We start from the raw sequence: 124416 nt of genomic DNA on the forward strand, positions 1-124416 counted from the left end.
GACCATTTATCGAGGAAGGCTTTAGGCTATTTATTATCACGCTGCAACTATTAAGAGCGAAGAAATAATGAGAAATGTGAAAAAAACGGGGAAAATTATTCCTCCTTGAGGGCTTCAATGATGCACAAAATAACTATTCCACGCGGACGAAGTCGCGGGCACAGCTAGTTATTTAATAAAAGCTAATTCCAACTTTCCTTTTACATTACCTAATACAAACCTCAAACTACACAACAGACATCATCAGGCTTTCTCCCAAAATCATATATCAATCACATCCACATTACATCTCAACTTGTCAATCAAAGAAAACACTGAATGAAGCAATTATTTCCGCCATCGAGAACCTTTCGAGTTCTTCCCATGGTACATGCGCACGCGCAAGTGGGAGAAAGAGACGACGAACCACAAGCATTCACTATTGCAAACTCTCCAATGAGAGTCGCGTTATCACGTACACATACGAACAATAATTCCACTTTACGACATTTCGTACTTAAGTTGACTTCAAGTGTATATGTGGCCATGACATTGTAAACTCTAATTTTTAACGATAAGTATTTGATGTGTTATTATATGTTCTCAAGTGTATTGAACGTTTACCTATGTGAAAAGTGAACAAGTATGTTGTATGCTTGAAACTGGATTTGCGAATTTCTCTTTTGATCCATTTGGATGTTTCGTTGAGAGTCATGGAGTTCGATGCACTAATTATGTAAGTATGCTTTTAATTTATAGATTCGATGACTGATTTTTATACAATTTCTCTAAATTATATAGTATTTATATTCATACATTTCTCTCACTCTGTGGCGCAGCGGTAGTACGCTTGTTTGTGACACAGGTCCTGGGTTCGAATCCCGGCCAGGGCATGATGAGAAGAGGACTTTTTCTGATTGGCCTGGGTCTTGGATGTTTATCTATAATAAGTATTTACGAGTATTATAAAGTATAGTATCGTTGAGTTAGTATCTCGTAACTCAAGTCTCGAACTTACTTCGAGGCTAACTCAATCTGTGTAATTTGTCCGATGTATATTTATTTTATTCTACATGAAATGATACGATCCTTAACATTTTTACTGGGACACATGCCAATAATATTGCTGACAAAACTTAGTTAAAACTACCGCAGTTGCTCTAAAAAGGGTTATATTAAGAGCACCCGTGTATTCGCCGTATAGGTACTCTATATGAAGCCAGATAGATTTTTAATGATCCAAAGGAAAAGATCAATTCTTCTTTGACTAGTGCCGTATGGTTCCCGGCACTTATACAAAAAAGAAAAGGACCACTCCATCTGTTTCCCATGGATGTCGTAAAAGGCGACTAAGGGTTAAGCTTATAAACTTAAGATTCTTTTTTTTAGGCGATGGGTTAGTAACCTGTCACTATTTGAATCTCAACTCTATCATAAAGCCTATGAGGTGAACGTGGCCTATCAGTCTTTTCAAGACTGTTGGCTCTGTCTACCCCGCAAGGGATAATAAATGTGACTATATGAATGAATAAATTCTGTCATTGCCACATAGGTACAGTGGACTTGCCTTGTGTACTTGCTGGGAAGATTTTACAGAGTCCAAATCCTTTATCTTTGCATATTATTTATTCTCTCAGGTTACCTAAAGTCTTAATCCATTCTCTTCAATGTCAAACATTTCTAAATCACAAACAATACACACAATAATAAGTACATACAACTTTTTATTAACAACATCAACAATGAACCAGCAGTTTTCATATGATCCGGTTCACATCGCTACGTTAACTGGAACTTACGTTAAATCCGCGGTTTAAACCATGTTATATTTGACCTTGATAAATTTCACATGGGGCTTTAACATTTAAATATCTCGTAGCAATTTCTATCGGGGAAGACAGAGCCAATTGTCGCGCAAAAACCTAAAGGAGACGTTTAGCAGCATGACTTAATTATGGAATTGAGATTCAAATAGAGACAGGTTGCTAGACCATCGCTTAAAAGATGAGTCCCAAGTTCACTAGCCTATCCTTTTGTCGCTTTTTATGAATTGCTGGTCGAATCGGTAAAGTACCTAGTTAAGACACGGTTGCGCATAAAATATTCGTTAATGGCTAGGTTCGAATTCCACCGTGCTATGTACCAATAACCATTTTCGAAGCTGTACATTAGTTTCTTAACTAACCGATGTTCTTTCGGTGAGGGAAAACATCGTGAGGAAACCTTCAGGCAACTGGATATGTAATCGTGTGATCCAATACGGGTTCCTCTGTAAAGGTTACGGAGATCAGACGGGAGTCGCTTCGTTTAAAACCTGACTCACCAAATCCAGGATCCATGGTCAAGAGCTTACTCCGGACTCCTCTCCAGAGTGGTGAGGATGCAACCGGGACTACAGTCAGGAAGAAGTTGTAGTATAGTAGAGTATTAAATTCATCATTTAACACTAGTCTTTTCGAGACTGTCGGCTCTGTTTACCCTGTTCGCATAAAAAGATGTGTATTGTATAATGTGTATTATGGATGAGAGTTGTGCTTTTCTATACGACCAAAACACGTATAAATAAATAAATATAGGTATACAGGACAAATTAAACAGATTGAGTTAGCCTCGTAAGTTTGAAGCTTGTGTTACGAGATACTAACTCAACGTTACTATATCTATACTAATATTATATTATATTTGACGGCCTCTGTGGCTCAGCGGTAGTACGCTTGTCTGTGACACCGGAGGTCCCGGGTTCGAATCCCGGTCAAGGCATGATGAGAAAAGAACTTTTTCTGATTGTCCTGGGTCTTGGATGTTTATCTATATAAGTATTTATTATAAAATATAGTATCGTTGAGTTAGTATCTCGTAACACAAGTTTCGAACTTACTTCGAGGCTAACTCAATCAGTGTAATTTGTCCCGTATATATTTATTTATTTATTATTATAAAGCTGAAGAGTTTTTCTATTTGTTTGAACGCGCTTATCTCAAAAACTACTGGTTCGAATTGAAAAATTCTTTTTGCGTGGAATAAACCATTTATCGAGGAAGGCTTTAGGCTATAAAACATCACGCTACAACTATGAGGAGCAAAGTAATATAATAGAATATGTGTAAAAAAACCGAGGAAAATTATTTATCCTTGAGGGCTTCAACTACTATTCCATGCGGACGAAGTCGCGGGCACTGCTAGTAAATATATACAGGATAAATAACACAGATTGAGTTAGCCTCGAAGTATGTTCGAAACTTGTGTAACGAGATACTAACTCAACGATAAAAATAAGACCCACGCCAATGCGAAAAAGTTCATTTCTCATCTTGCATTGGCTGCTTTCTATGCATAAGTATAAAAAACTGGTATTGGAGTATTGACTTGGTATTGACCAAAGAATCGGGTTAGACGAAAGATAAATTTGCAGTTTATGTATTGAAATTAGGCATGACCCAGTTGATGGCAAGCGGTGACCGTAGCATGAAGACACCTGCAAAACAGGTTATACATGCTTCTATTACACCCTTAGAACACCATTGCATACATATCACCACGTTTTTATCCCTTACGGGGTAGACAGAGACAATAGTCTCGAAAAGACTGAAAGGCCACTACTGGCGGTAGGAATGGCGTAATGATGGAATTGAGATTCAAATGGGAATATTTAAGGTACCTTTCTAATTTCTAGATCTAAAATACCAAATAAAAAGCCCTAGGTAGGATTTCCAGCTGTTCGAGCTGTGCGTTGATGTGTCAGTCAATCAATTAGTTAATGTCATCTTTTATAGGTTAATATAATATTTAAAAAAAAATCAAGTTGTTGAATGTCTTATTTTTACGATTTTTTATTTTATTTTTATGCTATGTGGTTCCCAGCACTTTAGAATAGGACTACTTTATCTCTTTCCCATGGATGACGTAAAACCCGACCGAGGGATAGGCTAATAAACTAGGATAATTCTATTAAGCGATAGGCTAGTGATCTGTCACTATTTAAATGTCAATCTCTGTACGTGACCTTTCTGTCCTTGCGAGACTGTTGACTCTGTCTATCCTGTAAGAGATAAAGACGTGATAATAAGGATTTTTTTATTTATTTTCCCTTCCCAATTCAATTCAGAAATATATTTTTGTTTATATATTCATTTTGTGTAGATGATATTTTTCGTTTGAAGTAGTGACGTTTATATACAAGTACTGAAGAGTTTACGGAGAAATGGTACAAAAGCAGAATATTTACATCTGAAAGGCCTTGTTAAACATTGAATACGTTTACATAGAAAGTTTAACAAGTAATATTTTGAACACAATATATTTAAATAAATTTTATGTTAAAACAACAGATTAATTTTAATATGAGGGTTTTTACCGACATGAAAAGAGGTTATAGTTTATTCACGCCGGCTGCTTCGTCCGCGTCAAATTAAATACATCGTTAATTTCTGTTCCCGTGGAAATTTTGAGAGAACCTATCTACGAGTAAGTTTTCAATGTAATGTTTTTAAATCTGTGCTCTAAAAGCATCTATCTAGACCGCAAAAGGAACCTACTTTTCAAATTTCAAATCTGTATACCCTGCGGTTTGTGCGTTGATATGTCAGGCAATCACTCATCATCTTTCATTTAATTTTACATACATACTATATGTATGTATGTATGTAAAATTAAATGTCACGTCTATTTCCCTTGTGGAGTAGACAGAGCTAATAGTATTAAAAGAGTGATAGGCCACGTTCAGCTGTTTGGCTTAATGATAGAATTGAGATTCAAATAGTGACAGGTCGCTAGCCTAAAAGAAGAATCCCAAGTTTACAAGCCCATCCTTTATAGCCTGTCGCCTAAAAGAAGAATCTCAAGTTAATAAGCCTATCTCTTATTCGCCTTTTACGACATCCATTTGAAAGAGATGGAGTGGTCCTGTTCTTTTTTTCTATTGTTACCGGTAACCACACGGCACATCATGATATCAAAAACAATGAAAAAAGTATATAATTTATTACACATCGTAGCTTTCTACGGCGGCAGTTGGTAACATTTATCTTCATGCAACCGTAGCCGCACTGACCGGGGGGCCGCATATATTATTGAGTGACACACATAGCTGTTAACTGGCTACTTTTACCGATAACTACCTGCGATTTTTACCGGTTTTTTCGGTAACAGCCGGTTTTTTTTTTTTTTTTTTAATTCTTTTGATAGTTTCCAATTTATCTCTTAGTGCTACGTCATATTCGATTTCGATAATCGATTGAGTTTAAAAAATCTTATTCAGTGTTTCTATTGCAAAATGTTCAGAAAACCCTTTGACTACTTAAATTCTGGTTATATCCCAAAGGTGAATATAAATTTATACAATCATACATATAATCACGTCTATATCGTTCCCATCTCGTTCCCATGGATGTAGTAAAAGGCGACTAAGGGATAGGCTTATAAACTTGGTATTCTTCTTTTAGTCGATGGGCTAGCAACCTGTCACTATTTGAATCTCAATTCTATCATCGAGCCAAAAAGCTGAACGTGGCCTGTCAGTCTTTTCAAGACTGTTGGCTCTGTCTAGCCCGTAAGGGATATAGACGTGACTATATGTATGTATGTATGTACGATAGGCTGCAAAATAAATGTATCCCGTCTGCCAACATTTGGCGTCACCGCGACTAAATCATAAATCGTTGTTTACAAAAATGTAAATATTTGGCCTAAATACCATCCAATTTGGCGAGAGTTTGAAGTTGAAAAAACAAGTGGCTATCACAGTAGTCATATCTATACTAATATTATAAAGCTGAAGAGTTTGTTTGTTTGAACGCGCTAATCTCAAGAACTACTGGCTCGAATTGAAAAAATATTTTTGCGTTGAATAAACCATTTATCGACGAAGGCTTTAGGCTATATAACATCACGCTGCAACTATAAGGAGTAAAGAAAAAATGGAAAATGTAAAAAAAAGAGGGAAAATCATTCATCCTTGAGGGCTTCAATGATGCTCAAAATAACTATTCCACGCGGACGAAGTTGCGGGCACAGCTAGTATAACATAGGCCTACGAAGTAGCCAATTGCACTAAATAATGTTGGGTCTTTCGGACTAACGCCGTAAGAGACGTACCGTATTATATTTGAAACTAGCGACCCGCCCCGGCTTTGCACGGGTAGCGTTTATACAATATGAGTAAATCGAAACTAAAGACACGCAACTAGCGATAGATCTTCATAAGTGAATGATAATGAAATATTGACAAAATAATCATAATTAGACAGAGACTTTATATGCTGCTTATTTAAAATATAATCCTACTACTATTATAAAGGCGAAAGTTTGTATGGATGTATGGATGTTTGTTACTCTTTCACGCAAAAACTACTGAACCGATTACCATGAAATTTGGTATGTAGGTAGCTGAAGACCCAGAATAACACATAGGCTACTTTTTATCCCAGAGTTCCCGCGGGATTGATAGGGTTTCCATGCGGACGAAGTCGCGGGCGGCCTCTAGATGTATATAATTCCGACGCCTTAAGAGGTAGAATATGAGGTCACGGAAACTGTACCTAAATATTTAAGACCTACATTGTAACCATATTTAAGGAATAAATGATTATGATTATGATGCTGAAGGAATACCATCGTACATACATATAATCACGTCTTTATCCTTTACGGGGAAGACAGCGCCAACAGTCTCGCAAAGACTGCAAGGCCACTTTTACTAGTAGGTATGGCTTAATGATGGAATATGAGATTCAAAAAGTGACAGGTTGCTAGCCCACCGCAAAAAATACCCAAAGTTTATTAGCTTATCCCTTTATCGTCTTTTACGACATTCAGTAGAAAGAGATGAATTATATTTGCAGCGTGATGACCGATAGACGGCCTCTGTGGCACAGCGCTTGTGATACCGGAGGTCCCGGGTTCGAATCCCGGCCAGGGCATGATGAGAAAAGAACTTTCTCTGATTGGCCTGGGTCTTAGATGTTTATCTGTATAAGTATTTATTATAAAATATAGACATAGACTGTTGGCTCTGTCTACCCCGCAAGGGATATAGACGTGATCATGTGTATGTATGTGTGTATAAAATATAGTATCGTTGAGTTAGTATCTCGTAACACAAGTCTCGAACTTACTTCGAGGCTAACTCAATCGGTGTAATTTGTCCCGTATATACATATTTATATAATTCATACTATTTTACTACTTACTAAGTGCCGAGAACCACACGGCGCAAAAAGGATGATTACATGCTTTCCATGGAACAAAAAATAAGGGACATCACGGATGGCCCAAAATTTCACGGTAATAGAAAGCTCTGGGCAACATTATACGGCCGGTCCTAAATTAACATACATACATACATAACATAATCTCACGGCTTTTTCCGTAATGGTAAAGATCCCTCCTGTGATTAACAAATCGCAGAAGTACATTTAGGTTTTAGGACATTTTCCTGTTTGTTAAACGTGTAAACGTATTTGATGTGTGCTTCTAAAATTTTGACATCTTCATATGTATATGTACTAATATTATAAAACTGAAGAGTTTGTTTGTTTGAACGCGCTTATCTCAGGAACTACTGGCTCTAATTGAAAAAATATTGAATAGACCATTTATCGAGGAAGGCTTTAGGCTATATAACATCACGCTGCAATTATAAGGAGCAAAGAAATAATGGAAAATGTGAAAAGAACCTGGAAAATTATTCATCCTTGATGGCTTCAATAATGCCCGAAATAACTATTCCACGCGGACGAAGTCGCGGGCACAGCTAGTGTTTGATAAAATCTAAAGATATTTTAATAAGTTTCTAGTTTATGTTACGGACGTCCTGGCAAAAGGTCAGGTCAAGATTGTGCCCAGAAGGCTGGCAACAACGGAAGGGTGACTCATCAGTGTCCATAAAGTTCCAATCTGTGTTATTTGTCTCATATATATTTATAACTTTATCTCATATAAGTCCTCTAAGGAAGAATTATCCTAAATTCTAATGGGAGCATTAGTAAGAGAATAAGACTATAAGATTCTTCCTATTCGTGCCGTGTGGTTTCCGGCACTAATAGAAAAAAGAATAAGACTACTCCATTTCCTTTTCCCACGGATGTCGTACAGGCGACTAAGGGATTGGCTTATAAACTTGGGTTTCTTCTTTGCATGATGGCTAGCAACCTGTCACTATTTGAATCTCAACTCTATCATTAAGCCTTTAACTGTAAGAGCACACACAGACAAACACTATATAAGATTATTTATCAATGTCTTTAAGTTTTAATTACATGTTTACAAAATAAAAAAATCCGTGTTCATATTACCTGTTTTTCTTTTTTTGTAAAATTTTTTGAACACACATACAAAAATACATACTTTGGTTTCATTCATAATGTACATTTATAAAAACATTTTGACGAAATAAATATGTTGCATGAACTTTTTTGTAATTTGGTATTTCCTTATATAAACGCACTTCCGCTGTAGTAAAGAAATTGTAATTCAACAAAATACGGGTAATTTCATAAATACGAAGCTGACCTTTTCCCAAACCGGTTTTTATTTAGCTCGAGCGGAAGTGCAATGGTCCGGAAAAAGCCTCCTTGTAGGTCAGCAAGTAGACCTTATAACTTGTACATACACTAAAAACAATTTTTTTACCCCATTGATAATAATATAACTTACTAGAGGCCGCCCGCGACTTCGTCCGCATGGAAACCCTATCAATCCCGCGGGATATCCGGGATAAAAAGTAGCCTATATGTTATTTTGTGTCTTCAGCTACCTACATACCAAGTTTCATCGTAATCAGTTCAGTAGTTTTTGCGTAAAAGAGTAACAAACATCCATAATGACATACTCACAAACTTTCGCTTTTATAATATTAGTAGGATATATGAAATACTCGTGTCACAATGTTCGTTTCCCGTAGGTACTCTTTCGAAACGGCTTGACCGATTCTCATGAAATTTTGTGAGCATATTGAGTAGGTCTGAGAATCAGCCAACATCTATTTTTCATACCCACCAAATGCAAAACAACGTTTGCCGGGACAGCTCGTATAATTAAAATAATTGTGATATGTTAGATCAGGGTCAGGTCAAGAGTGCCCGAAACCGCCGAGCTTGCATAAAAGAGAGTTATGAATGTGGGTGAGGCGAAGGAAGTATGCAGAGATCGTGGCAAGTGGAAAGAGGTAGTCCCTCCTGGAAAGGGGCGTGATTTTATGTTTGTATGTGATATGTCAGATATTGTCAATTTTTCTAACTCACTTGCCAAGACTTAAAAAACAATGTCTTTATACATTAATAAATAAAGATATGAACCTCAAACGTGCAACAGGCGGCCTTATCGCAATCCTACTAATATTATAAATGCGAAAGTTATATGTCAGGACAGGATGTCAGTATATGTAGATGTTTGTTACTCTTTCACGCAAAAACTACTAAACCGATTACGATTTGGTATGTAGGTAGCTGAAGACCCAGAATAAGATATAGGCTACTTTTTATCCCGGAGTTCCCGCGGGAATGATTCCACGCGGACGAAGTCGAGGGCGGCATCTAGTAAACATTATTTTCCAGCCCCGCAAGACATCAAGAAAACGATAAATCTAAAACTATCAAGTGGTATACAGATGATGATAAAACTGAGGACAAAATACGATTATGATGATTTAAGACAATTCCCTTAGATGCAAAATCCTGAGCAAAAGTTCCCCTTATAAATAAATAATCTTTATATTGTTAGCGAATTCGTATCAAACTTAATCCCTTTGATACAATTCCCATAATTATTAATGTTAATGGGTTTTCGGAACTCATTTGGTCGTTGTTAATTAGTCAACATTTTGGACAAAAGCTCATCTAAATTTAATGGACATCACGAAATCAATTTAATGCTATTCGATATAGACGTGACGGAAATAAAATATTTATACGAATGCGAATGGGATAATTGCCATTTAGAGATAAATTTTTGATGCGAGCTAAAAAAAATCTGTCTGAGTGAAAGTTGTGAACGAATTTTGTTCCTGTTTGAAATGTTGGCAAGAGGGTTTTCTGAGGGAGATTTTATGTATAAAGGCTACATTCAGTGGAGCTTTCCTCACGATGTTTTCCCTCGCCGTAAGAGTATTGGTTAGTATTCAACCCAATGTCATTGGTACATGGTCAAGGTGGGATTTGAACCTGTACCTTTACGCCCATCACGCATTTTAACCAGGAACTTTATAATCGATTCGACTAACGACGCTGGCTTACTATCTCAACTAATAATATTATAAAAGCGAAAGTAATTTTATTCGATTGTAACCTCTTCTCACATTATCTACTGCGCCAATTTTCACTTATTTTTTCATGTTATTAAGATTCTGGAAAAGTACTAGTAGACAATGTGCATTCGTCCATGATTTAGATTTAAGAGATCTATATTTGTATATTGACGTCCGATGAAAAAGCTGCAGTGTAGTTTGTTCCGCCGCTTCTTCTACACATGCCCTTTCAAGCGGTAGTATTTATAATTAGATTTAAGTGATGTGACGTCAATAAGTGATACCCTGTATCCAATTTTGAAATTAAATCTATTCTATTCTACTCACAGGACCTTTTATACTGCCAAAAACTGTTGTTCCCATAGGATTTGCGAAAACCCTGTTCTCTTTTGTAGATGGCGCTGAATTCGCGCCTAGTGGTAAACCCTTCCACAGAGGGCGATGGGGTCATCACGTCCCTACGCCTTTATTATTATTAAGAAGTAATTAGATGACCTCTTTGTCTTGAAACTTACGTTGAACCGCCACAAGAGGATTGGATCCAATGTAAAAAATTTATGCCTGGTGGCATGATGAGTGCACAGACTATGTCGGCTTTGGATCCTTCACGTGTGATAACTGCTAGAGCTGATGATCTCATTTTGCTTTCATGCGTACTCTTAACTTCTATGAAAGGTACTCAGCGCGTACTCTTTGCAAAGCACTACTTTAGGAGTACGCATTGATACGCATCTAGAAATAAAAGTTTAAAAAGTGCGTACTCTTTGGTGGCTCTACCCTAATTTAAATGCAGCTTGACCGGCCCAAACAGCAGTGTAACAATGCCCTATACTTCGGCTACACTTTCATTCTCGTGCCGTCATTCCGGTGTTCACTTTCACAATTTAAAATCACGCCAGGCGGACGGAAGTGAGTGCTTCAATTAACTAATTATAATTACAAATCGAAAGAAATCATTTGTTGAGACATGATCGACTGTTGTTTATAAGTTAAGAAGCATAGTTGTGAGAAACAACTGTAATACAACAATGCTTTTTTTTTAAATAAAAGTATTATCACTTCTGTAAGTACACCAATGTAAGTACCTGCGCAGGAGTCTAATGTTTGTATGGCGCTGTAATGTTCGAGCTTATCAAAAAATTAGACCCGTCTTAGAGCCCGTCTGCTGTTATGAACGAGATAGCTAGAGGTTTGTCTATATATTTATATGCTTATAAACTTGGAATTCCTCTTGTAGGTGATGGGCTAGCAACCTGTCACTATTTGAATCTCAATTCCATCATTTAGCCAAACAGCTGAACGTGGCCATTCAGTCTTTTCAAGACTGTTGGCTACAAAGGATAAATTTCAATTTCATAATTTCAATTAATTTATTGCAAATAATATGAACATTTTAGTCCTCATTACTACAATAGTCACTCAATGTCATTAATTTGTATTTAATGTCAATTCCAATGTTTTCGAACGTGACCATATAAATAAATAAAAAATATAGCAGGAGACATTTTGTTGGTGGATCTTAAATGAGTTTTATTTTTGAGTTTTAGCTAAAATAAATAAAAATTTAAGCAAGTTATTAAAAATTAAATTAATGCAATATGAAAGTTGTATAATCCATGTATAAAGCTAATGATATTTACATCACAGAAATCGTTATAAATTAAATTATTCCAATTTATATCATTTGCATCTTTTCATTTAAGAAAGTTACTTAGCAACTTGCATAATATATTTTATTACAACGATAACAGTATAATCTGTTCATTTAGACTTAATAAATATCAATAAAAACGAGAAAATATTATAAATACGCCATATTAGTCTGGCATTTCATGGCACTGTGCCAACATCCATATCGCGCGCGGGAACTAGATAAAACCAGTTCAATCCAGTTTAATTCAGAATTAACGGTAAAACGGGAAACCGGCTTTTATCGGTTTTTCTTGATCGACGTAAGTGTTAATTTTCCTATGTGTTCATGGGAATTTGTACAACATACATGTAATCACGTTTATATTCTATGCGAGGTAGACAGAGCCAGCAGTCATGAATAGCCTGAAAGGCCACATTCAACTGTATGGCCTAATAATGGTCGAATTTGAAAAAGGCATAATGACAGGTTGCTAGACCGCCTAAAAAGCAGAATCCCAAGTTTATTAACCTTTCCCTTATTCACATTTTACGACATCCATCGGAAAGATCTGAAGTGTTCTCAAGTGCCGGAAACCATTTAGCACGATGTTTTTATCGCGCGGAAAAACTAACGCTGTCCCTTTTCATGTCATCATAAAACAACGAAAAATCCATTGGTAATCGCGCGATAAAAACGGCATCGCGCGTGGCATGCTGCGGGAGCTGGCCGGGATCCAAACCCGGGACCCCCAGTGTCACAGACAAACGCACTACCGCTGCACCACAGAGATCGTCAAAAAGTAAACATACATTATATACATACATATGGTCACGTCTATATCCCTTGCGGGGTAGACAGAGCCAACAGTCTTGACAAGACTGAATGGCCACGTTCAGCTATTTGGGTTAATGATAGAATTGAGATTCAAATACTAACAGTTTGCTAGCCCATCGCCTAAAAAATAATACCAAGTTTGTAAGCCTATCCTTTAGTCGCCTTTTACGACATCCATGGGAAAGGGAAGGAGTGGTCCTATTCTTTTGTGTATTGGTGCCAGGAACCACACGGCATAAAGTAAACATACATACATACATACATATGATCACGTCTATATCCCTTGCGGGGTAGACAGAGCCAACAGTCTTGAAAAGACTGAATGGCCACGTTCAGCTATTTGGCTTAATGATAGAACCGAGATTCAAATAGTGACAGGTTGCTAGCCCATCGCCTAAAAGAGGAATCCTAAGTTTATAAGCCTATCCCTTAGTCGCCTTTTACGACATCCATGGGAAAGAGATGGAGTGGTCCTATTCTTTTTTGTATTGGTGCCAGGAACCACACGGCATAAAGTAAACATCCTACAAAAAATTGTTATTTCTTATTCAGTCCTCAAGTTATATTGTATATGCTTTAGACGTGCCAAGCAAACCTTGGCGGTATCCAAATTGGGTTAACGCGTTTTTTATACTAATAGCTTGATATTTGGTAGATTACTATCAAAAATGGCGCATTATATTGGCGGAACAATATAATCATTTTCAAATTCAGATCACACATTAATCACATCTTTATCCCTTGCGCGGTAGATAGAGTCAACAACCTTTAAAAGATCTGAAAGGCCGCGTTCAGTTGTGTGGCTTTATGATTAACTAGCTGTGTCCGCGACTTCGACCGCGTGAAATAGTTACTTTGAACATCATTAAATCTCATCATAAAAAACGGGGAAAATAATCAAGAATGAATAATTTTCCCCGTTTTGTTTTACATTTTCCATTATTTCTTCGCTCCTTATAGTGATATTATATAGCCTAAAGCCTTCCTCGATAAATGGTCTATTCAACACAAAAACAATTTATCAATTCGAACCAGTAGTTCCTGAGATTAGCGCCTTCATACAAACAAACAAACAAACTCTTCAGCTTTATAAAATATAAGTATAGATTTGCGATTCAAATAGTGACAGGTTGCTAGCCTATCGCATAAAAGAAGAATCCCAATTTTATAAGCCTTTACGAACTGCACAAGAAAATAATTTTCTTTGCTGCCAAACTAGCACGGAAGCTTGGACTAGATGAACGTGAGACTCAAGACTCTTAGCTCTTAGCTCTGTCTACTACGCAAGGGATAAAGACGTAATCATATGTATGTATTTAATTAAAATAAATGAATTATTCTATCTTTAAATTGCAACACCACATGTACCTAATTTTATTCAAATCTTATTTTCCCACGTTAAACATAACAGGAAGTATATGATCGCATCTCAGTTCCTATTTGGAGTCATTCCAAAACCATTACCTGACTTTATTGCTATAGTCAACTTAGTTGGTTCTTTGCAAATGTGACGAACATTTTGGAAAGTAGATACTATATTTGGACATAATAATCATACACTACTACAACTAATCCATTTATACTTACACTTTTACCAATGGATGTCGTAAAAGGCGACTAAGGGATAGGCTTACAAACTTGGGATTCTTTTCTAGGCGATGGGCTAGCAGCCTGTAACTATTTGAATCTCAATTTTATCATTAAGTGAAATAGCTGAACGTGGCCGCAAGGGATATAGTCGTGACCATATGATGTATGATTGTCAATTAATCACCTCTCAAAAAGACTGAAAGGCTACGTTCATCTTTAATGGCTTAGTGATGTAATTGAGATAAAAATAACTGGGCGAATGTGTCTATTCTCTTAATCGCCCTTTAGGACGTCCACGGGAAGGAGATGGACACAAAATTTATATATTTGACGCAATATATATAAGTTAGAAGGATTTGACCAAAGTATTCAGCCAATTCCTTGATGAGGAACAAATATATTAAAATTAATTAAGAAATTCCTTTACCAATTTACTAACACAAAGCAGTAAAATTTCAATAAATGTGTACAAACCATTGATTTATTATATACAAGAGAAGGCATCTACCTTCAATTTTAACAGAAAAGATATCGTAGCAATAAACTACATTGACTTTACAAATGCTATATACGCTTGACTGACTGCAATTCGTATTACAAAATAATTTGTGAAAATGAGTTCTATGTTTTTGAAGTTTAAGATGAAAACTTGTTTCAAATTTTTTATACCTTTTTCCTACTGGCTTTAGTCCCGGTTTCTCTACTCTGGGAGCAGCTCGGGTTATGCCATGGATCCTGGATTGGGCAAGTCAGATTTTTACACGAAGCAATTCTCGTGTGACCTTTGAAACCTTTTCAAGTAAACCTAACCCGTATCGGATCATATAGTAGACCAAAAAAAAAAGTAAAGACCAGTATAGTGATGCACGTATCACGCTGAAACACAAACACAAGCACTTAAGAACAATATAATCACTACGTCCTGCGTCGACTTACGAATTTTCGAGACATGTGACCTGACACGAGTTTAACATATTATACAACGCCGCTAAAGAAGTTTCAACTTCAAAATGATTTGTCGCAAAGATTGTTCGGCGTGTCAGTTCTATACGTTTGTAATAAGACTTCATTGGTATAAACTTTGCTTTCAACTCGTTGAAGTCCAAGTTCTAGGGACCTACTCCCATTGTTCACTTAGCTTTCAAACAACTCTTGTAAAGATCATAAAACAACGACTAACTACATATTTCTTTAATTAAATTATTTTAGAAACACAAATTGATTTTAAGTTATAATCAAACGTAACTTAATCGACTCGAGGACGTCCTGGTGAAAGGGCCGACCATGAGTACCTACGTACCTACTCCAAACAGACGAACTTGCTTAAATAGTGATGAATATGGATATAGCGTAAGAAGTATGCAGGAATCGTGGCAAGTGGAAAGTCCTAGTCTATCTCTCCGGGTAAAGTATTTTTCCCTGTATTAATAACCTGCTACTGTCTCTATATTTCAGTTCAAAAATAAATCCAGCTGACCCTGGTATTCGTTATTGTGATTGGCTCTGTCGACCCAGCATGAGATAAAACGTGTTTCTTCTTCTTCCTCCTGATTTTTGGTCCTGGTTGTGGGCATGCGTTTGACCACGGATCCTGGATTGAGTTAGTCAGGTTTTTACACGAAGCGACTCCCATCTGAACTCCGTAACCTTTGCAGGTAAACCTAACTCATATTGTATCAATCATGGTAACACATCCAGTTGCCCGAATGTGCAGGTTTCCTCACGATGTTTTGTCACACGTAAGAGCATCGGTTAGTATTCAAACTAATTTAGATAACTTTGAAAATTTTCCTAAAACGTCAAGTTTGCTTAAATAAAGTTATTAAAAATTTATGTAGCGAAAGAAGTATGTATAATGTCTGTTGCAAATGAAAGTAGCCTCTGACTACCCCTTCCAGAAAGAGGTGCAATTTTATATATGTACTAGCTTTTGCCCGCGGCTTCGCCTGCGTTAATTTCGCTTCCATAAAAAGATTGCTTAGATTAAGAGCCTTGCATTGACATAAACTAATATTATGCAAAAAAATGCACAATGTAATGCAATGTAGGCACATCTATTTTTTTTGGATGCTATTCAATCATGCAAATTCAACTGGATAGATTTTGATGAAACTTACGTACACGGGAAGAATAATGCCTGGAATAGAACATAGTTTATTTTTCCTACAAAAGCAAAGTCCCGGGGGCGCAGCTGTTAAAAAACGAATAAATTCTAAAGACAAAAAAAGGTAAGTATAATAATGGAAAGTTAAAGTATATCTTTGTATACAACATTTGCTGTCTTGCCCATTGGAGACATCACAAATAAACTGTCACAGCTGGTGACCCGCGAGCAAGCGACGTAGAGCTGTCCGTGTGAGAAGCAATTCGTCCTGAGGTCGACTCCGGCTGCTCCAAGACCTTGCGATTTGTTAATTGTCATCGCGAAACATATAGGCACTGGAAACTATACACGCTTAAATTGAAATGGAAAGTTGTTGGGAATGAGGGGAATGCGCGGTATAAAAACAATTTCACCAGCTGCACAACCAGTAAGAATTTTAGCTTCTATAATATTGTTATGAAGCGACACCACTTTAAGGCGAGTCCCATTACAACGTTTCGGCGGCGTTAAGTTGCGTAGCAACATAATTGGAATGCCTACTTTTAGTGCAATTGTATGCGCGGGCAGTCCAGATGCCGAAAGGGAATTAAGGAACTCTACCGGATAAGTTGTAGCATCGGTACTATCTAAAACTGTATTTTTGGATTGGTATATAATTTTTTTTCCAAAATACTTAAATTATTAGCAGCTGGTTGCTCATTTTTGGGTGTTAGGATTGCTCGCTCGCATATCCAAGATTCCTCGTGATGAATTATTTGAGATAATATCTCCATAAACGAAATGGATAAGATCCTCCACCGAAGTGACTACTTGACAGAGGTTCTCTGGCAGAGTCACCAATCCGTTCGATTCAGGCAACGTACCATTACCGATTTATAATAACACATTTGAGAATTCTTGCGCTCGAGGGTTACCACCTAACGTATTACGTGTTAGACTTAATTTCCTAACCTGAGGCCAGAGTATGGATCGTTTGAGACATGCGCTTACTTCATCAGCTCTAGTACCTCGGCTTATTACGGGTAGAGTCTGGCGGAAATCACTACAAAATAATACAGTGGTACCACCCATAATGCGATTCCCTGTTATTTTCTCCAAATAAGTAAATGTCTTAACCATGGAAACTAAATCAATGAAAAACGAATTTTTAATTAATTAAAAAATTTGCTAGCGGCTACAATCGCGTTATTTCTTAAATTCTCATGTGGCGCCATCTCGTATCGGGTGGTCAAAAAATAAATATCTAAACCACAGGAACTAAATCAATGGTGAAACGGTAAGTACTGACGTTGCTATATGTGTGTTATTCCTGCTAATCTTGAGGAACATGGCAACCGTCGCCGATGCAGGGTGCGTCAAACTACCTACATATAAAAAAATCTTCTCATACATAAAAAAAAATCTTCTTAAAGATGTGGTGAAACAGTAAGTACTGGCGATACTAAAATTACTTAATTAAAACTTAATTAATTAAAAATTTTGCCGGCGGCTACAATCGTGTTATTTCTTAAATTCTCATGAGGCGCCATCTCGTATCGGGTGGTCAAAAAATAAATACCTAAACCACGGGAACTAAATCAATAAACAAAGCATAATGAATTAAATCAATAAAATGCTATTTTTTTAATCATCATAATAAATATAAGAATTAATTATTTATAGTGCCGTGTGGTTCCGGCACCAACACAAAAAAGAATAGGACCACTCCAGGTCTTTTCCATGGATGTCGTAAAAGGCGACTAAGGGATAGGCTTACAAACTTGGGATTCTTTTTTAGGCGTTGGGTTAGCAACCTGTCACTATTTGAATCTCAATTCTATCATTAAGCCAAATAGCTGAACGTGGCCATTCAGCCTTTTTAAGACTGTTGGCTCTGTCTACCCCGCAAGGGATATAGACGTGACCATATGTATGTATGTATGTATAATTATTTATAGCTTTTTATATCGATTCAAATCAAAAATGACGAAGTTCCATACAAACTTGCACCCCCTATTTCATCCCCTTGGGATAGAATTTCAGGATAAAAAGTAGCCTATATTCTAATCCAGGTTAATAGCTATATCTGTGCCGAATTTCGTTCAAATCCGTTCGGTAGATTTTGCGTGATGCGCGTACAAACATACAGACAGACAGACGGACAGACAGACAGACAGACAAAAATTCTAAAAAAAATTGTTTTGGCTTCTATTGACCCTAAAAAGACCCCTTATAAATTTTTTTCTTAAATATCTTCAATGTACAGACAAAGTTCAGTTACAGTTTTATTATATGTATGGATGGATTATATGTATGTATGTGAAAGTCTACGAAGAAGTTATAAAGCAATAACAATATCACTTATTTGAAAAGCAATTATTTTCTTTCCATCATTTTTTTAAAACACGCCATGCGACATTAAAATCGCATTATGCGCCGTAAAATGTTTAGTCGCAACACAATAAATCACGATGAAATTGTCATTTCTAGATGTTTTCATTTGAATTGTTGCATTGTCTCATCTCGATGAGTGTAATAATTATAACAGACATAATATAAACAATCCTTTGCAGAGTAGACAGTCTTGAAAAAGACATATAGCCCACGTTAAGCTATTTTGCTTAATGATAGAATTGAGATTCAAATAGGGACAGATTGCTAGCCCATCGCCTAAAAAAACAATCCTTAGTCAATAAGGAGGTCCCTTAGTCGCCTTTTACGACATTCATGGGAAAGATATGGGGTGGTCCTATTCTTTTTCTGTTAGTGTCATTCTTTGAATCTCAATTCTATCATTTGGCCCTTCTTCTGAACGTGACCTTTCAATCTTCGCGAGACTGTTGACTCTGTCTACCCCGTAAGGGAAAGAGATTATATGTCTATACTTTTTTCCACTTGCTACGACTTTTGCATACTTTATAAAGCAAAAAAATAAAATATGCATATGATGGTTCATGAATCGCACATCTGAGGTTTTTCTTAATAATAAATCTTTATTGCATCAATGTCACTAACATATAATATGACTAACATATTATATGAGACACCAAAATAAACTGTTATGTAAGTACTTACATTAACAAATGACTGTCAACGGTATCATTACACTCTTAATGGAGGCATTATTTCCTTATTATCCCATAAAATTTATTCCACATCGTAAACTCTAATAGCATTGGCCAAAAATAACATTTGTTTCATTTTGTTTTAGTCTAAGTAGTTTACTTTAAATCACAAGTTGACATTTGATAGATACACGTGCTGTTAAATTATCATACTAATAGTATAAAGCTGAAGAGTTTGTTTGTTTGTTTGAACGCGCTAATCTCAGTAACTACTGGTTCGAATAGAAAAAATATTTTTGTGTTGAATAGACCATGTATATCGAGGAAGACTTAAGGCTATATAATATCACGCTGCAACTATTAGGAGCGAAGAAATATTGGAGAATGTGAAAAAATTATTCATCCTTGAGGGCTATTTTGGGTATCATTGAGTTGCCCAAAATAACTATTCCACGCGGACGAAGTCGCGGGCACAGCTACTAATTAATAAGTAGTAATTGATACATAAGCATTGTAAATTAATACAAAATCAATAGCGTGACTTAGTCAGTCGCAAACCTCTCTTAAAATCGGTCCCTTCAAGGTGTGGTTACTGCCTATCCCTCCAAAAGAAATAGGCGTGATTTATGTATGTATGTAAATGTCTACAATAAAAAAAATCAGACCATAACCCGGGCGTTCACCACAATATCCTGTGCATCATTTGAGCGAACCAAAATTGAATGAGCACCCCTTGGAACGAGGCGAAATGATCGTTGAAATGTTTCAGCGTGAGTTATCAGCATAGAATATTGAGAGAACAGAGATACATATGTCTATTATCTAATGTTATTTAATTTTTTTTAAGCTTTATAACACCTAAATTCTTTTTCTATTGGCGCCGTGTGGTTGCCGGCACCTATAAAAAATGAATAGGACCACTCCATCTCTTTCCCATGGATGTCGTAAAAGGCGACTAATGGATAGGCTTATAAACTTGGGATTCTTCATTTAGGCGACGGGCTAGCAACCTGTCACTTTAGATAAATCACAATTCTATCAGTAAGCCAAACAGCTGAACGGTATCAGTATTTTTAAGGCTGTTGGCTATGTCTTCACCGCAAGGGATATAGACGTGAATATATGTATATATCTATGTAACACCTAAAATGTGCAAAAGATGAACTTGATGTAATAAGTAATTCCCTGCCAGTTAGATTTTAAAATGAAACTAATGTGAAAGTCAGCCTGGCGTGATATAACTCTTGACTAATATTATCAAAGCGAAAGTAACCTACATATATGCACGTCTACATTCCTTGCAAGGACAAGACTAGACAGAGTCAACAGTCTCAGGCTAGTCATTATAAATTTTCAAGCTCATCGCTTTATTTCTATACTACAATTGTGTTTTGACATCGAGAAGGTTGTCCTGATAATAACGTTGTTCCATTTAAAATTATTTGTGCTCGTTGTAACTGTTTCAAAACGAAAACAGGTGAATTAGGGTCAAATGATGAATCGTGCTATCTGTCAGTATATATCAGTAATTTTAGACCAAAAACTCTTAGGTGTTCAATATTTTAAATCTAAAAGTTTTTGAATTTATATAGTAGGTATTATAAGTATTGATAATACTTACTATACGTATGTATGTATGTAATAAATATATCATATTAAAATATTCAAATTATTACATACCAATTTAATCTCTTGGCCCTATCACTCCTTACTGTGAAATTCGAAGCAGATTTTAAAAGAAAACTTATTACTTAAGCTTAAGCTTTGGCTCGCGGCTTCGCTCGCGCATATTATTACTGTAAATGAACATCAAATCTTTGTCTCACCTGTTCAGATATGTATTATACTAGCTACCCGCACTGGTCTCGCAAAGTAGCATTTATGATAAATATTCATACAAACTTTCAATCGCCATTTTAGTATTGAATTTACGAATGTGTTTAAAAAAGTATTCTATGTGAGAACGCTGATTTTTAACTATGGTAAAATGTAATGATGGTTACTTCCAAATTAAAAAGATTCGATTCGACGGACTTTACTTTTTATCCACAATTCTCCTTCAAATTGATATTGATTTATTTTCTTATAATGAATAGATATAAGTAGTCTTCGCCTACCCCTAAGAAAAAGAGGAATAATGGAAAAATCACGTTATCTCCTGTACGCGCTGGAATTTCCGAAAATCCTTTCTAAGCGGATGTTAACACATTACTTTTTGAGATTTCGTGATCAGTGTGAGTGAATAAGTAAGTGTTTTTCGCTTTTATGTACCTACATAAGAAGAAGATAGATAGATGTAATTTGATTATGGCATAAAAATGTTAACCACTCATCACTCCGGTAATGACAGGACATCATAACAAAGAGGTATGATAATAAAGTCTTAAACTTGTTATGTAGTTATATTATATTAGTTACTATATTACTCATACAAAATAACTACTGAACAAGTTTTACATTTTTCAAACAACTAAAAAATTACAATTTAGTCAAAACAGAAACACCGAATAACTCTCACGATACTTGCATATAGTATGCTACTTGCATACAAAATGGCTGTTACATATAAGTATTAAATTATAAATGCTACACCTATCTCGGCATTGTAATTTCGTTGTACAATCATGACTTTCTTTTACGTGTCCAATATATGAAAGTACTATATTTTACCCGCAGCTTCGCCTTATCCAAAAACGGCCAAGTGCGAGTCGGATTCGCGCACGTAGGGTTCCGTAACATTATCACGCTTATTATTAAATACCTGTTTTTTGAAATCGACCAAAAAATTACTAAAAACTATGAAGAAATGCAACGCAATCACTTGGTTTTTATAACAACGCCACCTAGCGCAAATCTTTATTTTGAAAGGTACTAAAAAAATTCTGTAAAAATTTTAAGCGTCTTCATGTTACCGTTATTAATATTGAACAAGAAAATTACGAAAACAACACGATTATTGTACGTATGAACTTATTTTTTTGTATATTAGTATTTTTTGTTAGCGGCAACGGAAATATCTTCACCAGACTCGTTAATTTTATATACGTGCATTCAAAAAGATTTATTCAGTAGATAGCCCGTGATGACGTAACAAATAAACAAATAAACTTACATTCGCATTTATAATATGAGTTACGACTAGCCGTTGCCCCCGATTCCGTTCTGAACCATTTTTAATAAAGTGTAATTTCTATATTTTATATAGTATAACTGGACCATCATGGTTCTGTTCTTGTATTGGCAAATAGAAAAATCTAGTCTCGTCTGAAAGCGAATGCAAATCAGTTTGTAACATCGCCATTTTTTAATTTATTTATTTATGTACGTCAAGAAAGTACAACTACTTAAGAGCTTAGACGAAGGAGAAACTTTACACAAAAAAAACTGCATATTTTAAAGGAATTTCTTTCAGTATGTAACCCACTTAATTTTTAGAATTCATGATTTTTCACGACATGTTTTTATTTTCTTTTCAGGTAAGTGACAATAATCAAATCTACACGCGATGTCTACGACATTACGTGAGTAAAATACTTATAATGGGAATCATACTTAGCCCTTACGCGTACGTTTAAAACATTTATCGATACTTGCCACAGTAGACGTAGCAGTACGTAGTAGTACGCGCGACGCCGAAAAACTATCTTGTCATCTATACTAATATTACAAAGCTGAAGAGTTTGTTTGTTTGAACGCGCTAATATTTTTTTATTAGTATGGTGGTTAGAAGAGATATTTTAATAGGATTAGTGCGCCATTGTGTTTACATATATATATTTTTTATTTACTGTATTATGAGTTCATTCTTGCAAGAATATGATACAAAAAACAAGCAAATATTTATTAGGCAGTCGGATAAAAGGAATTCGTGTGTACAAAACTCCCTCCGCATCATAATGCATACATATAATAAAATTGTGACCGACAAATGTCTGTACTTGAAAGATATTGCTAAAAAATTTCTTTATCAGACAACCAGAAGACAAAAATTGGTTTAAAAAATTACTTCCCGTCTGTATATTGTACTGGCATCACGCAAAAACTAAAACGGCTCTCTCAGATGTGTTTGGCTTGGTCCAGCTTAAAAACTACTTTACAAAAAAACAAAATGGTCTGTACGCTCGACCAGGTTATCGCCCATGCGTACGGGTAAGAGATCTGCATTACAGACTATGTAAGTATATTTATTGTTACAACTCTATTTTTGAGTTTAGTGACTGATTTCTAATATTGGCCTTATTGGGAGCCGTGTTCCTTGCAGCGCCATTTGGAAGAGCTTCATTAAACTTAAGTTTGTTAAAAAGTGATTAAAATTAGGCAAAAAAAGAATGATTTAAATGGTGCACAATAAAACAAAGCATTACTTAATAATTTGTTTCCTTTAATTTACCAATAAACAAACGAATAAAAAGTATTTCTCAGTTAGAGTGGCCTTCCATGGTCCACCCACATTAGGTACTCCGTCTTCGCCACATTCAGCTTCAGACCGCCGTGTTCAAGTGATTACTTCCACGCATTTGCCCCTTCCATTCTTACCCTAAGGACAAAAAACAGTGGATCAGCTTTTATGTATAAAAATTATCAGTGAACGGCGGACCAAGTCTCGGGCTACAACTAGTACAGAATACTCGTAATCATACAAAGATAAGGAAAATGATTGCGTTACAATAAAAAGCTTCAAAGGAAATGTTGGGAATTTGTTTTATTACGTTTCCGTTTCAATGTCTTTATTTAGTTTTATGTTACTAGCTTTTGCGAGTGGTTTCGCTCCCGTGGGAATTTTGAAACCGGCCAAGTGGAAATCGGACTTGCACACGAAGGATTCCGTGCCATCATCACATTTTTTTAATTAAATATTTATTTACCTTTTAGGTATGAAACCCTAAAAGTAAAGTGTGTAGCTTTGATAGTTTGTTTGTTAGGACTTGTCTTTGAAAATACTGAACCGATTATGGGAAATTCTTTCAGCGTTTAAAAGGTACATTATCTACGAGTGTTAGGCTATGTACATATGTACGACATGTACTTATATGACGTGACGGGCCGCTAGTAATAAATAAAGGGCACCAGAAACATAACCCTTATAATTTTGGATGTCAACGATTTCCTAATAAGTAACATGAAAAGAAATTTCTCGTTAATTTTCTCTTGACGTATTGTTTGCAAAATAAAAGTATGACAAAGGAAAAATCTGTGCTAGATACATTTTTTGATAATCTGTACTTCTTGCATGTTTATGTATAAGTTTTGAGAGATAGTTTTTAGGAGAAAGGTCTAGGTTAGAATGCAATTCAGCACATATCATAAAGTTAACATACATACATACATAGATATAGATACGTCTATATCCCTTGCGTGGTAGACAGAGCCCACAGTCTTGTAAAGAATGAAAGACCGCGTTCATCTGTATGGCTTATGATGGAATTGAGATTCAAATAAAGACAAGTTGCTAGCACATTACCCACATGAGGAATCCCAAGCCTATTCCTTAGTCGCCTTTATAAGCCTATTCCTTAGTCGCCTTTTACGACATCCATGGAATACTTCTGGCGTGGTCCTATTGTTAAGTGCGAGGAACCACACGGCACTACATAGGTCAATAAAATAAATATTTAACTATATTTTTTTCTTATTTTTTAACCTTCAATAGGTATTAGAATGGATAATAAACAAAAAGAGAGTTATAAACTTTTCTTTAGAGAAACGCGAACAAAGGGGGTAATTGGACATCGTCTTTAATTAAATAAATAAATAAACTCCGCGTTACCCAGTTCGCGAAACCGCTAACTACTTACGAACTACTTTGGAAATTGGATTTAGTCTGGTGTTAAGAAATTTCCACTTAAGTGCTTATCCGAGTAAAAATTAGTACTTAATTGTATGAAGTTAGACATCTGAAAACTTTGAATGCCCTCATTCGTGCCTCTTTTTAGATCTAAGGCAGAAGGGCCTTTTTCTAAGACTCCTGGTAAGATTATTATCGAACATACAAACATACATACATGCACATATATATAATCACGTTTTTTTTTGAAGCGCCAGGGACTACCCACTGCAATTCACGGCATACGAAACTGTTAGTACATCCTTTAGGTACTATAATAATTTTTGTAAAAGAGAAATCTTCCAATCAATATCCTTCTTTTATTGAATCGGTTAAATTTGTAAAACCTTCTCCTGAGTGTTACAAATACATCAAAATCGGTTCAGCGAAACGCGAGATAACTGCCGCGAGTCAAACTAATTACCACCTTTTTTTTGAAGGCGATTAAAGAGGAGATGTTATCGTCCAATTTCTATACATACATATACCTATTAAAAGAGGTAAATTTAATTCTGTATCTTCCGGACCGATCATAAAAATTATTTCAATTCACCGCAGACCTGGAATATTATTTGATGGCCTCTGTGGCGCAGTAGTAGAACGCTTGTCTGTGACACCAGAGGTCCCGGGTTCGAATCCCGGCCAGGGATGATGAGAAAAGAACTTTTTCTGATTGGCCTGGGTCTTGGATATTTATTATAAAATATAGTATCGTTGAGTTAGTATCTCGTAACACAAGTCGCGAACTTACTTCGAGGCTAACTCAATCTGTGTAATTTGTCCCGTATATATTTATTTATTATAGGTCATTTATGCACTACAGGCAAAATCGTGGTGGACTGCTAGTTTTAATTACTTGAAGAGGCACAAACATCAGTCATAAAGTTCCATACATACAAAACATACATACGCCAGTGAAAGTGCATATTGACACATCAGCCGAGCGTGACGACTACCAAGGTCTACCGTCAGGCCAGACTGCGTGCCTTGATTGTATGACTTCTCAAAAGCAATAAAACATATTGGAGCATGGTATTACAGGAATTATATCTGCTTAGCTTGAGCTAGTTTTTTTTTTTTCGAATTACATATAGTTTATGTGCTAGTGTGTCTTCACACTAACACATAAAGTTTGTCTTATGCAGGTCTTGAACTATCTTTAGTTCAAGAGCTGCATAAGACAAACCTCACATTTGAAATATTTATTCTTGAAGATTTACAAAATAACTTGCTTGTATAGTTGTTTTATGAAAACTTAATATTTTATTAATGTTGTGTCGCTGGCGCTTTAGAATATAACCACTCTGTATATTATATACTAGCTGTGCCCGCGACTTTGTCCGCGTGGAATAGTTATTTCGGTCATCATTGAAACCCTCAAGGATGAATAATTTTCCCCGTTGTCCTAAAAGTTGCAGCGTGATGTTATAAAGCCTAAAGCCTTCCTCGATAAATGGTCAATTCAACACTAAAAGAATTTGTCAATTCGAGTATTAGTATAGATTTTGTAGGTGATATGCTAGCAACCTGTCGCTATTTGAATCTCAATTCCATCATAAAGCCATGCACTGAACGTGGCCTTTCAATCTTTTCAATACTGTTGGCTCTGTCTATCCCTTAAAAGGATAAAGGCGAGATTAAATATAGGTACACAAATGAAGTTTAATGCAGAACACACATTGTATCAAACATCACGTCACAAATCCTTGGTAATAAATTGCTGGAATAATTCACAACATGCAATTCTGTGCGGTAAACGATGTTGTTTTGTCATTGTATGTTTGTTGGAACGTGGAAATAACATTTTGGAATAATTAATTTTGGCAATGCTATACGATGCGCTGGTACAATCTGCGACTAAATTAGTATACCTACATTGTTTACATTAATACATTATTCAGCACAGTGGTGAATATATTGTGAATCAATAAAATTGTGAATTTTACATACATACATACATATAGTCACGTGTTTATCCTTATTCCTAGAAGGAAAAGATACATAGTGAGATAACCTGAACATTCAACCAACTGTAAGTATGAGCAAACTGGCGGAATAACAGACAATCAGTAAAATTTAGTTTTCCATCGTGACCTGGCACGTTCCCGTCAGATCCAGGATAATTCGATCCAAATTGAAGGCGCACATAAAAGGGCCCGTAAAATTTTACCTTTCACAACAAATTTCGTCCAAACATCGTATTTTCGGTGGGCAGTTGTCCCGAAAATCGTCCTTTCCTGCCTCCGGGGCGAGGATTTGTTATGGAAAGTTAAATTTGGATATTGTGTCTCCTTCGTTAAATATAAAATTGATGATGAAAAGCATAGACGTAGAGAAAAAGGCGGACGGAGTGGGACTTGAAAATGAAGCATCGTAATGGCGGCTTCGTACGCATATGTTTGACAAAAAACTTGACATTTTGTGAGATAATCTATAACGTATCTATTACGTAATGGGTGTACGTGAGGCGTGTATATATACAGTGAGCATAATATTGATGCTTCATTATCACCAGCAGCTGAGTGGAACTCAAGCTACCTACCCGTAGTTAGGTCTGCAAAAAAAGAAACCTTTTGTCGATGCGAGCCGTGTCCAAAAGCGCTGCCTTCTGCATCTGACCCTTGATTCAGCCATAAACTGAAAGCCTCTTTAGAAGTTGGTCAAGACTCTTCGCTATTAGACCATTCGCAGACACGACTTTCGGGACAATGATCGTGGAATCCACATCCCACATGGCGGTAACCTGAAAAGCGTGTTCCAAGTCAAGGTGCTTTGTCAATTCGTCCTTCTTAGCTTTCACAAGGCTCTCGTCATGTGGTATGGTTATTATTTTTATCATTAGCTTCCATTCCTAGTCATAAATTTCAAACCTTATTTAATATAAAGTAAATCGGTTCAGTACTTTCGGAGATAATCGTGATCATACATAGATCATACAGACAGACAGACAAGAAATTAAAAAAAAAATTTTTGCTTTCTATTATTCATTCTAAGTATCCCTCTATCCATTTCAGTCAAAAATACTAAATGTACAGACAAAATTATTTTTACTGTTTTATTATATGTACAGATGAAAGCTGCAAAGGAATCATAGGAAACGAGTTTCACATACTAAAGGCGAATTTATTGTCTATTACTAAAACAGTAATGTTAGAGATAGTATTGTTTGCTACGTCTAAACCTAATCCATTATTGCCTCAGCCATTTTGTAATAAAACTTTGCACCCAAAGGAATCACACCATTTATAGCAGCAATAAACGTTTCTAGTCGCGGACGAATGACATGGTATTTTCTACTGAAACGTACATATTTATTTATTTATTTATTTAAAACTATATTGCACAAAAAAAAGTACAAAAGGCGGACTTAATGCTGTTTGGCATTCTCTACCAGTCTATCAGCTGACCAAACAGAAAAACGTTAAGTTGGTGGTGCGATACTTAAAGTACAAATACAATAGTCAGTAAGTTTGCCGTGTGGTTTCCAGCAATTTAGAATAGAATCACTACATATCTTTCCTTTGAATCTCGTTAAAGACGACTAAGGGACAGACTTATAAGCCGAATACAAAGGGTTCTATTTTTATATGTGTATGTATTTGTAAAGCAGAGCTGACTTTGAATAAAGGGGAGAGGTCCGGCCACGTCCATTTTCTAAAGACCAATATTCCAATGTCTTAAAAAAAGGGGAATGTTAAGAGTACCAGTAATCTTCGAATATGCATGAAAAGAGTAAAGAGTGTGGAGGAAGCGAGAGAGATGGGTAAGGATCCATAAAATTAATATATATATATATAATTATCCAAAAAATTATTATAAATATATATATATAATAATAATAAATATCTATATATATATTTTCAATATTAAAATCTCATAAGTATATAAATCTGAACAATGTATTCTCTCGTCCACATTCTATTCTAAGTTTAATTAATAATGTGAAGTTGACGTTGTTGAAGAATATGCTGCAGTGCAGTTTGTTACCGCTTCTTCTGCACTGACGCCTTGGAAGCGGCAGTAAACTTAGTTTTAAGTAATTTATTTGACGTCAACCAATGTTGTTAAACCATACGTTTTGACAATTATTAAGCGATATATAGTATCCTATGGTAATGAATGTAGTATGTGTATTCAAAATGCATTATTTGCAAGAATGATGAACTTTTTCGAGCGGGAACTGTGAGAAGAAATGGCAACCTTTACGTTATGACGTCAAACCGGTCGCGGTTTGTATGTCAGTGACACCACACGACCACAACACCGGACTTACTTTTCAAGGCAACTAACTAGCTTCTCTTCGTAAATATTGTCAAGTCAATAACTGTGTTTAGAAACATCTCGGTTTCTATTGTGCCTACAAATTAACACAAAAGCTGACAAGCGTCATTCGCTTGTTTTGGAGGTTTGAGAAATTTCAAAACAATATGTATGTGACGCGGATTTAAATCCATTGTGAAAATTGTTTTCAGTGTGGTTAGAATACAATTCATTCATTAATATTATCACGTCTATAACTCTTGCGGGGAAGACAGAGTCAGCAGTCTTGGAAAGACTGAAAGACCACGTATGGCTTTATGATGAAATTGAGATTCAAATAGTGACAGGTTGCAAGACCATCGCCTACAAGAGGAATCCCAAGTTAATAAGCCTATAGGTACTTATACTTTCTCGTACATAATGCGTGTTTCGTAAAAATAGGTTATTCATTATAAGATAAGATTACTACAAAGCCTTTTATGATGTAATCTTTAGATGATAAACTTTGTTAGTAAGTAGGTCATATTATGAGTAATTTAATGAAAGCTCACGTGAATCACCAAAACTCCTTTTAAGTACGTCCGATTTCTAAAAGGATAAGTATATAGATAAACACACAGATTTCATTCTTCTACTTAAAGTCACGTCTATATCGCTTGCAGGGAAGACAGAGTCAACAGTCTTGAAAAGACTAAAAGGCTACGTTCAGCTGTTTAGTTTTATGCTGGAATTGAGATTTAAATAGTGACAGGTTACAAGAGGAATCTCAAGTTATATCGCCTATCGCTTAGTCGCCTTTTACAACATCCATGGGAAAGACAATAAGTGCTGGAAACCACACGGCACATATACATTAAAATATTGTTCTGCCCTCAATGTTCACCCTCTCTACACTATAAGAAAGATTATCAATCAAAAGAAAAAAAAATACATAATCTTTCTCCTCGCCAGTCATTATAAAACTTTTATTATTCTATAGAAAAACTACATACATATCGTCACGTCGATCATAAAAATCTTCTCTCAAGGTGAATGCTCCTAAGGCCGAGTTCACACCAGCTAAAAATAAAAACTGTAGAAAGCCCGCGTGGTGATGATTTGCATTCGTTAAAGTAAACCTGCACGCCATTTCTCTAAATAGTGGATATGTTATAGGCTGAAGCGGATTCATGTAAATCAGAACATTCGTCATTAGTTATCTCATTTTGATCCAAAGTTTAGACTGACAAATAATGCCTTGTTTAAGACCAATCGTTTTTACGTGCATAAAGTAGAAATAAATAAATAAACGTTCATTTGGCGGTTTCATGGCAATGAGCGCTGGTGGTCGAATCGATAAGGTTTTATTACGCATTTTATGCAGACACCTTATCGATTAAGGCAGAGATTCAAATCCCACCTCGACCATGAACCAATGACTATTTTTGAACGCTATATATATGGAAAACACCGTGAGAAAACCTGCACATTCAGGAACCTGGATATGTAACCATAGATCTAATACGGGTTAGGTTTACCTGCAAAGGTTGCGGGGGCCAGATGGTATTCGCGTCGTGTAAAAACCTGACTCACCTAATCCAGGATCAATGGTCAAACGCTTACCTCACCAGAATGGTGAAGATGCAACCGGGACTAAAAGCCAGGAGGAAGAAGAACATTTGTTTGGGGCTATAAATACGCAGGCTTTCAATACTTTGGGATTCTTTTTAAGGCGATAGGATAGTTTTCACCATTCAAATCTCAATTCCAACAGAATGTGGTCTTACAGTCTTTTCCAGATTGTTTGCTCAGTCTTCCCCGTAAGGAATATACACGTGATTATATAAATGAATAAGAAAATATTGTTTAAAATCTAATAGCGATTTACATCAAAAGGATTGCAGAATAGTCTCCAAAGTTTATTAATTAGCAATACCGCAATTGTTTGGAACAAATAACTAGATAAGTACTTTTGAGAATTAATTTCTCGAACGTTTATCTCCGGCGCACCCTCTACTTGAATCTGTTGATTTTATTTCATGTTTATTTTTAGATTTACTTGTAAATTTTGAAAGGTCGAACGGATGTTTTGTTAAAAATAATTCGCATTGACTTTTGAGTTTGACAAACAAGGAAGTGAATGACTTTGAAAGTTGGAGTTTAGAATAAATTCGTCCCACTCCGTCTATAAATATTTAAGAAATAAAAGAAATGGAAAATTTTCAAAATCGTACCCTTCTTTCCTTGATGGCTCATGAGCAATAATAAGTTCAAGATTTTTATGTGAAAGCTATGTTGATTGGTTGACATTTGCCGCAGCGTCTAGCGGCAGCCAATCATAAGAAAATCGAACTTGTAAGACACTTTGTAACATATTTATTAAACACAATTTATATTATAATTTTTTTAACGTAAATACGAACATTTAGTATATACTCTACATAGTTGATGAATGAAATCACGTTAAGACTGAGAGACGAATTCACGGAATAAGAACCGACTCACTCGAAGACAAGACTCTAAAAATAATTAAGAAATCATCTTAAATCACTTGAAATATTGTTGCACAGAAAAACTACTAAAAACAAAATTAGAGGACTTAACAAAAATTAAAAAAACAAAGAATACAAAACATAAGTGCAGTTATATCGGCAGCATCATAAGCCAATGAGCTTCTGACTTCTTAAATATATTTATCAAAAATACTAACACAATTCTGTGCCCAAAATTAACATTAAAAAAAAATCGCTGTCGCTTCTATTTCGCGCCAAAACACAAACGTCATTGAGCGAAAGTACCGGTAGTGGACAGTGGGTCGCATGCACATCGTCATGTCATTCACTTTGATATTAACATTCTAATACTTGTTAAGTAATTATGGGATAGTAATTAGGGACTCAGTTATAATGGATGAATGTGGTATTAACATTAATATGATTGGAAATTCAAATTGGAAATACATTGAAATTATTGATATTAATAAAAATAATTCTGAAGCAAAGAAATCATTATTTTGGTTTTTCAAGAAAAAAACAAAAGAAATGAAACCTTACTAATTTTATAATGCAGAAAAAATAATAGTTTTAAATACTGGGTTTAGTTTATGTTCATCTCCTTATTTCACTACCCAAAGGCAGGTTCGAAGAGATTGCTTAGCGATAAGTCCGCTTCTGCTAAACAACGTATTTTTAATGTAAGTTTTCTAACTACATATATATATTTTTTATGAGCAATAAAGATAATTTATATTGTATTGTCAAATATCTCGTATCTCGAATCTAATTTGGCAAAATTCCATCATTTGCAAATAAAATGTTGTATTAAAATAGTATTTCATAACGCTTGCTTCTTCTACGAGTAATTTATGATTCCTTTGCCAAAAAACTGTAGAAGCAAAACAGGCTACGGAAATAAAATTACTTAGATATAATATGAGGAAAAACAGTATCTTTGCATAAAACATGCTAAATTACAAAATAGCGTTGCAAAGAAAAACGGAACCATTTACCCAATTGTCGAGGACGAAGTATAAAATTGCATGAGTGTTTTTTGTCATCCTTATTTGTGCCGTGTGGTTCCCGGCACCAATAGACCTGTCACTATTTGCATCTTAACTCTATAATTGAGCCAAACAGCTGAACGCGGCCTATCAGTCTTGTCAAGACTGTTGGCTCTGTCTACCCCGCAAGGTATACATACATGATTATATATATATATATATATATATATATGTATTCATGTTATTTTTGACATGATTGACCTAGATTGGGTAAGTCTGGTTTTTACACGAAGCGACTCCCGCGCATTTGACTGAATTGTAGGGTTTCTCACGATTAAAACGTCTATCAGCAATTAATCAATTGTAAATATTAATTATAAAATATATTATCTTTGAGTAAGTACGTCATAACTCGAACTAACTTTGGTGCTATATATTATCCGTGTGATTTGTCCATATATTTGTATTCATCTATTTAACCATACACCTAAGAAATTTTTTATTTCATACAACTCATACTTTTTTTCACAAAAATATAATTTTTCATTAGCGAATTGATTTCATGGTAACTTAAACCTTATATTGCAGATGTTTCGTATTAAACACGAAATTTGAATTGCTAATACAATCGGTTCCATGCCATTGATTATATACACGTGCCGTTATCTCTAAATGGAAGGAAAACTTAGCAGGTAAATAAAAATGAGATCGTGATCAATTGATTTAATGTCGTACGGTTTCCGGCATTCTAGAATAGGATCTCTTCATATCTTTCCCATGGATGTCATTAAAGGCGTAGGCTTATAAACTAGGGATTCCTCTTGCGATAGGTTAGCAACCCTGTCACTATTTGAATCTCAATTCCATCATGAAGCCAGGCAGCTGAACGTATCATGTCAGTCTTACAAATAGGTAGAATGATATCAATTATCATAGCGCAGTGAAAACAAATATCTCGCGTTGTTGACTTTCCTTGATCTCACACTTTCTTAAACATCGATCGTGTGATCGTACGGAACTAATTTATACTAAGATTCAATGAGAATTCTTCTATTTTCTTTGTTAAAGATTTGAGGACTAGTGGTTAAAATATAGGACTAGTAAGCGGGACGTACTAAACTCATTTCTAATTGTAATATATATAAAATATATACATATACCTAGCCATACGTGTATAATATTTTATATCCTTAAATTTTTTCCATATTTAATACTATTCAAATGAAGGTGGGCGGGAGGTGTAACCAGACTGAACAAAATTCAGAATGAATACATTCAAGGTAGTCTCACATTACGTGACCAGGGACGGAAGAAGAAGAAAATATAATACTATTCACAAGAGTTTAAAATATATTCTCCATCTCAACCATGGCCGATCGTTGAATTTCGTCGAACCTCGGGCGCTCTCGGTAATGTTCGGTTCGGACGGCGCGCAAAAATCCTGTGATTGTTCGAACATTTTCTATGAACTATGTTAAGAATGTATATAACTTTTACCTCAGCGAAACCGCCTACATAAAGTATACAAAGAACGGAAAGTATATAAATTAATCTTGCGTTTTGTTTTCACTTTTGACCCAACGATTGTTTCTAAAAATACTCGACATTGTTCCCTAGTGAAATATTGTAAATGAAATGAAAATTCTGAATAAATTATTCAAATATTCACTTTTACAGTTAGTTAAGTTTAAAATACTTCTACTGTAAAACATTATGTTTGAGTGTTTGTCCGTGTGGAAATTTTATACTTCGAACGAAGCATTCTTATGAGTAAATTGTTTATTGGCGAAGCGACTCCTGTCTGAACTCCGCAACATTGACAAATAAACTAAACTATATTGGATCACGTTACTCATCCAGTTGCCGGAATGTGCAGGTTTCTTCACGAGGTTTTCTTTCAGCAAAAGGGATTTTGCATTACACATACACATATATTATCTCCATGTCTTTCCAGGTAGAGTAAATAAAAGTCAAAGTCATACAGAGGCCGTGTGGTTCCCGGCACCATTAGAAAAGAATAGGACCACTCCATCTCTTTCCCACGGATGTCGTAAGAGCCGACTAAGGGATAGACTTGGGATTCCTCTTTAATGTAAATCCCTGCCAATCTAAGGTCTGCCGCGCCGATGGATGCATGGCTAGGGGCGAGCCTAGTCTCGAGCGTGCCACTTCCGCCATGGGGTTGGGCGACCCCCAGGTAATGGCTAGCCTTACCCTGGCATGCGGGGCTCTGCTGGGGCGGACAAAATTTTTCCCTAGCGTCTCGTGGGAATCGCATGGATGCAAATTTTTTGAAAGAGCACCTAGATGGCGGCGATGGTGTCCGCACCCCATCACGTCTCGTTCCCGGCGGGAGCGGTATGCGGTCTGCTGAAAGCCGCTTTGCGACGATGAATGTAAGAGGAGGAATGAAGGATAAGATTGAGGAAGTATGCCAGATGATGGATGAAAGACGTTTGGATGTGTTGTGCGTGAATGAAACGAAGCGGAAAGGATGCGACGCGACGCAGCACGGCCCTTACACGGCGTATTGGTCTGGAATTTCCAGTACCAGCCGAGGCTGTCAAGGGGTCGGTCTAATTCTTTCTGCACGAATGGCTGAGTGCGTGAATGAGTATGAGTGTGTCAGCCCTCGTCTTCTATGGATTAGGCTGAAAGTTGGAATCACTCGGATCTTCGTTCTAGGTGTTTATGCACCTTGGGATGTGGGTTCGAGGGGTACAACATCAGCAAAAAGCGAAAACGAGGAGTTCTGGAATAGTGTAAGAGAAGTATTGAAAGTTACCAAGCCAAATGAGAAGATTATTATGTTAGGTGATTTTAATGGATGGGTGGGTGTAAAGCGTGATGGATATGAAAAGGTGCTTGGTGCGTTTGGTGACGAAAAGGTGAATGATAATGGAAGAAGTGTATTAGAAATTTGTCTAGAGTGGGATCTTTTTGTGTCGAACTCAATGTTTCAACATAAAGAGATCCACACCTACACAAGAGTGGAAGGTATTTTAAAAAGTATGATAGACTTTGTGATTGTAGATGAAAGATTGAAGAACAAAGTGCTGGATACCCGTGCATATCGCGGTGCTGGCATTGACTCGGACCATTTACTGGTGATATCCCGGATAAGGGGTATCTTCAATCGCTGGCGGCACAGGGTAAGGGAGCAAACCAGCGCTTTGGAAAGAGTAAAAGTAGAAAATTTGCAAGATATGGATGTAGGTAAGAAGTATATTAATAGACTGAAGGATGAATTTGAAGATTTAGAGGAAATGAGCGATATTGAAGATAGAAAGAATTGTGAAAGTAGCTGTTGAAGTGTGTGGTGTAAGTAGAAGAAGGAAAGGAAAAAATCACAAAAATGCGTGGATGAGTAAAGATGTGCAAGAACTTGTGCGATTAAAGAAGAAAGCATGGCTGGATTTGTTAGCAGCAAAAGCTAACTTAAGAATGCAAGAGGTTATAGATGAAGATGTGAATGAAGCACGTAAGGAATATAAGAAAATGAAAGATTTGGTTAAGAAAGCTGTGATTAGAAAGAAAGAAGAGTATAAAGAGGATTTTGATAAAAGGCTATCAGAAGACTTTCAGTCAAATCTGAAAGTATTCTGGAAATCCGTAAGGTCAGCCCGAGGAAATACTATAACCAGAGAGCTGACTAGGATCAGATGCCAGGATGGTAGCGTTGTGAAAGGAGAAGAATGTGTACTAAAGATATGGAAGGACTATTTTGAAAGTTTATTTGAAAAAAGGAAGGAAATAAGAAAGATTTCTGCTATAGCGAAGAAAAAGAGAATGAGATGGAAGGCGAAATTGAAATGTTCGAAATTGTGGAAGCACTTAAGAGTATGAAAGCGGGAAAGGCTGCTGGGTGTGATAGAGTGTCGGTCGAGATGCTTAAAGCAGGAAAAGGCGTAGTAGCTAGTCAGTTGTACTGCCTTTTCAATTTGTGTTGGAGAAGCGGCCGAGTACCAAAAGATTGGTGTAAGGCTGTTATCGTGCCACTTTACAAAGGAAAAGGGTCACAGCTGGACTGCAAAAATTATCGTGGTATAAGCCTGCTTAGCGTCGTCGGCAAATTGTATGCTAAGGTATTGATTAATAGAGTCAGGAATGAAACTGATGACAAAATATGGGATGCTCAAGCGGGATTTCGAAAGGGAATGGGATGTACTGATCAGGTCTTTTCCTTGCGGTGCATAGCCGAAAAGTTTTTGGCCAAGAGTCAAAAAGTCTATTGCACATTCGTAGATCTGGAAAAGGCCTATGACAGAGTTGAGAGGAATGAATTGTGGTCAGCACTTTCTATGCATGGGGTGAGCAGTCTCTTAATACGAGCACTGAAATCCTTATATGAGGATTCGAGTGCTTGTGTCAGGATAAACGGAGCGCACACTGAGTGGTTTAAGATTGAGAAAGGCGTTAGGCAAGGATGTGTTGCGTCACCGTGGCTGTTCAACCTATTTATGGATAGCTGTTTGACAGATTTGAAAGAGTCTAAAAGTGGATTAAGGATGAATGAGTTACTCGTCAAATGTCTGCTCTATGCCGACGATCAGGTTATACTGGCGTCATCAGCGGAGGAGTTACAGGAGATGGTAAACTGTATGCATGAAGCTTTAAAAGAGAAAGGAATGAAAGTGAACGTAAGTAAAACTAAAACACTGGTTTTTGAAATGGAGAAAGAAATGACAGCATGTAATATTTTGATTGGAGGAGAAAAAGTGGAGCAAGTGAAAGAGTTTGTATATCTAGGATCAAAGTTTACATCAGATGGCAAGTATGATAGTGATATTGAAAGGAGAGTGAACGCGGGGAACATGGTGAATGGAGCTTTGCATGCCTTTATGAGCAGTCAGAAACTATCCAAAAAGGCTCGACTGGCTGTGCACAGGGGCGTGTTGGTCCCGACATTAATGTATGGGAGTGAAAGTTGGGTATGGCAAAAGAAGCATGAAAGCAGAATAAATGCAGTGGAAATGAGAGCGTTAAGGAGTATGATGGGTGTGAAATTGAGTGACAGGATAAGGAACAGCGTGATAAGGGAATGTTGTGATGTGAAAGAAGATGTAGTTACAGGAATAGAAAAGGGTATGTTAAGATGGTTCGGTCATGTGGAGAGGATGAATGAAAGCAGGTTGACTAAGCAGATATACAAGGAGAGTGTGGAGGGAAAGGTCGGAGTGGGAAGACCTAGACGAACGTATCTTGATCAAATTAAGGACGTCCTGGTAAAGGGTCAGGTCAAAAGTACCCGAAACCGCCGAGCTTGTATGAAGAGAGTTATGAATGTGGACGAAGCGAAAGAAGTATGCAGAGATCGTGGCAAGTGGAAAGAGGTAGTCTCTGCCTACCCCTCCGGGAAAGAGGCGTGATTTTATGTATGTATGTATGTATGTCATACAATGATAAATACGAGACCAATTACAGAGATCAAGTTAGCCTCAAAGTAAGTTCGAAACTTACGAGATACAAACTCAGATACCTACTAGATTTTATAATAAATACCTATATCTATGCTTAATGATGAAATTCCTATTCAGCGAGTGTCAGGTTAGCCTATCGCCTAAAAGAAAGATTCCAACTGATCAGTAACAACAAAATTAATTCTAAAACTTTGTATCTCAAAGGTAACAATGTACAAGCATTTAATCAAATAGCCGTAGGAACATCTATTAGCACTCAAAATAATGCACATATCTCAGAATAAAGCTTCGAATGGTAAACCATGGGAACTATGGTAGGATTTGTACCTATACCTCCCTGTGCATAACATTTTTGTTTTCTAGAACCTAATTGGTTTGACCGCGGACGCTCCTATTTTTACGTAAAATATAAGTAGGTACGCTTAAAAATTGCAATAATTTATTATTCTATAGTAAACAATAACTTCACAGTGATATTTCAAAATAAGTGTCTTCCATTTTCTTTTAAATTGTGAACAAAAGCTTTTGTTAGTGCTCTCGCTCCTGTAAAGTCATACAGGAAGCTTTATCGGGTGTCAATAAACCAATGACCTCTAATAATATAAATGTGCTAGGTAAAATTGTAGATACATACAAACATTAAATATAGATACATGAAAACCAAACGCCTCTTTCCCGGAGGGGTAGGCAGAGACTACACCTTTCCACTTGCCACGATCTCTGCATATTTCCATTTTCATACATAGACTGCATACTTTAAATTGTAGATGTCAGATGTAAGTCTACTTATCCAGTCCAGAATCATGGTCAAAGGCCAACCTCGAACTCCTCTCTGGAGAGGTGAGGATGTTAGTGGGACCGCGGCACCTTTTATGACCCTCTTAAAATGGGACCCTCTCTTTGTTCAAAAAATTGATGCAAGCGTTTTTCCCGTTAGTCTCTCTAAACATTAAAGGGAATAAGATGGAAAAAGTCCTATTCTAAAATACCGAGACAAATCACGCGCGTCGACTTTTCCAGCGTATTTTTATTTCATATCAGCGAACTAAAGGTATGAAAATAACGAAATAAACATTATCGTAAAATTGAAATACACAACGTAAAGGGAAAAGGACTTAGTAAACGTAAGGGGAATTGTAAATGGCATATTGTAAACATACAAAGTACTTGGAACTTTGACACGTATGTAACTTGCAAATCTCGTTACTAAAAGACTTTATTTAACAAATAGGCATCCAAATTTTATTTGCTTGTCGGCCTCTGTGGCGCAGCGGTAGTGCGCTTGTCTGCGACACCCGAGGTCCCGGGTTCGAATCCCGGTCAGGGCATGATGAGGAACGCACTTTCTCTGATTGGTCTGGGTCTTGGATGTTTATCTATATAAGTATTTCTTAAAAAATATAGTATCGTTGGGTTAGTATCTCGTAACACAAGTCTCGAACTTACTTCTAGGCTAACTCAATCTATGTAATTTGTCCCATATATATATTTATATATTACTTATACTAGGGTACGCCCATGACTCCTCCCGCGTTAATCTCAAAACCCCATTTCATACCGGGAAAATTTTAGGAAATTCTCTGTCTATCGACACGCCATCTAATTAAATTCTCAGAACTTATTAGGATTGGACACGCAACAATATGTATTGACCGCGTCGTAGTTCCACCGATTTTCACTAGATGGCATTGTTTTAGAATTTACCGATAAGCACTGTTTTTATACTCTATGAAATTCCGATCCGATGTTCCACGCTCCTTTTATTTTCTATCTTCTTAAACGTATAAATCTAAGAAATTTGCTTCTTTTTATTGGCTTCTTCATCCTCTGTTAGTGCACACCTACACTTGGTGTCTTTGGCACGTCATCGTCACGACGTAGACGAGGCGTGGACTTAGAGGAAATGTGCACAATACAGTTAGTTGCAGGCCGCGTAGGCGCTAGCAATACCCCGACGCTCTTAAAAGACGCCAAGCGTAGGAGGGATTTTAGTGCATACCTTCACTTTCCAAAGAAACTTTATTCTTAGTAACTTTTATTGGAGGTGGAGGGTTGATAACCTGAGACACAGTTTCCTTTTACTGTGTCTCAATACCTAAATATAATTTTGTCCTAGTTTTTAAATCAAAAACCTGCATTATGTTACATATAGGTTTTCGGCTTCCCAGTAGTTTCGGCTGTACGTTGTCTGTGAATCAGTCACTCTGTAACACAAGAACTTTAATGATTGATGAAGTTCTGTTAAGCAGGGATTCTGAATACTATTTAGATATTGTCGATTTATTTAAATTGTTAAATTGTGCCGTTTGGTTTCCGGTATTTTAGAATAGAACCACACCATACCTTGGATGTCGTAAATGGTAACTAAAGGATAACTTAGGATTATGTTTATAGGCGATGGACTAGCGACCTGCCACTATTAGAATCTGAATTTCATCAGACAGCCAAACGTTGCCTTTCAGTCTTTTCAAGATGTTGGCTCTGTCTACGTGATATAAACGTGACTATATATGTATATGTATATTATAAGTATTCTTGTCACCTCAATATCTTGTCTGTTCTGATTAACTACTTGTTTTTAATAAATGTGCCATTAACCCATTAACAGACCAGCCGTTTAGTGCCATTCATAGCAGTTAACATGTCATGTTCATAAAAATATTTTATTACTTCATTCGCTATTGGCATAATGGAGCAAAGGGCGAGTTGAGCGGTTCATACAGTGCAAGTGGCGTGATGCGATTTCCACAACAAACTTTAGTCGCCTTTTACGACATCCATGGGAAAGATTGGTCTTATTCTTAAGTGCCGAACCACACGGCATTTGCGAACGGGATTTATCACGGCATTTGCGAATGGGATTAATAAATCCCATTCGCAAATGCCGTGTGGTTCGGTTCGTTCAAAAAATACAATCAAAAGTACCCGAAACCGCCGAGCTTGCATGAAGAGAGTTATGAATGTGGATGAAGCGAAGGAAGTATGCAGAGATCGTGGCAAGTGGAAAAAGGTAGTCTCTGCATACCCCTCCGGGAAAGCGGCGTGATTTTATGTATGTATGTATTTATTAATCCAAGTATTTTTCATTTGGCTCCCTTAAATATCCCATTTAGTTACAATTTGGGTATTTTCAAGGCAAAAGAGTATTATTTAAGCTTCCGTGCACCATCTTAGGCCTCATCTTTCTTACCACCAGACAGAGATTGAGATCAAACGCACTCAAATTAATATACTCGTACCTAATAAAAAACCTTTTGGCGTCATAAAGTTTTTGTTCAGTGTAGATGGTTAGAGCCGTGTGATTCCCGGCACCAATATATATACACCAATATACCTATGTATATAATAAAAAATAGGACTATTTCATTTCATTTCATTTATTTCTTAACAATGTACATTGTATTGAAATGTTACATTAATTACACTAATATTTTCTTAAATTCTAAACATGTTCTAAATATAAAATAAACATGTTCTAAATATAAAAAATAAAGGAACATATTTTATTTACCACTTCATCTCTTTCCCGTGGATGTCGTAAATGGCGACTAAGGAATAGGCTTACAAACTTGATATTATTTTTTAGACGATGGGTTAGCAACCTGTCACTTTTTGAATCTCAATTCTATCATTAAACCAAATAGCTGAACGTGGCCATTCAGTCTTTTCAAGACTGTTGGCTCTGTCTACCCCGCAAGGGATATAGACGTGACCATAAGTATGTATGTATGTAGATAGTTACTTAGATAGATTACTCATAAAATTAGGAATTACCTCAGGAGACTGCTCGCACTGTGTAATAAGCTATAAGCACATTAAAGCACCCATAAAATGCATATGGAAATGCATCTGTGATGGCATTTTGATTAAATTAAGTACCGTAGTTATAAAGTGATATAATGGGTTAACTGAAGTAGTTTGTGAGATACGGCTAGCGTAAAGTCCCGATAACTTATAAAGAGACGTGCAAATATAATAAGTACGGTAAGTTTGCCGTGTGGTTCCAGATCTTAATAATAAGATCGCTCTTTCCCAAGGACGATGTTAAAGGCGACTAAGTAAAAAACATACATACATACGTCACGTCTATATACCTTGCGGGGTAGACAGGGCTGTTTGGCTTAATGACAGAATTGAGAATCAAATATTGACAAGTTGCTAGCCCATCGTCTAAAAGAAGAATCCAAAGTTTATAAGCCTCCGTTGGTCGCATTTTACGACATCAATGGGAACGAGATGGAGTGGTCCTAATATTTTTTTATTGGTGCCGGAAACCACACGGCAACAATACGTTAAAAAATATAGTGTGTTCCAGCTGCTTCTCTTCCCGTTCTGATTGTAAAAGTCTGTCAAGAGAAATGCTAACAGAATTGGGATTCTTCTTTTAGGGATTGACCTGTCACTATTTGAATTGCATATTACATACATACATATATACATATGGTCACGTCTATATCCCTTGCGGGGTAGACAGAGCCAACAGTCTTGAAAAGACTGAATGACCACGTTCACGACTAATGATAAAGGCACTGATTCGAACCGGTGGTGGTGCCTTTATGCGCAACACGTGTTTTAACCGGGCACCTTACCAATTCGACCACCGCCGCTCTTGTACAAAATAAATACAATAACTGTTTTTATTCTGTTCCAATATTTCGTCCAAAATAAACCGCGTGAAGACCATAAATAAGAGTTAAATGCATATTTTCTTCTCGATAAAAAGAAAGGAATCGCTATTGAATAAGGAAAAAGGCTCAGTATTGTACCTACCTAATGAATGGCACATGTTGTACTCACAGACCTATATCATTAGATTACTGGACTAATTTACCAATTTATGTACACATAAAACATATAGGAACAATAAACACAAGAAACTGGTAGTACATATGTAATCTATCTTATTTGTAATATTAATTTCATTGTACGAGAAAGTAACGTGTGGTTCTCGGCACCAATATAAAAAAGAATAGGACCACTTCATATGATTTCCCGTGGATGTCTTAAGAGGCGACTAAAAGATAGCCTATAAACTTGGGATTCTTATTTTAGGCGATGGGCTAGCAACCTATCTATCTATCTATCATAAAGCCAAACAGCTAAATGTGGCCTGACAGTCACTTTAGGACTGTTGGCTCTCTACCCCGCAAGGGATATAAACGTGACTATATTTTTGTATGCACGTAAGAGAAAGATTTCGTACCATGAAAGTATGATTTAGCAGCGTCATTAACTTTAATAATAAGTCTGTAACTTTGAAAACGTCACAAAGTGATATCTTATTTTAAAAATAAATGAACCTAACATAACTGAACAAAGTGCGTTAGTGAAACACCTAAAGACTAGTTACAAATTTAACCACAAATGAATAATTAATCTACACTGGATTGAAATTTCTGATTTGGTTTCGGGCGGCCATTAGGCTGCGGTGACCACTGTCATGATTTTCATTGATTCTAGTTATTTGGTTGAATCACTAATAATATGTGATGAGATATTTCCGAAATTAAATTCTATTTTTGACACAACAAATAGTAGAAAAATGTATTTAGGTTAACATAATATACGAAAGGGACTTGTATCGCACAACAATTTCATTGTGTTACAAAAAATAACTAAAGTAAAAGTTGATGACCACGAGCACTCTGTCAAGAGTAAAACGAGTGTAAAAGAAAAAAAAATAGTAATAAAGATAAATAATTTCGTGCCGTGTGGGAACCACACCGGCATAAAATTATTTATCTATATATCTAGACCTATGTACAAAAATTTATATAGGTCCATCTCTTTCCCATAGATGTCGTAAAAGGCGACTAAGCGATAGGCCTATAAACTTGGGATCATTTTTAGGCGATGGGCTAGCAACCGGTCAATATTGGAATCTCAAGTCTATTATTATGCCAAACAGCTAAATGCGGCCTATCAGTCTTTTCAAGACTGCTAGCTATATCTACCCCGAAAAGGATATAGACGAGACTATATGTACATATGTATGTATGTAAATAACTACGTGGAATGGAGGCGTGATTACGTATTCATTTATGTCTCCAGTCTAGGTCTCCTATACTAATTATGTCAGTGGTATAACTAAGACTGAGGTAAATTAAAGGCTGACCCATCCATTTCGTTGATATACAAGCCGCAGTACATTAAGGGATGACTGACGAAATTGGAAACGACTTAGCGTTACAACGTTAATGTGTGCTCCGTAAATCACGTCTACTTCTCCAGGAGGGTGAAGTCTGTAAAATTTAACGTACATGCATATAGCCTGCTTGATTCCTTACTAAATAAAGTCAACAGTCTGTCTCGCAAAGACAGAAAAGCCACTTCGGCTGTAAGGCACAATGATCTAATTAAGACTCAAATAGTCACAGCTCTACACTTATCTGATAGAATTCTACCGTATTTCAAACTTAATCTGGATAATATTTTTTTCAATATTGAATGATAACCAATGAAAATCATTGTACCAAATAATAAAGCACTGTTCCACAATTGATTTGCATCACTTATTATAAACAAAATAATCTTAGAACATTTTCTGTCGAAACGACCGTGAACTTCAACAACAGTTTGCATAACATCATAATTATCTAATTTGTTTGTGACAATATTAACATGACAAACAAATGTAAGAGTATTTTGAACTTTTGTTTTTCAAGGTTAAAACTAAAGATGCCTTAAAAATTTTTGTATATTCATTTTCAGCAGACTCTAAAGGAACCTCCTACACTTGGTTTTCGACTGTCTTTATATTTATTGCACAATAACTTTGCCAAGTGTGAACCGATTTGATAATCCTTTTATATTTGGAAGGATTTTATCCCTAGGTGTTCCCACATTTATTACCTGGAGAAATCATTTTTGCTAATCATGATTGATATTATTTTTTTTTGAAATTACTAAAACTATTGCATCATTTTAAATGGAATACGTAGAAAAATCTTTTGTAACAGTTACATATTTTATATTTCACATCTCCCTCCGACATTATCACGTCTTTTAACAAAAACCTCTTTCACTTCAGTTCTCCTTAATATTCGGACATTAATTTTCACCTCGGATTGTTGAATATCTACATAATTTATAACGTTGTGACCGCCATAATGTATTTTGGTCTTGGGTTTAGCAGGGGTACATTTTCAATGCTCTAATTTAGGACGCTACACAGTTATTCTATTGTATCATCTCGGCAGGAGTCCAGACCATTGTCAATTTAATTCTAAAGATAGAAATGTCAGACTGTTTAACCTAATTTAACCTGATATTTTTAAATAAATTGTTCAGAATTGCTATAAATATTACAGAAGGAAAGTTGTTGTAATTAAGGAAGAAGTATACTTTATTCTCAAGTTCATGATGCGTTATTCTATTTTATAATGACGCGGGTAAAAGCTGGTTTATGATAAAATATGGTATATAGGATGTTAGAATCTCGGAAGTCTCGAACTTACTTTAAGCTAATACTTAATCTCTGTTATTTGGCACGTATATATTTATTTGTCTACTAATAGTTCTGATTTCTATAATCTACTACATAGCCCATCTTTTACAATGTAGTATAGTTGTTCAACTTCATGCAAAAAGAAATCACAAAGGTTAAACAGTTGGTACCAATATGTAACTTTTAAAGCATTACAAATAATATAATTTTATGTTTTTGTTTCAGACATCCCAATCAGTGACTACTTCATACCCTAATTCAACAAAATACAGACGAGGTGATGTTTGAAACAAATCCATATAAAGATGGATTTAAGTGGAAACATTCTGACGACACCCGGCAGAAGATTGGAGTGGAGGTTTGGCCAGAAAAGCCTCCTAGTCATAATATATCTAACTCTGTTCTTACTACAATGTAATTGTCAAGATACACATACAAATGATGATATAAAAACCAAATCAGATAAATTAGATCTTAAAGTAGAAACTAATCACTGCCATAGTTGTCAAACTAGTAATAAATTCAATGATAAAAATAATATAGATGGTAGTGAAAGTTCCAATAGCACTGAATCTGTAAATTATGTAGAAGATTTGATTATTACATTAGGTACTTTAACGAAAAGGTATCTACTTGTAAATACAACTGAAAGTCAATTGGAAGATAAAGTAGAAAATGTTTTAGATGATGTTTTAAGCAAAGATCAATACGAAATAATCGAAGGTATAGAAATTAAACCTCTTGATGATGTAAAAAAAGATAAATTGAAATCGAAAAGTGAAGCGGACTCTGAGGCAAGAGCTCTTTTTAGTACATATACGTATGAGTACAGAATGTTTCAGAAAATTAAAAATTTCGTTGAAACTCACGTACTTTCCATCAACCTACCGAAAGCAGCGAAGTTCATGGGATTTAGATGTAAGTAAATGATCTTAATTAAAAACAACACTTACTTGAACGAAATTTATAGGCAATGAGAAGGAGAGAAAGTGAATATGTTCAGAAATTAAAATTAGACATAGCAACATAATAATATAGCAAATAGTTACCAGCCTACAAGTCCTTATATGTAAAATCGTACTTATTAACTGAGAAGCCATCTGACAGTTTCATTGGACTAACTAAATAAGGTTGCTAAGTGTCCCACGAATTTCCAACTTTTCTTGTAATTGTTAATTCTTCTCGCACAAGTCTTAATTTGATCTTTGAACAATTAAGTAAGAATTTCCGATTTTAATTTCAGCATTTGGACTTTCAAAATTCTTCGTACCTTTACTAATTGGAGGTCAAGTGCTGTTCAAGTCCATTCTCCTGGCGATGTTCCTGCCAAGCATCCTGGGAAGTTTCGGCAAGATGCTCGGAAAAGGTAATGAATGGTGTCTTGAAGTTTTAATTCGAATTTATAAAGACTGGAAATTTCCATTTAGTTTTTAACTTGGTAAATTTTTGTCAAAAATGTTTTTAAACTTTACGAAGGTTCCGTTCTTAATTTCAAAACGTTATATTTATTAACAAAATTTTTTTAATGTTTGTATCCGTGTGGTTTCCGGCACTGATAAAAAAATTATAGCACGACTCCATCTCCTTCCCATGGATGTCGTAAAAGGCGACTAAGGGATAGGCTTATAAATTTGGGATGCCTAAAAGTATTAGGGAATGGACTAGCAACCTGGCACTATTTGAATCTCAATTCTATCATTAAGCCAAACAGCTGAACGTGGTCTGTCTGTCTATTCAAGACTGTGGGCTCTGTCTATCCCGCATGGGATATAGACGTGACTATATGTATGTATCTAATATTTCTGAACAACAATTTCATAAAAGAAGTTACAAATAATTAAGGCCTCGGAGTAAAACTATATTTAGTTTCGAAATCTTAATTATCATTGTTTTCGAACTTAAACATAAGACTTTCATTATTATACTTTCATTCTTTATTTAAATATTTTTATAGGACCATGGATGTCGTAAAAGGCGACTTAGAGGAAGGATAATTATTAAGCTTGGGATTATTCTTGTGGGCGATAGACTAGCAACCTGTCACTATTTGAATCTCAATTCAATTATTACATTAAAAAATTATATTCCAATTAATTGATAACGTCTTAAACCATTTTCTCCTTAAAATTCCAGGAATTTCCCAGCTCTCAGCGACATCCAGCCAAGCCAGCTACCCTCCGGTCCAGGGAGACGACCAAACTGGTTATAACTCGGACAATAAGGACTTCATGGGTTACGAAACGAACCCAGCCGGGAATTACGCGTATCCTCAAGATGATTTGTACGGGAACATGGGAGACGGGAACGATGGCAATGACCTGCAAGTTGATATGTCAAGGTACATTTTATATTATTAGTGCCGTGTGGTTCCCGGCACCAATATAAAATAGAATAGGACCAATCCCGGCACCATTTCTGTCGAACAGGCGACTTAGGCTTGCTAAACTTGGGATTCTTCTTTTTGGCGATGGGCTAGCAACTTGTCACTATTGGAATCTATTTTGTTACCGCTTTTTCTGCACTGACGCCTTGGAAGCGGCAGTAAACTTAGTTTTAAGTAATTTATTTGACGTCAACCAATGTTGTGAAACCAAAAGATTTGACAATTATTAAGCGATATGATCCTATAATAATGAATAAAAATTTTGAATTTGAATTTCAATTTTGAATCTCAATTCTATTATTAAGACTAACAGCTGAACGTGGCCTATTAGTCTTTCAAGACTACTGTCCGCAAGGGATATAGGAGTGATCATATGAATGAATGAATGAACGAAATTTTAAGTTTCAACGTACATAGATCAAATTGGGGACATACTGGCCAAATGTCAGGTCAATAGTAACTAATTTGAATGATGTATGTGGCAGGGATCGTGGCAACTGGAAATAATGTAGTCTGTAATGATAGGCATTCGAAAAAAGGGGTAATTTTATGAATACATGTAATATTGTTGTAAACAAGTGTGATTAGTGGTCAAATATAAAAGTCCTTAATGCTAAGTTTTGACGTAAGGAATAATTCAAATAAAACTTCAATATTTTTTATGTGTTATCAATCAATTTTATCAAGAAATAAATATAACGCTCTCGCCTTGCTGACAGACTGAGAGAGCGTAGTGTAATAAAAGAAGAATTACTGTAATTCCAAAAATAATAATGGTTCGTTGTTTTTGTGATAATTCATCACGAACAAAAATACAAATCGTTATAGATTGGTCAAGTTTTAGTTTAACATATCACATAATAACTTTAACCAGAAACTCCGAAACTCCACTAAGTAGTTATTGTAATATTCTCTTACATTTGGTGATCACCCATGCAGTGTTTCCGGCCTGAACAAGATTCAACCCTAATTATAATGTAACATCTGTTCTACGCGATATTAGTCTGAAGTCAAAATTAATATCTCCGAAGCAAAACATGAGTATAATAAGAAAACCACCATGTTTTTTTGTTGGCCAACTTTGCTTTCCGCAGTTTGGTATTCCACGAAAAATTGTGAGTGACACATTAAAAAGTATTAAAAAAGTTACACGATCCGCTGCCTGTCTGACATACGTCTTAGAAACTTAATGTGACTTATTTATTTATTTACTAGAGGCCGCCCGCGACTTCGTCCGCATGGAAACCCTATCAATCCCGCGGGAACTCTGGGATAAAAAGTAGCCTATGTGTTATTCTGGGTCTTCAGCTACCTACATACCAAATTTCATGGTAATCGGTTCAGTAGTTTTTGCGTGAAAGAGTAACAAACATCCATACATCCATACAAACTTTCGCCTTTATAATAGTAGTAGGATGTACACAAAATTATATACAGCATTTAATACAGTAATTTTAGTGTTCTAGTATTCTATTGTTCACAAAGGCGCTACTTATACTTACATACATAAAATCACGCCTCTTTCCCGGAGGGGTAGGCAGAGACTACATCATTCGACTTGCCACGATCTCTGCAATCTGCAGGAAGTATTTCCTAGGCGCTACTTATTTCAATAGAAATCTCTTCCAGTAGACCCACAACAGGAAAATATAAAGAAAAGCATTGGCTTGTGTACATAATTAATAATATATAAACTTACTGATATTAATAAACCTGATATTAATATTCCCGCAAGGGATGTTGACGTGATTATGTGTGTTATTTCTACCTATTAATAAACCTAAAATCTATAATCTTTTATTAACAATATATAAATTCTTTGCACAATATCACTAGAATTAGTCAAACAAAGCACTGAACTGAAAAGGTCAGAAGTACCCGAAACCGCCGAGCTTGCATGAAGAGAGTTATGAATGTGGATGAAGCGAAGGAAGTATGCAGAGATCGTGGCAAGTGGAGAGGTAGTCTCTGCCTACCCCTCCGGGAAAGAGGCGTGATTTTATGTATGTATGTATGTAAGCACTGAACCCACTCAGCTCGTCGTTCACTATTCTGTGATCCTTCCATCAAATGAAACTAAATAAAAGAAAAGTTTTTCTTTGTATTGAACAAGAAAAGGATAGTTATTTTTTTGTTAAAGACAAACGAATCCTTTCTGCTCTTAACTTCCTGCTTCTAAAACTTGTACGTACGATCTATTCTCTGTTTCCATTCAACGCAGACAAAGTTTCGGACACAAGTTTATACCAATAGTTCTTTTACTTACGTTAGGTGCTAATAATATAAGGAATACCAAAGTTCTTATACTTACGTTAGTTACTAAACTTAAATATTTTTGTTTGATGTTTTTTTTTATGAAATTTTAAATCATTCAAAAACAAAGAGTCTTATTCTCTACCAAAAATATATGCATAGATATAATCACGTATTCATGACTTATGGGGTAGATAAAGACAAAAATCTTAAAAAGTCTGAAAGGCCACGTATGTATGTATGTACATATGTCATGTATGTCAGCTGTATGGCTTGATTATGGAATTTCAATTCAAATAATGACAGGTTGATCTATGTATGTATACATACATACATATAATCACATCTATATCCCTTGCGGGGTAGACAGAGCCATCAGTCTTGAGTAGGTATGTATGTATATGAAATACGTGAACAACACAAATCTAGCTTTTGTTTGCAACACCAGTTACCAACTTTAGAAACTTAAAGTAAGCTTGGTGTAAAGCAAGTGAAAGTTAAGCTTTCAAAGTTCATATAAGTATTTTATCAGGCAAATGTACTTTTAACAAAAGTTTTCATCTTTAGCCAAGTCGTTTAAAAAAATATAATTTGTTTTTTTTTAATATACATACATAAATATTTAAAGGTAAAGATTCAATAAATAAAAAACTGTATGCCAATATCAAAAAACTCAAGTCGAATTCTATTTGAACCTGCACATTTCAGAATAGGTGCACTTTATGCCTTTTAACCCCAAACCACCGATAGAAATTTTTGAATAATATTTTTTTTTCACAGATACGGCGATCAGAAAGTAGCTTATTTGCCGACGAAAAATGGATACTACCAAAATCAAATGGCAGCCAGTAATAATTATAAGGTAAATCATTCTCTTTCTAGCCTTGTATGAGAATCTCAACAGGTAAATATAATATAAATATATACGGGACAAATTACACAGATTGAGTTAACCTCGATGTAAGTTCGAGACTTGTGTTACGAGATACTAACTCAACGATACTTTATTCTATAATAAATACTTATAATATATAGATAAACATCCAAGACCTAGGCCAATCAGAGAAAGTTCCTTTCTCATCATGCCCGCCCGGCCGGGATTCGAACCCGGGACCATCGGTGTCACAGACAAACTAACTAAATTTAACTATATATTTTATTATTCAGTTATTGTTTAAGATATAGGTAAGTTCTATCCAGAAAATTACTATTGCTACTTTTAACCGTCCTTTTCTCCGCCCTTGTTTTCGGTTAAAAAAAAACCGTTTAATAACATTTGAGGTCGATTCAACTGACATTTGATTTATGTGAAATCGACCTTAATTCCTTATACATAACGCTTACATTTCACTAAGCTTAGAAGTGCACCACTTTTACGCAATGATTGTCAATACATACTCTGAAGAGTATTTGAAAGGCTTTCAATTTTATTTTATCCACTTTCAGGTGTTCCATAAAATACCGGCTTCGTCCATGATACTAAGCAACTACGATCCATTCTACTCGCCACTGCTGTCGCGCCTCGATGGAATATTTGCCAGACTTGGTAAGGAAAAATGAAAAATTAGAATTTATTCAGTAATTACCAGAGATCGGAATAGGTAGATTGATTTTATGTACTTGCATCATGAATTAAGAAGTGCCGTGTGGTTCCCGGCACTATTACAAAAAAGAATAGGACCACTCCATCTCTTTCCCATGGATGTCGTTAAAGGCGACTAAGGGATAGGCTTATAAACTTAGGATTCCTCTTTTAGGCGATGGGCTAGCAACCTGTCACTATTTGAATCTCGGTTCTATCATTGAGCCAAATAGCTGAACGTGGCCATTCAGTCTTTTCAAGACTGTTGGCTCTGTCTACCCCGCAAGGGATATAGACGTGATCATATGTATGTATGTATGCATCATGAATTACCATAGAAAGCATAACATGGATAAGCGTCTTTTCGCGATAAGGGATTCCATTTCAGTTCTTACACTTACAGTAAACTACATTGTCCGCGGGTAACAAAGGACTACAATTTACGTGAACGAAGTCGGGGGAAAACAGCTACCACTAATATATTCTTTATCCCACTTGTAAAAATTCCGGAAAAAATCTTAATAATTTACAAATCCCGAAATCCCGGACGGAGGCATGTCCATATTAATATATACGTTTCAGTTCATTGACCCCAATTCAATCTACCTATTCCGATCTTTAGTTATTACAGATCTTTACATAGGTTTGTTGTTAGAGCCTACTTTTAAGCATATGAATGCCTGTGCCAGCAGACTCCGCTCTTTTATAGTGCTAGGTCATGAATGCACTGAAATTTTTTGCGATTAGTATGTTAAATTTCTAAAGTTTTGTGTGTACTTAATATTCTTTAATTGTATTAACGGAATCACATAACATAACATATAATCACGTCTATATCCCTTGCGGGGAAGACAGAGCCAACGGTCTTTAAAAGACTGAAAGGCCACGTTCAGCCGTTTGGCTTAATAAAAGAATTGAGATTCTAATAGTGACAGGTAGCCCGTCGCCTATAAGAAGAATCCCAAGTATATAAACCATGGTCGTCTTTTACGACATCCATGGGAAAGAGGTAGGTAGAGTGGTCCTATTCTTTTTTATATTGGTGCCGGGAACCACACTTGGTAAGGAATTGTGATATTATTTAAATGTTCCTAACAAGGTACTTTTATTTGCCTGCAATCTCATGATGGCAAAAAGGGGTACATTAGTTGCCAGGAGTCCCACACTCTCCTGGGTAAAGATCCCATCCGTAAACAGGAGATTTCCCTTTTGATAACACAAAAAGGTATCTTTGTTTAACGTCGTCCCAACCCACGTCTAAAAACGCATGCATTGAAAGTACGAGTACTTTGATATCATTATTTCACAGTGAAATTAATTTAATACTAGCGACCCACAACAGTTTCGCCCACGTAAATTAAGCGCCATTAACAACAGGCAACGAATTTACATTGACCGCCATCTAACATAAAAGCGACAAAATTAGCACCACCGATAAAAATTATCAAATTAAACGCCACCTACAAAAACAATACAGGGTTTTCGGAATCCCCAGGGAACTTTAGTTTATACCGGGTTGAAATGTATCTGTCTTCAGACTCTAGAATAGAATAGAATAGATTTATTTTCAAAATTGGATACAAGCTAGTATATTATTAAAACATTTATATGCTGAGCCTCAATTTTGTGTTATTTGCTAATTGATTAACGTTTTTCAAACACCATTCATCTTTCGCAGAATTAAAATTTATTACTCATTACTTACTCTGAGACTGCAACGAATTTCGTACGTAGACGCGTGTGGGCTGTGCGTAAGAACATAAATACATACAATCACGTCTTTATTCCTTGTGGGGTAGACAGAGCGAACAGTCTTGAAAAGACTGATAGGCTTATTTGAACTTTTTTGTACAAAATACAAATGTATAGCACAATTGGCGGGCTAGAAGCATTATCTGCCAGTCAACCATTGAGTCTGACAGAGAACTTTTTACTCTTTCTTTAATTATGTATGTAAGTTCAAATAAATAAATAAGAGTTACATCTTTCCATTTGCCTCTACACATTCCTTTCTTTCATCTATATTCATCAATCTTCTCATCAGAAAAACTTATATATATATTAATTCGTAGCTTTAACGATTTAAAATCAGTCTTATTCCTCCTGCCGTTAGATCTCACCTCTCCGAAGAGACACCCAATGTGCATCTTTGACCATGATCCTGGGTAAGTCAGGGTTTTATATGAAGCGACCTCCTTTTGAACGTAACTGCGTACGAACGACGATAAAAGTTCATAGTAAGGGCACGGACTGACATTGATAAATAGATTTCGTCCAAATGTGTCGATGGGCTCAAAATTGATGTTAGACACTCAGGTAATTCACTAAAAATATCGAGCCATATTGAAGTGGACCATTAGATGACTAAGTTCATATTTTTATACACTGGATTTTCAGTTAGGTACTTTTTAAAAAATGAGGCAATGGTATTATCGCGAAATATAATTATTAAAATCGTAATTAATTTTAAAATGGGTTGTTTTTAGGACTGTACGCAAGACAAATTACACAGATTTATTCTAAATGCTGTAAAAAATTCTAAGTGCCGTGTGGTTCCCGGCACCAATAAAAATAAAAAAAAACGAATAAGACCACTCCATCTCGTTCCCATGGATGTCGTAAAAGGTGACTAAGGGATAGGCTTATAAACTTGGGATTCTTCTTTTAGGTGATGAGCTAGCACCCTGTCACTATTTGAATCTCAATTCTTACGCCCGAATACTGAAACGTTACTCAAATATTTAACGGCTACTTAAATGTTTGAGTAGCTCTCAAACACAAAATTCGTATTCTCAAACGTAAATTATAAGCATGTGTTTAATTTAAATGACCCCATAATTAAGTTGCGATCAAACGCCACTCAGTGTAAAATTGGTATACTGAAACGCTACTCAAGGGTAGTTAACTGTCAAACGAATTGTCAAATTGATTTGAGCGTCTCTTAGATCTGAGAGTGGTCGAAAGGTCTCCTAAATCTGTGCTTTTATTTGTAAATTGAAACTTAAACATTTAAAAATGTTTTTATCATCGCTATCGTCTCTTTCTGATCATGAAAGACCTACAGTGAGTCGCCGAAATGTAGAAAAGCTAAATGCATTTGAAAAATACGATGATGTGGAGTTTCGTGCCCGGTTCCGTGTTTCCAAAGAGACAGAAGAACCTATATTACCAAATATTGAAGATGAGCTTTTAGCGCAACCTATAGGGCCAAGTGGCAATCAAAATTTTCTTGTAAGGACAACATTAATCAATACATATTTTTCTAATTAAACATGGTGTTTTTTTTATAAAACCTTTATTAAATAGTATAATTTTCTACCTCTTACATCACATTACATTCACTTATTATTCATTATTGGAGACATTACATTCACTTTGGCAATATTCTTTTTAAACCTCTGTTTGAGGTTCTCATAACGAGAGGAGTTGTTGCCAACTTCTGAAGCCGCTTGCAGCAACAGCATTGTACTGCTGGCAAACAGAATCCCAAGCTTCACGCTTCTTTAAAATCATGCTGGCATTCGTTTCCTTATTTTCAATGATATTCTGGTATCTAAAAGCATACAATAAAGTTAAACATCCAATGATCTTATTTGTAATTGAACGAAACGGCAGTTTGTTTACAGTTAATATTTTATTGTTTATACTCACTTTTTTACCAGTTTCCTTTTGTCTTCCATAATATAAGTAAAGAGTAAATAATAAAAACTTTTCGAAAATAATACCGCGCTCACTCAAGTGTCAGGTATCATGTCATTAGGCTAGAACGTTTCATTCTACGACAATTTGGTCGTAATTATTTACGTTTACTTTCGTGATAATATTTATAATAATACCAGAACATTTAGTAATAATGATTTTAAATCGAACCGAAATTTTATTTTATTTGTGTACCGAATAAAACTTTAATTGTTTTAACTCATTTAAGTAGCATTGTAAATATTCTTCATTCAAAAATGTTGCTTAGAACGAGACATCGTGAATGTTACCATGATGTAAATTATTTGATGGCTGCTTAGCTGAGTATGCCTTGAAATCATTTGAGTAGCCTTTGAGTATACTACTTTAATCTGAGATATGCTTAAATTTAAGAGCCCTTCAACTGAGTATAAGATTTGAGTAACGTTTCAGTATTCGGCCGTTAGTCAGTCAGTCATTCTTAATCATTTTTTTCATGACTGTTGGCTCTGCCTACCCCGCAAGGGATAAAGACATGACTATATGTGTGTAAGTATGTATGTATTTATTCTAAATCAATGATAATAAACATTAATATTGTTAAAAATACTGAAATCATACATCAATATAAATAACATCATTTTCGTTCTTGACTGGCCAGAGATCGAACCGACACCTTAGAATCAAAGGCAAGCACTTTCTCCCACTACGCCACAGGGGTTTTGGTATTAGTATGCAGCTCAATGCAATGTAGTTAATTTATACCTACCTGACAATTATCATTGCGTGCATTGACATCAGATTTTCCGAGAAAACATACAAATAAGCAAACAATCGCCTCTAACAAAGGCACTTCATAGACTAAATTTAGCCTTCATCAATCCTGTGCTATGAATAAATGTGTTCATAGAATAGAAATTTGATTGACAAAATTCTGTACTTTAAATTTTATTAGTTCTAAAAACTCTTTTTAAAGGTCAGAGACATTATTGTTATTGTAATAGTTAGCAAAATGTTGACATTAGTAAAAGAAAATATAAAAAGCGAGTGTATATTGAAATGTTTGAAGGGGTAGTTAGACAAAAATATAATATCTTGATCAAATCAGGGACGTTATCATTTAAGGTTAGGTCAAGAATACCCTGTAATTCCAGGTGGATAATGATGTAATAGTTCTTAGCAGTCGTACATACATAAATCACGCCTCTTCCCCGTAGGGGTAGGCAGGCTACATCTTTCCACTTGCCACGTTCCTTAAATATTTCTAAGCAACCGTATAAATTTTAAACTATAACTTATCCAAAGCATATTGGCCATGTCAAGAGAATGGATGAAAACAGATTGTCGAAAGGAATTTATAAAAATTGATAGTAAGTCGAGTGAGCTTAACGTAAAGTCACTACATAGTATAAAACAAAGTCGCTATTTTAGTCTGTTTGTCTGTATGCTTAAATCTTTAAAATTACGCAACGGATTTTGATGCGGTTTTTTGTTACAGGTAGAGTGATTAAAGAGGAAGGTTTTTATGTATAATAACATTTATAATTTTGCACCCGTGCGAAGCCGGGGCGGGTCGCTAGTAATGAATAAATCATTGTTTCCAGGTCTGGCTCCATCGGAGAACTCGATAGATGGCACCATGATCGGCGGGCAGAGCGTGAGCGACGTGAAGTTGGAGTCGTGTCGGGAACAGCTGATCTGCCTCATGTACGCCAGTCCGGCTAAATACGCTCCTTATAGCAACCTCGTGTCTGCGCAGTTAAGCAGGTATTTGCTTTAAATCCTACTAATATTATAAATGCGAAAGTTTGTGAGTATGTCAGGATGTCAGTATGGATGTTTGTTACTCTTTCACGCAAAAACTTCTGAACCGATTACGATGAAATTTGGTATGTAGGTAGCTGAAGACCCAGAATAACATATAGGCTTATACTTTTTAACCCGGAGTTCTCGCGGGATTGATTCCACGCGGACGAAGTCGCGGACGGCCTCTTGTTTGTAATAAATAAGCCGTGTTCCACCAGAGAACTCGATAGAGAGTGCTATGATCGACGAGTAGTGACAGCAAAGTGAAGTTAGCGTCATGTCGAGAACATCGCCTTGTAGCAACCTCGTTTTTGCGCAACTATCATTATGTAGGTTATGTTATTTTTGCATTTGCAACAAAAAGGTGTGGTGCCATCGGAAAATTGCAATTACATTACAAGTTAAAAACTTTAACATACCTACATATACATATCATCATATAGTCTATATTCCTTACGGACGGTAGACAAATCCAACAGTCTTGAAAAGACTGAAAGGCCACGTTCAGCTGTTTGGCTTTTTGATAGAATTGAGATTTAAATAATGACAGGTTGCTAGCCCATCGCCTAAACGAAGAATCCCAAGTTTATAAACCAATCCCTTAGTCGCCTTTTACAACATCCGTGGGGAAGATATGGAGTAGTCCTATTCTTTTTTCTATTGGTGCCGGGAACCACACGGCACGGCAAAAGCTCTAAGTATATGTCTTATCGTTTTTTAACAAAACTTTGATGATTTATCTTTATAATTTCCAGAGAACTGAACGAGCTACGTCGGCCAGTTTCGGACAATCCAGAAATCCTGCGTTTCTTCCGCTACATGCGCGCTGCGAGGCGCGGTCAGGAGGGGGTCGATTGTATGCGCGCTCACCCTGGCTGTTCAACCAGTACCACTCCCGAGCATACCATGATAGCTGCTTATCATGATATTAACAAACTTGTCAGCGCCAGGAAGCTTAAGAACTGTAAGGAAGTTTTATTTTTTTTATTTTCGTATGTCATTTAATTAATTTTTTTAATCGATTAGTGATTCTCGAAGCATAGCAGGCAGTGCTATGGATTAAAAAAACATGCATTTTAAAGAGTTTACTTATAATAACAATGGATGTTTATTTTTATTATTTTTTTAACATTCTGATGTATATACTTACTGAAGTTTTAAAACAAACCTTTATCTTGTGGTAGATTAAAATATTACTTTATTTAGAAACTTCAATAAAAGCGTGAAATCACATAATAAATTTACTCTATTAAACTGGATTCTAGAAAAAGAAAGTTTTTACAGTAAGGAATATGTATAAACGTAAGTTGATATCATTTTAAACTTACAAAGGATTCTTAGAAAAACTCATTTATAAAGGATGCCATCTTACTTAAAACAATTTTTTTACGGAAATTTTGCGCAAGAAAAAGCATCAAATACTTGAGTAGATTATTTGAAAATATCGATTAAATTAAAGATAATTCTTCTCATAAATTCTCTCGCTTAGAACATATACGTATAGAGACAGTAGTATAGAGACCACTCCATCTCTTTCCCATGGATTTCGTAAAAGGCGGCTAAGGGATAAGGCTTATAAACTTGGGATTCTTCTTTTAGGCGATGGGCTAGCAACCTGTCACTATTTGAATCAATTCTATAATTAAGCCTAACAGCTGAACGTGGCCTGTCAGTCTTTCAAGACTGCTGACTCTGTCTACCCCGCATGAGATATAGACGTGATAACATGAATGAATATATCCATGTATGTATAAAAACACATATTAACATTTTAATTTTGTTCACAGGATTGGGAGTCACTTCAAGGCAATGTAATGCAAAAAATTGAACTGTTTCGGACAGTGACAGTGGTGAATTGTGTTTTGACATTTCATGACATTCAGTGCTATAAAATGTGCTATCAAAAGACTTTTTATTATTGTAATAGAAAGTTCAGACACGAATACTGATTATATATTGTAGGAAGTATAGTTGCAAAGTTTGTTATTCCTACAAAAGATAGAAGGAGAAAAGAGGAGAGAAATAATCAGTTTAAAATTACTATATTAAAATATAAATATTTGACAATTAAAAATATTTTGAAATTTTACTAACTTAACAAAACCGTTGCTATGGTGTATATGAAGAAGGTTGCCTACATAATGTATATATTATACTAGCTGTCCCGGCAAACGTTGTTTTGCCATATAAATAATTCTTAAGCTATATCTAGTTAAAAAAAAAAGTTATGGGTTGACAACCCTTATCACTAAGGGGTATGAAAAATAGATGTTGGCCGATTATCAGACCTACTCAATATGCTCACAATTTTTTTTTAAGAATCGGTCAAGCCGTTTCTGAGGATTACGGGAACATACATTGTGACACGAGAATTTTATACATATTATAATCACACTATTTGAGTGTTTTTCATTGTAACCATTGGAATAAAATAAGAAAGTGCATAAATTCAGACATTTATTTTGTTTTTGTTTACGTAAGTGACATACAGACATTTATTTAGTTTTTATTGACATAAGTCAGTTTATAAATTTATTTGTCATCGACATAAATTCTTCGTAAATGACGATATTTACAAATAAAAAAGAATATATTAAATCAATAATTTTGTTCAGTGTTCATGTCTGGAATTATCTTCATAAGACTAATAAAAAATCTTATATAAGGAAAGATTTAGAAAATATATTTATATTTTTTCTTATCAGAAAGTAGTCATTTCTTAGTGTAGTGTATCGTCCTTATTCATTTTATAAATGTAAATACATTTTATGAATATTAAAAAATAATATTTAAAAAACCGAATAAGAAAAAGAATCCTTGATAGTTACCCACTTAGGTTTTAAATCCCCCACTATTTCTTTACTAATAAGTAATCTGTCATCCCCTCTACAAAGCATTTATTTAATTTATTAAACTGAATGAATGTAATTTATTGTATGCGTGTGTATAATTGTTAAATTAAATTCTTAATATAATTTATGTTATTAATGCTTAATTTATTTTTCTAATTTTAAATTTACCGAATTAAGTTATTTATTCAAAAATGCTATTTATTTATTACAGTAAAGATTACTCTTGCAGTTTAAGGTTTACGGGCAAAGTCTTCTTTCTCTGGGTTTTATTGTTAAAATAACTGCAAGTTTAATCAGTAAATTATATTTTTAACATTTTTTTTGTAGTCATAGTGTAGAAAATTTGTAGAATGTAATAAAAAAATTAAGTGAATTACCAACGGCTTTTATTTTATTTTGAAGTTTATATTCCTTTTCTATACATTATTTGTTGCTGAGCTGAGTCACTCCAGAATTTTGAATTTACGTACATAAATACACATATTCACGTCTATATCCGTTGCGGGGTAGACAGAGCCAACAGTTTTGAAAAGACTAATGTAAATAAAGTACCTAGGCCACGTTTAGTTGTTTGGCTTAATGATAGAATTGAGATGCACAAAGGACATGTTGCTAGCCCGTCACCTAAAAAAAATCCCCAGGTTATAAGCCTATCCCTTTGTCGCATTTTACGATATCCATTTTCTATTAATGCCGAAATTACTCGGTACTACTTACATATTATACTTACCACCGATCCCTACATACTTACTCTTACTTATTCAACATTCATCAATAAATTCTATCCAGCAAACATTAACTTTACTAAAAAAATAATGTATTCTGTATCCATTTAAAAAAATATTTGTTTTATGTATACTGAATAAATACATTTTTCCCTTTCATAAAAAATAATGTAGAATTTTTTTTATTACAAAAATATATTCGACCGAATTCAATGCATGTTTATTTTTTTTAAAGCAAACCGTTATATTTTAAATTATTTCCATTCGTTCAAAATAAATCATTAATTTGAAATATACACCACTCACATGTAAAATTTTAATCATACAATATTATCTGTTTTCAGAATTGTAAGAGAGGAAGAAGACAAACTAAAACCAAAATAAAACTATTTTTGGAATTTTTGTCTGTCTGGTACGTTTTGATAAAGAAACTATTCAACGGATTTGCACGCGTGTGCGCACAAGTGGATTACATACAATTAGGAGCGTAGTAAAAACTTTGTTTTGTAAAAATCGGTTAAGGGAAAAATAAGTTATTGTGAATTGATTTTTTTTATCGCACTAATTCAAAACTTTTAAAGAGTGTCACTTTAGGAGTGTTTCTTAGTACTTCTAATAGGCTGCAGCTACTATTTTAGAAACAAAGATGTGATAGTATGACATGTATGTTATTATTTTCAGTTTGTATAACATGGCAATGTATTGCTTTATAAATTTATGATAATTATAGTTATTTGGGATTCTCCTTGCAGACGATGGGCTGTCACAATTTGAATCTCAATTCCATCATTAAGCCAATACTGCTGAACATGGCCTTTCCGTCTTTTCAAGAATGTTGGCTCTGTCTATCCCGCAAGGGATATAGGTTTGTAAGTGTATTGAATTTCGTAGGTGGTGCTAATTTCGTCGCTTTTTGTAGATGACGCTTATTTCGTCGCTTTTTGTAGATGACGCTTATTTCGTCGCTTTTTGTAGATGACGCTTAATTCACGCAGGCGAAGCTTCGGGTAAGAGCTAGTAGTCTTATAATTCCGAATTCTATGTCCATGACCGAAGAGCGTCAAGATGACACAAAACAACACTCAAGAAAAGAGCATCCGGTTTCAGATTATCCCTACCTTTAGAGAAAGTTCAAGATACACGAATGTGAACTTTATTTTTTAACGAACAAGGTCTGATTTAAATTTAGATTTAACATGCTAAACTAGCTAGTTTATGTAAGAAAACTCTGTTAGATATGAAATCTTATTTCATAAAAAATAAGGTTCTATTTTCTTAAACTACCTTTGTTTCTGGTTATCACAGACCGTTGATATTAAAACGAGTTCTGTGTATAACAAAATAGGGTGATTTTTTGTGATGCAAACGTTAAAATGAGTCACTGCCTACGAGGATTATGTAAAAATTTTCGGTGTCTGTCGGTCAGTGTTGCGAATTACGATTGTTTTTGTCGAAGCATGTGGGCCACGTGGGGTTATTGAACTTTATATTTTAGTTTTTAAAACAAGTTTCCTTTTATGTACGTAGCTTAGATCATTTACAAATGATCTAAGATAGACACTGATTTTAATTGCGACAAATTATGATGTAGTGTTTGTTGTAAATCACTTTAGCTCGCAGCTCAATCCGCGCTAAACTTATTTTAAATTCTGCTGTAACCGTGAGGTATTTAAAAAAAATATTGTATTTATAGGATAAATTACAACATTGAAACAAAATTTAATCAAAAGCCGTTAATCCGAGAAATATTACCAGACAGCTTGACAGGGCTTGCGTATTGATAACATTGTTATGAAACTAACTAACTATTCACCTTCTCGATTTTAAACCCTGCTAAATCTTCTTTCTCTGTTTAGTTAGGGGTACAGTGGTGACCACGATTCTGGAATAGCTAAAGTCAGATTCTTACACGAAGCGACACGTCTAACCCTCGCAACCTCTAAAATATATAAATAAATATAAATATATACGAGACAAATTACACAGATTGAGTTAGCCTCGAAGTAAGTTCGAGACTTGTGCTACGAGATACTAACTCAACGATACTTTATCTATATCTATCTATACATATAATAAATCTGTAGAAGGGTCAATTCTGTACATTGAGAATATTGAAAAAATAAATAGCAGGGAGTGTTACTGGATCGATACCAAACGCAAATATGTGATTAAAAATATATTTGTCTGTCTGTCTGTACTTATGTTCAGGCATCACGTAAAAACTAACAGTTTGATTTCGATGAAACTTGGTATAATTATGCCTTATTATCCTGGGCATAAAATGGGATACTTTTTATCCTGGAAAAATACGTACATAAAAAAAATCTTAATTTTTCAGTTTAAATGATCTTCTCTTACTAAAATATCGAAACATCTAGGCGAAGCCTAGCCGTATATGGGTCCAATAGATATTTATAAGATGTCAATCTCAGAGTTACTCAAAATGGAGAAATTAATCAATCCACGCGAAGACCGACATCCGCGCGGACGGAGTCGTGGGCGGAAGCTAGTTTTATAATAAATACTTAGATAGATAAACATCCAAGACCCAGACCAATCAGAGAAAGTTCGTTTCTCATCATGCCCTGACCGGGATTCGAACCCGGGACCTCCGGTGTCACAGACAAGCGTATTACCGCTGCGCCACAGAGGCCGTCAAAGGAAACTTTACCCATATTGTACTGTAATTACACATACATTTGCGTGAATGTGGAGGTTTGATCCATACTCTTACAGTGGAAGATAACATTGCGAAGAAACTCGACAATTTCCTGCGAATAATTTTAAAAGTACATACATACATACATACATATGGTCACGTCTATATCCCTTGCGGGGTAGACAGAGCCAACAGTCTTGAAAAGACTGAATGGCCACGTTCAGCTATTTGGCTTAATGATAGAACCGAGATTCAAATAGTGACAGGTTGCTAGCCCATCGCCTAAAAGAGAATTCCTAAGTTTATAAGCCTATCCCTTAGTCGCCTTTTACGACATCCATGGGAAAGAGATGGAGTGGTCCTATTCTTTTTTGTAATAGTGCCGGGAACCACACGGCACAATTTTAAAAGTATTTTCAGATATCCTATAGGAACATGTACATACATCACTTATGAGTTGTTTTTCTCGTCTGTTCCAAATGAAAACAAATACTAGGAATAGTATTGGGAAAAAAATGTAATAACTGGGGTAATGTACAAATTTGTGATTCTGGAGAACATTGGTCGCGTTCCTGAGAAGATTAGAAGCACAGATGTAATAATAATATAGAAAGGACAATCCTCCTGGTAAATAGAAGTTTACTCACCATGTTTTTTTTTGTCGCCGTAAGAGCAAAGTAAGAAATGTAAATACATACATACCATCACGATTCCCATTGGGATAGGCAGAAACAAATAAATAAATGTAAATAACTCAGAAAATTATTGGCACCGTGGGATTCTAAAGTCGAAAGAAGGAAGTCTTGGCACAGTTAGAATTTGGAGTTAGTTAGACTTTAACCATTTTACAATTTAAATCACTAGGACACATTCATTTGGTTATTGAACCACTTAACTCCACTGACAAGTGTAAGCTCTTTTATTAAAGAAGTAAAAGTTGCCAATCTAAGGTCTGCCGCGCCGATGGATGCATGGCTAGGGGCGAGCCTAGTCTCGAGCGTGCCACTTCCGCCATGGGGTTGGGCGACCCCCAGGTAATGGCTAGCCTTACCCTGGCATGCGGGGCTCTGCTGGGGCGGACAAAATTGTTCCCTTGCGTCTCGTGGGAATCGCATGGATGCAAATTTTTTGAAAGAGCACCTAAATGGCGGCGATAGTGTCCGCACCCCATCACGTCTCGTTCCCGGCGGGAGCGGTATGCGGTCTGCTGAAAGCCGCTTTGCGACGATGAATGTAAGAGGAGGAATGAAGGATAAAATTGAGGAAGTATGTCAGATGATGGGTGAAAGACGGTTGGATGTGTTGTGCGTGAATGAAACGAAGCGGAAAGGATGCGACGCGACGCAGCACGGCCCTTACACGGCGTATTGGTCTGGAATTTCCAGTACCAGCCGAGGCTGTCAAGGGGTCGGTCTAATCCTTTCTGCACGAATGGCTGAGTGTGTGAATGAGTATGAGTGTGTCAGCCCTCGTCTTCTATGGATTAGGCTGAAAGTTGTAATCACTCGGATCTTCGTTTTAGGTGTTTATGCACCGTGGGATGTGGGTTCGAGGGGTACAACATCAGCAAAAAGCGAAAACGAGGAGTTCTGGAATAGTGTTAGAGAAGTATTGAAAGTTACCAAGCCAAATGAGAAGATTATTATGTTAGGTGATTTTAATGGATGGGTGGGTGTAAAGCGTGATGGATATGAAAAGGTGCTTGGTGCGTTTGGTGACGAAAAGGTGAATGATAATGGAAGAAGTGTATTAGAAATTTGTCTAGAGTGGGATCTTTTTGTGTCGAACTCAATGTTTCAACATAAAGAGATCCACACCTATACAAGAGTGGAAGGTATTTTAAAAAGTATGATAGACTTTGTGATTGTAGATGAAAGATTGAAGAACAAAGTGCTGGATACCCGTGCATATCGCGGTGCTGGCATTGACTCGGACCATTTACTGGTGATATCCCGGATAAGGGGTATCTTCAATCGCTGGCGGCACAGGGTAAGGGAGCAAACCAGCGCTTTGGAAAGAGTGAAAGTAGAAAATTTGCAAGATATGGATGTAGGTAAGAAGTATATTAATAGACTGAAGGATGAAATTGAAGATTTAGATGAGAGGAGCAATATTGAAGATGGATGGAAGGAATTTAAAGAAAGAATTGTGAAAGTAGCTGTTGAAGTGTGTGGTGTAAGTAGAAGAAGGAAAGGGAAAAATCACAAAAATGCGTATATGAGTAAAGATGTGCAAGAACTTGTGCGATTAAAGAAGAAAGCATGGCTGGATTTGTTAGCAGCAAAAGCTAACTTAAGAATGCAAGAGGTTATAGATGAGGATGTGAATGAAGCACGTAAGGAATATAAAAAAATGAAAGATTTGGTTAAGAAAGCTGTGATTAGAAAGAAAGAAGAGTATAAAGAGGATTTTGATAAAAGGCTATCAAAAGACTTTCAGTCAAATCTGAAAGTATTCTGGAAATCCGTAAGGTCAGCCCGAGGAAAAACTATAACCAGAGAGCTGACTAGGATCAGACGCCAGGATGGTAGCATTGTGAAAGGAGAAGAATGTGTGCTAAAGATATGGAAGGACTATTTTGAGAGTTTATTTGAAAAAAAGGAAGAAAATAAGAAAGAGTTCTGCTATAGCGAAGAAAAAGAGAATGAGATGGAAGGCGAAATTGAAATGTTTGAAATTGTGGAAGCACTTAAGAGTATGAAAGCGGGTAAGGCTGCCGGGTATGATAGAGTGTCGGTCGAGATGCTTAAAGCAGGAAAAGGCGTCGTAGCTAGACAGTTGTACTGCCTTTTCAATTTGTGTTGGAGAAGCGGCCGAGTACCAAAAGATTGGTGTAAGGCTGTTATTGTGCCACTTTACAAAGGAAAAGGGTCACAACTGGACTGCAAAAATTATCGTGGTATAAGCCTGCTTAGCGTCGTCGGCAAATTGTATGCTAAGGTATTGATTAATAGAGTCAGGAATGAAACTGATGACAAAATATGGGATGCTCAAGCGGGATTTCGAAAGGGAATGGGATGTACTGATCAGGTCTTTTCTTTGCGGTGCATAGCCGAAAAGTTTTTGGCCAAGAGTCAAAAAGTCTATTGCACATTCGTGGATTTGGAAAAGGCCTATGACAGAGTTGAGAGGAATGAATTGTGGTCAGCACTTTCTATGCATGGGGTGAGCTGTCTCTTGATACGAGCACTGAAATCCTTATATGAGGATTCGAGTGCTTGTGTCAGGATAAACGGAGCGCACACTGAGTGGTTTAAGATTGAGAAAGGTGTTAGGCAGGGATGTGTTGCGTCACCGTGGCTGTTCAACCTGTTTATGGATAGTTGTTTGACAGATTTGAAAGAGTCTGAAAGTGGATTAAGGATGAATGAATTACTCGTCAAATGTCTGCTCTATGCCGACGATCAGGTTATACTGGCGTCATCAGCGGAGGAGTTACAGGAGATGGTAAACTGTATGCATGAAGCTTTAAAAGAGAAAGGAATGAAAGTGAACGTAAGTAAAACTAAAACACTGGTTTTTGAAATGGAGAAAGAAATGACAGCATGTAATATTTTGATTGGAGGAGAAAAAGTTGAGCAAGTGAAAGAGTTTGTATATCTAGGATCAAAGTTTACATCAGATGGCAAGTGTGATAGTGATATTGAAAGGAGAGTGAACGCGGGGAACATGGTGAATGGAGCTTTGCATGCCTTTATGAGCAGTCAGAAACTATCCAAAAAGGCTCAACTGGCTGTGCACAGGGGCGTGTTGGTCCCGACATTAATGTATGGGAGTAAAAGTTGGGTATGGCAAAAGAAGCACGAAAGCAGAATAAATGCAGTGGAAATGAGAGCGTTAAGGAGTATGTTGGGTGTGAAATTGAGTGACCGGATAAGGAACAGCGTGATAAGGGAATGTTGTGATGTGAAAGAAGATGTAGTTACAGGAATAGAAAAGGGTATGTTGAGATGGTTCGGTCATGTGGCGAGGATGAATGAAAACAGGTTGACTAAGCAGATATACAAGGAGAGTGTGGAGGGAAAGGTCGGGGTTGGGAAGACCTAGACGAACATATCTTGATCAAATTAAGGACGTCCTGGTGAAGGGTCAGGTCAAAAGTGCCCGAAACCGCCGAGCTTGCATGAAGAGAGTTATGAATGTGGACGAAGCAAAGGAAGTATGCAGGGATCGTGGCAAGTGGAAAGAGGTAGTCTCTGCCTACCCCTCCGGGAAAGAGGCGTGAGTTTATGTATGTTATGTATGTAAAAGTTGACTACAGCCTGGGGTTCTGCTCTAGTAGGAAGGCTCCTGCAAAAATCTATCTTATCTCTGTATCAAATTCCGTCTAAGAGAATTCAGTAATTTTTGAGCAAATGAATTACAAACAAAGGATTTTACCTTTCACTACCTAAAGATTGACTAGAAGAGATTGCTTAGAGATAAGTCCGCCTTTGCTCAACATATTCATAATGTATGTTTCTACTAGGGATATAGACGTGACCATATGTATGTATGTATGTTTCTACTACATATGTATTTTTTATGGGCAATAAAGATAATTTGTATTGTATTGTAGTACAAAAATACAAATTGTATAATATATGTAAGTAAGACAGAGACCACATTTATTTTTAAATTAAATACATTCAACTTGTTAATATCAGATTTTCCTGACATTAAAAGTTTCAAAACTCTATCAAGGTCTAAGGGAATACCATAATGCGGTCTCCATGAACCAATTGTGAAAGATATACCAGGATCTGATTGATGCATCAAGCTAGTATAACGTGGCAGCGGTTTCTTCATATTTTGCAAAAATATTGATTTACTTATATCAACTCGCAAACAAAGCTTCTGGGACTAGAGGTACCTAGATGTAATTTTTTTATTATCTAGGGGTGAATTTGAGAGGATTTTTGGAAATTCCCGCGGGAAGGGAAGATTTTTCGTTTCATGAGGACGGAGCTGTGGGCGAATATGGTTAATTAAAATATAACTTTGGGATATCATCATTTTCCTTATCTATTTTAGTAAAATAGATTATAATAAATTCATGTTTACAGTCAAAAATTCATCCTACAAATGTTCGGGTTCTATATTATTTGGCTACTATAAGGTACTAAAAGTATTTCCTTGGAGGTCCAAATTCTTTCTCAGTTCGCTAATCTGAAGTTGAAAACAGTTTTGATCAGTTGCTTGAAATAAATAATTTAATTTTATCGAAAATAACGGCTCACATTTTTAACAACCGAATAAACACAAAATACCATAAAATATTTTAAAGCGCGTAAAAAATAACTACTTATTTAATAATAAAGCCTTATTTTATAACCTGAGCAATTAAGGTAAATGAAGCATAAAGAGTCCGACTCCATATTTGTTGCCGACCATTTGCTGGGATACCCCAAGTTGCGTTAACTTCATTCAAACTCAACGCTTACGATCATCCCATCATATTAAAACCAACTTTAATACAGGTACTTTAGAAATCATTTTTATTTAGCAGTTCATCGTCTGAACGCGAAGACAGTTCCAAAGAAAGCCTACTTTAACTTGCATTTTAAATTAAACCTTATTGTGTTCACGTAAAGTTTAATATTGTTTTTTAAATTTTTTGGGGGATAGGTTAGTACAAAACGGATCCAAGAAGTTTATGCAATTGTTAAGTTGTTATTATATAAGGTTGTTTGGAGTGGTTCGAGTCATTCTTGCTTGCACCAGCCAGTGCATAGTACGTGATCTAGTTAAAGCCAGATTTTAATTAATCCGGGGTAAGTTTAATAAGTTTTAGTTAATTAGGGTAGTGCAATTTGTGGTTAAATGTTAATTGGACAAATCTGAAACCTGAAAATCATTGTTATGAGGAACCGTAATTAAATAGGTATCATAAACTAACATTTGGGGACTTCGCTCCTGAAAGAATTTCTGAAAAATTAGCCTTCTGAAGGTTATGTCTGCTTGTGTGCTGAATATTATTAAAATAGATTTATTTAAATTTATTCGTTTTATAAAATTCTTTCGTTTCAATTATAATATTAGTATGGATTTTTATAAATTGATAAACATAATTTCTTAAGATGCGTTGTGTGTTGTGGCTCATTATAAACTAATGGCTCTGTCTTCCCCGTGAAAAACAAATTCCCTTTTGAAAGTTACCATTTACACTTGCCTATATCGGCTAATCAATTTATTTCATAAAATAGTCGTATCTTGATCAAATAGGTGACGTCCTGGCAAAACGTCAGTTTAAAAATATCCGAAACCGACGAGCTTGCTTGACGACATGAACGAGGATGAAGCGAAATGCAGTGATCGTGGTTATATGTAGTCTTTGCCTACCCCTTCGGGAAAGACGCGTGATTTCAGTATGTATATAATATATATAATATATATAATTGCCTCTTCATACATACATACATACATACATACATATAGTCACGTCTATATCCCTTATGGGGTAGACAGAGCCAACAGTCTTGAAATTACTGATCGGCCACGTTTAGCTATTTGACTAAATGATAGAATTGAGATTTAAATAGTGACAGGTTGCTAGCCCATCGCCTAAAAAAGAATCCCAAGTTTTTAAGCCTATCCCTTAGTTGCCTTTTACGACATCCATGGGAAAGAGATAGAGTGGTCCTATTCTTTTTTTATTGGTGCCGGGAACCACACGGCACCTCTTGCTAATTGCCTCTTCACCTGCTTTTATTTTTCCAATGCAAATTAGCGTTAAAATCTGTCGCCATAACAGAAATTGTTGTTTTCAAAGAGAAAGTGAGTAATCCTTGCTGAATGTATTGTTCCTTTCCGGGTCAACCACAGATGTATGAATCATTGTTATGTCATAGATGTGGCATAATCCACTCTGCTCCTTATTGCGATGTGTAGACTTATGAGGTTACCTTGCGAACATGAATAATTATGACACAAATTTAGGACAAAGACGGCGTGGCGTATGTTTGTTCAAATTTCGTAATAAATTCATAAAATAATTTACTGGAATAACAAAAAATTTACTGACATTTTAGTACCTAGTTGCAATGTTCTTTTAATTTTTATAAAATATTAAAAAAGAAAGTAACTGAACATCATCATCAAAAATTAAATAAATTAAGTCAGGGCCATAATTTATTAACTAAAATACTTCACGTAGTCAAAAATTATTACTATTTCTTTCAATTTTTTTTTACAATAAAAATACGTTTTATAATACTTATAAATTTTTACGAGTAAAATCGTAATATATTGGCTGATCCACATCGAGGAACCTTCCTACATCCTGACAAAAACAATTGTGCAAGCAAATCACGCGCAGACAAACTGCCACGGTAATAAGTTCCTTTCTAAACAACACGGAATTAAATAATTTTTCCAAGTTTATTAAAACTTTGTTTATGGCGGCCATAAAACGTGCGTGTCTGGGAAAGGTTTAGAAATTGCGAACTCCAAGTAAATCTTGCGTCTGTTACGATCGAATAGCTACTTTATTTTTGACGTGACGATCGTGATTCGACTTGTTAACGATGAATAAGAACGAACGCCGTACCTGCGCAGAAGTGTAATTTTTATATATGAGTAACAAGTTTTTATATAATAGTATCAATTGCACGAAATTTTTTTAAACGGTTGAGCCAATCATAGCGCGCTATTTGAACTCGCGAACTGAATTGAATAGAATTGATTTATTTTCAAAATTGGACACAAGATACTTACTGACGTCTTGTCACTTAAATCTAATTTTATCTACTACCGCTTCCAAACCGCATGTGTAGGAACGGCGGAACAAACTACACTGCAGCGTCACCAGGCGTCATTTTACAAATATAGGTAGATCTCTTTAATCTAAATTATGACACTGTCCACTGTTGTGAGCGAGATAGCAGGAGACATTTTGTTTTGGAGTTTAAATTTTCATTCGGTACGTTGCCCTGTTTAATATTGCTTGATAATATTAATTAATGAATAATAAAAAAAATAATAACCTTATAGCCAATTTTTTATCAATTTGTACTACTTTCATACTTCCATTTTTAATCCGTTCCATTTCTCAACATGGCCTGACCGATATTCATTACCAGAAACTTGTTTCTCAGATGCAAACACATTACCACTGCACTACAGAGGTTGACTAAGATGAAATAGTGATGGATCGTAGCCTCACTCAAAAACAAATAAAGATTGACATTCGTGCATCATGTCACGTAGGTTTACTTTATATTCAATGAAGTGGACGATCTAATTCTTTTTGGCAAGAAATCGCCATCAAGAACCGTTACTGACCGGCGCGCACGCAGTCTCGTACCGGTATTCATGCCTCTCACTCGCACGCCATCGTTCTATTTTCCAAGTTATTCTAGTTCGGAATTCAAAACAGTAATATTTATAATCGACACGAATCAAACTTTTCAATTTGATTTAGGAACTAAACTTCAAATGTCAAAATTTGAAATTTAGAATCGCATACGTTTCGTTACTGGTTTGAATCAATCGTTTCGAACCATTCGTCAAGACAAACCATAATAGTGCTCTAGTGTTTCTGTGTGATGTTAAACCTAAGTGTCTATGTGCATGGAAAGCAGGGTGACACAGTGAGTTCAAATATGAATATTTCATTCGGCTTTCTCGTGTCGTTTGTCTATCGTCGCTCACGTTTGACGCTATAGGTACATAACTTTAATGTTTTATTTATTTTGAAATACGGCAAAAGAGTAAAACACTTTACGCATATAATATTAGTAATATATAAGTATATAGTAAACATTTACGCCGTGTGATTTTCGGCTCGTCAATCCACGTCTAGGAAAGCACAAAAGATGACTAAGGGATGAATACGCTTTCACCTAGTCTGACCATGTTCAATACTGGTTAAGGTTTCCCTGTTAAAAAGTGAAGGTTCAAATGGAAGTTGCAACATGTATCCTACATAACACACCTGCTCCAGTACCAGGTCACAAGTTCCCTAGGGATAGCAAAACCGGATCAAATGCCCAGAAAGAAAGAGAAAATCGAGGTTCATACACACATACATATAATCACGTCTTTATCCCTAACAGGATAGACAGAGCCAATAGTCTTGTAAAGACTGTAAGGCGCCGTTCAGCTGGTTGGCTTAAAGATGAAACTGAGATTCAAATAGTAACAGGTTGCTAGCCTATCACCTAAAAGAGAATCGCAAGTTTATTAGCGTATCCTTTAGTAGCTTCATACGACATCCACGGGAAAGAGATGGAGTGGTCTCAAAAATTTCAGGAACCGCACAGCACATCGAGATACACTGTTTAGAAATTATTTACGAACACTAAATATAATGGTACTCAATAATAGCAAAAAATACTTACCTACTTAAAATTAAAACGTAATCATACTTGAAAACTCATCATCTATAAATTCTCAATCGCAAAAAGCGAGTGGTAGGTAAACGCCCTTAACGCACCAGTTAATATCCACGCATCATAAAAAAATAAAGTAATGACTTATTTCTTTGCGTGTAAATACAAGTTTATGCGTTAATTTCAAGGCCCACCTTGATATTGGTTTCTTCTCTAGATATGCCAGTCAGCCATTTAAAGTGATAGTTAAATAAAATACCTAAATATTAATAAGTTTTCTATTTCGAAAAGTGTGTTTTTTGAGGAATAATATAAGTACCATACTTTATTATGTTATAAAAAGGAATTTCAGCATGACAACGATTCCCGCTAAAAAGCCTTTAAAAATGTACGTATTTGACAGCTGTCAAAACGGGCTTTTATTTATTGACAACTTTTGTCGTCGATATAAATAAAGCGATACGAACAAAGACATTGATTGTTACGAAACGAAAACCTTTCTTGGTATTGTTTTTATTTCAATTAAGGTGCAGCAAACAAAATTTTGATAATTTTCATTTCGCTCACTTCTCCCAAAAACATACTTGAGCATTTGAGCAAAACTTTGACGTTAGAAAACAAAACTTTTTACATTTAAACTCCCAAATGAATCGTGTTTGAAGCAAGTTACACAAACAACCTTACTGACGCTGTATTTATAAGTATAATGCTCTCTGCTGTTACACATTCACTTGCCTGACATTTGCAGGTTTCTTAAGATATATTAATGTTCAATTTTTAATGATAACTGTTACTCTAACGATGACAAAAATTATCTAAGAAAACGATTAGTGCGAGTTTTACTCGGTCAAAAAATTCGAGCAAGTAAACGCGATTTTTAATGTAATTTAATAAGCGCTATAACTAGTGATAACACCGTGGCGCTAATTCCACAGACATATAAAATAGTAATTAGATCTTAGTATGGTTTAAATCTGGGCACTTTCGTGTATATCTTCCGAATCAGATACCCAACAACTAATGCTCTGTCTCTTGACTATCTTAACTCATAACTGTCAGCGAAAATTCAAAAGTAGAACAAATGGTTATCTCTTGGATAGAATTTGTAATATCTTCTTCATCATCACTTACCATCAGGTGAGATGGAAGACAAATGCGTAATCGAATATTGATAAAAAAAAATAGCTTCAAAATAAGTTCGATATTTGTTAAAGGATACTTTTAATTTTTTTATAAAACTTATAAAATAAACATCCACAACCTGAGCCTGGCCAGTTAAAAAGTTAGTTTATTTTTTCAAATATAGCTAGTTACTCGTATTTCCTCAACAATCCATCATTAAAAAACAAGCGATGTTAGTTTACACAGCCGGTAAACAGTTGTGGAACAACGTGCAAAATGTACACTTTTTAATTAAAACTTTGAGGAATAGTCATACATGTTACTTGCTATTTGATATTCTGATGTGGAACATTTTCTGTACGTCTACTTTGAGTTTTAGACGGTAGTCGCTATAGACAACGTTAGAAAAAGTATTTGGTAATAGATAAAATTCAAATAAACTGTTTCACAGTTATTTTAAGAAAATGAAGACTCACATTCAAACGTGAAAAGTTCCCTTTATCTTTCCACACTGTATACAGGGTGACATTTAATTCAACTGCATAAATTTAACTGTTAAGTGTACTCATCTAAAGGATATTTAAAAACGTAAAAAAAAAATATCGGTTCATATTTCAGAAAGTACGAAAAAAAATAAAACTATCAAAATCCACGATCCTAAATACGTAATATCACCCCGGCCGGCGGAAAAGCGACGCGTAAGATTCAGAGGTCAACGACACAATGCATTAAGCTGAGCGATCTCGACAACTCTGTACTTTACCTTGATCTTGATACTAGAAAAATAATATATTTTTCAGACATTTATTTACATGTTTAGTTTTAAATTCCTTTTGTAGTATTGGTCTTAATAAAGCGTGTGACGTAGTTTTTGAGGGTTTTTTAAATGTGAAAATGATGACGTTTAATTTAAATAAAAATAGGCTCAAACGGCTCAGAAGCATGGGTATAGTCTATGTTTAAAAGGATGCAGTTGTTTTAAATGTCACCATGTATATGCATTATTTCATGTAGATCGTTTCAGTGATTTTGACGTTAAAGACAAACAAACAAATACACTTGCACATTTATAAGATTATTGTATAGTATACATGGAAATTCCACGTATGACATTACCCAAATTTTCTTCTAATAGTGCCAAATATTAACGAAACCATATCTTTTCATTAACAGGTTTTAACATAAGCAGTTAAAATGTTAAGTCAAGCCCGATGGTTGATGGTGGTCCTGGCGGCGACCATGGCGCTGCAGTCGCGGGGGGAGGGGGGGATTCGTCTGCCGGATCAGCCGCCTAAAGAGGAGACCGAGGGGAGATCGCTCAACTTCGGAGACCATGGGAGATCGGTAAATATTTTTTGTATTAATAGTTGTGACTTTATTGTAGGTACATGCTAGCTTTTGCGCGTGTCTTAGCTCTTCGTTCCCGGCACCAATAAAAAAAAAGAATAGGACCACTCCTTCTCTTTCCCATGGATGTCGTAAAAGGCGACTAAGGGATTAGCTTATAAACTTGGGATTCTTCTTATAGGCGATAGGCTAGCAACCTGTCACTATTTGAATCTCAATTCTATCTTACAGCTGAACGTGGCCTATTAGTCTTAACAAGACTGTTGGCTCTGTCTACCCCGCAAGGGATATAGACGTGATTATATGTATGTATGTATGTAGCGACTGGTTGTCATTTACATCCCAAATTTTCAATAATTCCAGCCTCAGGCCCAAGGCAGAGGTCTTCTCGACTGGCTGGGCTTCGGCGAAGACCAGGACCCCTATGTACAGCAGGCGACCCAGCAGTGCATCAACGGTGACCTGGCTGACTGCTTCAAAGCCCAGGCGCTGAGATCCTTCGATGACTTTTTCGACAAACAGGCTTACCAGTAAGTTTTTCTAGGTTTCACTCGCGTAACATTTGGGATAATCTGCCGTGTGGTTCCCGAAACTTTTGTTAGACCACTCTATATCCTAACCATGGATGTCGTAAGACTTTGCTTGGGATTCTTCTTGTAAGCGATGAGCTAGCAATCATCTCAATCCCATCATTTAGCTATACGGCTGATCGTGGCCTTTTAGTCTTGTCAAGACTGTTGGCTCTGTCTACCCCGCAAGGGATAAAGGTACCTTAAAAGGATATCCCTTAGTCGCCTTTTACGACATCCATGGGAACGAGAAGGAGTAGTCCTATATTTTTTTTATTTTTGCCGTGAACCATACGGCACTTATGGCGGCACACGGGCAAATATCTCTTTTAAAATTTAAAAATATAAGTATCTTATGGTTAAATTGACATACCTCCTCGGTTTTTGAAATCGGTTTAAAAGAGAGACACTGAACTACCTACGTCAACTTTAACTTTAAAAGTGATACAACTGTGTAACTTCTATATTGAGTTAAAGTTAACCTTTTCAGGTTAAACTGAATTGTCGGGAACAAGGTAGAATACTATAGTGAAAACAAGCTTCATATACATACATATATATGTTATACAATTTTTATATACTTACTTACTAACTTGACTATGACTTTCGGACAATGTAGCTTTCGTGAAAGAATTTTTGAAATCGGTTTAGTAGTTTTTGAGTTTATTCTTTACAAACATGCAAAAAATACAAATCTACATATTTCTCTTTATTAATAGTGTAATGTAATAGTGTTAATGTATTTAATGCGTTTTGTAGCTACGTAAATTTTTATTTCTATATACTTACATTTATGTTGACCTCTTTTTGTTATTATTATAGGTCATAAGTCACTTAATTTTTTTAGGGTAGGTAACTGAATTATATCTATTTTAATTCAATCTATCCATAAGGATTAATCAAACCCAACCTAGACTGATCCAAAAAGGTTAGAAATTTCTCTTAATATTCCTAATAGACCTGACCTGTCCCTTGTATGCCAACCTGCCAAGTTCAATATGTACTTAGGATTTTGTCTTTCATCTCGGCCCTTTCGTGGTCATTAATTTGAAGGGTTTAAATTCATAGCGTCTCGATTCCCGTATTTGTTTCTGTGGATTGAAACCGACTGCGAAGTGATGAAGGGTTATTATTATTTAATTTTATTTATTAAGTTATCCGTTAGTCGCCTTTTACGACATCCATGGGGAAGAGATGGAGTGGTCCTATTCTTTTTTGTATTGGTGCCGGGAACCACACGGCACTTTTCAAATTATCCCTCTCAACTTTGCATGTTTTAAATCCACCGCCAAAAGACGCCGGCGCGTGGGCCGAGCCGTGATAGTGTCTTGTCCAAAAGATGTTCTGAAACTCAATAAATTTTCTCTTCCACTTCAGGTTATCAGAGAATGCTGTGCTGGTGAAACGTGAAGCGCAAGCTAGGGCCCTAGCCCATGAACCCCCTCAGTTGGAGTCGCAGCCCAGGAGCAGTGACTCTGACTGGGAGGCCCTGGTCAAATTCGGCATGAGGAAGATTGAGCGGTAAGAGAACTCCTTATTGGAAGACCATTAGCAGTGACCTGGGAAGCCTTGATCAAATACGGCATGAGATACCCTGTTACCTGGTAAAGGGTCAGGTCAAAAGTACCCGAAACCGCCGAGCTTGCATGAAGAGAGTTATGAATGTGGATGAAGCGAAAGAAGTATGCAGAGATCATGGCAAGTGGAAAGAGATAGTCTCTGCCTACCCCTCCGGGAAAGAGGCGTGATTTTATGTATGTATGTATATATGTATGTATACCACGGTCGTTGCAACCAGGTCGGTACTTCAGTAAAAAACGGTATTTTCGCGTTAATTCGAGTTTGCTTACTTTAATTAATACATACTTTGTCCAAAAGAAGCGGATTAGTAACTGGTATTCTAAAAATTGTCTTTTTTAATAATTCTATTCGAGAAATAAGCATTTGCACCAAGCCATGATCTAAACCAACTGAGGACATCGAACAAATGCAAGAACAATGAGTCTACTTAAAAGAAAAGTGTCGACGAAAATTGGTTGGCCCACTAACGTATATCAAGTAGCCAGGTTCAATTCCACTGGCGTTTTTCTGTATCACTTTAAAGTGAGTAAAAAAAATCGTGGAGGACATTTCCACATTCTCAAGTCATTGAATGTGTTACCATGATCCAAGTTTGGTTATATCCCCCTGTAAGTAGTAGATATATACCATAGCAACCATAACTACTCTTGCGGGGTAAACAGAGCCAAAAGTCTTGAAAAGACTGAAAGGCCAAGTTCAGCTGTTTTTGTTAATTGATAAAGAGTTAACAGCATAAACATACGGTAGTCTATAGGTAAATTGAATAACTTTCCTTTCCTGAACCGTCATAAAGAATAACATTAGTTATAATTATTTATTTATTTTTTGGATGAATCCGCCCTTTAATAGTACAGTCTACTAGATTAATGCGCTCAGAAAGTAGTTCCACAGGGTAATAAGCTCATTTCCTGTGACAATAGGCTGTCTCGCAAACATCCCTTAATCATTTCCTCTTAATTAAGAACATGTGCACTAGATGTGGATAATTATCCATAGATAAATAAGGTTCTTAATCATGGATAAACGTTTGGATGCAAATGAAGTGGAAAGCTTTGAAATTTTAAGTTTAAGATTGGAAGTCAAATATTTGAATAGCTTATGTCAGACGCGGGAGCCGCTTCGTATGAACTGACTTACCCAAAACAGCGTCAGTTTTAAGCGGACCCTGGGCTTCCATTCTAGGATTAGATGCTATGGAAAATACATACATACATATAATCACGTCTATATCCCGTGCGGGAGAGACAGAGCCAACAGTCTCGCAAAGACTGAGAGGCCATGTTCAGCTATTTGGCTTTAAGATAAAATTGAGATTCAAATAGTGACAGGTTGCAATTAAAAAGTTCGTTAAGCAATCAGCCAGCTGTCCGCCCGCGTTAGTGAAGTTTCCCTATAAATCGGATAAATCGATTACGAATTTAATCGATCAAAGTTAAATGGCTGTTCAATTTGTTTTTACAGCCGCACCTAATTGCAAACTGTGCGCTGCGCCAATTTTACCGATGAAATGGTTACTTGATACATACATACATAAACTAATGCCTGTTTCCAGAGAGGTAGACAGAGACAACAATATTCCCTTATGTTCTCTACTTATAGGCATACTTATCAGGCAGCCAATACGCGAAAGGTTAACCTAGGTTTTTTTTGAGCCGGGGAGACGGACCTTTTCAAGACATTAATTTAGTCTGTACCTACCACAAGGGACCTGATTATATGTATGTATGTCCCTACGTGATACCTATGTACCTGAAAGACCCTTCTTTCAGGTACATAGGTAATTGATAGCAAAAGAAATATGTAAGAGAAACAGGCGTAAGTTTATGTATGTAGGCATATTAATTAGTAAAACCTAGTGTACAATTTTCTCGAGAGGCAAAATAATTTTATAATATTCCTATCCTGAAACGTCATGAAGGTAAAATTCAAATAAAACCCGGAACTTTTCATATAAATGGATATTTAGTAAGCTGCTAGAGGACTTTAAAACGTACTCGCCAACTTTCCTTGAATTTTCCGTACTGCAAAGCAAACTAATATTAGCTCCTTCATAATAATGAGAATTTTGTACGAGTATTATTGCGATGGAAATGGTTTTCGACAATTTTAGAATAGGAGACTTAGGTTTAAATGTATAGAAAAGGAACCCTGCACATTCAGGCACCTAAATGTCTGCTGTGCCATGATCCATGAGCCAGAATCCAATATGAGTTAAGGTTTTCTGCAAAAGTGAGAAGGTTGTAGCTTCATGTAAAAACCTGACTAACCCAATCCAGAATCAAGTTCAAAAGGCGCACTTCGGGCTCGGAAAAATGAACATCCTCACTTCCCTGAGCCCGAGGTCCGCTTTTAGTTAACGCCAAAACGAAGAAGAAGAGCATTTATTTTATTTAATACCAACCCCACAGGTTCCTGAGACAAACTGCTCTAGAGATGCAACTGGATGATGACGTCACGTCCGGCGGGGTCATCGCACCCAGGTTCATTGATGAGATAGCTGACGAAGTCGACATCATTGAAGACAAGAAGGCTCCTCCTTTCCGTAAGTTAGGAAAAACAATTTACATACATATATAAAATCGTCTATATAGCTTGCGGGGTAGAATGTGCCAATAGTCTTGAAACGTCTGGTAGACTTCAGCTGTACAGATTAATGACGGAATTGAGATTTATATAGTGACAGGTTGCTAGCACATCGCCTACAAAAAGAATCCCAATTACCCTTTCCCTTAGTCACCTTTTACGACATCCATGGGTATAAAATGGTCCGATTCTAATGTGCCGGAAACTACATGGCACGGTAAAGCATTACTAAAGTCGCAAGGTTAGTTGAGCCATGAGTGGTTATGTGATAGACAAAATAAGAATCTTGCGACCGAGCATAATGAACCTTAATGTAATGTATATAATAACTATGTCACTGCATCAAATTTTTTACACTTAGTTATTTTATGATTTCAGGTCGCCACAAGCTCAAGAAACTCATAATTCCCATGCTGCTGATCCTCAAGTTGTTCAAGCTGAAGCTGCTTCTCTTCCTGCCCCTCATCCTTGGTTTGGCCAGCTTCAAGAAGTTCCTAGGTTTCATGGCTCTTATTATCCCAGGTAATAATGTTATTCACTTAACATAATGAGTTCTGGTAAAGAAAAATAATCATCACTTCACCTCTTCCTGAGAAGACTGACGAAAAAACTTGTTACTTAGAGATCGTCTACTCTGTAAAAAGTTTCAGCAGAAGACAGAAAAATAAAGTACTCAAGGTAGAACTTGTTTAAGAAGTTCTACCTTGAGTACTTTGGAGCTTTGACTTCACAGTACTAGGACTACAAAAAAATTATAATATGACGAGGTTACTTGTATTAACGAAGAGCGAACACCATCTGATGCCCACAACCCAAATAAACTAAAACCAATCCTAAGATAAATTAAAAATTACTATATGATCTTCAAGAACTAACTGGCCTACTTAAGCAATTAGCCTGACAGATTTTTATTATTTTGGAAATTTAATCACGTCTTTATTCCACATTCAGCTGAATGACTTTGGAAGACAATAACATAATGTCCCCTCTATTTCCAGGAGTGATCGGCTACTTCAAGTTCTGCAAGCCCAACCTGACCTCCCCGTTCTCGTCGAGTCACTACTCCGGACCTCAGTACTCGCCTGCTGGCATTGGCCTGGGCGTGGGACCTTACAGGGAAGGTCCTCAGCAGTATGGACATTATGAGAGCTACCCTGTAAGTTTCGCAAGCATCGTCTATTTGGAAATGAATCTAGGAATTGGTAGTGGCATAGCTAAAGGGCGTAAAGTGTATTGTTAGCTTTCCCTGGAATAGGACGTAAGTAATACGGAATGAAAGGGTTAACAGTAAAGAGATTTTGGAGGGAGTCAAGACAGGGTGCGCTGTCAGAGGCTAATCAGAAGTATGGTAGAACCATGTGTGATCGTGAGATAGTATACGACTTAGGCTTTCCCGTGAGACTTTTAGCAGAATAAAGTTTCAGTAGTGTGAAGTTAATTTTTAGTAGGAATTTAAGAGGGCAGTGCTGCTAAGACCGATAAATAAAGATATTTAAAAAACTAAAAATATTCTCAAATCCTCGTTCATGTCATTGAGAGTACATTATTTTATTACACAAAAACATCAAATTGTTATGAGTTTTATTTGAGTAATGACAAAATGTCGAAATGAAGATATCCTTAGATCAATTTCTGACACCACATCCAATTCGTCGAAACAATTTTTCGTTATTATAACAATTCTGTTTTACTTTGATTCTGCTTCTTGCAATCCAATTGATCTTACTTCTACGAATTCACATCAAAGTAACATTGTTTTTCAACATAAAACTTGCCTTCATCGGAATTTCTTTGTAACCTGTTTTATGTCATCATTATGATAGATCAGGTAGTGCTCTTTTTGTATAAACGTTGAAATATGTAATTAAAGTTTCGTTACTAGTGATATAAATAGCTTAATTAGGGACTTAAACCCAGTTAGTAACAACCTATGATGATGAGACGACGTAATTTTTCACTTTCAGGCGATTGAACAACAGAAGTAACTTTTCATTTTGAACGATTAATCAAAACTGGTCCTTTTTGTCAAGGAATGGTTCGAAGATGAATATCCTACCACCTGAACGCTCAAGGGTGAAAAATTATGTGGTCGAGCCGTTATAGGCTCCTCTATTGAAGTGTTCAAAGAAATACATACGTTTAATCACGCCTATTTCCCTTACGGGGTAGACAGAGCCAACGGTTTGGCTTAATGTCTGGCTTAATGTTGACATTGGGATTCCAATAGTGATAGGTTGCTAGTCAATCACTTACAAGAAGAATTCTTAACTTAAGAATTTCTATTAGTCGCCTTTTTCAACAACCATCGAAAACATATGGAGTGGTTCTATTATAAAGTGTCGGGAACCACAAAAAATTAAAAAAAAAATTAAACATTAAATTTTAACTTACAGGGTGGTCACAAATATGGGTCAGGAGGCATCTCTTTCCGAGAACATGAACACAATCCCCAGGACTTGGCTTACCAGGGCTGGGAATATAGGAACAAGAAGGGAACAGAGGATATTAAGGCAGGAGACGCTTGAGACTGAGAGATATTTATTTTAGGTTAAGTCCAGTGCCAATGTGTTATTTGTGTGCTATATTGTGTTATTTATTATATATTGTACTCTGAACACAATTGCGACACGACACGACGCGAATCAACGCTACCCAACCTTCTTATAAGAATGTTCAATGCGACGCGACGCAATCCGACACGATGCCAACTAATTACTTCAATATCCTCAAGACCAGTACAGTAAGCTTCTTGTAGTATTTTTAGGTACTTAGAAGATTAGGTTGGTATTTATAAATACTACAGGTGTTAAACGCGCACGTACCGTACCTTTATATTATTTCGGACGGACATGTTACAATGATCCGTGGTCGCCTAGCGAAACCTTAATAGTATAATGCAACGCGAAGGTTTAAAATCAGTATGGGTTAGCTAGTCACATCACCCCAAAACACTGTCTTTATTATGTAGCAGGGCACGCTTTTGACCCCTCTGTATCGTGGATGCAATGCTAGTGCATTATTAGAGATGCCTTAAAGTTTCACCACACTTTTTAAGGGCTATCTATTAAAAAAATGAAAACGGGGTATATTCCTACAAAAGCTTTAAGCTCGTTGCGAACGGACACAGTCAATTTGATAAAAACACATGAAATTCAGTGCTTTTGATTTATTGTTGCGCAGTGTAGTGTCTTTAATGCGTTAAAATTGCCCCACAATATGCTTTGGTTCTTGGTCGCGTTGCGTCGCGTCGTGTCGTGTCGTAAGTGTGCAGACTTTATGATGTTGTCTTGCGATCCACGTGCTATATTAACGTTGGCAAGATAACCAGAAATTCTTCTCAGAACTATCGACGTAGAAATTGTGTTTAAAAAATTCCAAATGAAATTCCACGACTCAATGGTATGTATAGTGAGGAGCGTATTTACCTTGTTCTGTTTTTTTTTAAATTCAAACAACACGTCTTTATCATTTGCGGGTAAACCTTAAGCTTATTAACGTTTTGAATGACTTAAAAAAATGTATCAAACCTAATTTAGTGATTTTGTTAAAACGAGTAGAATACGCTCCTAACTGTACAAGTTCTATTTTTGAAATAACAAGCTTTAAAGCCAGTATTTAAAACTATTTCATATAAATAGGACGTTCGCCGTTAAAAAATAGTTTTTTCAGAAGTTAAAAATTATGTTTTTAAACTTCAAAATAAAAAAGTATTATTTTTATTATTTCTAAGTCACTTTTTTCACATGTATTGGATAAAACCATTTCTTTTGTTTTTGTACAGTTGTGTAGCTTACGTATGATTGCGTTCTTAATTTATTTATTCTAATTGTACAAATTTTATTATTTTATTTTTAAGGACATTTTGTAGTTTTTTTTTAAATAAAGAAATCTCAACAGCTCTAAAAGTTTTTGTCTGAACCTTCGCAAATGCCGTATGACCTAATAAGGTAAAAATTAATGACTTTTTTGGCAAAGAAAAAAATGTAAACTCTTATCCTCTTTTTTTCCTCTACACAATAGTCAGATTTATCCATTTTGAACATAAGAGAAACGTATAGAATAAGCAAAAGACTTTATCATAATTAATTTTATATTAACTTTATTCTACATCACAATTTATTAAATATTACCATGAACCAAATATGTAAAATGACTAACAGAGGTGAACAAAAAAAAGTATTTCAGATTGTTAAAATCCTGTATTAAAACAAGATGGCGCTATTGTTTTACCTGGAAAATAAAGAGTACCCAAAACCGCGGGGCTTGCATGAAGGAGCAATTAATGGCAAGTGGAAAGATGTAGTCTCAGCCTACCTCTTCGGGAAAGAGGCGTCACTTTATGTATAAATGTAAATCTTAATTATCCTTGCCATAATTATAAGTACAACGAGTTCCTTCTTCCTTATGCTTCGTGTCGTTGTAGATTGATTTCAAATTATAACGATTAAATGCACCTAGCGCCATCTATAGTTTCATAAGGAACTAAACATTCTTTACGATATCTTGCATGCACTCCATCGGTCCTTTTATATATTTAGTCCATGATATCACCTAATTCTAACACTTATTTTACCAATGATTTTGTAAATGCGCACTGACAACATCATAGTCTTTATTCTTACTCAGAAACTCCATTTCGTCCAAATCGTTTAGTATAAAAAGATCTTTTCTATCGTCACTTCTCTTATATCTCCTGAACACATTCAAATTTTTCTGTGAGTCTTTATTGTGACCTGTTTTTTTGAACGGCATCGGATATCTGACTAATTTGTTCCACTTTTTTTGTTTCTTCTGATTCGTCTGTGGCGTTGATACATTCTTTATGACAGGCTCTTCTTGATAATTAAAATTATCATATTGTTCAGCTTGTTCCTTCGTTTGTGAAGGCTGGGTCACGACCGGAGCGTATTTTCTCTTCATCTTGTTCTTTCTTATTATCTTCTGGACTGTTCTTTTTGGCGGTCTCTTTAAAGGTTTCTTTTTGCCTTCAAATCTCGTTATGTTTGGAACTCGTAAGATGTTTTCACTTCTGTCTATGTAAACTGATGTGTTCAACACTATCTACAACAAATAATATAAAATAGTTTTACGTCTTAATCCGTTACAAAGTAGACAGGGCCAACAGTTTTTTTAAGGCTGAAGTAATATTTGACGTCAAAAAGCGTTATATATCCAAATTTTAATAAACAAATAAAACTTAAAGCTATTGTTAATGTCTTACCGGTTTTGTTGGTAAAAAATGTGCAAGCGCTGGTTGAATAATATCATTTTGACTAAAATGAAATGCAGGAAGATTCTGGGAACAAACCATCATGTTAAAAATAAATTGATATTTATTAAAATTGTTAAATTTTTGCCTGATCTTTTTACATTTAATTTACATGATCTATATCCCCTCAACAGTCCTACTGAGCAAAGTTTACTCAGTTGGACTGTTGAACACATTTTAGACCGTAACATTTAAATAAAATGAAGCCAATTAAATATAATTGGCTTCATTTTAATTTTATAAATGTCATGGTTATTATTATAAAGGATATGACGAGATAAAAACTAAGGTATGTGAAATAAGAATAATAATCATACCTTAACAATATCTGACGAAACCGATTGCCAGCCAAAAATAGCTGGCAAAATCAAGAGATACATTGTCCAATGATTTTGAAAGAATGCTTTAAAATGAGTCCTTGTTCAGCTTTAATTCTTTTATAAACCATATCTTAGATTTTACTGTTTCCAAAACACAAAACACCATTGTTCTTTTCAAATGTTTTTAAAAATACATGTGACGTTTCTTTTTAACCAATCCACGAAGGTAATCTACGTAAACATTTCATTTCACAAGTAGTGAATTTGTATTTGGGAGTGGGGGGCGACTTATAAAAATAAACATCGTCGACGTCATTGTAGACATTAAAGTAAGACTTAAAGAACAAATGAATATTTATAATAAACATCAGAAATAGGCCATGGATGTAGATAAGCATACTAAACAATTCAAACATGTCCGTTTCAGGTCGACTTATCAATATATAAAAATACAACAAAACTCAATAGGAATTCATATTTTTAAACATATGAAATTTATTAAACAATTGTAGTATGTCTTGACACAATGCTTGCAATAACAATGAAAAGGATTTTGTATCAAAATGTTTTCAAAGGTGAGGTTTTCAATAGTCATTTGTATGATACAAACACTCTCTCTTTCTCTCACTGGCTCTTTCAATAAATACAATTGACCTTCTTCTTATTTTTTTTTGGCGTTAGTCTCGTTAAGTCCATATATCTCTAAAGTCGAAGATCTACCTATTCATGGTCATAGGATCCTGGATCCTGAACACTATGATATTGTTTATCTGTGCATTTTATTTAATTTGAAACACAAAATATTTCAGACAAAATACTTTCAAAATATTTATAAACCCTGCGGTTCCCGGTCTCGGCTCTTTAAAAAAAGACCACTTTAAAAAAACCTTTCCTATTAATAACGCAAAAGGCGACTAGATGAAATGCTTATAATATTTGGGATTCTTCTCATATGTTACTAACCTGTTACTATTTGAATCTCAATTCCATCATAAAGCCATATATATAGCTGAGCGTGGTGTTTCAGTCTTCAAGACTTTGTCTACTTCGCAAGCGAAATATACGTAATTATGTGATTGTATGTAATTTATGTGTATGTATGTAATATTTCAGATAATTATACTAACATGGATACTGCAACTCGTCTTCAAGGAGATAAATTTGTCGGTTGTTATAGACAGTCTCAGTCAAAAGGGCATAGTAGTATCCGATTATTGTCCAAAAATGCCGTACTGTGAAGAAGGTGCACATGTTATGTGTATGTACTATGATCCTGTAAGTAAACCATAGGCTAGTCTTTAGCTTATAAAAAGACGAAGCTTGAAAAACTCGGAATTATTTTAGACGATAGATTAGCAACCTGTTACTATCTCTCAGTCTCAATTCAGTCAGCAGGCCATTGATATAAATGTACAAAAAGAAATCACGAATCAGATTGATATTCAATCATTAGCTATTTCATTTCACTGAAATTTGGCATACTGAAGATATAAAGCTTGCAAATTGTCACTATTGGGATTTCAATTCCATTAATTAAGCCGTACAGCCGAACCTTTAAATATTTTCAGGACATTTGGCTCTGTCTACACTGCAAGAGATATAGACGTGATTATATGAATGGATATAGGCAATAAAAATTAATTTGGTGTTACCTAAAAGAGGATTTTGGAATTGTGCTTGGAACTAACTCTCGACCAAAGGCTAGAAAAATAATTTTTATTCCTATTTCAGACTAGAATTATGGGTCCACGCTGTAGTAACCCAAGGAATGTTACCATGACGTCGGAATTAGCAATCAAACTCTTAGAAGTGTCCAACGCGTGAGTTTCTTTCTCAAATATATGATAGGTATCGTTAGTAACATGTGTATCTAACTTACAAGTATATACTTATTATTAGATACGAGTTTCTTGTAATGATCTCCTTTCATTTGGCTCAACAATACATTAGAGCACTTTTGTGTACGGATGAATGATTTTCTATCTATCTATATTTTCAAATATCACGATAATGTAATTGAAGTGAAGATATAAGTGGATTAAATGATTAATTAAATAATGCTTCCTCTCAACAGCCATTGAGATCATCAAAATCAATCAAAAAAGAATAAATTATCAGAATTCCTAAAATTTAGACACTCACGATTAACTTCAAATATATTAGATTTAATGTCCCTCATTTTGAAGGCCTCTTTTGTAAAATTTCCTAAAGATAGATTAATTAAATACAATGCATATAAATACAAACGAAACAAATACACACTAATATTATTTCAGAATTAGAGGTAAACTTGCTATGGGCCTTGAAAAAGGAAAAGGTGGGAAGGATTTTCCGCGAGCCTACGGCATGTTTAAACTGGTACGTTAATTTATTGTTTAATACTAGTATCATAGTCGGTTTCTATTTTATTACCTGTTTTGTTTCACGGTTGGGTTAGAAAACATTACTAAAATTGTTTTTCACGTGTAAAATAATTTTTAATGTACACCAAATACGTTGAAAGTCGTATTTTTAGACGATGGCATAGGGAAAAGATCGTATGATACTTATCATTCTTATATTGCTTAGCTTCAAAATAAAGCAGCAAATTTTAATAGAAGAGAAAAAAAATACATTTATACCTATTTGTTTGCTTCTAGCATTGGGACAACGAACTGGCAACTTTTGCCCAAGTATTAGCCAATCAATGTGTGCTAAGACACGACATGTGTAGAGCTACAAGTAAGTTTAATTTTACGTATTTATTACCTACACTCATACCCTAATACTTTCGTAGTTGCAACCTGTGTAGGCAATTTGCTTCATTATTTTCTTCTAAGTTCTCTGCACGTAGTCATTTTATGTGATCGTCCAACCAGAATATCACAGTTAGTCAAAGTCACTCTGTCAGGACAAGATCATTAACGACCTATTTCCAGATTACATAGCATATCTGTTATGAAAATTATAGTATCACCGAGTTAATTCTTTAATACTGTTATTTTAAGCTTTAATAGGTTTTTTAACAAGTAAATTATTTCAAAATAACGTTTCACAATATCGATCTAATTTTATTATCAACATTTTTCAGAAAAGTTTCCAGACCCTGGACAAACTGCGGGCCTTATTCGTTTCTCCACTCCCGACTGGTTCCCTATTCACAAGGGTGGCCAGTTTACCCAAGCTGGTCTTATTCCTTCCAAGGTCACCTATGCCGTCACCCAGGTGCTGAAGTCTTGGTATGGCCAGAAAATTTCTGTGACTCCTTCAATGCTCATCGATTATCCTGATTGGACTTTGTAAGTATACGAGATATTTGCATTTTACTATTTATTTATATATTTCATCGTCTTTATCTCACTGTTAGACAAAATTGTAGTCGTTTTAATTTATTTCATATCGTAAACCTTAATATCATCTGACAGTCCTATTCATTTATCAAAACTAAAAGACTTGTTACTATTTGCTTCATATTCCATGAGATTTCTGTTGATATTTGGATCTTAAATAACAATTTTACTAAGTTATTCAGATGCTCTTTTCTCTTTCGTTGCTCTCTTTAAAACCTTTTAAATATTCCTTTTCCATTGTTGCATCCATCCTTTTCTAGATTTTGCAACAGTACGTAAGTAAGTAAGTAAGTAAATGCTTTATTGTTCACTAAAGGAGTACATTACAAATAAAAACAGTACAGTACAAAGGCGGGCTTATCCCTAAGTGGGATCTCTTCCAGCCAACCTGACAATAAGAGGATCATATACAAAATTGAGGTTTATATTATAGTAAGACTTTAGAGTTAGGGGGTCAAAGGTGACTTGTCAAAACAATGTCAAACAAAGTCTGTAGAAGACAAAATAGTTTGACTCCAAACTATTCTTACTTCCAGGTTTCCCACTAAACAAAATGGCCGGCCCTACTTGGAAATGATCAGTGCACCCGCGACGCATATGGGCTGTGGCATATCAGCTTACGCGGAGTATGTTTATCATGACTCCAGATCTCCATTAAATTATAACGTAAGAACGCAATTAAAATAACTGTATATACTAGCTGTGCCCGCGACTTCGTCTGCGTAGAATATTTATTTGGGGCATCATTGAAGCCCTCAATGATGAATCATTTTCCCCGTTATTTTCACATTTTCCATTATTTCTTTGCTCTTTATAGTTGTAATGTGATGTTATATAGCCTAAAGCCTTCCTCGATAAATTGTCTATTCAACACAAAAATAATTTTTCAATTCGAACCAAGTAGTTCCTGAGATTAGCGCGTTCAAACGCACAAGTAAACAAACAAACTCTTCAGCCTTATAATATTAGTATAGATTTAATTATCATCATGTTCACTGCATTCTATATCTAGTATAGCATAAAATTGTAAGATATCCGCTATTCTCAAAGTTGTCAAGGTCAAATGTAATCAATATCTTATAAAATTATATAACTATCGTAATAGGTAGGTCACGTAGACATCGGTTACCCTTTCAGTTTCAAATTCAAATTAATGGTGGACGGGATAGATTGAAACTTTCAATCTATCTACTCCGCTCGACTCCCAAGTTGTAGTTAAAGATTTACCGAATATTAATGATTCTTTTCTCTACTACCTTTTTAGAAAAGTTCTAATAGCTTTTGCCCATCATCGTTACAAAAAGATGGAATGATTTTTTTCTACTCATTCGGATATGACACCACTTGGAATGTAAGAAATTACAATAGATTATAGCCACATCTACGCCCACGTAGAAGGAAAACTCTCATTCATTTGGCGTTCGAGTGGGACACAAGGATATCCTCTCTTAGAAGTCATCTACAATTCCTGTTGATCAAAAGTGACAAAGTACAGCTTCCTACGCCTTGTAGTTCCGAGTATATTTATTGGGGCGTAAATTCATTTCTGTATGTAAAATCATGTTTTTTTTTTGTATTATGTATGTATGTTGGTTTCAATAGATTTTAAGTTTTTAGGGCTACATTAAGATATTCACAGTTTTGTACAAAATACGTTTAGTCTTATCAATTCTGTTGGCTCCGTCTACCTCGCAAGGGATATAGACTTATTAGGTTTGTGAATATCCGCATTCGCAAAGTCTAAGTTCGCGGCGAACGACTACTATATTTAATTTTACATTAAATGTCTGCCTATCAGTCCATCCAAGTGATCTGCAACTACTCATCGCGCCCCAAGAAGCACCAGACGGTCTTCGACTTGGAGCCAGGTCCTCACACCTCCCAGTGCGGATGTCCAGTCAACGCCGTGGAAGATGAGAACTGCCTGTGTACTTACGTCGAAGAAGAAATTGGCAAGTTTTTTTAAATCCTGGAAATCATTTCGTAGTGCCGTGTGGTTCCCGGCACCATTACAAAAAAGAATAGGACCACTCCATCTCTTTCCCATGGATGTCGTAAAAGGCGACTAAGGGATAGGCTTATAAACTTGAGATTCCTCTTTTAGGCGATGGGCTAGCAACCTGTCACTATTTGAATTTCAATTCTATCACTAAGCCAAACAGCTGAGCGTGGCCAAACAGTCTTTTTAAGACTGGTGGCTCTGTCTACCCCGCTAGGGATATAGACGTGATCATATGTATGTATGTATGCATTTCGTAGTGCAACCCTAGACCACAAAAGGCAGCGGGCACAATTTCAAATCTGTAGACCCAGTGGTTTGTCTCTGCATTGATATGTTGGTCTACCAGTCAATCAATCAATCAGAATTTTCTTTTATTTCACGTGTTCGAGTAAAAAGAAGACAGAGACTAAATCTGTGCTAATGTTTCAAAGTAAAAGAGACTTGTTTAATTAAAAAGTATTAAAAACTGATTTGATTAATTTTTACACAGATAGGTACTTAGTTTAGGTAAATCACGCCTCTTTCCCAGAGGGGTAGGCAGAGACCACATCTTTCCACTTGCCACGATCCCTGCACACTTCTTTCGCTTCATCAACATTCATAACTCTCTTCATGCAAGCTCGTTGGTTTCGGGTACTCTTGACTTGACCTTTTGCTAGAGCGTCTCCGGTTTGATCAGGTATGTTCGTGTAGGCCTTCCCACTCCAACAGTCCCATTCACACTTCCTTTGTACATTTACTTAGTCAACCTGTTTTCATTCATCCTCTCGACATGACCAAACCATCTAAGCATTCCTTTTTCTATTCCTTTTTAGGTCTTCGGGAGTAAAATACCTATTGTCCCAGAAATTATCACGCGATCGAAGCTCCGGCCGAAATTTTAGCTGTAATACTTAATTGTTTACGATGTTAAACGTCATCCAATATCAAATTGACTGATGAGAAATTTCTGTGTTTTTCGAAATATCAAGGAAATTTTCCGTGAAAAAACAATGTTAAAAAAAAAAGCAGCCGCTTTCAACTCCGAATTACTTCAATTTATTAGGCTCCCGTCTCGGGAAGATTAAGTGATTTAGTTGGTCGGGAGTGTATAAATGGATTATGGGATAGACAGTAAATAGGATGGCAAATTAGGCAGTAATCCAATAATCTAGTTCCGTCCATTCTGTGCCATATTAGATTGGGAACTCGTAAAAATTTCGGCCACTCTCGGGCGGGTTTCTAGCTATTGTCTATAGTTTATTAGGGTTTTCTTATCTTGACCACAAATAAAAACAGTTATCCCACTGCTTAAATGTGGGTTATTTTATACGGGTTCATTTATGTCAGTTTAGGGTAATCTCTATTTATAAATTAGTTCCTGTCACAATGTTTACGATCACTCCTGTTTCATGTCCTGAATATTAATTATAAATATTTTCATTTCAATACAATTTGTACTTAAATTAGGTTATGGGCTCATTCTTCCTACTAAAGTGTGTGTTTATTACTCTTTCACGCAAAAACTTCTAAGCGATTTTTTCGTGAAACTTTTTAGTTTATAGAACTAAGTTATTTTTATAAGTTATTATATAAAATTTATATAGATTCAACGCCGATTATGCTCTCTTATCTTGTAAGAAATAAAACATGACGTTATATACATATGTCTGTTAACTATACCTAAAAAACTATTGACCCTTTTCCCAACCAACAGTTAACATTACTTCAACGTGGCAGTAATTATAATAAATTGACTCTTTATTTACAGTAGCGAAAGAAGAATTAAATTGTGACGGCGTGAACTGTGAGCAACCGGTCATCATACTGCCAATCTTCACTGTTGAGGATGCTCCACCAAGCAGGCTTCTGGGAAGGTAAATATTGTGCCGTGTGGTTCCCGGGACTTTAGAATAGGACCACTCCATCTCTTTCCTATGGATGTTATAAAAGGCGACTAAGAGATAGGCTAATAAACTTTTGATTCTTCTTTATTATAAATCTCAATTGTATACAGCTGAACGTGGCCTTCAATCTGTCCAAGAATGTTGGCTTTGTCTATCCCGTAAGAGATTAAGACGTGATTATTATGTATTTCTAAAAAACTTCTCTATCCACAGAAATCAAAAAACTGTTTCGAAGCCAAAAGATGAAACCCGTCGTAAAAGGTAGGTAATTAAAAATGATTCCTACTACTTTCTCTGCCTCAAATTTAGTCCATTAAAAGTCAGCAAGTAAATGAGGCCAATGCCAATGTAGAGATTTGGTAAAATTTTGACATAATGATCCACTACCACCTTGAAGACTTCGATCCTCGATTGGGCTAGTCAGGTTCTCACACTAAGCGATTCCAAATTAACCTCCGCAACCCTAACAAGGCAACCTTACCCAATGGGATAATGAAACATCCAGTTGATTGAATGTGCAGGTTTTCTCAACAGTAAAATATACAATGCCGTGTGGTTCCCGGCAGCAATAGAAAAAAAGAATATATACCCACTCTATATCTTTCCCATGGATGTTGTGAAAAGCGAATAAGTGAAAGGCTTAAACTTGGGATTCTTCTTTTAGGCGATAGGCTAGCAAACTGTCACTTTTTCAATCTCAATTCTATCGTTACGCTACACAGCTTAATATGGCCTATCAGTATTTTTAAGACTGTTGGCTCTGTCTACTCTGCAAGGGGCAATGTATGTATATTAATATGGGTCAGTTTGATTCGACGCTAAGTAGCGTTAATTTGCGCCATCAAATACTGCCTAAGCGACTTTTAAAAGTGTCCTTAGCCTGTCTAATCTACTCTGAGCTAGACTAGATCTGAGTCGCACCACGGGGTCTCCAGAGAAGTCACTAGAACAATAGAATCAGTGGCGGATTTACCAGCAGGCTGGATAGGCTGAAGCCTAGGGCGGCGGATTTGAGGGGGCGGCGAATTCAGACCCGAAAATACTATAACTAAAATACTACAAAAAAAATACCTAATTAAATATAACATTTTGTAGTTTCTTAATTATAAAATTTGACAATTGACCTCCACCTTATTTTCTACGTGCGGGGTATCGAAATGCAGAGATCACAAGGGGAGGCAAAATTTGAACAGCTTACTGGCGGCAAGTATGGTAATCCGCCACTGAATAAAAGGCTGATGATGATCTCTTACAGGCCTAACTTGAGTGATGCTGCGAAATCATTGGAACCTTTGAAAGACCACCTGGCAAACGTATCGAAAATTGAGGTAAAATATCAATTTTATTTTTATATAAGTTTTTTTTTTATTTTTTATTGTTACTAATATTTCGAAAATTGAGGTAAAATATCAATAAAATTTTTATAGTAGTATTTTTTTTAATTGTAACTAATATTTCGAAAATTGAGGCAAAATATCAATTCAATTTTATATATAATAAGTTTTTTTTTTTAATTATGACAATCAATCTAGTGAGGATACGCTACTTCACCTATTTTTTTAACTTTTTACCCAAAAAACTTGATCTGTTACAAGTGTATGTATTTTTCTGTGAAATCGTAGCTCTTAAGGAAATAGATGCCGTTGTTATTGGAAGCTTTCATAGTGCGAATGTTTCATCTGAACGGATTTAAAATCATTTGTGCGGATTCAAAGTTGTGAAGGGTCAGTTCACATTAAGACTAAACGCAACGCGGTGCCGACCAACTTTATTGGAGCGGCTAAATATCATACTTCGTCTAAAGGCATTTGTGTCTTGTGGATCGCTCTACGTACCTTTATCAAATCGGGCATGTCCTGACAAAAGGTCAGGTCAAGAGTACCCTTAACCGATGAGCTTGCTTTTTTTCTGTTTTTCTTTTCTTATGGTGCAATAAGGAGTCTATCTTCTTATCTTGTATGAAGAGAGTTATGAATGTGGATGAAACGAAACAGCAGGGATCGCGGCAAATGGAAAGATTTAATCTCTGCCTACCCCTTTGGGTAAGAGATGTGATTTTATGTATGTGTCCTCTATTAATATTTGTGTGTCACGTTATGTCTCGTTGTGATAATAACTCTATAGAACGTAATTAAATATCAATTGAAGGGTTAAATTTCTATTTCTATCGCTCATATATTGAAAATAGGGGGTGAATGTCATTGTTTTTTTGTATCAACTTATATTATGAATTGATTTCAGCATCCCATCGTTAAAGTTCTTAATAAACTCTTGGATAACGAAATAACCAGTGTGTAAGTATTAAATTAAAAGTAAGTAGTATGGAATCGAATAGATTTATTTTCAAAATTGTGATCAAGGTATCACTTATTGATGTCTACATAACTTAAGACTAATTATATTTACTACCGCTTCCAAAGAGCGTGTAGAAGAAACGGTGGAACAAACAACACTGCAGCATTTTTAACCAGACGTCAATTTACAAATATTAGACCTCTTAAATCTAAATCGTAGTGTTTTTTGTAACAACTATTTAAATGTGTATGAGACAATATTTTTCTTATTTTTTTTAATCACTTTTATAAAATAAATATTTTCTAGCCAGCATCCTCCACACGCTCCAAATAGAAAAGTTTTGGAGAAAACGCCACCAAAAAAGAAGTCACTTAAAGTGCCCACCATCAATCGTAACCAGAAAAGGGTAAACATATAACTGTGTATTCTTTGTATTTATTTCAGAAAAAAAAACTCCAATATTCATTATTTTTTATTTGCTTCCTAACTTTCAACGTCACGCTGGTCAACTAATCTTTCTCTCCAAAATGTTCAAAGTATTTGAATTTAAACTAGTCGTTTACGAACGTAGACGTAATAATAATCGTCTGTACAGAAAGACTATAATAATAATAAAGTATATATGACTGCATATACACATTATTTAGACTTTCAAACTATAGAATTGGTATGATGCCTAACGATCTTGAAAATTGTAGTAACTTCAAGATAAAAGTCAGTCGAAAACACCTAGTTTGACTAAGATAATTGTATTAATTTGATGATAATATTAATTACCTATGACATATTCCGGATTCTATGACTTGGGTGGATCACAAAAGGCCATTTCCATAGTTGCAGATAAGTTCCGTAGAGATTTACTAAATGGTTAAACGTTTTTTTTCAGAAAACCAGCGTATTTTCACGTTCTTCTATAATAAACCCGACTACAATGAATAATCCATTCAAGTTGTCGCTGAAAACTGTAAAAAAAGACGTTGTGACTCGAAAAGATTTCTCCGAAGCTAAATCTCTGGTAAATAACTATATGGAATCAATAAAGAATTATAGTGATCTTCGGTACAAATCTCATCTGCCTGATCCTTTTGAGATTATAACCAAAAGATATTCCAATGGACCTGAGACAGTCCACAACGCTGAAGATAATGTCATAGACAAATTTGGTTACGAAGGAGATCGAGACAAAAATGTAATGACGCTTTTAGATAAACTTGAGGAAGAAGTTCAACATATTGAATTAACTGGCGATAAAAAAGAATTATTCGATGCTAAAATAAGAAAAATATATGACAGTATTTTAGGAAAACAATCTGGAGGACATTTTCTAATGAAACATAATTCGCATTCTGAAAATATTGCGAATGGGGAAATTGAAAAATTAACAAATCTTGATCACAACAACGACGATAAAAATGAAATTATATCACTTAAACATAACAAAATTGATGAAAATGACGTTGCTAAAACAATCGACGACATAGTACATTCGAGTCATAATGATTTCAACGAACAACATAGCTATTTGAATGGAGATAACGATAGACCTACAAGTCGTTTAAGAATAAAAGCTAGGATAAACCCAGATAGAGGGCGTGAGTCTGATTACGAATTTAGGCTAAGAGAAAATTTAAAAGATTTACAAAACATACACGGTGACTCCGATAACGAGTACATTTCTCACAGGTTTCCTGAGTACAGAAAGTCTTACATAAGCAAAAACCAAGATCATTCGCATGAAGATGATGCCATGAATCGATTTAACGATAATATTAGGAAGAGTAAAAAAGTCAAACATAAGGAATATTACAGTAGTATTGAAAATTCAAATAAAAATCATTATAAAAGACATCAAACCAGAAACGATGAACATCTTGATGACGTTCTAAGTCCAGAGAGAAGAAAGTACTATCGACAAAGGCTTGAAAATTTAGAGAGACAACTCCAAAATACTAGAAGTAGAAAGTATAGAAATGAGGTATGAACAAATATTCGATCGATTTCTTTTCTAGAACCTATACTTAATTACGTTACTAGGTTTAAATTGATTTCAGTGTTCAGTACAGCGGTTAGTTTTTAGTCCCAGTTGCATCCTCACCGCTCTGGAGAGGAAGCCGGGGTATTGGGTGAGTCAGGTTTTTACACGACGCGACTACCATCTGACTTCCGCAACCTTTGCAGGGGAACTGAACCCATCCAGTTGCCTGAATATACAGGTTACCCCACGATGTTTTCCCTCATAGTAAAAGCATCGGTTAATATTTAACATGGAATTCAACATGGGATTCAAACCTGTGCCCCTTTGCACCACACACATTTTAACCGGACACCTTCCCGATTCGATCACCAATGCTCGACAATTTTTATTAAACATTATGGCTTAATAAATTTCGTTCCTAGGATGAACACCATCGTAAGGTGATACACATGCGAAGCAGTGATGATGAATCTTCAAGAAAATCACGGAAGAAACGGATAGAACATTTCGACATGAGAGGGAGATCCAAATTTATACACGGATATTGACTATAATAATATTTACATCTTTTAAAAGTATAAACTGCACAATGAAAATATAAAGATGCTGATATGTTTTTGAAGAAGGTTCTAGAAATAGTCTGAATAACTATTAATAAAAGCAATAACGATAAAGTAAGGGAATAACAATCTGGACAGATTATTGAAGCCTTATTTTGCCTTTTGCTGTGTGGTTCCTGGCTTTTTAGGAAAGGAACACTATATCTTTCCAATGGATGTCGTAAAAGGTGACTTAGGGAAAGGCGAATAAGGTTGGGATACCTGTTGTAGACCTGCCACTATTTGAATCTCAATCCGTCACTAAGCCATACATCTTATCGTGGTCTTTCAGTCTTTTCAAGATTTCCATCTCTGTCCCTGCAAGGGTTAAAGACGTGATTATATGTATTATTAAAATTTAAACTAAAAAAAGACAGACAAGAAGACAGAAAGAAGAAAAGGATATATATAAATAAAAAATTGGGAAAGACTAAAAATTCACTCTATTAAATATGAATGGGAAGCAAAAGATGAAAAGAACATAAGCATAGATAAATAATATCAAGTTATTTTATGTAAACTTTCTTATATTTTTACAAATAAAAAATATGAGCCAAGAGTTCTTTATTTTTGTCAGAATATTTTTTACCTTAACACAAAATACAAGATCTCTTTATCTTTCATTATTTTATAATTGCGTAATGTCGATTAGATTCTGGAATTTCCAATTGAATTAGGTTACAAACAAGCCAAAACATTATTTCGCTGAAGGCAAGAAATAAATTACATCTGTAAGAAGTTTCATGAAATTTGGCAAAGCATTACAAACTTTTTACCTGACTGACCTCAACCTGAAACCTGACCTCAACTGATTTCACTCTTCTTCCTTCTGGCTTTAATCCCGGTTGCATCCTTGCTACTCTGACTCTGAATCCCATCAGACCTTTGCAACCTTTACAGGGGAACCTACCTGGTATTGGATAGATCATTACACATACAGTTTCCAGATTATGCAGGATTCCTCACGATGTTTCATTACTACTGTTACTACTGTTTTATTAGAACTGATTTCACTATACATATAAAACATTCTCATGAAAATAGGTAAAAGTCGACATTATTACGATGGGAATCTTCAAACAATCATGCATTTTAGGCAGTTGGATGTGTAACCATAATAACATGAATTAGTACTCAAAAATTATACTTGACTTAAAAATTAACCGGGCTTGCTTCCTGAGAGGCGAGGACACAAATACTAATACAAATACTTTATTTGCTTTAAATGCGGTACAATTATAGGTGTTACAAAAGCATATACAAAGCATATACATTTCTACAAATAGGATTAAATTAACGCCAGGAGAATGTTGATTAGGAACAGATAAAGAAGTCTCATTTTACTTTGCTGAAGGCACATAACAAGGTTCACACATTACTTACTATATGTTAAATCGGTCATGATATTATATCAAAGGGTCAACGACTACAACAAAAATGTACAAATTCACGGCTGGTCAGTAGAGTAATCAGATGACATATTCTAACAAAATTTTAGTAAAATCCATTTAATTGTTAGTTTGATTTAAGCTTTGATAAATGCATAGAAATCAGGATAGAACAAATAACTGCATATTCTGTTGATAAGTTATATTTCCATTAATAGATATACCTTACCTGGAAAAGATTTCAAATTATGCTGATTTTTTTTGTGTTTTATCAAATTCTGATCTAAAACACTATTGTTCATATCAAATGTTTGATAAAAGACGAAAATGTAGGTCGAAACGTTTTATTTTTCTTTTCAAACCACCATTTCGTAGAAACACTTTATTAGTATACAAATGTTGTGTTTAGGAGTGTTTCCCTATGAAAATAAGACACAGAAATATCTATAAAATAATAAGAATGATAAGTGATGTGACGTGGTGTGGCAATATATTCAAATACTTCTAAGGATATACTCGTACAGGTAAATTCCAGCTAATATTACGAGGTCCCGTGTTCGAATGGCCAGGCACGATGAGAAAAGAGCTTTTTCTGATTGGGCTAGGTCTTCAATGTTTATCTATACAAGTGTTTATTATAAAATATAGTATCGGATCTCGGAACACAAATTTCGAACTTATTTGGAGGCTAACTCAATCTGTGTTATTTGTCCAAAATTAAGTTTACTTGTTTATTATCTCTCTACCTTTTATCTACTGAACCAATCTTCATGAAATTTTGCGAATATATCTATAATTAAGAATATGAAGAAGGACAGAGTGTTTTTCACCTCGGAAAAATCTTCTCGTAGAGTCCCCGTGGAATTTGCGAAAAACCTGTATTCTTTCGTAGGTGGCGGTAAATTCGCATTTGTAACAACTAGCATTAAAAACATAAGTACATATAATAAAAAAAACAAATAAAATTGTCTGCACTTGCCATATATATTCAAAATTAATGTTTATTATACATGTATGGGTTTAAGATACAACTGAAATTAAAAAATGGATCTCAAGTTTACATTCCCTTGATCACTTACAATATTCACAAGAAGAGATTTTAAATTCGTTATTAGATATCTTTTTCCTCGGCTGGCAAAGTATGTTTGACATGTCTTATATTTACTGACCATCCTTGTACATACATATTTGAAAAGAATAAATGAATTTCAATTTCGATTAATTTTTTGTCTCTCGAGTTCCAGCCGCTAGAACAAAATTTATCGAGTTACATTGAAATTAAATTTTTGTATCGATATAATTTGAAGACACCTAAGAAGAATTTCCCTCGAGATCAAATTGCGACGTTATTACATTTTGCTGTCTACCAATTCTCAGGATCGTTACTTGATATAGACGTTGTACGTCTTACTCAATTATAGATTTTTATCCTACTACTAGTACCTATACTATTTTTAATATAGAAAACTTAGTTAGTTGCCATTTAAGGTTCCCCCCAAATCATAATAGGACGACTCCATATTTTTCCCATGGCTATGTCATAAAATGCGACTAAGAAAATTTCTAGTAAACTTGGAACTCTTCTTGTAAGCGATGGGCTAGCATCTCGTCACTATTTTAATATCAATTATATAAGACTCTGTTTATCCCGTAAATGACAATGACGTGATTATTTTATATATAGTAATACAAGTTGATTAAAGTTCACCGCGTTCTATGAATGTAATTTATTTTCAGATGTAATTAGGGATCGCTTGCATATCCAAATTAACATAAAACGTAGCTATAGCTATGCTTAAATTAAAAATTTGATACAGTCTTTAATAAGATTTTGAGAGATATTTTGTATTATTGTAGAAAGATTTCTTTAGTATGACAAAGTTTTAATTGAATTCAATATACTTACGTTTTATGAAAATATAATATATGCTGTAGAGAACTCAGGAATACTCTTTAACGAAGTTTTATCATTATCTTGTTACAGATATACACGTATTTTTCATACTATATACCTCTACAGCAGTATTTTTAAAATAATCACTACATTAAAGTCGTCTATGTGGATATAATGAGGAAAAAAGATGTTCTTAAAGGTAAGAGAATAACTATTTATAAATAATACAGGTATTTAACAGTATAATACTACTTAACTACATTATTATATTACAGAAATAAAGGTACGTTACGTACGCGTTTAATACCTGTATATATAAAAAAAAAATTAAGCTCAAAGATTCCGTTACATACATACATACATACATACAACCCAAGCTAATAAAAGCGTAGTAATATTATAATGCAACGCGAAAGTTTAAAATCAGTTTTAAGGTAATATGTTGGGGGTTTGCAAATCATGAACGGAGAACTAAAAAAAATACATAATGGGGTTTTACTTTTTATGGTTTGGATAAGTACAGAGAACGAATGAAAGCAGGTTGACTGAGCAAATGTATGAGGAGAATGTGAATAGAAAATAGGAGTTCCCTGGCCTACCTTGATCAAATTAAGAATGTACCTAGATCAAATTAAAAACGTACCTAAACAAATTAAGAACGTCCTCGCAAAAGGTCAGGAAAAAAGTACCCGAAACCGCTGAGCTTGCATGAAGTGAGTGGATGAAGCGACAAATATATGCAGATATCATGGCAAGTGGGAAGATAGATAGATAGACTCTACCTACCCCTTCTGAAAAGGGTTTTAACTGATTTTTGAATTTTTATTAAATTTTTCTATTTAACAAATATAATCATTAGTTTATGCAAAAGAATGCATCTGATGACAAGAAGACGATGCTGTACCAGCAAAGCCGTGTGCAAATTAATAAATTTGTTGAATGAGCAGCTGTGAAGCGTCTATTATAGGTAATTTTATTAATTTTCCTTTTTTCCAGGCTACAACACTAACATGGATTTTATTTCTATTCAAAGAAACAAATTTATCAGTTGTAATAGACAGTCGCAGTCAGAAAGGTCTACACGTAACTGACTACTGCCCAAATATGGAGTATTGCGAGGAAGGATCCCATGTTATGTGTATGTACTATGATCCTGTAAGTATGAAATCATCATCAGGTCTAATTATTTAATTAGCTGTTTCTCTTTCGGCACAGATTGTAAAATCAATCAAGGGAAAAGCTTATAAACTTGTGGTTCTTCTTTTAGACTAGGAGCTAGCCTTCTAAACTAATAAACTTGGGATTCTTCTTGTAAGCGGTGGGCTTGCACATCACATCACACACACATATAATCACGTCTATGTCCCTTGCGGGGTAGACAGAGCCAACAGTCTTGAAAAGACTGATAGGCCACGTTCAGCTGTTTGGGTTAATGATAGAATTTAGGTTCAAATAGTGACAGGTTGCTAGCCCATCTTGAATTGAATCTCAATTTCATCTTTTAGCCACATACTGAACGTGGCCTCTCAGTCTTTTCAAGACTGTTAGGACTGTTCTATATACTCAGCAAGGGATATAGACGTGACGTGACCGTTTGTATTTAGGGTAATTGAATATATAACCATGATGCAGTGTGGTTCCCGGCACCAATACAAAAAAGAATAGGACCACTTCATCTCTTTCCCATGGATATCGTAAAAGGCGACTAAGGGATAGGCTTACAAACTTGGGATTCTTTTTGGGCGATAGGCTAGCAACCTGTCACTATTTGAATCTCAATTCTATCATTAAGCCAAATAGCTGAACGTGGCCATTCAGTCTTTTCAAGACTGTTGGCTCTGTCTATCTAAGGGATATAGGCGTGACCAAATGTATGTATGTATAACCATGATCCAAGCTAATAGATAGGATACCATTGTCTCCGTGTTTAAAATTTACAGAGGTCTTAAAAGATTTGCTTCTTAAGCAGGGGTGTATTTACCCTAGGGCCAGAAGGGCTATAGCCCGGGGCGGCAGGCCGCGAGGGGCGGCCCAGGGCTAGGGCTTTGGTTTGGAAGTTTGAAAAAATAAAAAAAATATTTTCAGACTTAAGCCTAGAACGCCCCTGAGCCACCTTTCCACATGTTGATTTAATGTCTGAAGAAATTTGAAATTCAATTAAAGTATGAAAGCCGCCCCTTGTCTTGTGCGTGGATATCATGTCTGGAGAAATTCGAAATTAATTGAAGTATGCAAGCCGCCCCTTGTTCTTTCCTGAACCGGTTGAACCGTCTATTTTTTTCCGCCTCGGTTTTTTTATTTTATGTCTGAAGCAAAAAAAATAATTTTAGTATTTAGCCTAAGTCGCCTTGCGCAAGTTAATTTCTAGAAGTTCTAAAATGTACAGGGTCAAGTGCAGAGAGCTTAACATTGGGGCACCTTGTTCCATTGGTTTAAAGGCAATATTGCAACAAAACTGTACAGGTTGATCTGCACTTGACTGTACTAGTCTATCTAGAAAAATAATAAAGTTTTCGTATGTTCGGAAGATATCAATAAGTATGCAAATCTATCACAACGTTCAGATGAACGGTATCTAGATACGTAGGTATGCTAGGCGCTTTGTTTTCGTAGAGAGAGGTAGAGGGGTAGAGCCGACGGGGTGAGGTCACGCCGCGCAGGCGACGACGGTGGCCGCGGCGGCCGACGGCGGGGGAGGGGTGACGCCGTTCGGTTCGTTCGTACCTACTTCACTTGTTTCAAGTTATCTCTCGTTTGCGCATCTAATTGTTAGATTAAAAACAGTAAGGTAATCAATCAGTTAACAGTTGAGTCAGTGCTTATATATTAATTAAATTAATCCAGTTTATGTCAGCATGAATCTGAATAAGAAAAAAATGAGCGGCCACGCTTACAGAAAAAAAGCGTTGGAAAGAAGAAACAAAGAAGAAAAGCTTGTCAAACAAACGGCAAAAATTGATAGTTTTTTGAAAAAGAACAATGACGAAGTGTCAAGTTCTACAAAGTTGAATGACCTAGCAGAGATCGAGGCGAAAGAGGTTAGTAAAATTAGTTTTTTATATTACCTAACCTAGATTTGATATCTTTATATGATATATATTTATATATTTTTGACGACCTCCGTGGTCTAACGGTTATCATGCCAGACTGCCAAGTCGGAGGGCCCGGGTTCGATCCCCGGTCAGGTCAATCTGGAAAATGATCTTTTTCAGATTGACCTGGGTCTTGGATGTTTATTTATATGTATATATGTTATAAAATATAATATCGTTGAGTTAGTATCCCATAACACAAGTTTCGAGCTTACTTTGGGGCTAACTCAATCTGTGTGATTTGTCCCTATATATTTATTTATTTATTTATACATTCTCAATGTCAATCTTTATAGGTAAGAATATAATGTAGCTTACAAATTTTAATATTATCTAGACTCTACATTCGTTTCGTATTGGTAGAAAATATCATCATTTCTGCAATTGTGAGTTGGTTGTAGGTACCTTGGTGAAGTAGGTAAATTGGTGACCAGCGCCGGTTTGTTGTTAAAATTACAATACAATTAAAACTGCGCGGCATCTATTCTACTAATGGAATGATAATGAACGAACAACAAAAAAATATTATCCAATTTTCTTCAGCGCAAAGACTTCAGTGAGGTGAGCTGAGCATGCAAGCGTATTTTTCGTCCTAACCATCATAGGTACCTATGAGATAAGATATAAGGCGCGATTAGTGTGGGCTTATTAATTAATTTTTTTGAACTCACTTCTATTTGTTTTCATGTTCAATGCTTTGGGCTTTAGTTTGGTTATATTATAGGTATTTATGGTATCAGTGTGTGATAGTTTTATTTTATTTACGCAATTAATTTTTCACCACTTCGTATATGGAATAAAATAAACATAAATTATTATATTAATTTAAAGTATTTTTTGATGATAATAGAATGATATCGCTTCGGTTTTATGTTATGTGTGGTGTGGTGTGGTGGATTTGTTTGTTGTTTATTTTATAATTTTACTAGCTGACTCGGCAAACGTTGTTTTGCCATTACATCAGCGCAGGCGCAGGGGTACAAAAAAAATATTTGCTACGAATGAAAAACCGTGGAAATCGGTTCGTGCGTTCTGGAGTTATATCGTCAGGAAGGAAACCCAACTTATTTTTATATATTAGATTCTGTTCCGAATGTGATGGCTGTCAAAATTTGTATGGGATGACAGCTAAATTTAAAGGTGCATGTTTTCATTTTTACAAGTCCGTTTAAAATCTGTGAGTCCGTTCCAAGAGCCCGTTTGTATATATATATATTAAATAAAGCCACGTTATTATTTTACAAACCTTTTTAGATGTAACCCTGATTACATATAACCACGTTTATTTTAATCAAAATCGGTTATTAAAATAGATTCGTTGTTGGCGATAGGTACAGTCAACATCATAAATTGACACATTCGAAAAAAAAAAAATATTCCACTTTTCTACATAAATAGATTAGTGGTTTCTATTTCATCTACAAGCATATAATAAACTTGACCTTTTTCCTAACTTTTTCTTTTTCTATCTTGTCCACTTATTTATCTGTTTTTTAAAATCAGCATGTGTTCAGCGCCTTTTGATGCAGATTCCGATTTCACCCGTATTTCTTCACCATTCCGCTGTCTCGCCTTCTACCTAGTACGGTCTGTACCTTCGTATGGTGTGCAGATTTATTTATTGATTGAATTTGAGTGAATTTTGTTGTTCATTTAGATATACGATAATCGTTTTTTGTAAGGTATTTATTGTGAGAAATAAATTATTTTTATATTATTATTTTTTAATTAATACTATACTTCTGTTTGTACTCTTTGTAGTGAGCCATAATCGATCGATCTTTTAAATGTTATCATTTTCTTTATGTCATGTAAATTATTGAAACTGCTCTGACGCTATCAATGCTGATAATGTTGTTAACATAAAGATATTTTGACAATCAATTCAGACGGGTTAAATTTAACGGGGTTATAACTACTTAGGTTTTCATGTAATATTAATATCCAGCTGGTAGGCTCACGTCACGTCACGTTACTAACATATTATTTTGCTTTGTTAGATAGGTTCTTGTTTATTGTGTTAGTGCATAAACATGAACTTCTTTGCATTTTTTCCAGATTACGGTGGAATCCGATTTGACTACGCCAGATCAAGTCGCTTCTAATAGTACTAATATTATTAACAAATCTAACCCTGCTGATACCGTGGCTTCCTGCTCAGCATCTTGCAATCCCGCATGTGATTTAATTTCAACTAGTCTGCCTGCACCTTTGCATGAAGATTCTGCTATGGTCGATAAACAAAGTGAACTAAAATCATCAGCAGTCGAAAGTGATCCAGCTCTGTGGGTTGTAACTGAAGATTTAATAGATCATTTTCAAGAAATGGATTTGAACAAAATATTGAAGGCGAAGATTTTTCCAAGTCCAAGCGAAGATCCGATTATCAATATCGCTTCTTAAACAAAAAAATATTTAAAATCAGACTCATAAACGGAGAGAAAGTTTGTCGTAATTATTTAATATATTCAAAATCGAAGGGTTCCGTATTTTGTGGACCATGTCGTCTTTTCGAAAGTGAACATGGAGGTCAACTTACTTCTGAATTAGGTTTTTCTGATTGGAAACATGCTCACGAGAGACTTAAGGTTCATGAGTCTAAATTGGGGCATAAAAACTGTTTACTAAAAATGAAAAATCGGGGACAAGTAGAGACTCGGATTGATTCTCAATTATATATACAATTAGAAGATGAAAAAAAGTATTGGCGTAACGTATTACTTCGAGTAGTCGTAGCTGTGAAACATCTAGCTACGCGTGGACTTCCTTTTCGTGGAAAGACAGATAAATTTGGATCCACAAATAATGGAAACTTTCTGATGATGTTGGAAGCTATTTCAGAGTTTGATCCATTTCTTGCCAAACATATTGAGCATTTTGGCAACCCAGGAAAGGGCAGCACCTCTTACTTATCATTTGCAACATATGAAAAAATTATTAAAATTATGGCTGACAAAGTTACCGAAACAATAATTGAGCAACTACAAAAAGCCAAATACTTTTCTTTTAGTGTTGATTCTACTCCGGACATAATCCATGAAGATCAACTTTCTTTAATTGTGCGATTTGTTCAAGATAATGCAGAACCAGTTGAACGTTTCCTTTGCTTTCTGCCAAATACTGGTCACAAAGCAGAAGACATGTTGCAAGCAATTTTGAAGACTTTTGACAAACTAAATATCGATATTGCCAATTGTAGAGGTCAGTCTTATGATAATGCAAGCAACATGTCGGGGCAGTATAACGGCCTGCAGGCAAAGATTAAAGAAAAATGCCAGTATGCAACATATATACCTTGCGCCGCACATTCCTTAAATTTGATCGGATCCTCAGCAGCTGAGTGTTGCCCAGAAGCTACAAAGTTTTTTGGAGTACTGCAAAATCTGTACGTATTTTTTACAGGATCAACGGAACGTACAAAAATATTGCAAACATTTTTAACAGAACCTGAAAATGTAACCGTTAAAAGTTTGTCACATACGCGGTGGTCGGCAAGAGATGATGCTTGCTCGAGCCTGAATAAAAATTGGGAACAAATAATTAAAGCTCTGGAAGCAATAAAAAGTAACTCTTCGCAACAAAAAGCCTTAATCAAAAATGAAGCTACAGGTTTATTGGCTCAACTGAATTCCTTAGAAACAGCGATATTATCGGAATTCTGGGGATCAGTTCTAAAACAATTTAATACCGTTTCTAAAGTTTTGCAAGGTGTGGACACAAACGTTGAGGTAGTCTCCAACCTTTACGATTCCCTGATTACTTTTGTGAAAAATCAACGCGAATTATTCGATGCATTTGAAAAAGCTGGAAAAGAAAAGTGTACTGAAGATTACAAAGATAGCCGGAAAAGGATAACAAAAAGAAAAAAACGAGACGATGAGCAACGCGAAGGAGAAGTAATTTTACAAGGACGGGACTATTTCAAAGTGAATACTTTTTTGCCAATATGCGACCAATTGTTGGGCGAGTTAAGGAGGCGTAAAACATCCTATGACGCTGTAACCGCAAAATTTGCATTTCTATCCAATTTAAGTACACTATCTGAGGCGGAAATTAAATTGAACGCATTATCACTCCAAAAGTCTTATCCTACTGATCTTGCGGATGATTTAAAGGATGAATGCATACTATTAAAGAATTTTTTGCCGTCTCAGGGACAAGAAACTGAAACAAGTTTACGCGAACTAAACTTATTAATTAATAAAAAGGATCTGAAAGTGGCGTTTCCTTACATTGAAATTGCGTTGCGCATATTTCTTTGTACTGCAGTAACGAATTGTAGTGCAGAACGCTCATTTTCGGTACTCAAACGGTTAAAAAACTATTTAAGATCGCGTCTTATCGAAGAACGGCTTAATAATTTGGCAATTTTGAACATCGAAGCCGATTTAACAAATAAAATTGATTATGACGATGTAATAAACGAATTTGTCAAAAATTTTGTCCACAGAAAAAAAATGTAAAATATAAAATCGATAACTTTTTTTTTTTGTTTTCTTTCATTCCTTGATGGGGCGGAAAGCTGCAGGAGCCCGGAGCGCGCAATCTTAAAATACGCCCCTGTTCTTAAGTCGTTGGACCTCACTTTCTTTCTCCTGCATCGTAGATTCATCTTTTCATACGAACCAAACCAATAAAAGATCAAGTTTCTCTACTGTCTTATCAGCAAATATAACAACTGTTTCTATTCCAGTCTAGGACCATGGGCCCCCGATGCAGTAACCCAAGAAATGTCTCGATGACGGCAGAATTGGCCGTCAAATTGTTGGAAGTAACTAATGCGTAAGTAATTATTCCTCAGTATTCATAAGGAGGGCGATATATATAGAGTGATGCATGTGAATGAAGCGAAAGAAGTATGTTAGAATTGTTGCAAGCGGAAAGATGTTGTTCTTGTCTACGCCTCCGAAAAAAAGCCATGATGAATATAATTTTGTTCCCTATCTTGTGTCATAAAAGTTTTATCCGTTACTAGCTGTGCCATTATTTCCATTATTTCTTCGCTCTTCTATTATTTAGATATTTGATTTGTCCGGTATTTATCATAATGCATGTGTCCTCTGTTTTCAGTATAAGAAGCAAACTAGCTTTAGGTCTGGAAAAAGGAATAGACGCAGAAGATTTGCCACGAGCCTACGGGATGTTTAAATTGGTATAAATGACTTTTTTTTGCCGTGTGGTTCCCGGTACAATATAAAACGAATAGGACCATTCACCTCTTTCCCACGGATGTCATAAAAGGCGATTTAGGCTTATAAATATTAAGCCTATCAGCTGAACATGGCTCTCAAGTCTCAAGACTGCTGGCTCTCTCTTCCCCGCAAGGGATATAGACGTGATCATATGAATGAATGACTGACTTTTTTTCTATCACCTAACTTCTGTTCAAACGGAAAATTCCCTTATTGGGCTCCTAAACCACATAAGAAACCTACATGCTAAATTTCAAATCTTCATCTACACTCACTCAGCAGTTTGGGCTGTGTGTTGCTATTATATGTCAGTCAGTTTATTCTTTGATACATTAAGGGAAGGAAAAAAATGGGAATAGATAAAATATTTTGATGCCATAATTTATTTTAATTTTTAGCATTGGGACAATGAACTGGCAACTTTTGCGCAAGTGCTGGCCAACCAGTGTGTGCTGAGACACGACTTGTGTAGAGCTACCAGTAAGTATACATTTTTAAAAAAAACTTCACTCAATTATTCTAGTTAATTCTCATAAATTGAGATTGTAGCGAGTATTAGGTTAAAGTAAATTTAAGATTTGCATTATATAAATTCTCTTTATTAACTAGCTGATTTTTATCATATGTACCTACATTGTATCATAACAGAATATCTGCTGAGTCTGAACCCTTGAGTGCGGTCCTGTCTCTCGCTGGAAGACCTAGCGCCCGGCAATTTGATATCGCAGAGTATTCCCTTAATTTCGTTGCGCATTTGTTTGCTAGCTTTTGTTTATTTTCTTTTTCTACCTAATATAGATTAGAATATATTTAGTTTGTAAACTGTATGAAAAGCAACCATTATATATTGTATTTGTTAACCGCTCTTATAATCAAATCCCTCATTTATTTCTTAAGTTGCTATAAGTTTATTTTTAACTTCTTTTCAATTCTCCGAGATAGATCTACCTAATGTCGACAAGTTAATTTGTAGTAATGTAAAAGCTTATGTTTAAATCTCCAGAATTTCTAAGCAAATTCTAGCAAAACTAAAAAGTAGGTACTCTTCATGGTTTAGTGTTACGATTTAAAAATTTTTTTACCAAATTAACTATGGCCCAAAAAGACTCTGCTGCAAATTTAAGCTTATTACACCCATTATTTTTGAACCAAAGTGAAGTGTTTCATAACTCTAATTGATGTCTTAAATTTCAGAAAGGTTTTCAGACCCTGGCCAAACCGCCGGTCTCATCCGCTTCTCCTCTCCCGACTGGATCCCAGTGTCCAAAGCCAAGGGTGGTCACTCCACCGAACCTGGACTAACTCCCTCCAAGGTCACGTACGCTGTCACCCAGGCCCTGAAGTCCTGGTACAACCAGAAGAGCGCCATCACCCCTGCCATGATCAAAGATTATCCAGATTGGAGTTTGTGAGTGACATATGGGTAGTTCTAAAAACTAAAGACGAAATCGAGTCTATATTTTGATGAAGTCTCTGTACATTGATTTGTTTAAATTTGGCATTCCATTTAATTATATATTTTTTTAATATTTAAATTTCGTATAAACAATTTAATCGTAACAATGTATTCTCTGCCGTGTGGTACCCGGCACCAATAAAAAAAAAAGAATAGGACCACTCCATCTCGTTCCCATGGATGTCGTAAAAGGCGACTAAGGGATAGGCTTATAAACATGGGATTCTTCTTTTAGGCGATGGGCTAGCAACCTATCACTATTTGAATCTCAATTCCATCATAAAGCCAAACAGCTGAACGTGGCCTATCAGTCTTTTCAAGACTGTTGGCTCTGTCTACCCCGCAAGGGATATAGACGTGATTATATGTATGTATGTATGTATGTATTCTCTCGTCCATACGTCTATTCTAAGTTTGAAAAATTGTGAGGTTGACGTTATTGAAGAAAATGCTGCAGTGCAGTTTATTACCGCTTCATCCGCACTGACGCTTTGGAAGCGGGAGTAAACTTAGTTTCAAGTTTTTTATTTAATAATTTTTTACATCGTTGTTGAAATTACCTACATATCTACCCGAGCACTTCTTCAGACAAGATACTGGATCAATCTACAGGAAAATCACAAGTTTCTAACTACACAGGTACCTCAATTCTTCCATCAAGCCAAACAACTAAGCGTGGCCTATCAGCCTTTTCCAGACTGTTGGCTCTGTCTACCCTGCAAGGGATATAGACGTGATTATATGTATGTAATTATGCTACACAGGTACCCCAACAAACAAAATGGCCGTCTCTACCTCGAGATGATTCACGGACCAGCCACGCATATGGGATGCGGAATCTCCGCTTATGCTGAATATGCATTTTATGACAACAAGGCTCCGCTTAATTACAATGTGAGTTCACATGATCCTTATACATACATACATATAATCACGTCTATATCCCTTGCGGGGTAGACAGAGCCAACGGTCTTGTAAAGACTGATAGGCCACGTTCAGCAATTTGGCTTTAAGATAGAATTGAGATTCAAATAGTGACAGGTTGCTAACCCATCGACTAAAAGAGGAACCCCAAGTTTATAAGCCTATCCCTTAGTCGCCTTTTACGACATCCGTGGGAAAGAGATGGAGTAGTCCTATTCTATTTTGTAATGGTGCCGGGAACCACACGGCACATCATCCTTATTGGGTCACTATTTCTTCTTCTTCCACTCCATAGTCCCGATTGCGTCTTCACCTTTTACACGAACCGTCTCCCGTCTGACCGCAATCTTTGAAGGGCCCTACCTGTTACGAACTCCTTAGAGTGTTCCGAACTCCTTTGTAAAGGAGTTACATTTTGTATTTTAAAATAAGAAAAATAATAAAATATTTGCGCTGGTAAAATAAAAGATGATGCACGCTTAAAACAGACTGTCATTTATTTTATTATTTTTTTAACACTACCGAACCAAATATTTTATCACGGTAACACATCCAGTTGCCTGAATGTGCAAGGTTTCTCACGTTATTTTCCGTAAGAGCGTTGCTTATCAAACAAATAAACATTCATAAAAGTCTTTGGTACATGGCCGAGGTATTGAACCAGTGCCTCCCTGCGCATCACTCCGCCCTTTACTGCGTCAACTGATAGTTAATACCTTTGTTTTTAATCTCTCTTTTACTTAATAGTCTTTAACTGCCGACTGCTTTAACTCGTAAATGAAGTGTTGTTCACCCTTGCCTCAATTTTGTATGTGAACTTCTTATTGTCAGGTTGGCTGGAAGAGATCCCACTTAGAGATAAGCCCGCCTTTGTACTGTACTGTTTTATATTTGTAATGTACTCCTTTAGTAAACAATAAAGCATTTACTCACTTACTTAACGTCCACCAATTACATACATACATATGATCACGTCTTTATCCCTTACTTGTAGACAGAGCCAACAGTCTTGAAAAGACTGAGAGGCCACGTTCAGCTGTTTGGCTTAATGATAGAATTGAGATTCAAATAGTGACGGTTTGCTAGCCCATCGCCTAAAAGAAGAATCCCAAGTTTATAAGCCTATCCCTTAGTCGCCTTTTACGACATCCATGGCAACGAGATGGAGTGGTCCTATTCTTTTTTTTATAGGTGCCGGGAACCACACGGCACTACCACCAGTTACTTGCCCAAATCCATGATCATGGTCGAAGGCCCCAGACTCCTCACCAAAAAGGTGAGGATGCGACCGTGTCTATTGTCTAACGACAGTTTATTAATCTATTTCTCTGTCAGTCCATGCAAGTGATTTGTAACTTCTCCTCGCGGCCCAAGAAGCATCAAACCGTATACAATACAGAACCTGACCCTGAACTGACCCCGAAGACCAGATGCGGCTGTCCAAATGGCGCTGTGGAAGACGACAACTGTCTGTGTACTCATACACAAGATAATAATGGTCAGTTATATTTAATTTATTTCATTTTATTCAGATATCATGATCCACTTTGTTAGTAATACAGAAGACTTAGAGATAGTGTTAGTAAATACATATGCAAAAATGAACTTTTAAAAGGTACCCAATAAAAAGAATAACTGTTCACCTGGATGCCGCTGAAAGTTCGGCTTCATATTTGGCCATATACAGCTATCGGCATGGTAGCACACACTTATAACTAATACCTACTGATTTTTTTGAAGTCGATTATAAGAACGCTGTAAATTCTTAAATTTTTCTTAGTGGAATAAAAACTCCAATCCATACTGTTGAATGAAATTGTTTGTAATGAGGAATAATAGAAAGGGGTGTTTGGACCCCAGGGTCCAAACACTTCTGTGAAGGGGGCAACCGGGAACAGGCAGAGATGAGAGAGAGATGAATAAAATCAAAAACTACTGGCCCGATAAGAACGTATAGATTTTTTATCACTACTAATTCCCAATTTTTCTTTTATTTAGGACAGTCCAAATAACTTTTTATTATTTTGCAGCCCCGAAAGAGCTGAACTGTGATGGTATCAATTGTGAGCAATCTGTGATACTACTGCCTATCGTAACCGTCGAGGATGCGCCTGCGCACCTGAAGAAGCCAGGGTATGATGACTTAGTGGCTTTGTTAACATTAGCAAAACGGGTACTTTAAAAACCCTTATAATGACTTATATATCCCTTGCGACGTAGACAGAGCCAACAGTCTGGAAATTACTTCAGCTGTTAAGCTTAATGATATAATTGAGATTCGAATAGTGACAGGTTACTAGCCTAAAATAAGAAATAAAAAAAAACCTAAGTTTATAAGCCTATCCGCGGGAAAGAGATGGAGTGGTCCTATTCTTTTTCTTGGTGCCAGAAACCATGCGGCACTTATACCCTTATTTTCGAAATTGGTTTAGTTGTTCCAATGTTTACCCCCTACATACAAACAGTTCCTCCTCATAATATCAGTGTCATCCAAAAAAACTCCCGATAAAAAAATATGGTCTTTGAAGAACATAAAACATCATTTATACATAAAAAATGACATCAGCTGATCCCGTTATTTGTATGGGATGATTTCTTTGAACCATACAACTGAACTTGGCCTTTCAGTCATTCCACACCTGTTTACTCTATGTATAAAAACTGTAGACGTAATTACACGTATATTATTCACCATCATACCTATAGTCCCAGTTGCATCCTCACCACTCTGGAGAGGAGCCCGGGGTAAACCCTCGACCATGGATCCTGGATTTGGTGAGTTAGATTTTTACAAGAAGCGATCTGACCTCCGCAGCCTTTGGAAAGGAACCTAACCCGTATTGGATCTAATGGTTGCACATTAAGTTACCTGAATGTGCAGGTTTCCTTACCGTAAGAGCATCCGTTAGTAATCTAATGAACATAACTTTGAAAATAATCATTGGTGCTTGGCTTTATGCGCAACATGTGCCGTGCGGTTCCCTGCACCAATAAGAAAAAGAATAGAACCACTCCATGTCGTTCCCGTGGATATCGTAAAAGGCGACTAAGGGATGGGCTTACTAACATGGGATTCTTCGTTTAGGCGATGGGCTAGCAACCTGTCACTATTTGAATCTCAATTCTATCATTAAGCCAAATACCTCAATGCCTATCAGCCTTTTCAAGACTGTTGGCTCTGTCTACCCCGCAAGGGATATAGACGTGATTATATGTATGCGTTTTAACCGGGCACCGATTTGACCACCTCCCCCTCTTTATGTCTGTTAACCTGCACTTAAGCGGACTCTATTCACCCTGGTAAACGTAGTTGATTGCATGCACCATACAATTTACCGAATTAAACCTTTTACAGAACAAATATACATGATGCGGCTTCTTCCGAATTTTTGAACTCCGACTATCCCCAAACAAATAATTCGAAGAAAAAGGTACCTACATATAGTATTTTATAAAAAAAAATGACAAACTAAACTTTTTAATGTTTTCATAATATGAATAATTTATTAACAATATGTAAATAGGAACTGTAACCATGGTGGAAATCACAAAGAGTAAGAACGACTACATCATAGAGTGTGTAACATTACGAAAATGTGGCGACATCTATACGCCACAAGTCAAAAAGAAATCACGCGACGCTATCAGTCAAAATCAGCGAAAAGTCTAAATCGCGCAAGCAAAGATTTCACGTATTGGAGCATATATACAACCTCCGAAACAATATCGTCGGAGCCGCGCGGTTCCCCAGGCATGACACCTAGCCTAGCGGAAGATCTTCCCTTTGGTGGCGGTCGAGCCGAATCATCGCTCCCTCTATAAAAACATTCATTTCATCAATTTACCACGTTTGAAATAAAAATGGCCGTTAAAATTACATTTTTTATGAGCATTTGAAACCATTTCATTTATTTCTATTATTAAAAATATTTTTCCCTAAGTTTTATTAAATTTGGTCTTTACTAATTACAGCATTCAATCGTCAAACTACTAAACAATTTATTGGATAACAAAGGAAACATTATGTGAGTATAATTAATATATTTTAACTTAATTGCATAAAATACAAATGTATAGCATAATTGGTGGACTTAATGCTAGAAGCATTATCTACTAGTTCTGCCTGTCAAAATTTGTCAATCTGTCCTAACTTCCTATTTCTTTCACGCAAAAATTACAGAACGGATTTTTATGAAACTTTGCAGTTATAAGATTAGACACTAGAATTACATAATAAAATGAATAGTTAGGCAACAGCTAGTCTAACATAAATTACATAAAACCTAAACATTTTTTCAGTCCACACCCCCCGAACGAATCTCATGGAAATACAGAGGATCCTCCAAAACACAACATACAATCTAATCGTAATATGGCAAGTACCCTTTATAGTCACATAATATCTGTTGTCAACTTTTTCGTTCTTGATTTTGTGACTGCAGTGATTTCCTAAAAACTTGCCTAAGCCAAACTTCAACGCTATTCATGTATTCTATGTTATAATATACCTGTGTCTGTTACCTTTTTCTATCATAGAAACTTTCTTATATTGGCATTTTCAAACAATTTACATATTATTATAACATTTCATAAAATATTTCAGTATTGTACCAGTCAACTGGTATCTTTATTTCAAAGATCTTAGTTGGTATTTTATTACGTCACGTCTACGTTTAGGATGATTCTTGCTATTTTTCATTTTACCTTCGTCATAGCTCTTTGATCTATATTTACTTTCATTAGTAATTTTAAACTTTAATCATTTTTCAGAACCACAATATTTTATCCTCCGCAATTACTACTTCTTTTCAAGCAAATGACTCAATTAAATTCACATCAAAAGATTTTAAAAAGGACGTCGCAACCAGGAAAGATTTCTCCCAAGCAAAATATCTTGTGAATAGTTACATGGAGTCTTTGAAGAATATAAGTAATCTTCAATCAAGATTCAACATGCTTGAGTCTAATGAAAACAAAGCCAACTTATTCTTAAGCGTTACTGATATCCCAAAAAGAGATAACACTTTTATAATAGGCCATTATGATAATAATACCCTTGCATCCAAAAATAATGAAATTGACAATGAGGAATCTAGAGATGTTACATTAATGACACTTTTAGATATATTAGAAGACGAAATTCAACACACTGAACTAATTGGCAATAGAAAAGAGTACTTTTATGCAAAAATTCGTAAAATATATGATTATGTGGCAGAAAAATCACCAGTACTATCATTTTCTAAAAGTAATCTATATTCTGACTCAAATACCGAAAATGAGGCCTATGAGAAATTTATGGACCTCAATAATAACCATCAGCATGAAAGTAGTTATCAAAATAATCTTAAAGAAAGCAAGTTAGTAAAAACTGATGTAAGCAAAACAATTGATGATATATTAAAGTCTAGTAATAATGATTTCAAATTAAATCCTAATAATTTATACAAAGACGACAGCGATGGATCTGAAGATCTGACAATGAAAACTAGAAGAAATAAATATAATACAAGAATAGAAAGTATTGCTGATTATGATTTCCGACGAAGAGATAATTTTAACAAAAATATTCGAAATGAAAAATTATCGAAAACATATAAGAACTCGTACAATGCGTATAACAATTATAGACATCCCCAGTACAAACATTTGATCAGTAAAGACCAAGATTATTTGAATGACGATTTCAATATAAATCAATTGAATAATGGTGGTATAAGAAAGAACAACATATTAAATAGGAATTATCACAAATACAGAGACGCAAATAGCTTTGAAAATACGAACAAAAATTATTATAAAAGGCATCAAATTTTGACTAAAGAAAGAATTGATGATGAGGACGACGTTCTTAATCCACGTAGAAGGAAATTTTATCGTGACAGACTTGAGAATTTGGAACGAAAACTTCAGAATGCTAGAAGTCGCAAATATAGGAATGAGGTATTTATGTATTTGTTTTTATTAATGGTCATCCCACCATTTAGTCTGCCTTCTTTAATCACAAACGGTGACATCTCATCTTCTCTTCTTCTCTCTCCCTATAACTTTTGATAACTAAAGATATAGAAAAAGAGAGAAGATTCTTATCAAGCCTAGTGAATTAGTGAACCCCAGGTAGCTTAGACAAACATAGCGTGCCAGTTTCTTCTCACGCAAAATTTTTATAAACACCCGAAGACTGGAAAGGATTGCACTAGCGATAAGTCCACATATGTACCATCTCTGTCTGTTTTGTATTGTTTTGTATGTTTAACTCGTATGGTGGAATAAAGAGTTTTATCTATCTATCTAACTTGGAATCTTGACTAAATATTTAAATATAGACGAGTGATGGTTAAATGTGTTTGGTTACCCAGGGCGATCGTCATCGGAGACCCTTACAGAAGATTTACGAGGGATCAGTGAGAAGATTTGACAGGAATGGAGTAGAACAATTCGATACTAGAGACAGATGGAGATATATTCATGGATATTGAAAAACTAAAAGATTGTGTGCAATAAACTTTAAAAACAGAAATAAAACTACCAGTCTTTAAATATCTTTTTTTTTTGTTACCTATCTAAATACCGTTATACAAAATCCATCACTTTTCCATGAGTAAGAAATTAATCAAATTTTAATGCGCTGCAAATGACCCACAATCCATTTCTTTAGTTACTATAATAAAGGGCAATCAAAATAATATGTACATAATAAAAATAGGCGGACCCGGAAGACGTAACAGGTAAAGGCACTAGGATAATTAAATTTTCTCGCACAAAAACACAACCCACCTTTTGCAATCGGGCGTAAAGTTGGGTAGCAAAAGCCGTTATCGAAAACCAAACGAAATGGGCAAACATTCCGTTAGTTTTGTCAACACGAGCTCACAAACTCAATCAGTACTCATTCCCCTTTTTTTCTTTTGTCGAAATTTGGTTTCTGCACGAAATAGTTTAAACGAAAAATTTGCCAACAGAAAATGGCCGTCATTTTGAAACGCGTGTACATTTTCGCACTGTTTTTAGTTTGTTATTCGAAAGATTTACATATAAAAGAGGTATGTTACAAGCAATTAAAATTTTGATGAAAATGGCTGAAAATTGTCAAAATAGTGCCGTGCTACCCCATGTCTTTCCCATGGATGTAGTAAAAGGCGACTAAGAGAAAGGCTTACAAACTTAAGATTCTTCTTTTAGGCGATGGGCTAACAACCTGTCACTATTTGAATCTCAATTCTATGGCCTATCAGTCTTCTGTCACTCCGCAAGGTATATTAACGTGATTATATGTATGTACGAATTGCATCAAGATGAGAATAAACTCTTCTTTCTCCTGGCGTTAATACCAGTTATATCCCCACTTATTAGGAGAGGAACCCAGGACGATCTTTGGACCTTGAACCGGAAGATTTGTAGAGCTATGGATGGTGATGGAATAGTATAAACTTTAGGATGATTATAAATGTATATGACATTACCGTGTAGTTCCCGGCATTGCCGTGTGGTTCCCGGCACCAATAAAAAAATAATAGGACAACTCCATCTCATTTCCCATGAATGCCGTAAGAGGCGACTAAGGGATAGGCTTACAAGCTTGGAATTCTTATTTTAGGCGATGGGCTAGCAACCTGTCACTATTTGAATCTCAATTCTATCATAAAGTCAAACAGCTGAACGTGGCCTATCAATCTCTTCAAGGCTGTTGGCTCTGTTACACCCACAAGGGATATAGATGTGACAATATGAATGAATGAATGAATGAATGACAATTTCATGATTTTATAATTACGTTTACGGTAATATTTCAGGATATCTCAATAAAGAAAGACAACAGTTTGAGAGATATCTTCAAAGATGACGACATAACTCATTTGGCAGGACGACAGCGAGTGAGTAGCTGAGAAATACATTTATCACGTCTTTACCTTACCTTATCTCAATTCTATCATGTAGCCAAATAGCTGAACGTGACCTATCAGTCTTTTCAAGACTGTTGGCTCTGTCTACCCCGCAAGGGATATAGACGTGATTATATGTATGCAAGTACAACAAATAGCAACTAGTAAGAGAAAGAAAAGATTAATCACAATGGCGGACAAATCTCATGAAGTCAAATATAAAGGAACTTTGGAGTAGTCAGTGGATGGCCGAAAAGGCTTATCTGGCGATGCATAGAACCAAGTTGGTCCAAACACTAATGTATGAGCGTGTACATTTGGTATGGCGGACGATGCAATAAAGCATTACGTGGTGGAAATGAGGGGACCAAAAGTTTTATTTATTTTATAAATCACTACATAGTATAAAACAAAGTCGCTATTTTAGTCTGTTTGTCTGTATGCTTAAATCTTTAAAATTACGCAACGGATTTTGATGCGGTTTTTTGTAACAGGTAGAGTGATTCAAGAAGAAGGTTTTTATGTATAATAACATCTATTAAATAATTGATTTTTTCCGTATTTTGCACCCGTGCGAAGCCGGGGCGGGTCGCTAGTTATTTTATAAATTTTTATATTTTTTTTTCTTACTAATTTCAGCCCGTTCGTCACGTGGAACTAGTTACAGAAACTGTAATACAACATTTAATAAATGAGATAAACAAAAAGTACCCAGGGACAAGGGCGGGAGCGAAAAACTCCACTATGCCCAAATTGATCAAAAAACTGAAGAACAAGCTAAAGAAGCAAATGAAGAAAAAGAAGAATATAAAACGAAAGAAGACGAACAAAGCGCACACAAAGAAATTGGAACCGACAACGATGAATATACGTAATAATATTGTTTAAGGAAAGGAAAGTTAAAAGTGCCGTGTGGTTCCCGGCACCAACACAAAAAAGAATAGGGCCACTCCATCTCTTTCCCATGGATGTCGTAAAAGGCGACTAAGGGATAGGCTTACAAACTTGGGATTCTTTTCTAGGCGATGGGCTAGCAACCTGTCATAATTTGAATCTCAATTCTATCAATATAAGCCAAATAGCTGAACGTGGCCATTCAGCCTTTTTTTGAGACTGTTGGCTCTGTCTACCCCGCATGGGTTATAGACGTGACCATATGTATGTAAAGTTAAAAGTAAAATAAATTATAATAAAGACGAAATATGGTTTTATTTGTTCTATTCAAATGACCTAAGCACAATATTATAAGTACCTACACCGACCGACGAAAAACGGAACAACGATAGTTTATCGCGCGACAAAAGCTCGCCATTCTACACCAGCCATATATCGTTTGGTTATCAACGTTTGAAGATTTATTTGTTGAAGAAAATTCTGCAGTGCAGTTTGTTTCCGCTTCTTCTGCACTGGCGCCTTGGAAGCGGCAGTAAACTTAGTTTTAAGTAATTTATTTGACGTCGACCAATGTTGTGTAACCAAAAGATTTGACAATTATTAAGCGATATGATAGTATGATAGTAATAATGAATACATTTTTTGAATTTGAATTTAAATCCAATCAAACTAAGGAATAAAGCCGAATGGTTTCCGGCACCAATAGACAAATGAATAGGACCATTCCATCTTTTGTAAAGTCCGGATTCTCCTTTTAGGCGACGGGCTAGGAACCTATTTAAGTCTCGACTCTATCATTAAGCCCAACAGCTGAACATGGCCAGTATCATTAAGCCCAACGTGGTCAGTCTTTCCAAGACTGTTGGCTCTGTCTACCCCGCAAGGAATATAGGCGTGATTTTATATTGTGATTGGTGTTTTTAAGGTTTTTGAAACGGAGATTAAACAATAATTACTAAAATAGTATAAATAAAAGAAAAAACCTTTGAAAATTTTTCGGTGGTCAACTAAAATGTCTGATGCTCGGGTTCGTTCCAATATCTCTTTTCTTGAGTTACGTACATTAGTTTGATAACTTACCAATGCCACTAAAGCTAGCGAAATCATCGTCAGGCAACCGAAACATTCAGGCAACTGGATTTGTAACCATGATCTAATATAGGTAAGGTGCCCGTGCAAGGTTGCGGAGGTCAGACGGAAGTCATTTCATGTAAAACCCTGATTCACCCAATCCAGTATCCATGGTCAAAGGCATACCCCTGGTGCTTCAGCAGAGTGGTGAAGATGCAACAAACCTACCTACTGAACTAACCGAAAAGTCACTGTGGTACTGAACCTAATACAAACTAGAAAGCTAAAGAAAGACTTAAAACACATGTGACAAAATAAACCTAAAGATAAAACAAAATTATTTAAAAAAAAATAGAAGTGAGAGGCACTGTGGCGACATCTCTACGCAACACATCACAACAGAAAATCACAAAACAGCTGTCAATCATCGTGAAGAAATTGACGCGCTTAGCCAATAGCAGCGACGAATCTAAATCCCGATTACAAATATTTCATGAATCATTGCTACTACACTACTCGTAATACCAAGAGAATGATAAAGAGAAAGAAAGAGAACGATAAACGTTAAAAAAAGAAGTGAAAAAAAGAACAACTATATTTATTCATCATTTTCATTTATATCATCCATTTTTATATGCACCGTAATATCGAAAGGTTTTCTCTTATTGTCGACAGATTCCACTTTCACTCTCTTCTTCAATTTATGCTTATTAGAATTTACTGTACTATGCCTCACAGTCATTCCCTTCTTCTTAACCCTTTTTACCACTTTTTCGTTTGGATGTTTTGTCTTTTTCTTTTTTATTCTCTTCCGTTTCGGTATGTGTTCGGAAAACTCGACGTGAGGTCTGTGTTTAGGTAGGCCCTGTTGACAAAAAAATCTATATAAAAGAGATTTTATTTATTTATTTTATTTTATTTTAATAGGAAAACCAACAGTTCATCATATATAGTATCGTTGAGTTAGTATCTCGTAACACAAGTTTCGAACTTACTGCGAGGCTAACTCAATCAGTGTAATTTGTCCCGTATATATTTATTTATTTATATCTAACTAGAGGCCGCCCGCGACTTCGTCCGCATGGAAACCCTATCAATCCCGCGGGAACTCCGGGATAAAAAGTAGCCTATGTGTTATTCTGGGTCTTCAGCTACCTACATACCAAATTTCATGGTAATCGGTTCAGTAGTTTTTGCGTGAAAGAGTAACAAACATCCATACAAACTTTCGCCTTTATAATAGTAGTATCTAACTAGAAAGGGTGCAAACAAATATCTAGGAACACATTTTCAAGATGGACACTATATGTGGGTAAAGAGACTGCAGCTGCCGTAGCAGGGCATGCGCGACGCCGTTTCTATCGCGCGGAAAACTATCTCTGTTTCGTTACACTCTTTAGTCTAGGAGTGCACTAAGAAAGGCATTCCCGAAATTACCGCGGGAACGGAAATTATAGTTGCTTTACGCCAACGCCAATTTCCAATTTGGTTTCCTTCCACCCAAAGGTTGACTGGAAGAGATTGCATTAGCGATAAGTCCGCCTTTGTACCATCTCTGTCTGTTTTGTGCTGCTTTGTATATTTCACCCTCATGGTGCAATAAAGAGTTTTATCTATCTAACTACAGTGATTTTACATTTTACGCGGGCGAAGCCACGGATGTCCTCTAGTTAAAGAATAAAAACGTGAAATAATGAGTACCTACATATGTGTAAAAATAACAAAATAAATATGTAAGTACCTTCTCATATTCTTCCATGCTGTTCAAATTTGAACTTAGTGGTATTTCATTTACAGGACTTGCTGAAACCTAAAAATAAAATTTAATTAATAAAAAATTACGAAAAAGAGTACGTGGACATACAATACTGTAAAGAGCATTGAGAGTTTAATCTTTAGCAATTGTTTTGAAGCTGTGATATTCAGAAAAAACTTATTTAATAGATACGGTTAAAAAAAGAAATATTATATTATCATCATTATTATATTATCATAGTCACAATCTCCGATATTGTATGCGCTATGAATAAAAGCGAAAAAATATTACCTCGAAACTATCTTCCTTACAAAAACTAATATAAACTAGGAACAATAAGAAGGAATGGCACATTACAGCCCAAATCATTTCAGATTATTGCCGGCGACTGTTTTGACTTTTTGACTGAAACTAACGGAAGCCGATAAGCTGTTGTAGGCCTGTTGTTTACCATAACAACGCAATTTAAACTGGTAATAAAGTGCCTTTGCCGTGTGGTTCCCGGCACTAATAAAAAATATAATAGGACTACTAATAGGACTACTACTAAAATAATAACTCTTTCACATGGATATCATAAAAGGCGATTAAGCGATTGGCTTATGAACTTGGGATTTTTCTTTTAGGCGATGTGCTAGCAACCTGTCAGTATTTGAATCTCAATTCTATCGTTAAACCAAACAGCTGAACGTTGCGTTATCAGTCTTTTCAAAACTGTTGGCTCTGTCTACCCCACAAGGGATATAGAAGTAATTATATGAATTAATGTGCCGTATAGTTCCCGGGACCAATAGAAAAAGAATAGGACTACTCCATCTCTTTTTTGTATTGGTGCCGGGTACCACACGGCACACTCTTCATTATAATTACTTTTGTCCGATCTGATC

General features: G+C 35.6%; 3 protein-coding genes across 6 annotated transcripts; 2 read left to right on the forward strand and 1 right to left on the reverse strand.

Moving 5' to 3' along the window:
* The first annotated feature begins 447 nt into the window (after window positions 1–447).
* LOC106130704 (uncharacterized) lies at window positions 448–60725 on the forward strand. Its single transcript, XM_013329605.2, has 9 exons — window positions 448–715; window positions 46079–46771; window positions 47097–47219; window positions 47987–48191; window positions 51270–51351; window positions 51936–52035; window positions 57354–57516; window positions 58311–58519; window positions 59343–60725. Coding segments are annotated over exons 2-9 (1497 nt in total). The 5' UTR covers window positions 448–715; window positions 46079–46158; the 3' UTR covers window positions 59345–60725.
* An 8765-nt stretch (window positions 60726–69490) lies between these two features.
* LOC106130708 (uncharacterized) lies at window positions 69491–84130 on the forward strand. 3 transcript variants are annotated; one of them, XM_060951029.1, is made up of 8 exons: window positions 69491–69544; window positions 75398–75568; window positions 75935–76101; window positions 77518–77661; window positions 80130–80263; window positions 80683–80826; window positions 81303–81460; window positions 82698–84130. In XM_060951029.1, exons 2-8 carry the CDS (start codon window positions 75419–75421, stop codon window positions 82827–82829), a joined length of 1029 nt encoding a protein of 342 aa, XP_060807012.1. In that variant the 5' UTR covers window positions 69491–69544; window positions 75398–75418; the 3' UTR covers window positions 82830–84130. The 3 variants fall into 3 exon arrangements, with proteins under 3 accessions (XP_060807012.1, XP_060807011.1, XP_013185064.1); XM_060951028.1 differs by lacking the exon at window positions 69491–69544 and adding an exon at window positions 72087–72436; XM_013329610.2 differs by lacking the exon at window positions 69491–69544 and adding an exon at window positions 72087–72361.
* Window positions 84131–84471: 341 nt separating this feature from the next.
* Window positions 84472–86071, reverse strand: LOC106130665 (uncharacterized). 2 transcript variants are annotated; one of them, XM_060951042.1, is made up of 3 exons: window positions 85891–86071; window positions 85526–85600; window positions 84472–85365 (listed from the first exon to the last, which is right to left on the reverse strand). In XM_060951042.1, exons 1-3 carry the CDS (start codon window positions 85951–85953, stop codon window positions 84874–84876), a joined length of 630 nt encoding a protein of 209 aa, XP_060807025.1. In that variant the 5' UTR covers window positions 85954–86071; the 3' UTR covers window positions 84472–84873. The 2 variants fall into 2 exon arrangements, with proteins under 2 accessions (XP_060807025.1, XP_013185016.1); XM_013329562.2 differs by lacking the exon at window positions 85526–85600.
* Window positions 86072–124416: the final 38345 nt, after the last annotated feature.

This window comes from Amyelois transitella, chromosome 23, assembly GCF_032362555.1.
Source record: "Amyelois transitella isolate CPQ chromosome 23, ilAmyTran1.1, whole genome shotgun sequence".
Taxonomy (NCBI): Eukaryota; Metazoa; Arthropoda; class Insecta; order Lepidoptera; family Pyralidae; genus Amyelois; species Amyelois transitella.

Coding starts and splice junctions, on each gene's coding strand:
- LOC106130665 (XM_060951042.1), bottom strand. CDS start 85,953: ATGTATCTCTTGATTTTGCCAGCTATTTTTGGCTGGCAATCGGTTTCG. Junction 85,601..85,890: donor TTTCGTCAGATATTGTTAAG/GTATGATTATTA, acceptor GTTTGTTCCCAG/AATCTTCCTGCATTTCATTT. Junction 85,366..85,525: donor ATTTTTTACCAACAAAACCG/GTAAGACATTAA, acceptor TATTTGTTGTAG/ATAGTGTTGAACACATCAGT.
- LOC106130708 (XM_060951029.1), top strand. CDS start 75,419: ATGTTAAGTCAAGCCCGATGGTTGATGGTGGTCCTGGCGGCGACCATG. Junction 76,102..77,517: donor TTCGACAAACAGGCTTACCA/GTAAGTTTTTCT, acceptor CTTCCACTTCAG/GTTATCAGAGAATGCTGTGC. Junction 77,662..80,129: donor GGCATGAGGAAGATTGAGCG/GTAAGAGAACTC, acceptor CCAACCCCACAG/GTTCCTGAGACAAACTGCTC.
- LOC106130704 (XM_013329605.2), top strand. CDS start 46,159: ATGGATTTAAGTGGAAACATTCTGACGACACCCGGCAGAAGATTGGAG. Junction 48,192..51,269: donor CTGCAAGTTGATATGTCAAG/GTACATTTTATA, acceptor TTTTTTTCACAG/ATACGGCGATCAGAAAGTAG. Junction 51,352..51,935: donor CAGCCAGTAATAATTATAAG/GTAAATCATTCT, acceptor ATCCACTTTCAG/GTGTTCCATAAAATACCGGC.